At 36.2% G+C, this 144,179-nt stretch overlaps 1 protein-coding gene across 5 annotated transcripts; it reads left to right on the top strand.

The window, feature by feature from the left end:
• Nucleotides 1-51,020: 51,020 nt before the first annotated feature.
• Etv1 (ETS variant transcription factor 1) lies at nt 51,021-138,228 on the top strand. 5 transcript variants are annotated; one of them, XM_005003615.4, is made up of 13 exons: nt 51,021-51,149; nt 52,541-52,672; nt 53,492-53,579; nt 54,943-54,990; nt 64,325-64,378; nt 96,426-96,555; nt 99,447-99,635; nt 103,864-104,111; nt 121,161-121,229; nt 122,090-122,158; nt 124,882-125,051; nt 129,849-129,950; nt 135,097-138,228. In XM_005003615.4, the coding sequence occupies exons 2-13, from the start codon at nt 52,628-52,630 to the stop codon at nt 135,316-135,318; spliced, it is 1,434 nt and encodes a 477-aa protein (XP_005003672.1). In that variant the 5' UTR covers nt 51,021-51,149; nt 52,541-52,627; the 3' UTR covers nt 135,319-138,228. The 5 variants fall into 5 exon arrangements, with proteins under 5 accessions (XP_005003672.1, XP_005003671.1, XP_013007924.1 ...); XM_005003614.4 differs by lacking the exon at nt 51,021-51,149 and adding an exon at nt 51,760-52,120; XM_013152470.3 differs by lacking the exon at nt 51,021-51,149 and adding an exon at nt 52,290-52,414.
• Nucleotides 138,229-144,179: the final 5,951 nt, after the last annotated feature.

Raw genomic sequence — 144,179 nt, 5'->3', positions numbered from 1 at the left:
AGGGCCATGAACATTTTTAGTTTAACTTCTCACAAAATGCTCCTTTAAAAAGTCCCTATGGGGAAATTAAAGTTCGTGACAATGTCTATTTTAGTAAAGGGGCTGTGCTTAAAGAGAAATGGTATTTATTGAATCATAAATTTTTCAAGCAAGATTGGAAAGAACTTTTAAAATACCTCGTCATCACCCCTTATGCCTTTACCCTTAGCACACAGTTCACAAAAGCTAAATAAGGAAAAAAATTTAGAAGACCTTGGGTTACATTCGTGTACAAATCATAAGTGTTATGTAAATGATCAAGAAAAATCAAGTAAGTCTATGATATAAACTTAATGTATTTTAATACCCACTGATTTTTGGAATTGGGTTTTAATTCCTTGGTTTATTGATCCCCTTTGCTGCTGGTATTGGGCTTATTTTTGTTTGTCAACAGGTCTCGTTATCATCAAAAACTATCTGTTCACTTCTCAATGCTCTGTAAAGATTTTTAAAGCAACATTTGAAATTCAACATACTTTACTTCTATTTAAAATTTTAAAAGTTCAAAGAAGGCTGTAGATGGAGCTCACCTGACGTAAGCATGCACTGCATTGAATTCCCAGTAACACACACACACACACACACACACACACACACACACATAGACACTTGAAAAAAGAAAAGAATACTCCTGTAATCTCAAATTCCAGAAGTTTTGGAGCCTGAGACAGAAGAATTGCAAGTTCAAGTCTAGCCTGGACAAAATAGTGGTTTAGTAAGCACCTGCCTCAGAATGAAAAAGGGCTGGGTATGCAGTTCAGTGTGAGGGTCCTGGGTTCAGTCTCCAGGACTGCAACAAATTAAACTAAAAATTAAAACTTTCTATTTACTTTTTTTGTAGAAGTAGACAGAGGTGCCCTCAAAAATAGATTTTGATAGATAATCTGTAGTACCTGACATCGCATGTGGAATTTAAAGACTTCTTTCTTCGGATTTCTAAAAGGAAAACATTTTGATGGACTTGTCATTAAAAGTATTGCTAGAGAATTTTTTAATATAAATGTCCAACTAATACAGAAGTTAACATTAAATAGAGCAGGAAGTCTAGTGCTCCTCAGGGTGCCTCACTTGTGACTTGGAGGTAGAGAGAAGGTCATTCAAAGGCTGTTTTGTGGGAAACATCCATACTACAGAAATCATGTTCCAAAAAGCATATTGTTTTCTTCTATGGCATAGGATGGGGCTCAGGATTTCTTCCTCTAATTCATTGAAAGACAGTTACCTTTATGTTCAATTTATAATTTATAAATTTATAGCTATAAGTTTAAAAAATATTGACCTCATTGCAACATCAATTTCCTGATTTTTAGGAAATCTTTTTACTCTTAATTCTCATTTTTATTTCATCATTTAAATTTTAGAAGAGTATGGTAATTTTAATACAAAACTATCAAGTTATCAGAGATTTTTTTTTATCCCATTGACATTTTTGTTAACCTACTAAAGAATAAGTTATTTGGAAAAATGTTTTGAAATGCACAGATTCACATATACAGATTTATGTAAGAAACCAATTCTATTGAACTAGTTATTTAGATACTTCTTAAATTGCGTGACTCCTGGGCTGAGGATATAGCTCAAAGGCATAAGTGCCTGCCTGGCAAGCACAAACACAAGGCTCTGAGTTTGGTTCCTGGTAATATATATTACCAGGAATCAAACAACACATTAAATGGAAGAATCTAGCAATATGTAAAATAATCAATAAAGTGATCATAACATAAACAGTTAAGTTGTGACACTCCATGAACTGCAAGGTAATTTAAAACTACCTCTGATTTCAATTGGTGATGAAACTGTGAAGAGTAATTGTATTTTGCCTATGTTGATAACTGAAGAAAATACTACACGTACATTGTACACTAATGCAAATAAAAGTGTAAAATTTTTCTCATCCTAGTTCACAGACCCCTCGAAATTGATTTATGGACCTTGGGGCTGGTCAGCTTGATGTTATAAAACCCTGACATGGAATTTTACATTTTAAAAAATGTCTACCTTGTAACAGCTGCATTTTGAAATACAGCATCTTCTAATAAGTATTTTAGTTTCTTAGATTTGTCGTATAGTAGACACAGCTCTGATTCCTTTCTTTTCTTTCTTCTTAGGCTTTTAGTTAGTAATGTGTTTAACTCAAATGGAAAACTCTAAACAGTAGTTGGTTGGCCAGTTGGACAAAAAACAAACATGTCTGATTTTTAAAATTTACACAGCATGGTCAGGATACAGAGTTTGAGGGAACCGTAGCTTGGACTCATCACAGTTGTATAAGTTCTATGTAAAAGGTAAAAAGAAAAAACTATCTGGACTCCTCATTTTAGGAATTCTTGCAAGTTTTCTGGACTCCACACTCTCAAGGAGAATGGTGGATCCTCACCCATAAAGACAAATAAGATATTGTTCAAAGAAGAAATGATAAAGCCCTGTACTTCGTATATCTTGATAAGCTACTTTGAAGAAAATGCATAAGAAATCTGAGATACAAAGCATTTAGGTTATTTAGTTCTAAGTAACAATTATTATGTAGTTAAACCTCAATCTGATTTTCTAAAATTGGTTCAGGTACTTATATCCAGTTATATTATATAAAAGATATTTCTAAAATATTTCCTATGAGCATAAGTATTTTAGTCAAATTATGTACTTTTTCTTTCTGATAAGTGATTACTATCTGTTATGCATATGATATCACAATTCCAGCTTATAAAGTTAAAATGATTATCCAAAATCATTCCATAATAGATTGTAATCATACATAATATAAAAATTTAGATAAAAACAAGATAATAACATACTAAATTTGTAAAAAACAATTCAAGGGACAGACCCTCATCTACCATTGAATTGAGAAGGTTTCAAGCAGGACCTGTCCACAGACCCCTGCCACTAATAGAATAAAAATAAATATCAGCAAATAGTTTTGACATTGAAAACTGGGCAAAAGATGACCGATAATCCAAAACCAAATTGTGAAATGTGACTGTATTGAAAAGTGTGAAATAGTGACTTGGCCATTACTGTGACACTTACTAAGAGACTCTCCCTAATGTAGAAAGGAATAAGATAATGCCCCTTCTCTCAGAACGTATACTTTAACAGCAGAGCCAAATTAGACAGGGATTCGTGCTTTGATGAGCAACATAAGTGAAACAGGACAAGGGATAAAAAATAAAGTGTACAGTGAGTTTAGATCACACGGTCATTGTGGGCTCCTTGGCAGGAAATGTGCTTGAATGGAACCGTAGACAGATTGATGGCTAACGATGCAGCAGATTCAAGTCCTGACCTGAGAGTGTATCCACTGTGTCAGGAAGATCGAGACAATTTTTGCTTGAGCCAAATGAGAGAGCAGCTGATAGGAAATGAGACTGTGATGAGATGCTCATGCTGAAAACATTAGGTATCGGTAACTTTTGATCAGGAAGTTGATTCACTCTTTCTTTCATACATGTAAGTGTGCATGAATCACATTTTCTTCACTGTACTAAAATGTATGAGGTAATGAATTTTAAAAAGAAAAGATGTGTTTTGGCTCATGGTTTTAGAAGTTTCAGTCTGTGGTTGACCAGTCCCATAGCTTCTTGACCTGTGGTGAGGTAGCGCCTCATGGAGGAACTGTGTGGTGGCAGAAGTTTTGCAGAGTTTGGATCTGAATTCCCCCCAAATACCTGGTCACCAAGGAGTGGCTCTACTGGAAGGCTGCGGAACCCTTAGGCGCAGGAGCCTGGTAGGAGGTGACATTGAAGCTCTGGCTCCTTCCTTGTCCATTTTTGCTCTCACGGCCATGAGAATGGCTTCCTCTGCCACACCCAGCATCATGAAATTCTGCCTTCCCCCAGAAGCAAAGGAGCCAGTTGACCATGGATAGAAAGCTTATGAAACCATAGCCAAAATAAGCCTCTCCTCCTTTTAAGGTGATTTATCTCAAATATTTGTTATGGAGACGAAAATTCAATTAACATAAAAGCTGTTAGAATTAAGGGTAGAGTACTAAGGGGTTGAAATCTTAACACTCCCTTCAAAGGCACAGATCCACTGGTCAGGAGCCCTCTCACGGGGCTCCACCTGGTCACGGTTCTACCACCACCAGAGGTGCCACAAGCTGGGGAAACTAGCCTTTACCAAGTATTTAGGGGAATATTTATCCAAACCATATCATACGCAAGGCATCATATCAAATAAAACAAGACATGGTAACTTCTGACTACTTAGAAGAACATGTGCAGGTAAGCAGGGATAGTAAATTAACAAGACAATGCTATCTGTAAGACAATTATTTGATACAACAGAAATATACACCAGTTCCAAATAAGATCCATGTTTTAAGACGGTAAACATTAGACTTCAAAATACCTTCTATGAGGAAGGAAGAGACAGAATCCCACCCATAACGTAAGAACTTCGGAATGCAAGCATTCTTTTCCTTTTTGCTTCATGGAACTGTACGTTCAGTTTTTGAAAAACAAGCACAGACAAATGTGCAGGATTATTTCTCAAGTAATATCTCAGTTTCCAGGCTTATCCTTGCATCATCCAGTATATGCGTTAGGAGTATAATCTTAAAGAACCACTCCACATCCCTCTGCACAAATGGCCTGGAGAAAGGCTCAGACCAGCCTTGTCTAGAACCTGAGCAAATGATTGTGCTGTTGTAGCCATGGTGTCAAGACCTGCATAGTCATAAACCGAAATATCTTGCTCAGTGCAGTCAGTCTTTCATATACAAGATGGGAAAGTTATTGTGGCTATTTATATTAGTTGGCTAGGGCTGCCATAACCAAATGCCATAGGTAAGAAAATAGATTTTCTCACAATTTTTGAGCTTAGAAGTTCAAAATCAAGATGCTGGCAGCTTTGAGGTTTTCCAAGGCTTCTATCCTTGCCTTGTGGATGGTCTTCTTGCTGTGTCCTTACAGGGTGTTTCCTATTTATTTACACATCTATGATCTAATCTCCTCTTATTATACACATACCAGTCAGATCGGATTAGTGCTCCTCTGGCCACATTTTGCCCTGATTCAAAGTCCCTATCTTCAAATACATCCCCATGCTGAGGCACTGAGGATTAGTTTCAACATACAAATTTTACAGGAATTAGTTCAGCCCATAACAATAGATAAAGCTAAGAACCAACAAGTATTTGTCTGATAATCATCATCTGGCGTGTCCTGGGTGCTCTGTTAAACAGACTGTATAGTAGAACATTTATAAGAATCATGTAAGGTTAACATGTCAATGCCTGAGAGTTTACATTTGAAGTTGAAGCTTAGAAAAGCTAATATTTTGTCCAAGGTAATACAAAAATTGCTGAGTTTATCCGGTTTCAAATTGTGCATTTCAAATGACTACAAAGTAATTACAGATTGTGGGGAAGGATAAGACAGGGGTTAGTTTTTGGAGTTGGGAGTGATGTCAAAACAAAGAATCCATTTAAATCCCATAGTCTTTTGTATTACACACTTTGTGTGGCTTCAGAGACATGGTTAAGAGTTCCTAAGTGTCTCTAAACAGTTTTGGCTCAGAGGTACAAAATATTCATTTCAGTGGAAAAATTGATTAATTTTTTCTTAATAAAAGACATCAAAAATTCAAGCAACATATTTACTTGATGGAAAAAAATGATTTTAAATGAAACCTCATTTTAGCTTATACATTTTCACTTGGGAAGCTGCATGTATTAGCAAAATAATTTAGTTTTTGGTCGGAAAATTTGGAGACTGTTTCAGGTCCGTGGCATCTATAAAGTTATCTCCTACATCAAAAGTCAAAATTTCAAAATAATATTGTCTTGGTTACTTTTCTCTCATTGCTAGGACAAAACACCCAATACCCAAAATTAAGGGAGGAAAGATTTATTTAGCTCACTGTAGAGATTTCAGTCCATAATCAGCTGGCTCCAAGGCAGGGTGGCATGACACAGGGGCAACACTTCAAGGCAGCAGCCAAGCAAAAGGGTGAAAAACAAACCTCTTCTCCAGGCTAAAATTGTACACAGGCTACCCCAAAGGCCCTCCAGGGGTGAGTGTAGCACTCCCAAAATCTCCTTGCCCTCCTTTGCACAGAAGAGGATATTTACAGAGTAAGAACCCTGGCTCCCTGCTGAGTCTCTCAGTTAAAACTTCTAAACTGATCAAGTTGAAACAATGTATCAAACCTAACAAATATATTTCACTTGAATTATTTCTTTCTGTTATTTTTTTTTAATTTCCAAAGAACCACTGCTGTTTTACTTATTTATTTATTTTTTATTTTAAAGAGATTAAGACAAAAAAGGACATAACAAAGTGGATCAGATCAGAACAATGCAAGTAACACAGCATTTTACCAAAAGTTACTTTTAACTATCATCACAAATGTCACCTATTCATTCGTACAATACAATGATAAAAACACATTAATTACTACTTTTTGCGGCACTCCTATGCTAACCTTTTTGGGATCAGAGAAAAGTTTGTGGCTGGCTATAACATCAGGCTAATTCTTTATAGAAAATGAAGAGGGGAAGAGTATTACATTCACCTATTTGCTTGTTGATGATAGATGCTCCAGATCAATAACAAACCTCACATAGCGCAAGAATACTAAGCAATTTCATTTCATAATAGGTTGTGGAAAGTGACCACACTTTGCATTTCCTGACTTTGTGGTGGTTCGAGGCTTTCAGTGGCTCCATCAACATAAAGAAAATGAGAATCTAGTGATGTTCACTTTCACAGTGCTGCAAAAATGTGTGGAAAAACTAACAATCAGGAGGAAGCAGACAGATCTATAGGGCAGTTCAAGTTTCAGTCCAAACTCCGTCTCCACATATACTTGCACGTTATTTCTAAATGCTGTGCAGGCCAAACTATTAGCATTTGAAGTTTATTGGGTCTCTAAAATTAACAATGTTGCATTGGCTTTTGAATTCAGTTTGTTAAACTAATGTCACTGAAGAATATCGGTTAATTGACCATCATTTCGTACTATGGCATTAGCTTTATTTGAGAGAAAAATGAGAATTAAGAACTTTACTACAGTCTCAACTCAACCTTTTGCAATAATTAGATTGATATAATTAGAATAATTTTGATTTTTAAAATTTTATTATTAGTAGTACATGTTGGCAGTGTATAATGATCACATTCACTGTGTAATGTTGGTATGTGTATGTAAAATATCTTAATTCTTTTTATGTCTTCTTGCCCTCTCCTTTTTTTTTTGTCTTTTTTCGTTTTTGTTTGTTTGTTTGTTTGTTTGTTTATCGGTACCAGGGATCAAACTCAGGACTGCCTGCTTGCAAGGCAGGCGCTTATGCCGCTGAGCTAAATCCTTTCATTTCTTGGTTGTTTCCCATTTGGAAAAGATCCATTGCCCTATTTCCTAACATCATGTTTAATTACCAAATAATCTAAGATGCTCACTAAATCAAAGAGCTGCCAGAATGACATGAAGGAATATGTATTATTCAATCAGGATTTGATGTTAGAAATTTCACAAAATATCAGCAAAACAATAAGTTACATGATATCTACTATTAAGATAAGCATGTCTACATGTTAACATTTTTATGTCAGTATAACTAGTATGTTTTCAGTTTTCCTTATATAATGGCTAACATGGCAAATGAAATATTGGGATAAGCCTGGAATTATTGATATAGCAGAAAAAAATGAAATGCAAAGTTCACAAACATAATCATTTCAAGAAGACTTTACATGGTGACATTCAATAATCCTTAGGTCTGAGAGTTTGCTAAAGACTTCGCCTTCAAGGCACATTGAATGAAATAAAACTCTTCCAATAAAAAAGTCTTCCTATAATTCAAGGAGCTTTTAGCTCTAACTCCTGAGAAGGTCTCGAGACATTATAGTACTGATTTAAGAGCCACAGACTGGCACTGCAGCTAATGAGAAAAGCAAAAAAGATTTGTGTTATCAATGATTAAACTTGACTCAAGTAAAAACTTCAAGGCATACCTAAACCAAGGTAATTCATATTTCTTTTATTTTCTGGTGCTACATATTATTATAGTGATGCAAATAGTTACGTAAGTATGGTTCCCAGTAAACTTTAGAATCCAATGAAATTTAATATGGCCCCTGTTGAACTTTATATGTGACCTTTGATCTGCACAGAACATAAGCAATAAAAGACTATTTCAGTCTGCTTTAATTTTTCTTCATCATTCTACCTCAGAAGGTTTTAAAACATACTTAAATGCCTGATGTACAAAACCCTACATTATTTTGATTAATATGTTGGCAGCTTTACAAAATGTTTGTTTTTAATTACCAAAAGGAACAAATCCATATTAAAAATTAAATGGTTGCTTTAAAAAAAAACAAAACTCTGGCTGCTTGTTAAGCTAGTGTTAGCCATAAAAACATTTTTGGCTCCTCTACAACAAAAGAAGGATTTATCTAAACTACACTATTAAAAAATCCATTTAGGCTGTCAACAAGTATGTCAAGTATCAACACAATATGATTTAAAGATTGGAAGTCATAAGAAAGAAATATTCCTTGAGCTCTTCTAGAATCTGTATGGTTTCAAAGAATCAGAGAGAGTGACAGGCTGGCACCAGTGCAAGAGGAAGATGGGCAGTTGCCTGCGGTAGCAGAGCCGAGAGCTGATGGAGTCCTCCTGTGGGCGCTCTCTCCTGGCCTCGCCGGCAAAGGACCTCTGCTTTCCCAATTTTACTTCTGTGTGCACATTCCTGACCAATGTCCCTGCCAGTTCACCTTTGTAATTATAGTTTTACTGCTTCAAGAATATTTAGTTTTGTAGTTCTATTTCTTTTTTTCCCCAAGGCTCCTTTTTGTTCATCAAGTATGTAGGCATTGATCATTTACTATAATTTTTAAGGACAAAAAGTGACAGGAATATGGTTGACTGTCATTCTTGTGGAACTCATAATCAGGCAATTAGCTGGTAAAATCTTCAGAATTTTTTAAAATGGGGCCAACCCTTTACAGTGTTATGCGTTTCAATTTTTACTTTCATACATTCCTGTAAATACATTGTCTGCTCCGCACAGTCTCCCTGTTCATAGGTCAAAATTATTCATATCCACTCATGGATAAGCCAAGTAGTGTACCTTGACTGTCATAGTACTGTATATTCGCTGAATAAATAGCTATATAATAGCAGCATGAGTGAGTGCCCTTACAGGATGAATTCTTTGACGCCATAGTAAAATTTATGCTGCTTATTCCCTTTATTACTAGATTCCAATAGCTTTATAAGGAATCATGTTTCAATTCTGGCAACCTCAAAATCAGAGCCAACAAAAGCAAAAATACACAAATGAAACTATATAAAATTAAAAAGCAAAAGAAAATATTAACATATGGATTGGGAGAAATTTTGCAAACCGTAATATGATAAAATGCCAACAGCAAAACTATATAAATAATGCAAAAGCAAAATAAATAAATAACAGCCAAAGTAATTAAAAATGGGCAAAAGACCTGAATAAACATACATCAAAAGGAAACACAGAATGGACAATAGATATATGAAAATACTCAACATCAATAATTGTCAGAGCAATGAAAATTAAAACTATAATGAAATCTCAGCCTCACATGCTGCAATAGTTATTATTGAAAAGATGACAGATAACAAATATTGGTGAATATATGTAGAAAAAACTCTTGTACATTATTTCTGATGAAGAAAGGTGCAACTACTGTGGAAAGTAGTTGAGAATTTCCTCAAAAATCTAAAAGTAGTACTACCATAAAATCCAACGACCTCACTACTAGATAGATAGACAAAGATATCCAGAGGAAATGAAATCCATATTTTGAGACATCATATTCTAATTAATATTTGTGGGAGAATGTATATATTTGTGGGGACAGAGAGAGAGAGAGAGAGAGAGAGAGAGAGAGAGAATGAACAGGAGAGAAAAATCCGCAATACTATTGAGATCTTATATCTTCATTATAGAGGAACAGTAGCATAAACTGGATGCTGATTCTGAGTGTATACAGCTATCTTCAGACCACTGCTCTGACCTGTAAAGTTGCCACTGTAACTATGATTCTAAAACTCAACCATTCTACAAAGCTATGTCCTTCAGGTTGATAGAAAGTGTGGTAATTCCAGTGAATTCCACGAGCACCTGCTATCCCATTTCTTTGGCCAGGAAAAGTGTTTCGGCTATAAAAACTGGCAATGTCACAAATTAGACATGGCAGACCAGGTGAGCGGGAGAGCATTGTTTTGTCAGCACATGGCTGGACAGAGGACCAAGTTAGACTAACTAGATAAGAAAAATAACTAAATGAGATAGTAGCTGAGATGGAAGAATTGAAGCAGTCAGTACTTGAACATTGCACTTGTCAATACAGAAAACACAATAAAATATCTAGAGTATCTATGCAACAGAATTTAGCCAGTTCTTTTAGAGTCATTAGTAAAAAAGCAATGAACCACAAAAACAAGTAAAATTATCTGAACTTCATATGCAAAACATGTTATTGAGTGAAAGAAGAAAGATACTGGGGTCAGGTATGACACAATGCTAGAATGTATGTTGGTAGTGCAGAAGGCTCTGTGTTTAATCGCTAGCACACATATGTGCATATGTGCATAAACTCACACAGAACACAAAACGCAAACTGTAGATTCTATTTTATACTCCTTTAAAACAAATCTCATAGTAGTGGAACATGCCTGTAATCCAAACTTCTCTGGAGGTTAAGGCAGAGGGGTGGCCAGGGCAAGATCAGCCCAAGCAATTTAGTAGGCTCTGCCTCAGAATCAAATTTAAAACTCATCAGCAATCTAGCTCAGTGGTAGAGCACTTGTCAGCGTGACCAAAGCCCTGGGTTCAATCTTGATACATAAAAAAAAATCAAAAGTTAGCACTGAGTTGCTGGGAACATAGACCTATGTTATAACATCCTATCCAAAAGCAAGCGTGAGAAATGATTGCGTCTGTATGTAGGAACACACCAGGGCTGTGCTGGGACAACAGCATAAAGGGAGCCCTTGCATACAAAAAGCAAATGGGCGAAACAACAAGCAGGTAGAAAACACTTGCACCTGCTGATGAAATCCAGCTGTAAACATACTTTTAACCTCTGTCGTACTAGAATTTGGAAGACTGAGGCAGAACCTGCATCCCAGCATTTGGGATACTGAGGCAGGAAGACTGCCTCAAGATCATGGCAGATCTTGGCTACATCATGAGTTCAAAGTCAGCCTGAACCACATAGTGAGAACTTGTCTAAAAACAAAGCAAAACAACAAATACTAATCAATTACTAACCTTTACAAAATAATCAACTTAGTGCACATTTGGGAATCTGAGAATCGGGCGTTGTAAGTTTGAGTCCAGACTGAGAAACATAGTGACTTCAAGTGATTCTGTCTCAAAATTTTAAAAAGGGGCTGCAGATACAGCTCACTGTAGAGGCACTGAGTTCACCCTTCAATACTGAAAAGAAAAAGGAACAAAGGATAAGAACAATTAAATCACAAAATAAAAAATAACAGGTATCAAGTAGATAATATGGTCATTACTACTAAAAATTAAATAAAAATCAATTAACTACTTTTGTTCACCAGAGTTATGGAATTAAAAAATATTTGAACATGAATTTTAGGGAAAAGATAGCCTCAAAATTATTAATGAGAGTCTAAATTGATACAATTATTTTCAGCAGGTAAATTATTTTCCATTACTCAAGAATTCTATTTACAGATTTATACTGCTTAACAAGAAAAATATGCCAGGTATCAGGGTGCACATCTATAATTCCCGCTGTTTGGGAGGTGGAGGCAGGAAGACTACAAACTCAAGAACAGTCTGAGCAATTTAATGAGAACTTATCTCAAAAATTAGAAATAAAAGAAGTCTAGGATTGTAGATAAGGCAGTTACCGAGCATACACAAGGCTCAGGTCCAATCTCTAGTGTTAGAAAAAAGAATAATCTGTGTGTGTGTGTGTGTGTGTGTGTGTGTGTGTGTGTGTGTGTGTGTATTTTTCACTGCATTGTTTGCAATAGAGAAAAATAAAAGCATCCTATATGTCTATCAATAAATAATCAATAAACAGCAGGATATTCTGCAGCTATTAAAAATAAGGAGATAGAACCATTTCTATTGTCTGGAACAATGATCTAGATACAAAGTTACCAAAATCACAATACATGCCTTGATGCCAGTTCACAGGGAGAAGAAAAGAACAGGATGGTGGAGGTCGGCCTTAAGGAGTTAACAGTGTTTGTCTTTAAGGTTTGGGACTGGAAGAAGAGTATAGGGCGACCTCACTGTGGGTATGAATCACTGTTCACAAATAATGATACCTAAAAACATGAATGAACCGGAATAGCAAGTGACATCTCAAGGGAGAGTTGTTCTAACTAGTTCTGAGGAACATGCAAAAAGTATGTGAAGTAGGGATCACTGGAGTATTAGAAAAAATACACAAGTTAGATGCCTAAAAGATACACAAATTAGGAGTGGTTGAGAAGTGATCGTCTTACTTAAATTTCCATATTGCTTTCTGTCTTCTTACTATAAATAAAATGCTGGACACTGCCCCTTGGGGATTACGGCTAAATACCAAAGCTGGCTGCCTCCAGAAAAGAAATTCTTCCAAAAGAATCTTGCCATACCTGTTGTGATTTTGCAAAACCTCCCAAGGTGCAGGAAAAGAAACTACACAGCTATTTCCATCAAAAGATCACCATCATACAAAATCTAGAAGAATTTAGAAGGAAGAATGTGAATTTTTTAGATAGTCTAGTGTAGTGAACATGGAAAAAATATTAGTAATGGACATCTGAGAACAGCCATCTTTGTTAGGAGAAATTCCTCATAGAAATAGTTGACAAATTGTGCCAACCCAGGAATGTTCAGGTATAAAAAAAGGAAGCGAGCATGCATGTGCAATGTTGAATCATGTCTGAGCAAGGTCTAAGGAATGCCTGTGACCAGGACACCCACCTTCCCAGGTCCCAGCAGTTGGCTCCCCTTCAATTAACCTACCTCAATTAAACGATGCATCTGCATTCAAACCATACCAGCTTCTAAATTTCAGTGGGGAAGAAACCGCCATAGAAGTCTTATTTGCTCATAATGTCTCCTGCTAATAATAAATCTCTCTTTTACATGAACTTGATTCCTCATAGACTGCATGATTTTATTTGAAATGCTTTTTGTCATTAATCTTTTATTGACAATTTTGGTTTTATCTTTCTTGTGGCCTTCCCCTTATGCTACTTGTAATACAAAAGACTTATTCCTGTATCAATACAGAGAGATTCATTAAAATGGAGATATCTCTTCATCAAGAACCTTTACCATGACAGCCTGGACGCTGTCCTCAGCAGGAGCTAAATAGAGAAGGAGGAGACACCAGTGTCTCTAGGCAATTGTCTACCTTGCTTATTGGGACTAAAGTTCGTCCTTATCCTGCCACTAATGCACAGTCCGATTAGATAATGCAACACTCTCCTGGGTTGTTTAGTCATATTTCTCTCTGAAGAGCCTGAATATAAACTCAGTTAAAAATGCAGGAGGTTGGAAGGTAACCATAGATTTTTAAACCCACAGCTGTAGTAATTTATCCTCTCAGGAAAGATATACTACTTAGGATGCGATTACAAATGGAAAATGCTGCGGGAGGGGGCCATTTGGGCCCGAATAACTCTGAAACCAAGTAATAACTTCACAAATAGGAATTTCAGATGAAAAAGATTTATGTATTGGGGAGGAATAAGGCAAAATAGATACTCTGACTGCAGTGCAAAGTTTTACATGCGAAGATAAGCACGAGGTGACAGACTGTGTGACATCAGTTATTCTGGGTTTTCCCTTCCTCTGCGGCTCCTTCATTAGGCAGCGCTTCCTGACTTCCTTTCTCCCTGAAGTCTTAGAATCAGTCACGCTTCTCGCTCCTCTTTTCTTTTGTCATTCTCTCTCTTTATGAACTCACAACTGACCTGAGCCATTTATTCAGGCTATTATCAAACTTAGTATCTAACCTTAGCCACTGCCTTACACTTCTCACAGGCTGCAAAGATTCATAGAAAGCCAGCCTTGGAGGAGATACGGAAAATCATATATAGCCCAGTGTGTCCTATATGCAAATCTTCTCTGGCACATCCTAAAAACAAGCTATAGTACAATCTGTATCTGAAGTTTCCTGGTGCAGAGCATGTCACAGATAGATAGATGGATAGATAGTTTTTTTAGTTATTTTTGAGAGGTAACAAAAATTAGGAATCTGAAACACTCATCCATATAATAGAGCTTCCATATCTCTGCCACATTATATTACTTCAAATGTTCAAGAATAGCTACCATGGTTCCTTATTAGGCTAAGGCTAATTCTTTTGACCATCCTTAATGTGATAAGGCTCAGAGCAAACACAGTAAACTGCAGTTCAGTAGCCACAAATCCCTACATGCACAAGCCTTTGTAGTTCATCCCCAAAAGAGTGGGCTATAGGTGATGCTGGCACCACAACTTGGAATCCTGTGATCTGCTTTGACCAACAAAATGTAATACGATGCAGCAGAAGTCATGTGAAAATTCAAATGTTGATGCTTTTGTATTGTGAAGATTTTTTTTACTCTTTCGATTGCTTCCTTAGCCATGCAGAAGTTTCTTTAATTTGATATAAGCCCATGTTATGATTCTTGGTATTGTTTCTTGTGCAACTGGGGTTCTAATCAGAAAGTCTCTAACTATGTCTATACCTTCGAGAGTGTTACCTAGTGTCTCTTCCACCTAGTTTACTGTTCCTGCTTTGATATCTAGATCTTTGATCTCCAATATTTTGATTTTCTTCTAGTATAGGGTAAGAACTATGGTTCTATATTTACCCTTTTCCACAAGAATAGCCAGTTTTCCCAACACTATTGTTATAGAGACTATCTTTTCTCCAACCTAATCTTTTGGCTCCTCTATCAAAAAATAGTTGTCTGAAAGTGCCTGGTATTGTTTCTGTATCCTCCATTCTGTTCCACTGGTCTATTTCTGTGCAAGTGTCATGCTGATTTTTTTTGGTAGTTTTGTAACATAACTTGAAATGTCAGAGACTGGGGGACCAAGAAAGAGAAAAAAATGTACGCCCACATGTTAGGTATAATCTTTAAATTAATATTCTCACTATCATTTCCCTGCCTCATATCTTAACATCCTTGTGTTGCCTTTCAGTTCTGAGTCTCCCTGAAGATTGGCAGCGCAAAGTTTGCTGTGGTCCATTTCTCATCTCCATGCTCCCCATAGTGCTTTGCATTTAGTCTCTCCCACTCTTCTGAGTCACAGTCTCCTGCTCCCCAACCTCCAAACTGTCTTGAGAATTCTGGTCCATTGATCTCCCCTCCTCTTCTTTACCAGTTTGTGGGCTTACACCTTTCAAGTGTATCTTATTAACATTTTATTGAGATTCTCAAGAGACAAAGGTGAGACATGAGACAAAGAGTGTAAGCATCAGAGTACTGAACAGTTTTCAAACTGAAAAAGCTATAATGCACTATTTAAATACTATACATTATCTAATTCCTTAGTTTTCTCTCCTAAAAACATGGTGCCAATGATAACACTAAAGACAGTTTTAAAAAAAGAATTCCATCGAATATAAAGATAAGTTTTATTTTTAAAAAGGTATGCCAATTCAGGAGATCTGTAGACATCGCTTAGAACAACTGTAGCTCCAGACTTTGCTGGTGATTTTATTTTAGAACTGAAATATTCCTGAACTGAAAGATCACAGCATATCATCATTTTGGTCCCTTATCCTGCAGTCGCCACACTTCAGATCAAGGTCACAAAGCCCAGGGGCTGTCTACCAGCTCTTGTAAAGGAAGTTCTTTTGGAACAGATTTCCATTTGTCTTTTATCCACATTATCTCTATAGCTGTCTTTATGTGGCAAACACTAGGAGTGAAGCCCGAATTGAGTAGTTTAAAAAAAAAAAAATTGCCTCAAAGAAAAAGTGTGTTGACCCTTGCTTTAGATGATCAAACGTTACACATATAAGAGCTAGTGATGTTGTTAATAAACAAAGTGGAGAATCAGAGATACACTGCAGTGAATAAATACTTTTAACTTCCTGAATTAAGTAGAAAAAATTTTTTCCACGTTATATTGCCTGAAGTATAAAAAGTCAGAACAACACACAAAAACCCAACAGATTTGGGAATCCAGTTTAATGTTTTGCTCTGTAATTATGGTGGACACAGTATTGTATGAAGAACAAAGGACTCCGGAGTTTGAGTCCAACCTGTGCTAGCATCGCTCACCATGGCCTTGGACAAGTCACAGTTCCCCTAGGCTTAAGTGTCCTTGTTCGTAAAGTTGGAGATAAAAATTGTGCAGTCTTGTGTTGACTACAATTTAGAAGGTTACGAAAACCATGTAATTGACAGCTTTGTCCTTGTGCATGATGTTATTGGACAATTCTGCTGGTATCAATATTTAAAAGAAAAGCATCAAACACCAAACTGAGAAATATGGGAAGTATGGCTATATTATGATTCCTATACTTTATTTAAATGCTTTAGAAAAATCATTTATGCAATTCCATGCTCTAGTTTCCCTTTTTCTAAAACAGCAATAACAGTGTTTGTATCTTTAGTATATCAAGATATACTATTCTTTTAGTCAAAGCTATTTGGGAAGACTTGAAAGAAAAAAAAGGTACATAAATACTAAATTCTTGCTTTTAAATTAATTTTAGGTTATTATAATATTTCAAAAATACTTAACCTTGCCCTTTAGATTATTGTGTATAAGAATGCAAACTAAATGCTAAATTTTACATAGTCCTTACTCATGTGTGAAAAAATTAGATATTCTGCATCGTAGACAACTCTTCTGAAATAATGTCACCATGTAATATCACTGTTAGCTTTCCCAGCTGAGAAATGCTGTTTTCATGAATAGTGATAAGAAAGGAATTTGAATGGAATTTTACATTCTCATGCCTTGTTACATAAAATTGTCACCCAGGACTATAAATTTTATCCCTTTTATACCAAATATAAACTATCAATTTCAAATGTGTAGCATAGATTTAGATGCATTTTTTTTCTATTTAATTTTTAAATGTCAGGTAAACAATGTTAGGTAGAGAGCCCAGAATATGATTAGCTAATATTAGATATATTTAATCAAATTCATGATCCGTACCTATTAATATATAATATTAAAAACTTTGTATGCACTACATTGCAATGGAAATGTTTACCTTAGTAATCTAACTTCTAGTAACATTTTTTAGAGAGTAAGAATCTTTAAAGGTCTGAACCTTTTAATCATATGGTGAAATTACTTCTTTGTAAATATTCTTTCTTTGGATTTGTTATTTAAACTAGCAATTATTCAAAAATAGTGTCAATATATCAGTAGAAAACATGATTTCCTATTAAATGAGCTATAGAGGTTTTGTTGGAGGTAGTAAATTAATAAGAAATAAATACTTTATATAAAAGTAATAGTCAACTTTTAAAAAATATATATTTATCTATATATAATGTAGTGCTTTGAAAATACTAAAGCTTTTGTGGGAGATCTTTTGGTCAAAGCTTTTGTTTGCTGAGTTGAAATTGATTATTTAATATTTATGAAATATCTCTGAAGTTCCTGGAACTCACAAAGCCTGATCTTTGTCTGAAGGAGTGTGTGTTAACATAACCAAACTTTAAACAGTGACCAATGAAAGATTTAGTAAAACAAATTTTCACCAAACTTATTCTAAGAATATTTTTTTCTGACTTTGTTATTTGTCACTGTTTCAAATCAAACCAGATTATTTATATATATTATTGTCTTTTTTGTTTGATTTTGTTTGTTTGTTTGTTTGTTTGAGACAAGGGCTCACTATGCAGTTCATTCTGGTCTTGAACTCACTTCTTAGCTCAAGCTCATTTTGAACTTGCAATGATCTTCTTGCCTCAACTCCTAAATGCTGGAATTATAGGTGTGTGCCACTACATCCTATATATTGTTTCTTATGTCACAGTATAAAGTCAAATATCTGAGTGCATTTTAACCATATCCTAAAATACTAAATTTAGCACTTCATTTAATAATTCTTTTCTGGATGTCAGCAGTCTTCACTTGAAGTTCTTATAAACCTCAGTTTAGTTAACTTCTGTTGCTTTAAAAAAAGGTTTGTTTTCCTCTTTTTTTAAACTTTTGATGCATGTTTTCTGATTCTTATCTGAATTTGTGCTCTGGCATTTCATGTAGTATTTCTGCTCTGATCATTATGAGTTTGGCAGCTACCATGGTATTTTCACGATAACCAAAGAATAATTTACTAGCAGCTAATCTAATTGGAACCGGCAAAAAAGAATTCCATGTTCCACAAAACCAGGTCCTTATAACTCCTGTGATATTTGCAATCATAAATAACACAAATGTAGGGTAACACAATACATAATTCACTCTCAGCAATAAGACTGTAAACACACTATTGACTTCAAAAACAACAATGAACTCCTGTGAAATTCTTATGAGATCACCACTATCCTAGTTGGTGAGATAACTTCTCAGGGTTTGGATGCAAACTTTAAACATCCAACATTCCTTCACATGTCTAGCCCAAATGGCATTAAAGGATATGACTCACACACAGAATAACAATGAAGCCAGTGTAATTCCAGCAGAGTGATCAGCAGGGAAGTGGCTGAAGTCAGATATGTAATGGGAATGGTGCAGTTTTGGTGGTGGGCAGTTTTAGAGCTGGCTCCTAACGTATCCCACCTCCCAGTATTCACTCTGGCTTAACACTTGCCCTTTGACTGTGGAATGTCCATAGTGATTTGCTTCTAATAAACAGAAAGCAGAGAAAACATCACAGAATGTCACTTCCAAGATTAGGTTACAAATGAGCTCTTATGATTTTATTAAACTATCTTATATTTTATTCATTGTCTCTGATGAAAACTAGCTATCATGAGCTGACCTAAGGTGAGGTCCATGGCAAGAACTGAGGGAGGCCTCCTTCCAGTGATCAGCAAGCACCTGAAGCCTGTCCACAACCATGTGAGCAACACTGGAAGTGGACTGTCTACATCTAGATCCTTCACTTAAGATAGCAGCCCCAGATGTCACCTTGGGAGAGAGTTTGGACATAGGAACCACTAAAGGGCCCCAATATTTTTATCTCAGGGGAAAAAAATAATGTGTTACATAATTTTTTTATACTATGAAGTTTTCAGTAAGCTGTTATGCAACCATAGATGACTAATATGCCATTTAAGATCTTATAGGCACTATGATGATCTTTCTTTCATCTCTCTGGCTGAAGTGGAAAACCACTGGAAGGTTTTAGAAGAGGAAAGATGACTTACAAAACAAATATGCTTTCTGTTGTATCACTCATGAGTTTAGAAGGATAGACAGAAGTATCAAGATTTAAAAGGCCATTGCAAGTGGAGATGGCAAAGCCCTGATCTAGGATGGAGGAGAGAAAGTGATCGGAAGTCATGAGAATCTAACCCATCTGAAGAAAGAGCCAGAAGGATCTGCTAACAGAGCAAAGTACAGTGTAAGGGAAAAAGCAAAGGAGTCAAGAATGTCTCCAAAGTGTCTGACAAGGTGCATCTGCCCTCTGCAGAGGGGGACAAAGTCATGACAGAAGCTGGTTTGCCACCTAAGAGCTGAGTGTGTGGCTTCTACTATTTAACACATGTAGGTAACATTTAAGTGAAACTTTAAGTTAGCATTTGAAAGTATAGGCAAGAGTTGGGGGAGAGATAAAAATTGCAAATATGAGTTTAGGAATATTCAGAATATGGATGATATTTAAAGCTTGAATACAGATAAGACCATCAAGATTGAGATATCCAAAGAAATGCCATCAAGAATTAGATATCCAGCCAGGCATGGTGTCACATACCTGTAATCCCAGCACTTGAGAGGCTGAGACAAGAGGATCTCTATGAGTTCCAGGCCAGCCTGAACTGCATAGCAAAACTCTGATGTCAAGAAAAAAAAAAAAAATCAACAAAAGAAAAATTTTAAAGAAAAAGAAAAGAATTAGCTATCCAAAGAAAAAAGGAGATGATATATATTTCAAACTGAGAGTTATCCCCAAATTTAAAAAGTAGAGAGTTGAGAAGTATTCCCAAGTAGGAAGTTGAGAGGAGCAGATTAAAAAGAAGTAAAAAGATCAGGAAAGTATGTGTCCTGGAAATCGTAAGGGAAAAGGTACTCCAGGAAATTGTGCCAAATGCTATTAAAAGGCCACACACAATAAGGATTGAGGACGAGCCGTTAGTGTCACCATCATGAACATCTCTGGTGGCTTTGATGAGCGCGGTCTATTGGAGAGTTCGGTGGACTGAAGAAAGAATGAGCAGGCAGAAGAAATGTAAAGTAGGGACAAATATGTGATGAAGTCTCGCTGCAAAGAGGAGACAACAAGTGGTAGCTGAGCAAGGAGCGAGGTCGAGAAAGGCTTTTTTAAACTGGGAAAAATAACAGGAGGTTTGCGTGCTGATAATTTATTTAAGGAATATAAATAGTTGCCAGAAAGTGAAGCAAAAGTTGGAAGTAGGAAGTCATTTCATAGAAAAAGTCACTAATTTTAAGGAAGAAAGTAGTCTGTCATAATTATTTTTTTAAGCTAAGAGAATAGATTTTTAAAATTCTACCCTGAGTATAGAGTGGGAAAAAACACAAGCAGGAGTACAAATCTGATAAGCAATAAATCTCTTCCCTGCAAGCTCCCTCTTTCTTGCTCTTTAAATCTATTAGTAAAATCTTTTTGGTTATTTTATTATTGAGAAATGAAATGACACTTGATGATTCACAGCTGGTACGACCGACCTTATTTTCCATAATCTTTTCCACAAGGATGCAGCACCACGCAGCCTCTCTGTGGCAGGAGGGCTCTGGCATAAGAACCACTTCGCTAAGTAGTGGAAAGGTAAATATTCTCCACTCATAGTGTCCAGGAAATAATTTGGTAGGTTGGATATTGTGCCTACTATTTTGTCTTTTTAATAAGCATGTTAGGATTGTTCACGTTAGATAGTCCTGAGCACTGTGGACACTCTTGGCACTATTCATATAGGCCCTCAGAATTATGAGACGTGGGACAGAGTTTTTGGGCTCGGAGCTAGTGTGGGAGGTAACTTTAGTGAAACTGAAGAGGGCTCCTAGCTTCTCCCAAACACAGGAGGTGCAATTGGACTAAAATATGAGTGTATTTTATGTGCTAGTGAATTGTTTCTTTGATTTGTTCCATATTTTATGAGAATACAAAAAAGTAATCAGTTTAACCTTAACTAAAATGAAAGAATTATTTATAGCTTTTTATTTTGTAATTACACTTAAATAGTTGTACAATGTCTTTACCGATAAGAATAATAATTTATATTACAAATACATGTTTTAATAAGGAATCAAAGTTGTGTTAAACAACTGATACTCAAATATTCAAAATAACTGCTCCAGTTTGGGGACTATTATATCCCTTCCGTGCTTTTCATGTTACAGTCTACACATCTCAACAAATGGCTTAGCAGAGAACAAAGAGATGTAGAACAAAACACTCGTCTCTCAAAATTGACAAACCCTTGGGGTTTATGTATTTTCCAAGTAGCTTAATGTGTAGAATAGCAAAAATCTGCCTTTGAAGAAATAATGTAATAGTGACAAGTATTTGGCTATTAGGGTTATAATACTGAGAGAGGATAATGGACATAAAATAAATTTAAAATGCCAGAACATGAGGCAGAGTTAAAATTTGTGAGAAATACACACTTTCGTGTGAATTTACAACATTGCCAGGTGTGAAGGGGCAAAAACTCAAAGAATTTATTGAAATCCACTCGGAGGAAGAACTTCTGCTAGAGAAATAGTCTGTTAGATGCAATGATTGGCTTCAAAGACTATGATTTATGTAAACAGACAAATACACAACTGCCATTTAATTTGATAAGTGTTGTGATGAAGCCATACCTATGATTGTGTGGGACATTTTTAGGAAGGGACTACAGTTTATTCTAAAGTAACAGAAAACCTTCCTGGGGAAGGTGGTGCTTGGTTCTGCCTGAGACTAATTATTCAGAAAGAGAACAGAGTTTTCCGAGGACTTAGTGGGCACAGACACAGAGGTGAGTGTACACTGTGTGACATGAAAGCCCTCTAGGAAGCTGAAATTAAGAAATGAGGAAAGATGGAACCAGATCAGACAGGTCTTTCATGAAAGGCAAGTATAATTTATCTCAAAGTCTCCAAGAGTTCACTCAACTGGGGAACTTCCGGCCAGATTCAACTGTAACATCCTTGGTCTTAGTCTAAATGGCACAGGGTTTATGGATGAAATTTGAGCTAATTTTTTTTTAAAAATCAGGAAAGAAAATTATACAAAATCCAGTTGCATTCCTGAAGATGAGAAAACCGATGCACAGAGTACTCTGAATTGCACAAGAGTTTAAGAGGCTAAGTCAGAATTTCAATTAAAATATACTGGCTACAAAGTTCTTGCACAAGACCATCACCTCTGATCAGGAGCAGCACCGAAGCAGGATTTAGTCTGTCAGGTGTAGCTCAGTAGTAAGAGCCCATGCTCAGCACACACAAGATCCTGGGCTTAATCTCGGCATCACACACAAGAAAAACAAAAAAGAATGAAAAAAGTAGAAAGGAAAAAATGAAAGGGGGAGAGAAGGGAAGGAGAGAGAGGGAGAAGAGAGAAGAGAAGGGGGCGAGGAAGAGTAAAAGAGGGAGGAGAGGATCAAGACAGGACCATCTAGGTTTGGAGATGCACGGAACACAATCCCAGGGACTGCCTGTCAACAACAAGAGAAGTTAATCCCTGTGATAAGTGACAGAAAAAGTCCTGCCTGCCTTTTTGTTCTGTGTGTTATAACCAGATTAGAATTAGAAGAGGTAGTTAAAGATACTCTATTCTGAGGTTTTCAAAGTGGGTTAGAACATTGCCTTTGTTTGTCTTGTGCAGAGAGGTGCCTAATTCTCACAGCAAATAGATGTGATACGGTTAATGAAATCTCCAACCATCCTTCAGGCCAAATGACCCTACTTCTTCCATGATTCCCTGACATGCTGGTCTTTCATAACTCAGTAAATGAGCCCTGTACCAGTAACTTGAGAATTCGTTCCCACAAGATTGATGTGGGTGGCAAGTCTATCAGAGTGGCAATAAAATTTTGGCTTGCATGGGAAAATAATTTATTTTCTGAATTTTTCATCTGCTTCATTTTCTAAGATAGAGGAAATAATGAATATTTCTCATTCCCTTTAAAATTTAAAAAACAGACTGTATTTATATTTGAAAATAAAAAATTCATACAAGAAGAATTTTGTAAAAAAGAAAATTACAAGTATTCTGTCAAGCAAGATAACCAATATTAAAATTTCTATGTATTTCCTTCAAGTTATGTGTATTTATAAACATTTTAAAATTATATTTACATACGTAAGAAAATGTCGGTTCATTGAATAAGCAAGATCAATTGAAGAGTTTCAGGAATCATTCTAAAATGATTGCAGAATATTTCATTGCATGACTACACCATACTGATAAAATAAATCCTGGAGTGTCGCCCTTTAGTCAGCTCTAATCTTTATTTATTCAAAAATATACTAACTTCCTAAACATAAATGTTTTCACACTTGCCCTGTGCTTTTCGGAATGTGAGTTCTCACAAAGTGAAATTTCAGTTTTGCTGGAGTTGGGTCTAGACTGTTCCCCAAAGACCATGGTGCTTTTGGGAGCCGTGGGACCTTTAAGAGGTGGGTCTCTTTGTGAGGCCCTAGGTCACTGGGGCGTGCCCTTGAGGGGAAGTCAGGAAACCTGCCCTTCTTCCTTCTCCTCTGTTTGGCTTCCTGGCTGCCACAAAGTGAGAGGTTCCCCCCATTCCTCCCTGCCCTCATGATCTGCCCCAGTGCAGGGCCAAATCAACAGAGCCCATCAGTCCTTGGCTCAAAATTATGCAATTGCCAACGAATTCTTTTAAGTTGATTTATTTCAGGTATGATTTTGATATACATAGTGAAATATTTTGTTCAAAATTTTAACCATCTTATATTCACCATCATTATTTTTAGTATGTTCAAATCTAATAGAAAAAGTAGTATGAGACTAAGGTCTATTGGCCATATTTTCTAAATGTCTCATCAATTATCTCAATACCAAACATAATTATATCTCACAGTAATTAAAAACTACATCACTATATTCAGAGTTAATATACATCCTAGAGTACATTATATGTTGCTGTCTTTATCTTTTTTCTTTTTTCTTTTTTGAGAAGAGTCTCACTGCATAGTTTGGCAGGCCTCAAATTTTCAACAGTCCTACTACCTCAGCCCCCTGAGAGCTGGGGTTACAGCTATACATCACCATGTGAGCTGCTCTCTCATTCTAATTGTGTTTATTAAGCTTGGATCATACTACATTGCATTCATTAATTACAATATAACGTTATGACTTTAAAAATCTTCTTGGGGCTGGATAGATACATCTCAGGGTTACTGCACCTACCTGATGAGACTGGAGTCATAAGTTCAATTCCTGGTACAAAAAAAAAAAAAAAAAAAACAAGTTCATTTTGTTTTGTTTTGTTTTGCTTTGCTTTGCTTTTTTGGTCTTTTTGAGACAGGCTTTCACTGTGCAGTCCAGACTGGCCTTAAGCTCACTTTGTAACTCAGGCTGGTCTCAGAATCACAACGGTCCTCCTGCCTCATCCTCCCAAATGCTGAAATACTAGGATTAGAGGCTTGCACCATCATGCTGGACTAAAAATAAAAATCTCGAGACAAAATTTTGGAATGTTTTCTCATGTTCAGTTTTTTTAAAAAATTCAGTTTTGGAATTTTTATTAGGAATATGTAGAAAAGTTATGCTAAATTTGTAGATTCATGGGATCTTTTCAAAATTGAATATTTCTTGTGCTTTCGTTATACAGACTTACATAAAAAGCTAAGAATGTTCCACACTTTTTAATATAAAAATTACATTTTTAAAAGTTTACTCTGAATACTTTTGATGTTATAAGTAGGACCTTTTATATTGAAATTATTATTTATTATATATAAAATATAGATTCAAATGCACTTCTTTTTGCCTATTTTTTTAGATTTATACATTAGTTTCAATTGGTTTTAGTAGATTATTTTGTTGTTCAATAAATATCAAAGTTTAAATAAATAGCAATATTAACATTTTATTACTAGCCTTCTATTTCTAGAAAAAAAGGTATCAGGCTGTCTTCATGTTATCAGACAATGAAAATGTGCATGCTAAGCATGTAAATCAGAGAACATTTATGAGATGAGGTTAGAAAGATACCCAGTGTATTTTTATCAGGGCAAAACTCCAGCATCTGTGGTGAAATGTCTCCTTAAAAGAATTTAAAGAAATCGTATAACCCTTACACAGGATATATTTTTCACATACATATTCTTTATTATATATCAAGCTTTCTTGCTACCAGTAGACTTTGTATTTTTCTCTAATTCTTTCTAAATTACTCCTTGACGATGTAAGAAAATTCACAAAGTTGAGCATGGTGGTATATCCATGTAATTTCAGCACTCAGGAAACTGAGGCAGGAGGATCACAAGTTTGAGGCCAAACTGGACTACACAGAAAGACCTTGTCTCAAAAACAAAACAAAACACATAGCAAGCTGGATACAAATGGAATGGAAAGCAGAGAAAAGGGTACTCAGGTGACACCATGCATATAGTTTGCCTCAAAAAATAGTTCATTTTGAATACATTTTTTTATTGAATTTCACTTTTATTAATACATGTTTGCAGTACACAATGATTGCATTTGTGTCCACTATCATCGAAAATGTAGGTAAATGTGTTGCTCTTTAATCTAAAAAAGATATAGTAGTTTTGGCCAAGAGACTGTTGAAAAGAAAAAGAATAATCTGCCTTTAATATTTTACTGTGGGCCATTCTTTTAGACAATTAATGCTTAGGTTTCAAGATCATGCATTTATTTTGAGATGTCAATTTTAAGACAGGGAGAAAAAAAATGTTCAAAGCAATGATAATGTCCCACTTTAAAGTTCTTCTGTTTTTGCTTAAATGGTTATAATAACACATGCTGTAGAAATTTTCTATATTTATTTTGGAATTACTGCTATGTGCATATGTATTATTCTTGGTAGGGTGGGCATCTTCATATCTAGGGCAACCCACTATGATGACTGATTATGTTCCAGCTGGTCTTTCTCTACTTAGGAATGAAATTTTTTACTAGAGTAAATTTAATCAGGCAATCTTGTTAAATGTGGCACTGGTCCCAATCAGTTGAAACTTTTGAAAAGAGAAAGAACAAGACGAAAGACAAAAGTTAAGAGATTTTAATATCATGGATTTCTCCAGTGAGTGTTCTGAAGTTGAATAACCTTTGGTTCGTATCCTGATTGTATCCTTTACTAGCTCTATGATTTCAAAGTGCTGCTTAATCTCTCCAATTATGGTTTTCAGTCAGTTGGAAAATGATATTAATAGCCACATTTTAGGCTTACTATAAGGATGAGATGGGGTAAAGTATACATGCACTTAGCAACGAGTCAGGTAAATAGGAAGTTAACAATAAAGTTTCTTTTTATCATTACATTTATGTAACCCAATCAGTGTCAAAGAGGGACTTGCAGACCATCTGCTTCCTTTCAGTTAAGGTGCTTATTAAAATACAGCTTTCTGGGTCTCTTGTAACACCTACTGCTTTAAGTTTTCTAGAGTTGAGAAACATATATTTCTTAAGAAACCCAGGTGATTCACATGCGCAGTAAAATTTCAAAATTATTACCAAATACTTAAATCTCATTTTTAAAAATACTCCTTTCTTACAGTATGACAGTATTTTTTGTAAAGACATCATATTATTTTATCAATGTGCTACTTCCTTAGAGCTAAATGAATCATATTGTTGAGCTTTCTGTTTGAATCCCAATGCCCACCCCGCCTGAGCTCAGTCATTTGCAAAACTAGAGTTGATTTCTTCCTCCTCCTCCTGTTCCTCCCTCACCTCTTTCTCCTCCTCCTTTTCCTCTTCCTTCTCACGTCCCTTCTTTCCTTTCCCTCTGCTTCCCTTCCCTTCCTTCTCCTCCCCCACCCTTCTGTGGTACTAGGTCTTGCGTCCAGGGTCTTTGTCCTGAACTACATTCTCAGCCCTTTTAAAAAACATTTTGAGACAGAATCTCACTGAATCACTAGTCACACAGGCTGAACCTGAACTTTCCCTCCTCCAGCCTCTGCCTGGAAGAGGACTGGAATTATGTGTGCACCATTATACCCAGTTTTGGAGCCATCTGCTCTTCATGTCTTTATTTCCTACCCGCTACCAGGAAAATTCATTAGACACTCTCCCTTAGACTCCTTTTATTATTCTCTGTATTAAAAAGTCTAAGCTTCTCAACCTGCCTGTAGACCAAAGTCCTCGACACAGACGGTCCCTACCTCTCTTTTTGACCTTATCTCTATCTTGCTGCTTACAGATAATATGGCATGGAAATATGAAAACATATCATTTTAAATAACTTTTTGTTGCCTTTATTTCAGCAACTGGTCTTCAATTTCTTCCTCTCGACATCATGTCTACTAAGACCTAGCTCAAACATCATCTTCTCAAAAGTCTTTCCTAATTTCTGCAGCTAGGAGATTATGCTCTTAAAGCTCTGAGTTTGTAACTCTTATAATACCTAAATTTCCTTTTTGTATTACTGTACACCCGACTAGGTATTTAACTTCATACAGGCAAAGAACACTTTACCTCTTTATCTTATGATCCCTCACAGTGCTTGGCATAATTCTGGGCTCAAGATGGTTGTGCTAAAATAACCAGAGAGTGAATAATAATAGTAACATATAACTTACAATATTGGTTCTCTAGAGACACTCAACTTATAAAATACTTATCTTTTTGCTCTTTTAATTACTTTTGAAATGAAAAGTCATTCTTGGGTTAGTGATTGCATACACACTAAAAATTCTATAGTTCAAGTACAGGTGACCAATACATATATATGAAAATATGTTTAATATCTCTGGATAGTAAGAAAATACAAATTAAAACCATATTGAGATTCCATTTTGTATTTGACTGTCACTAAGAAACCAAATAATAACAAATGCTTTTAAGGCTGGGGCGGGGGGAGAAGAAACCTTCTAAGTTGTTGGCAGGAATGTAAACTAGTATAACTACCATGAAAATCAGGGTGGGCTTCCTTAAAATATTAGAAGTATAATGGTACCTTTTTGAAAGAGTCAGAGGCATCATATTTCAGTGATACATTCATACACATGTGTGTACAGCACAACTAATAGTAGGTTAATCTTTGAAAATGGTTTACATGACCATCGACACAGGCATAGGTAAAGAAAGTGTGGTATCTAGACAATGCAGCATTACTCTGCCATAAAGGATAAATTTGAGTGATTTGTAGGAAATGGACACACCATGAGACCATAATGTTAAGGAAATAAATCAGGCATATAAACTTAAATGTAACATGTTTTCTCTTCTAGGAGAAACCCAAAGTATAAAGTGCTTAAAGACCAAAATAAAAGGTAATAGGAAACAGAAAGATCTTTTTCAATGGCAATGGGACCAAAAAGTGGAGAGAAATGGGAGGAGAGGGGGAAGAGAAGAGGGAACAAAAACAATTAAGATGCTTTATGAACGTGTACCAATTCCCCAAGATCAATATAATCATTATCTGCTGGAAACATGTAATAATGCAAATTTAAAATTTTTTTTTACAGTGTCATCTACCAAGGCTTCAAGCATACAACATGACAACACATCACCCCCTGTCCTGGAAAGACCTGCAGCAGACAGTCCATGAGGCTGGCCGTTTAGTGAACAGCCAAAGTTTGGTTCTATCTCCTGAGGATCATTTTCCTCCATTGTTTGCTCTTCTAGCAGCTACGTATGTTTTCCTGTGGTTCAGGGGAAGGAGATGTGGGCTTACATACCTAATCCACCTTTGTTCAGACCCTTAAATTAGATGGATAAACCACTAGAAATTTTCCATTCTGTAGAAAGCAAAAATGCTGCATTTACTATTCTGCCAGGCCCTCATATTTTCATGCATCTACAAGAATAAGCTAAAGTAAACATTACCTCTCATTTTGTACATCCTCCATTATATGTAACCCAACTACAGCAACACTCTAACCCATGTACATCTGCTATAAATCAGGTTTGGAAGATAGGACTGTCAAAAGAACACTTCGCCTTACTGACTTTAACTTCTATTCCCTCAGATGGTAACCTTGTTAGAGAATTCAAACCTAACATTCCTATCTTCCTATCTGTATTTCAGTAGCTTGTGCTCCTCATTTTGAAGAAGCTGATTTGGGCCCTTGGCAATCTTGCAGAGTTCTGAACATGGGCGGATTATACTCAGATTCAGTTAACCCTTGATAGACTGGTGTCCCACAGGTTTACTTACGGGAAAAGGGCAAGATAGGCTTGAGATTTCCTTTCCAGGCTCTCCTGACAATACAATAACCTCACAAGCTTATATAATATTATATGGTCAGGTAGAGGCCTCAATTCTCCTATTCCTAGACTTTTTAATCAATGACAGAGCTGGACCCACACAGCACATTTTATGGAAGGTAGTCCTGTCTTTTCATGCAGGACAGCTGCAGACAGGGCATCTGCAGTTCGTTATTGGAGGAAGAGTCAAATACTCTTATAGAGCCATAGGTATATAAGAATAAACACATGTGTTTATGATCCTTACGTACTGTTGATAGGATAGATAGAGTAGCAACGAAGTATGTTCTCACACACTAATTGTTATCTAACCCATTGTATCATTCCTGAGTTTCTTTCTAAGGATTCCATGATAATAATCATGGGCAGGATGCCTGGAGTTTGGCTTCCACTCAATCTAATGGAGCCTTGGTATCACTCACCAACTGTCCTCTTGGTAGAAACCTTGATTAAAAGATTTAACAATCAAACCAAGAGGATGCTTGGGTTGATGATGGCAGGGATTACTTCCCTAGTTCTTTTGATAGCCAGTACAGCTATTGACTCCACAGCATTAGCACATTCAATACAAACTGTTCACTTTGTAGATAATCGGACAAGGACTGCGAAGGAGAGCTGGAAAATTCAGAGAGAGATTGATATAAAGTTTTAAACCCAAGTGAGCATTCTACAGACATCAGTCCTATGAATGGGAGATCAGATTAAAAGCTTACAGTTACAACAAGGCTTAAAGTGTCACTATAATATGACATGTTTTTGTATCACCCCATTGCCATATAACAAAAGCCTACTTCATAGGGAGATGATCAAAAAATGGATACAGATGCTCTTCAGAGACTAATGCTGCCCATGTCACAATGGACAGCTACCTTTGATACCCAAATTAAGGATTGGAATAAATTTGCTAATGCTATAGAACACCTGAATCCATTTGTATACCTCAAGGCTCAGTTTTGGTTTTATATTAAAATTGGTGTGCTCATTCTATTCTTTATAATTTTTTTCATTACAGCCTGTCAAAGAGGATTCACTACCTGAAGATGACTGGAAGCCATACAGCCATGACTAGCCCTGCTGGAGCTACAAAACAAGAAAGGAAAAGATGTGGGAGACAAGTCCACTGAATGCAAATCAATTGCTGCAACTTTGATTATATGGAGACTCATTTCCTTATACTGATACTGCAAAGAGCTGGTGGTGGGATTTCCTTCTCTCTTCAATTGGCTCTAAGCATTGCAAATAAGGCTGGCTGAGGTACTGATATGTAATCTTTAAAGCCATCAGACAGTCTCCTGTTTCATCCATAGTGCTCTCTGTAAAAGACATGAGCACCTCAGGATGTTAGAGTCATTAGCTCTAGGAATGTCAACTGAGTATGAGCCTCCAGGTAAAGAGGCTATCACTCCCCTGGGCACAAAAAATTTACATATCAGAAACCAAGCAACAGTCTCCTAAAACAATTCAGTTGCTACCTTAATTGAATTATGCACATTGATTCTTCTTATCTGTGCCTTTTGCAGAGTTGCTTTTCTCCCTACCTGGCCAGCCAGCTTAAGTTACTTATGTAATTCCTACCATCCCCTCTGTTACTCATCCCTAAGCCACCCCCTTGTTCACAAAATACTAAATTCTGGGAGAAGCCAAGGATCAGGGCCTTTGTCTGCATATCATCATGGGGATTGGATTTAGGACCCCTTGACTGCCCTTAACTTGGAATATGTCTCTGTGTCTTTACTCTAGCCGTGGGTTGCATTGGAAGTGGTAGATTGCAATTAACTTGCTGGGATTCCAGTAACGTCTCACTGGGATTGTAAATATAACTTTTTGGAATGTGAGGAAGACTAGAAAAAGGATTACAATATTTAGACGACTGTACACAATATTTGGGACTTCAATATGTCACCTCGGGGCTGGGGATTCAGCTCAGTGGCATAAGTGCCTGCCTTGCAAGTGTGCGGTCATGAGTTAGATCCCTGGTACCGATAAAAACAAAAAGACAAAAAAAAAAAAAAGTCACCTCACTCAGTACTACCAGTACAGTTGAGAACATACGAATCCCAAAGATCAGTCCAAATTAAACAGCTAAAAATGACCAGACATGTGTTCGATTCATTTTGTGTCTAAATGATTTATATTTTTATTTTACCATGAATTTTCTTAACTGTTATGGAAATTTGCAACAATGCTTCATAATCAATAATCACATAGTTTCAGGAGTATCCATCCTCATGGTTAGAGGACTCGATCAGCTAAAGTATGTGAGGTTCAGAATGCTTCTCTACAGATCAGCAGTTGAGTTAATGTTTTGTTCATGCTAGTTCCTTCTGGGAGCCAAATTAAAGAAGCGGCAACAACCTAAGACCCCAGGTTGTCTTCTTGATGTGTTGCTGGCACTGTGGTAAACTGCGTAAAAGCAGGGGGAAGATAGGAAGATGTGAGACCCACGATCCAATGACATGTATCTGCTCAGTTACTTTTTTATATGTAGGCACTTATATTTAATATCTAAAAATGCATATGTTTCAAAACAGTCAATTTCTAAAGATAACGAAGTGTTTTGTATTATAACAGGCACAATTTTAGGAGAATAAGAAAAGCTAAATATGTTCACATTTATGTTCTGCATATGAATTATGAAAATGGAAAAATACATATATTCAATATTCCATTCAAGATAAAGTTTATATGTCTGGTTACATTAACTACTTTTTTACAACAGTCTACAAAGGAAGATGGAAATGTATAGTGACTATTTGAATAAAAAGCGTTTATTACAGTACAAGACACATTACCATTAATCGCTCTCATTGTACTTCCTTTATTTTGAATACACTTATATCATTGTTCTTGCCACTTTCTAAAGCGAGTCCTCTTTCAAAAGTGTCTTCAGGAGGTGTAATTAAAAAATACAACCAAGGCTCCTGCCAAGAGCCATCCAATGGTTCCTCAACGCATTCCACTGGGCTCTGATCCATTTTTCTCCAAATCTGGCATTGTCTGATTTCCAGCTCTTTTCCAAAGTCAAAAATGACCAGGAAAGGGCAAGGTTTGGAATCAAGCCAGGACAGCGAGGCTGCCCCAGCGGCACAGGGAAAGGCACTCAGGAAGTAGCACTTGAACAACTGCTTCAGAAAATGGCAAAGACAACCGGTAAGTGTTGAAAACGGAGGGAATGTACTCTGGGGCAATTAATGGCAATGTGCCTTTCCCTGTAATACATGTAAACATTTACCACACTTTTCAGTCATGTCTCATAATGGTGTGAGAAATTATACTGTCATTCATGTGAGCCATTAAAGTATTAATGGACTTAGGATTTGTGTTTCCTGTTTGCACCAAACAGAAAAATGAAAGGTACAATGTTTAGTCTTCAATGATGAAATTTCAGACCCAGAAAATTGCTCAGACCTGAAGTTTTAAGTTACCTTAGTAGACTGTGATCTGTGTTACCAAAAATTACATGTTCAATAAACCCTTTCTTAAGTAAAACCACATAGAACATGTTTATATAAACACAGTGAGGAACTTCTCACACATTTAAGTTCACTTTCTATGTGAAAATGATGCCATTAAAATAGTCAACACTTAATGATTTTACCCAGGCACTGCCTCCTGGCATGACTGCTTATAATCTACGTAAAATTTTGTAAAAGACAATTTGCCGATCACATTATAAATCTGAATTCAGAAAGTTTGCTACTTTATCAAACTTAATAAAATCTATAAACAGCTAGTCATATTGTATTAATAATACTGGCATATTAAGATTGTTAAATTTCCAGCCTCTTTTACAAAACATGGACCAGTGTTTCAAAGTTTAAATGAATAAGAATTTAGAGTTCAGTTAACACTTATATTTCTTTGCCAGGCACGGGGGCGCACACCTGTAATCCCAGTATTCTAGAGACTGAAGCAAGAGGGTACCTGCGAGTTTAAGGCCAGTCTGGACTCCAAGTGAGTTCAATGCCAGCCTGAACTTCATAGTCTCAGAAAGACAAACCCTGTCCCAAAAAGACAAAAAAAAAAAAAAAAAAAAAAAGAAAGAAATTATATTTTTTCTTGGAAATTAATGTGCAGTAATAACTACTGCACAAGAATCATATCTAAGATTTTCAGGCTGGTAATTAAAGTTATATAATTAGAGAATATGTATTACTGTAGCAAAATTTAAAGATTAAATATGGAATTCTTACATCTGGCCTGGTGACTTGTGTCTATAATCTAGCACTTGGGAGACTGAGGCAGGTAGCAGACTGGCACGACTTTAAGGTCAGCCTGGGCTACAGAGTGTGTTCAAGGCCAGCCTAAGATAACTATATAGTGAGACCCTGTATCAAAAAAGAAAAGAATTATGGAAAAAATAACCACTAAATATATTCAGGTAACAAAGTATGCGATGGTAAGAAAGAGCTAGTCTTCTTCCCAGTCTGGATCTTAATTTTGTTACCTAGAAAATGAAAGGATATGTGCAGTGTCCCCCTTGAGTCCCCACTGATGTTCTGATGCTTGGATACTGTAGCAGTGGACACTTGTGTTGAACCCTTATGTTTTGATATGAATATCTACAAGAATCAAAATGCAAGTCTGGTGTATGTCAATAATCCCAGCTTCACAGAGGCTGTGGTAAGGGTATCCTTTTCATCTACGAGCTTCAAACAAGCCATGCAAGAAGCCCATATTAAAAACCAAACCAAAACAAAACTGGACTATATTCACAATGTATATGGAAGTATACTTGATACGTATGTTATTAACCGTGTTTGCTTTCACTGCTATGAAATGATCACACAAAATTAGAGTTATTTGTTGTTTTATCCCCATCTTCCCCATTCTTCCTCATTTTAAAAAGCAGCCTGAATTTGTGTTCCTTTTGCTAGCTGAAGAGGAGCTCCCTGCCCTACTTTTGTTTCCCAAAGCCTCAACATATTGACAAGTGATGCTGTAGGCTGAAGAGGGAAATGAGAAAGGTGTCTGGGAGGTGTCAAAGCCAGGAGAGAAAAGGCGACTTGACTAGGAAGCAGACAGAGGTCTCCGGAAGCTGTGCTAAGACATCCACACCCCTGTCCTTGCTGAGAAACCAGAGTATGGGAAAACTCACTCAGGGAGACTGAATACAGGGCACTTCTGAAGGCTAATTTTGAAAGACTTAAAAAAGACTTCTTTGGCCTACTGCTATCTACCTTCAAAAAGAGATAGACTTCTATATTAGGTGTTGCCATTGTGATTGTGCTTTATTGAGGTACTAAAGCTTTCCCAAAGTTTTCAGTTTTCTCGAGAAACTTCTGAGTTCTTGTGTGGCACTACATAAGTGGGCAGATGTTGCCAAAAGAAATGAGATTGGATCATTACCAGCCAAGCAAGATGAAGCTTTGAATCAGATTATTAGATATTATAAAGGCCAAAAATACTAAGTGATAAGTACATCCCTTGAAAATGTACTAGAAACATAATTCTGAATAATGAAATTAAAGTTATTGTCCTCTGATACATACAAGAAAAAACAAAGTTCAAAATATATACCATATCAACATATGTTCCAAAAGAATGAAAACAGTGTTGTATGTTGTTAGAGTGGATTCCACAGGTAATTACTCTGCACGTAAAAATCCTCTAGAATTTTCCAATGCCTAGAAAGATTTGAAGTTCAAAACTTATTTTTACAAAATCAAGAGATGAACCCTAAAACAAATCAAAACAAAAAGTAAAAAACATGTCTTCTGATTTTCTTTGTATGTCACTAAACCCTTGGGGGATTCACCCCGCTGGAAGCTCAGTTATCTTAAGCAGCAGCCCTGTGGCCTTGGGGTCCTTCATGGTGTGTGACAGGAAGAGAACCATACAGTGCTCCCCACGTCCCGGCTCTGGTCTCAATCTGACCCTGATTCAGAGGCCTTGGTTACATTTCTTGACTCCTCTGATTTTTCAGTGTTGTCAGCTGTAAATTTAAAGGATTGTAATGGGAGGCTCAAAAGGCTTCCACGGACTTACATTGTCTTTTATAGAATAAATATTTTATTTCCCTGGTTTAGATAAATACGTACAGATGCTCTCTTCACTATGACTTGTATAAAAGCAGAAGTGTCAAAGCAGTCACTGTAAGGACTCTTCCGTTAGCTTTCCAGAATTCCCTTTTATCATCCTTACACTCCTTCTGAGTTAATCAGGGAAGTAATACCCTATGTTAGTGTATAAAATGTGCGTCAGTGTTAAACAAAGAGGGCTGGGGGCATAGCCCAGCAGTGAGTACCTCAGGCAGACAACCTCAACTTGATCTCCAGTGCTACAAAAGTTAGTTAATTAATTTAAAAAAATTGAAAATTACTCACCTTTTATTTTCAAGATGCCTTCTGAATGGCTCGTTCCTTACAAACAACCAACCAACCAAACCACCACACGCAAATATTCTCTTGTATTAAAATTAAAATATGAAAAGTACAAAGGGTAAGATCTGAAAATATTTTAGACAACAGCAGAATGGTTAAAATAAGTGTCATCCTGTAGCCTTTATAGCGTATTAAAGTCACTAAAAACAAACAATGCTTGTTTCTCATTTATGATTTTTTAAATATCATTTAGAGGCATCACCAGCCATGAGTCAGGCGCTCAGCAAAAGCCCACAATATCAAAGTACTGATATTCTTTTGAATTTAAAGTTCATTCAGTAAATCTGTCTAATCACTGGAATATCATAATGCATACACGTATTTTTTCCCACTTTTGTCTTTATCAATAGAAATTATTTTCAATGCCCTAATGACATGGAGATACTTAACTGCTAACACTTGTATTTGTTTTCATGCTTTGAGACAGAAAACAGACCTGTGATGATTCCTATTGAAGTTTATAAAGCTGACACAGACATCATTGAGTTCCATGAAGCTGTAGTTTGGAACACAGAAAATTTTATGATATTTATCTTTCATTTGAAGAAATTCAGTGGATCAATTGTTTCAGTGTATGTTTCTGACTACACTTTGTGCTTACTGGAGGACAAGAATATTCAGCCAACAAAGGAAGCGTTTTTCTTTTCCTCACTCAAAAGAAACAATACTACAACCAACTAACACAAAATAGGTAGTGTTGGAGGGGGGGTGCAGCACGTCCAGGAAACTTTACATTTTTACCGAAAAATTTCTTAACCTGCAGAAAATAGACCAAGCAATGAAACCACAGGAAGACATTTTATGCATAGACAAATATGTCATGAATACATTTCCTTCACCCTTTCTTTATATTTAAAGACATATGTTTTATATGCTCAAACAGAAGTATCCTAAAGAAGCCATTTTTAAGCTCTTGCCTTAAAATTCTCAACTCTTTCCTTTAGAGACCCAGAAATTATGCCTTCTATTCAGTAGGGAAATAAATATTTTATAAAAATGTAGAAACCTCACTAATATTAATAGCTACTTTCTATTTCACCAAACAGAAAAATCCAAATTCTCCTTCTTGGGATTCTACCAGTAAATATATGCCATTTCTTTAGGTTAGAGACCTGTTGCATACAAGTCAGCCTCTGGAATGAGACAGCGAGGTGTCTCATTGTCAGGCAGGCATCTCAGCCTTCTCTAGCTTAGAGATATGAGCATAGATTGGAATGGGGAAGAGCCCCATGAGCCTGGAAGCTCCGCCCTTAGCCTCCAACACCGGGCGCTTTCCAGGGTCACGCGTCCTACTCGTGGAAGCGCAAAGGCAATGCTCATGTAGTACTTTTTTTTTTTTTTAAACAATTCTTTATTTAAAAAAAAAAAATAGGTCACACAAGGAATTCTGTGTGTGTGTTTGTTCCTTTAGATACCCCACTGGCTTAGTGGCAATTGCAAAAGAGGAAAATATGGAAGAGGCGCTCAGACCAGAGACCAGAGCACCCAGTGGAGAGCACAGGAGTGCAAGGTGGGGCGGAGCGCGGTTCCTGCCCTGGGGAGCACTAGGTGGGTAGCACTTGCTAAAAGTGAGCCACACCCAATGACCCTAAGGAGCACAGAATTCATTCCCTAGGTCACCCCTGCACTCCTCCCCTGTCCTGAGGGTGTCTAGTTTTGACAGAAGTTTTAGCCAGCTGGAGACCCGACTGGGGAGAAGGTGAGAGAGGGGAATTAGGTGCCGCACACCCGGATCTGGCCTGAGGCCGCCACTGTTCCGGGTGCAGGCAAAAGCAGCCTCTGCCCTGGCCCTCAGCGCAGCTCCCCACTGGCCCTGGGCCTTCCTGCCTCTGTGGGCCCAGCTCCTCTGGCCGCCAGCGCTGCTCCTGCTTGGCACACAAGCTTGTGCTGGGCTGTGGGTGGCAGCCTAACTTGCAAATATTTTGTTGTTGTTTTATGTAGCAGGACAGCCTGAGCCCTTCTCTGATGCGTTGGTCTCAGGTTCTGAAAATACGAAGGACTGATTTTCTGTCTCCCAGTGTTCTCAGTGAGAAGCACTTACGGCATTCTTTAGAATCAACAGTACACAGAGCAAATGTAATTGAAATGGTGTGTAACAATTCTTTCCCACACAGTCTTTGTTCTGCCTTCTTGTTCCTTTTTAAAATTTCGAAATGAAAAATTGATTATACTCATTGCACATTAATAAAGGATTCATGTTGATAGAAATCAGTGAGAAAATATGTACTTCTTTAATGATCTAAAGTTTCATTTATATTGTAAGACTGACCAGTTTTAAATTTCCTAGTTCCTTACATTCTTTGGATGGGGGGGGGGGGCAAGGAAAAAAAAAAACAGGAACGACTGCATCCGCCCCCCACATAAGGAAGAAGAACGTGGGGTCCATGAAAGTCCAAAAGGAGCATTCTGTGTTCTGCGGCCATGAGTCGCAGCCTCCCGTGAACAGCCAAAGGCCGCAGTCAGCCACTCCTAAGCGTCCTGTGAACGCCATTCCCTGTGTTGTTATCTCCCTGTGACCTCACATCCTTCCTCTTCCTGCGCAGTGGCTTTCAGTCTTCTCTTCCCAAACAAGATGAATTTAGACTCCTCCTTTCTTAGATACCCATTTCTGCTAAAGCCCACACTCAGAATCATGGGAGAAACTGTTTGAAGATGCAATGAAACATAACTGAGGTCAGTTTCATAAATTTTAAGGCTGAAAAATATTTTTGCTAGATCAAAATAATGAAGAAACTGTTTCTTTGTTTGCAGGAGTGAATAACATAAATCCAAAGACAGTCTGAAAACGGAAAGGTAATTTTGATGGTCCATCATCGGAATGATTAGGCCTCCTAATAATGTATATTAGACATTTTGTGTGGATATCCTTATATATTGCTGCACAAATAATACTACACTAGATTCCAGGATACTGTCCTGTATTATACAATATATAACGTATGGAAGTACCGTGGTACCTTTGTTTACAAACTTAATTCATTCTGCAATGCTGGGGAAGCTGGTCACAGTCACGTTCACCACCTGATAGAACAGTCTCGAACAGAAGGAAAATTTTGCTGTTTCTGTTTGGCACCAAACTGCCCGCAAACAGAAGGGTTCAAGAACTAAGGTATTAGTTACAGATATTTTTCCCATATTGAAAAAAATAACAGAGAATTTAAACAAAGCAATGGGGATTTGTGTTTGATTTGAGAATTGAAAATAGAATAGTAGCTTTGCAATTCTGTTTATAACCAATTGCCTAGACAAAAGTTTCACGTGTGTGAAGTCATTTGAAAAATATACTTACATTTATGTTACAAGGTTAGCAATTTTAAAGTACAGGACTTACTCTAAGTATATATACGCTCTTTGTACTTTAGTTTTTCATAAAGTATATTTTCTTCTAAAACAACTTGGTAGTCAGAGACAGAAAATCCTACTATACCACCTTTTTGTTGCTGTGGTTGACAATATTATATATTTGTCATGTGCATGATGTTTTGAACTACACTGCATAAGCATTCTGAAATGGCTAAATCAAGGCGATGAAGTAACTAACATACCATATGCATTATCTTAGCTACCATTAATCTAGTAAGAATGCTTAAAATGTACACTTATCATTTTGAAAATTGCATCAATCATCATAGTTGCTACATTACTTAATTATTCTGTTGTTGCCTGGTGAAATAAAATGTTAACTATCTCTTATTTATTATTTGTTTTATTTTATTATTATGTTAGTCACATATATGTTTTTATAGGTATTAAATTTTATCAATCCAAAATCTGAATGAATTGATGAGAACCATCAAATCTCTACAGAGGTCTCATAAAACAATTTCTCCATTTTCCTGAGGGGGTTCATCTGGGTTAGAAGTGCTTGAATCTGCCAGATTTTGGGCTCTGCAGAAGGAAAACAAAGAGAGGAGAAAAAAGTCAGAGAAAGATGAACTTCCAGATGGGCTTGAACTTTTCAGATAACACTGACTGATAATGATTTCTTATAGCCATTTTTTTTTTTTTTAAATCGGTACCAGGGAACCTAACTCATGACTGCACGCTTGCAAGGCAGGCACTTATGCCTCTGAGCTAAATCCCCAGCCCCAGTCTTTTTTTTTAGCAGAAGCATCTTTTATGTCTACATGGTGATACGGAATCAGGACAATTAGGCACTGTACTGCTACACTATCTCAACAGCATTTTCTTGTTCTAATAATGTAAATAAGTATTTCACAAGCTATAATCCATGGGGCACTAATCCTACTTGTTGCCTTGGCAGGAGAAAACTGTTAGGTGACCAGACACATTTGGAAAGTTTAGCATATTCAGTCTCTAACCACACCCCCACACCCCAATGCCAGCTCCCAGAGCCATTTCCCAAACAAACTACCCAAACCACCAAACCCTCACGCTGAGAGTTGAGTCCGGGGAATATTAGCATTTTAAAGGCTCTGATAAGTGCCTGGGGACTTCTTTGTCATATTTTTTTTGTTGTTGTTGTTCCATTCCCTTTGTTTTAAATCAGTGCTGTTCAACCCAGCATTTCTCAATCTTTCAAACTTTCCCTATCAACTCTTGGTCAGACTTTTCCAGATAACATCTGTTAGCAACCCAAGATAATAGCCTTCCTTTAAAGCCACCCCTTGAGAAACAAGTCTTTGCGCTTGCTGTGTAACTTGTTCAGACTACACACTGGGAAGAGTTTGAAGCAAGCCGTGAGCCATTGTCCACAGCTGGCCCCCCGGCTGGTTCCTCCTTTTGGGTGAATCCTTTCACTTTTGAGCATCTGTTTTCTCTCCAGTGAAATAGGATGCCAGCACTACCATGGAAGTGTTGTTTCAAAGAACTAGCAGAGACTGCATGTAGTCTAGGAGAAGTCTACTGTCCTACCTAACATAGGGTAGATTTCTGCTAACTATCTTTTCCTAGAACCTCTCCGGCAGCCTACATTTTACAAATGAACATTTCAAAGTTACGAAAAACTATCTTAATTCTAAAAAAAAAAAAAAAAAAAAACTTCTGCAACCTAAATTTTTCTAAATTCCTAGAAAATGATCTGCCATAATCATCTTGGGCTAGCGGCTACTTGCCGTTGCCATGACTGCTGAAAAATAATTTCACATGAGGCTAATTGCAAGGCAGATCAATTTTTAGAACAAATGTCCTTGAAAATGTCTCTTTAATTTTCATTTAATTTGAACAGATTCGTTTGCAGTTCTTATTCATGCAAAATTCACATTGACATCACTTAGTTCTAAACTAAATTAGGTAATGTATGTTATGAAAGCAGAATTACTGAACGGCTGCAGAATATTGTGCCTACAGGGCGGCTCTACTGTTGGGTTAGAAAAAAAGGGGGTAAGGCAGGGAGCAGTGCAGGAGACTTACCTAGTCTACCCTGAGCCTGAGCTCAATCTTCAACACAGCAAAGGCCATGGATAGATAGATTGACAGACAGACAGAGGCATAGATATACCCCTCAAAAAAACAAACTAGAAAAATGGAGAGGACTCAGTAGAAAATCATAACAATGATCCAAATTCCAAATGTAAGAGGTAAAACTTTGCAAATTGAAAGCAAAAATGAAGCAAAGTAGAATTCAATACCTTACCATAGACAGTCTGAAAGGGTTTATTGAAAAGAGCAATAGGTTCCATCTTACCCCGAACAATTGTTTTATGATGAAAATAAAACCCATTAATATGGTAGCAATTGAGATAGAAGTGTTAAAAAAAAGTGTCACAAAATTAAATTTTGAAGATTTTAATTTTTTTAATACTAAACATTGAGCCCAGGCCCTTCACACTGAACTACAGTCCCAAGCCTATTTAGATATTTATTTATTTTACCTTAAGATCAGGTCTTGATAACTCACTAAGCTGGCAAGGCGGCTGGGCTTGAACTTGCAATACTTCTGTCTTAGCTTCCCAAGTGTCTGGGCTTGCAGGTGTGCACCACCTTAGTAAGGGTTTGTGTTTTTATTAGTGACTTGTGAACTGAAGAACATCAATTTTGCAAAGCAGAAGGAAAATGAGGTAAAGTAGAGGGGTGAGTTTCACAAACAGGAAAAAAAGTGAAGGCCAAGGTAAAAGGAATAATCGATTTTCTTTGTAGGAATACAATAAATATCTTGTTGACTATTTTTTTTCCCCAAGTTCTTGAATTGTTAGATTTTATACCTAAACTGGTTGGGCTTGGTTTTGGCCCGATTATAGAGAAATCTCAGCAAAAGTGATTTCTTTTGGGACCTGTTGCCTTTTCTTCAATAGGGGAAATGTGAATGGGCTCACTGAAGACCCCACTGAGGATGTGTTTTGCAGTTTTATGCGTCTATTCTGATCTTGATTGGTGGGAGATGCTATATTATTGTGTGTTTGTAATATAACAGTGTTTCAATGATGATGAACACTGCACAGAGAATTTAAAATGAAGAAATAAGTTCAAACTTCAGCATTATAGATTTAGTTTAGTTTTAACTAAGCAAATCTTTTACCCTAAGATGTCAAATCCCTGGCTGATAGTGTATGTTTAAGTTCTGGATTTCCTAGACTTTTCCAGATCCAAAAATAGAGTGTTTATTAATTCTTTCAACAAATAGTCATTGAGTATCTACTACTATTTGGCAACCACTTTGTTAGGTAATAGAAATATAGTCATACGTAAGATAAAATCCCTGTGCTAAAATCTTAGTTCTAATAGAAAAGCAGGTTTGTGTAAATAAGGACAGCAAATAAATTTGCTTTATCTGCGATAGTTTAGACATTTTGAGAAGAAAAAAAAAAAAAAAAACATTTAATCAGTGTGCAAGATAGTCACCAGCGACTCCAGCCTTCTAGTTTTGGCCTTCTCTGACCATATGGGAAGGTTGATTTTTGTAATCAATACCATATAACAGAAGTCATGGCAGGTCACTTTGAAGATAAGATTTTAAAGATTGTGGCCTCTATCTTGAGTTTTTCTCTGGATTTACCCACACGGGAAGCCACATGATCAACAGCCTTATGGAGAAGCCACATGGCAACGTGCTGAGGGGTACGCCAACAGGCGCCCAGGAACTGAGACCTGCCAAGTCCACGTGAGCTTGGAAGCTGATTTCCCAGCCCCAGATGACTCAGCCCTTCTCAACAGCTTGACTCTTAACTCAAGAGAAACTCAGAGCCAAAACCTCCCAACTGAATTGCTCTAGGATTCTCAAGACACAGAACCTGTGAAATAATTAATGTGAATTGATTTAATCTGCCAAATTTGGGGGCCGTCTCTAACTCAGTGATAGAGAACTACCATAAGACTTTCAATGGAGGTAGTTTAAGAAATAATAATTCAGAGTGTTCCTGACCAATGGTCAGCTGTCTGAAGCAAGAATTGATGAGATTTTATTAAGTACAGCTCTACGTGTTGGAAAATAAGAGTAGTTGTGTCACTGATAGCCTAAATGAGTTACTGATCTCTCTTCCTTGTGCTAAGATTACAGGATCTGAATCCAAGCGCTTTTATACCCTATTACATCAGAAATGGATCCAATAACCAGAGCTATTTATAATAAATGTCACGGCCTTTCCCTCTATTTTAACTGATAACACTATTTTAAGAATTCAGAGTAGATCTGGTAGGAGTGGGTGTAACATGTGTGTACACACCAAAGAATGTCTTAACCTTTAAAGGCAAGGATGATTTTGAGGTCCCTTCCATATACTAGTCTGAAACATTGGGATTTTGCTTCCCCATTGCTCTTCTTACAATACTGCTCGGCTTTATTGACTCAAAAGATGTCAGAAACATCATGTGCAAATCACTTCTAAGAAAGGTAAGACTCTCATTCATAAATAACTTATCTCTTGATGAACCATGCTGTGTCCAAGTATGTTTGATAAACCCATGAGCAGTTATGTTTTTAACACAAATAAGTGAAAAGTAATATCAACTTATAGTCTACAAGTGAAATAAGAACAAAATCCTGAGTTTTATTTAGAGTGTGGCACAGAGATACAAAGATTTGTAGCTTTCTTTGATGTGCTCACATGAAATGCCTGTAGTCAAACGGCTATTTTTAAACTTGAGAAGAAACTCAGGACAAAAGGAACATTTTAAATATAAAAGGGAATTCAGGAAGATCACAAAGAAGTGAAATCACTATTACAAAGTTCAAAGACACATTGTTCTTCAAATACCAAGAAGCTGACTTAAATACCATTGGTGACCCTCATTCAGAGGAGACTTTCTAGGTTTTAAGGAAGTGATGGACACAAGGCCATTCTTCTGCCCCCTTTTAGAAACTGTTTGGTTTGGATCACTATTATATTCTACCTTCTTGAGACTAAGTCTCCTGTTGTGCCAGGCTTTTGAAATAAGTAAGGAGAGCTTAACTGCAAGATAATGGGGGTGCTGTCACAGGCACCAGGTCAGCTGACCACTGGAGACCAAAGAGGGGACTCTGGTGTCTTAGACCTCTGTCTCAGGAGCTGAGACACAGAAAGCTCTACTCAAGACCAGGAATTGGACCCTACCAGGAAATGGTTTTAAGTTGGGCCAAAGTCAGGCTGTCCACCATGTCAAGAACCCTCCGAGAAGCCACCCTTCTTGTCACAGGGAGAGTCCTCAATGGCACCAGCCTAGTGAGGGTTTCCCTAACAGGAGGTGTCTGCTGACAGCTGCTGGAGAAAACTTCTAAACGTGCAAGAATGAAAACTTTGAGAGTACCAAAGTAGCTGGGCACTTTAAATACATGTTATCTCATGTCTTCCTTTCGCCCATTTTAGAAAACAGGCTGTGTATCTACTGTACAGATGTGGAAATGGATACTTGGAGAGATGAAATAATTTGGAGCCAGATTCCAAATATAGGATAGTCTCACGCCAAATTTACTTGCAACTGCTTTTGTTATTGTTGTTGAAAATTAAGAGATTTACTTTGAAAGGTATTTCAAGAGCCAGTAGTAGAAACTCTTTGTTTTTAAACAGAGAGAAAGAGGTCACAGTCATTTAAGTAAACCCTGATTCTAAATTATAGACTTCAGATACTTTGCTGTTGGTCTCATAAATATCCTTAGAAATCAAAAGAATGTGTTTCTGTGCCAGAAGAGAAAAAGAAAGAAACCTGCATATTAGAGAATTATTTTTAGCTCAGTGCAGCTTTTCGTTTTCTTTTGGCAATTTTAAAAGCAAGCTAGTTTTTGCTTTTCCAGCTTTGTTGAGGCATGACTGGCAACTAAAAATGGTGTTTCTTTAAATCGTATAATGAGATAGTTTGATATGTATGTACATTGTTGTGAAATGATTATTACAACCAAAGTAATTATTATCACAATCACTGTACATAGTTACCTACTGTGTATGTTGTCAAAGTACTGCATGTTTACTACCAAAAAAGCACTTGAAGCCAGGCAAGGTGATAGATGCCTGTAATCCCAGAATTTAAGAGGCTGAGGCAGGAGTATCATTATGAGTTTGAGATCAGAATGGCTACATCCTTGAGCTGTGAGTTCAAGACCACCCTGAACTACATAATGAAACCCTGTCTCAAAACAAAACCAAAGCATATAAACAAAAAGCACATGAAATCTTTTATCAGAAATAAATATAAAATCATATAGTTATTCACACCAAAGCACTCTAGCCTTTCCAGTTGCCCAGTAATTTTTCTGTAGGTTTTTCTTTGGAGTAGCCATTGCCTACGTGTTGCTTGGGTAAATATTTGGAATTTGTTTATATTCCAGAGACAGACAGTTCAGAAGCATGTGATCCTATCATTAATCCATTTGTCTGAACTACCATAAACACCTTCAATGTGCCAGTGACTGAGAGCGTAAGATTGCAAAGAGTTTATTAAATAAAAACATAGCAATAAACCCACAGTATAAAGCTATGGAGAAATCCCAGTTGTGAGAACTGACAAGAAAGAGATATCCTGATGTTACTTTGGACTTCAGGAATGTTGAAAACAAATTGATTCCAACAGATACTTTGTGAAGCCAGCCCAATGTTTAGTGCCTATTGAAAATTCACTTCCCTCTTGCCTCCCTGCTTCCATGCTCTGCCCTTCCCTTCCCTCCGCCCCCCTTAACCCTTCTCCCACCTCTTCTCTCCTCCCCTCCCTTTCACTGGCTTCCTTCCTTCTTCTTCCCTCCCTTTCTCCCCTCCCTCCCTCTTTCTCATTCGTTTCTTTTTTTATGACACTGGAGATTGCATCCAGGGAACACTGAGCTATATGCCTACGCCAATTTAAAAACTTCTGACACAGTTTCTCAAAATTGTCCAGAATGGCATTGAATTTGGGATTCTCTTGCCTCAGATTTCAGAGTAGCTAAGATTACAACCATAAACCAACATGGCTGCAAAAGTTAACTTTATTGTTACTGCTTTAAATCACGCTAAGTCGAGCTGTAACTCAGGAAAACAAAATTCTATTTCTACAACTGACTTTGAAACCTTTTTTTTTTTTTTTTTTTTTTTTTGTCTTGTCATCAATTTATCTTTATCTGGGCAACCAGACGACTCTCTCAGGATCATTCTAAAAATAACTACAAGTGGAGGTTGGTGAAATGTGTTAACATTTTACTAACTGTTAATTTCTGGGTAGATGGTTACAGGATGAGTGAACTTTAATGTCTTCATTTTTCTTGTGTTTTGTTATTTAGTATTCTTCTGCAATAAGTAGGTCTCACATTAAAAGAATAAAAAAGAAAAATATTCCTTCAGTTAAAAAATAACATGAAGAAGGCAACTAGAAGTACAGAAGGTCTAAGAGAATATATGTACTGTAGACACACACACACACACACATATATATGTATATATATTTACCTTTTTGTATGTTACTATCCTCTCTTTTTTTTTTTTTTTTTTTGATAACAAGGATCAGACTCATGACTTTGTACTTGCCAGGCAGGTGCTTATGCCACAGAGCTAAAACCCTAGCATACTTTTTTCCTTCTTAACAACAGGTTATATGATATTGTATAGTCTTATTTCTTGAATTTTTTCAGTTAACATACTATTTTGAGTAGACACTGTGGATGGAATCATTACAGAGCTAATAGATCATGCAGAAGAGGAACAGGAACTGGGGAAGAGTATGGGTCATGGTGAACTGAGAGCTTGTACCCCTTTACAAAGAGCTCAGCCATACTGGCAGTCACCTCATGAGGATTTGTGCCCAAGATTATCATATTTTTAAATTTTCCCAGAGATTTTTAAAGTCTAGATTTTTATGTTCAATCTGAGTTTTAAATGTGGACAATGAGTTCTTCATGATTGTTGGTTATGTGGGTCAAACAAAATATAACTGCATTAGCTCACTTTGTTGGCCTCCTTTGGTTTCTTAGAGATATGCTAAGAGACATACTATACAAGATATGCAACAGAATTTCCACTTTAAGTGCTCCCTGTACCAAGAGAAAATCCATTAAATCAGGTATCACGGAGCTACCTAGCAGTCTGTGTTGCAGTAGGGAATTTTCATAGAATCTTAAGTTCAAGAACCAAGGAAGCACACTTTTTTTTTGGAGGGGGGGGTACCAGGGATCGAACTCATGACCACCTGCTTGCAAGGCAGGTGCTTATGCCACTGAGCTAAATCCCCAGCCCCAGAAGCACCCTTTTTAACAGTGTAGAATCATACATAAGCATAACAGTTCCTAATCATAACTGAATTCAAATTATCACAGTAGCATGCTTTGTTACACTGTTTGTTTACTGGCAGATGGAGTTCCTTCCAGATTTTTACCTTTATAAATATTTCAATATAAGCTACTGCTTTGGTGTTTTGGGGGTTCATTTTTCAAATCAGGATCATTTGGTCTAATTGGGGGGTGCAATAGATACTGCAGTTTTTAGGTTTATAGTAGATACTGAAATTTACTTTAAAAAGTTACAAAAGGTCACATTTCAGTCAACACTATGTGCAAGTACCCTTATCCCCAAGGTCTACATTTTTGGGCATTACAAGAGATTGAACTCCTGACTTCACACTTGCCAGACGGGTGCTTATGCCACTGAACTAAATCCCTGGCTTCATAAATCTGGATATTATATCTTTCTAAATTCACAAGTTTAATGCATTATTTTAAAAGTGTTTGATGTCTTAACTTCTAGTCTAATAAAGAAATTTTTATCACATGTTCTTAAATTGGTTTAGGTTTCCTCTACATGGGATGTGATAGGTTGGCATCAGTTGACAATGGCAGGGTTGAGATCAAGGGAGGGAGTGTCCTCTACAATATCTTTATTTGCACTCACATTCTTCCCAGGCTCTAATTCCTTCCCCAATCCTTGCTTTCTTTCCACAGAGAGCACACTACAGCTGTTAATTATCTTTCAGCATGATATTAGGACCCTGTTTTCCTTTGGAACAATAACAACAACAATAATAATAATTATTATTATTATTTGTCTTTTTTTGGTACCAGGGAGCGAACTCACGACTGCCTGCTTGCAAGGCAGGCGCTTATGCAGCTGAGCTAAATCCCCAGCCCCCAATAATAATTATTAATACAAGGGATCAAACCCAGAACTTGACACTGGTTGGGCAAGCAGCCTACCACTAAGCTACAGCATTAGTCCTTTATTGATTTATTTATTTTCTGACAAGGTCTCTCTATATTAACCAAACTGCTTTTAAATCTGCCATCCTCCTGCCTCAGCCTCCACAGTAATTGGTATTGCAGGTGGGCATCACCAAACCTGGCTGGAATTATTTTCATTTGTTTATTTCCTTTGCCAACTTTGCTATTTAATAATCTATTTTTTTCTCGTCTACTCGATGTAGTCCAGTGTGAACTAGGCCATCAACAATTTGCCTTAAATAGTATTGAAATAAAATCAATTATAAAAATTATTAGATTACTTAATCTGATTTTCAAAAATTTCATTTGATTCCAATCTTATTTAACCATTTGACAGAAGCAGCACCATTTTAAGTTTCTTCCCAAACTACTTTTAGAAATTCACTTTAACATGCATTTTGCAATTCCCTACTATAAGGGAAACCACTAATGAGTATTATTTTACTTTGTAAAATAACAGCAAAAGAACTATAAAGATATAAATAGTTTTATATGCACATTAAAAACTTTCCAAACCAAAATGTAGACTTTTACGGGGTGAGGTGGGGCCTCTGAAGAGTTCGATTTTTAAAACCCAAATGGGATTTCAAAATACAAATAAATAAATGTCAAAGCTTCTTGGCCCCTGCTTTGCCATTCTATGCCTGAAATTCTGCCAAAATGAAATTTTCCATTCAAGAAGGGATGGCATTTACTACGCAGATTTAAAAGATATCCCAGAGTAGTGGAAACTTGGTACAACTTCTGACATTGCTCTCTGGTGGACAGAACAGCGCCGCTGCCTACATTTCCCATCCCTGTAACATTTTCTGCCAAATAAATGCTCAGTCTCTCCAAGGTCTTCAGCTACTGTGTCTATTGACTTTTCCCAGTGCCCAGCACAGAAGATTAACAGCCGCCAGGCTAGAAGATAGTGTTTCACTGAGTAGCAAGGGACAGAAATGACAAGAGAGAAAATGTTTCACCGAGGGTCCGGGCAAAGAGCAGAGAAAGTGGGAAGACAAGAGCGGGTCAAGGGATCACTCGCAGGAGGTGCACATCTATTTCAGGCGTCTGTTTCAGGCGATTGGAGACAAAGCTGTAGTGGGAACGGCTGCTTAAGCACATGAGGACGTTGCTTGCAATGACTGAAGGTCAAACAGCTAACAGAAGAGTCTGGACAGAGAGCTCAAAAGGGAGACTGCGGAGCTGCTGCCTGGCTGGTGCCAGCGGGAGCCGAGCGTGGTGCCCGGGGAGCGAGGGGTGGGCTCTGGAAGAAGAACTCTCCACACAAGAGTCCTTTCTCCCAGACACGTTAGAAATGGACACTGTGGCGTAGACCAGATGCACAGATGACAGCTACAAAACGCTAAGCGAGAAAACGAATCTTTCTGCCATCCAACAGTTTGTATTTTTAAAACCACTGCCTGGGTGAAGCAGCAAGCAGAAGATCCTAAAACTTTCCTCCCCACGTTCAGTTCTCTTCCTTTTGCGTACCCCTTTTTTCCCCCTTAGGCTGTGCACCCTGAAATTATCTCTGACTCTTGATTTCGGGTTTATTATTTTTTTCTGGCATGGTATTGCTCCCAGACCCAAACAAAGCTCTTTTTTCTTGTGTAGTGTTTGTTTCACAGAAGGGACAAAGAAGAGGTAGCCAGGCATTAAAAAAAGTTCTGTGGTTTGGGGAACTTGGGCCTTTGTTGTGTCATTTCCCCTTGCCCCTCCACGCCCCCAAGCACGTGACCCAGAATGGCCGGAATTTTTGTGAATGGAGCCGAAAGGTGGTAGAGGGGGCGGGCGGGACTCCGCCCCCTTCCCCAAAGTGTCCAATCGTCTAGCCGAGCGCTGCGGGGTCAGCAATAAACAACAATGGTCAGGGAAATTACGGTTCCTCATTGGCTGCAGCAAGAACCTCGCGGGGGCCTAACCTGAAGCTCCGCCCCCTCCCGGTTGTCCTGGATACCCGTAGGGCTCAGGCCACTGAAAAAGTCTTTGGAAACTGTTGCTTGGATTACAGGGGCTATGTTACCCCAGCAGCGCGTAGTGGCGGCGCCGTTGGGGTTGTCCCTCTCTGGTCGCGCCTTTCTGAAGTACCGGAGAACCTCAGTATTCCAGCCGCAGGGTCCAGGCTACTCCTAGACCCCCTCCCAATTTGTCGGGGTTCAAGGCACTTCCCGCCCAAAATGCTGGCAAAGACGCTCGGGCTGAACTCCGATTTACTGTTGCAGGGAATGCTCGGGTACGCACTTGCTCTGCACTGTCCCTGCTAACTTCCTTAGTAATCGGTGCTGACTTTCTGTTTTTGACACAGGTCTTGCCCATCTTGCAGGGGTCTAGAGCGAGTCTGGGCGCTTACACTCCATTTTAATGCGTCTTCTTCAGGTTTCGCAGAGGGAAAGGAAACTTTGAGATAAACCCTGAGAAGGTCAACATCCATGCCAGACCAGCTGCAGGGAATGTTCTTTGGTCACTAGCCCTGCTGGCTATCAGGGTCACAAGTGAATTTCAACACGGCTGGGTCTCCGGCCCCTTCCCCGGGGCCTCCATTCCCTATGGGGCCGTGGCTTCTGAAGTGACGCCTCGGAGCTTCACGCCCCAAGCAGGGCGAGTGACTCGAGACGCGGCCCAGACCTGCCGACGTCCTGGTGGGAAGGTCCTTGTAACTCGAGCCGGGTCCCCGCTCGCTCCCAGCCCCGGGCCATGATTGTTTGCAAGCTCCGGAGGAAGTGAAAGCGTCAAGTACAGTAAGCGACACCCTCCGCCTCCGCGTGTACACAACAAAAGCCCTGGAAACCACTGCTGCCCGGGACGCCCGAGCCCCCGGCCCTGGGCTCGTCCTGTCCACCTCCACGGTGCACCGCGAGCGCCTTTCCTTCCTCGGTGCCCGCGTGGGGACCAGTCCGGTTTTTACACTTTCCCCAGTTCTCCCTCCCAACGCAACCACCCCTAATAAGCAATTCCTCTCGTGGCTCCTCTCGTGGCTTTCCCTTATGACCCCGTCCCATAAAAGGTGGTTGCTCATTTTAGGTGAAGATGGGTGCAGAATCCTGTCGACCAGTGATATTGGTGGTCAGTGTTGAGCAATTAGAGAACTTGGGCCGACAGCGGAGAGGAAAGGAGGCTGGGGAGCGCGGTGAGCTCCAGGTCCAGTCGCCTAGAGGGGTCGGCGGTTTGGAGGGCTGGGGGCTGGGGTGCGAGCTCGGGCGTTGTGGATTGCACTTGAATGCTGTATATATCTGAACCGCACAACAGTGCTCTAAGCAACTCAGCCTAATAGTGAACCAAACACACCCGAGAGGAGGACTGGCGACTCGAATCGAATGGTTTCAGTATCCCCAGGCGGGCGCCTTAACAGTAAGCAGCGAGTTTGAGAGGAAGTCGATTTCCTCTGTGGCTTTTGCCAGCTGCGGACCCCGCGCTAGCCCGGGCTGCGCTGGCTGGGTAAAGGGGTGCAGAGGACCCGCGGGAAGGGGCCGCGAGCCTCGTGATTGACAGCCCGAAATCTGATCTTGTGAAAGAGACGTGGAGCCAATAGGAGGCAGCGATCCATCAGTTTGGATTGGAGGCCCCTGGAGGAGAAGTAGAGGAAAAACCACCGAATTGAGCTCTGTCAGAGGCGCTTTCGGCTTCCAAGGGGAAGTGCTGGGCGATAATTAATGTTTTTATTAAATTTGGAGGGAATTTTTTGCAGCCGTTCGCCTAGCGTGGCCTTCAGGTGGGTCTTTCCAACAACTTTTTATGTCTCTCCAGATAATTGCATGGTTGTGGGTTGCAAAAACTATCCTTATGAAAGAGGTGTCTCCGTCTCTTTAGTCCCGTTAGGTGCAAAGCAAGTCTCGTTGATCGCCATTGCTAGTTTTGCACACGTTTGCGAATCAGAGCTGCCCGGGGTACACCAATGTGCAGGGAGACAGCGAGAGTGTAAATAAATACATTGCCTCGGGTTCGGATTTTTGCTCCTACCGAAAATATGTAAATTGTGAACTCTCTTGGCTCTCTCTGGATTCAGGTGAAGGAGGCGTTGTAGGGAGGGTTATTTTTGTGAATGGGACTGTCGGAGGGTAATTAGCTATGCAAATTCAAGAGCTTCATTCATGATTTTTTTAAAGCCTAAAGCCATCTTGTTCCCCTCTAGGTTGATAGAAGTCCAGATCCTGAGGAAATCTCCAGATAAATGCTCAAAATATAAAATACTGAGCTAATATTTGCGAAGAGCAGCAGAATGGATGGATTTTATGACCAGCAAGTGCCTTACATGGTCACCAATGTGAGTGATCAGTTCGAAAGTTGCTGTTTATAAACTTGACTCCGACGAGGGGTGGGGAGAGGGAGAGAAGGAGAAGGGAGGGGGCAGGGGGGTTGGGATTACAGATACTTTATCTGCTTTGTTGCCACTGTAGGGCGACTCTGCTTCTATAAACCCAATCTTCAAAATGAGTTTACCTTTCAGTGATTTGGATAAGGCACAGTTTTGCTTTTAAGATTTTTTTTTTTCTTTCTGATCAAAGTGTCCAAAATGAGTGGAAGAGGAGATGCAGGGCAGCAGCCGCTGCTGAACTCAAAGTTTGTGGCTGGGTTTGTCTGCCACATTGAAAAGAAAGAAGTTGAGACAAACGCAGACACTTTTTGTTTACATGGGGTGTTTTGATTTTTGCTATTTTTTCTCTCATTTTTCTCTCTCTCCTGTTTTCATTTCCCCACTGCTTTTGCCTTTATTTTTTGAGGGTGGCTTTCTGAGAGAGAACACAATTCATAGTAGTTTAGTTCTCATCCAGCTTAAAAACGACTTTAAGTGTTATAGCTTAAATGTTGTTTTGTTGCTGAAATACCATGAATGTATATGACTGATAAACAGGAGTGTTAGGATTGGCACAGGGAAGCAATTCTCCCTGCCTGCTGAAATCTCAGCCTAAGCTTTCACTGTCAAATAAAGACAGAAAATTAGTATTAGAATTCATCCTAGAAACTTTTATTTTTCTATCCAGAGACAATCCAGTAGCATTATGTTATGTATGCATGTGTACTTTTGTATGTGACATCTGAGCTTTACATTTTTAAAAAAGGATTTTTATCTTTCCCTTTGTAGACTCAGCGTGGGAGAAATTGTAACGAGAAACCAACAAATGTCAGGAAAAGAAAATTCATTAACAGAGATCTGGCTCATGATTCAGAAGGTGAGGTTTAATTTTGAGCTGAATCCCCCTTTTGACTTACATTCTCTACCTCACTAGAAAGGGAAGAATTCAGTCTTATCTAAAAAATAACAAACTTTGAAGAAACTGAATTTAACCAAGACTTTTACTTGGAGTAGTTTACATAATGTGACAGTTTGCACTGGAGAATATTTTCTGGTCCTGTCGCAAACTACTGAAAGGAGAAAATAAAAACACTGACCTTCTTTTAAACATCATTTTGTATTAATGCTTGCCCATATGGCATGTAACTAATCCCACACACCAAGATAACAATTTTAAAGTGTCCAACACAATAGGACACAGTGAGTAGCTATGTACACTACTTATATTTTTCTTTACACTGTATTATAAATTGATTGATACAAACTTGTTTTCTCATCATCTTTATACTAAAATCAAATACTATCATCAAAAGTTTCATGGGCAAGTTTGATGACCACATCGTGCTGTCAGAACATCTTGTTAATAGGCCTTAAAGTGTTCACTGAATCATACTTAAGGCCTAATTAATACTTATGATACTATTTGGGAAATTAGGCTGTAAAGTCTTTTTATGAACTGTTGATTGGAGGTCAATGTATTATACATTATTTCAGCCATAGGAGGGCATTCATAATAAATTGAAGATACTTTTAATTATCAAAGTTCAGTTCACAGTTTAAGTTAGATGTACTGAGTAATACTGAAACTTGCTTAAATCTCATACCTATCTGTCATCTCTCTCCGGTGTAACAATATACAGTTTTGTACCAGTTAATAAATCAGTACCAGGGGATTATCTGTCTTTGGCTTTTATAAATTTATCAACATACAAATTTTAATTTGTATTTAAAGTTATTCTTTTTGGTTTTGAGACATTAAACCGGAAAACAGTCCTTTGAGACTTAACCTCTTATATCATGTGTATAAGATTCAGGTGATGTCAATAAAATGCATTCCACTCTTTCCAAAATTTCCTCTACTATGTTTTAGCAAGAGTTGAGTAATTTAAGAAAGGCTGCTGTGAATAGACTATCTTCGGATCAGCATGTTTTGCAAATTCAGGATTGTATGGTTTCTTTATTTTTGTACCCTGAGTTTACTTATTAAGCTGTTTGTTAAAAAGGAGGAATAAAAAGACGATTGACTTTATTATTTGGCTAAGTGAAGAATTTCTTAGTGTTGCTTAACAGGCATCACAAGTAGGATTACGGTGATATTTGTTATGAATACTATTTTTTCTATCAACTGCTTTTCCCCAAATTAAATTCATATTTAATGCCAGTTTCGCAGCAAACATTTTCATTTAGTGAGGCCTAAGGATTTTCAAATTTTACTTTTATGTCTTTAAATTATTTTTCAGAACTCTTTCAAGATCTAAGTCAACTGCAGGAAACATGGCTTGCAGAAGGTGAGGCAAAAAAAAAATTGCTTAAAAGGGGGGAACAGCAACTCTAGAAGGGGAAAAAAAAGTCTTGAACTTGCTGTCTTAATGTTCAGCCCAATTAATTGAGCTCTAAAAGAGCCACCTCATGTGTCTTGCATACATTAGAGCCTCTGATGAGTTTGTCTTTGGGGACTCCGGGACTGCACTACCCCGTGTCATCACAAATTACCAGGAGAAATTGCTTCCAGCTCACAATCACATCTGCTTTTGGCAAGAACTAATGCACCAAGACTTCAAGTTCTAAGCCTCTGTTCAGATTTTAATTGCAATTGATCAGGTTTATATTATTGTACCTCGAGAGACCTCCTAGAGCCAGCACCCGGCTGGCTTGCTGTTTCCTTTAGAGCAGCGCATATCATTATTTGGTGTTCTGGTGGAGGACTTTTCTGATGGCAGAAATTAGTTTCTCTGGGTTCATCAGGACGGGATGCTTCAAGATTTAAGTGCAAGTGTCTTCTTTCCACCTTGCTCACAACACAGAACCTTAGGTGTGTATCCTATACTTAGGAAATCTATGGTTTTAAAATGAATCTTTGGGGGATATAAAGATGTTAAAAATGTTTTCTGTATTTTACTATGCATGGGGTGTTTGTTGAAACTGACCTTTGATGTTTTGTCACTTTTATTAAAGCTTATTTAATATAACAAGGAGGCATTTAAAAGCATTTTAGAATATTTTTGATAAAATTTCATATTGCAGCCTATTATATGTTCTATTGTGTGTAACTTTATTTATAGAAACAATGAGATAGTGCTTCAGTGAGGCTTTTTACATCTTCAGATATGTCTAATGTTGGGAGATTTTCTTTGACATCTATAATTTAAAGTTTTCCTCTCGGATTCGGCATACTAAATATGAAATATTAGTTTTATGAATTATTTTATAGGAAATGAAAGAGCAAATTATATTGAAGCACTGAGTATAATTCTGTTACTTGTGTGTTCACCTAGTGTGAGAAATCTGTTATTTTTGGAACAAATTTTTAAGGTGGCTGAAAGGAGAGAGAGGGTCTCTGAATGGAGCCCAAGCGTTGCTGTGGCTACTTTTAGGCAGACTGGTGTTTTATTGGGTGGTCTTGTATGCAATGGAGGAAGTTACTGTTAGCATATAAAATAAGTTTCTTTGTTTTGTTGGTATTCTCTTTCTCCAAAGAGCTTTTGCAATCTTTATGAATCTTTTAAGTTACATAGCTTTCCTGACAGTCCTTGGAAAGGGTGATTGTACTTGTATGTTAATGAAAGGTGAGTATTAGTGAAAGTTTTGATTATAATTAAAGGTCATTTTGCTTGTCTTTCTAAATGAAACTTATTGCAATAGAGTACTTATTTTTGTAACAGAAGTCATGCATTCAAACATGATTTTTTCATGAAAAAAAAAACTGCAGGAAGGTTCTTGTGTTAACTTTCGTCTATTAGTTTTGCTAAGTTGAAGGTTGTGAGACTATTACATTTATTAGAGAATTTATTTGGTTATCCAAAATAACTTAAATATCTATTTTGATTGTTGTAGAAGGTTTGTTGAGTCTTGATGTTTAAATGTAATTGATTCCAAATCAGGGCGCTTGCTGGCAGATTTTGAATGTGCATAGCAACTCTGTTCCTGGAATTTTAAAATGTGAATCTGTGACAGACTCCTACCATTCTATAATCATACATATATATTATGTATGTATATATATATATATGTATGTATATATGTATGTGTATATATGTATATATTTTACATTTGACTTGTTTTGTGAATAACTTGGAAAAGTGATTTGAATAATTTATCTGAGTTTATCTTTCAAACTCTGTGTGGAATCTCCTTACCTATGATTAGCAATATACCCATAAACCAAATTTGCAGTTTTAGCCTTATATAAAATCTGGAAAATGCCTGATGTATTTGGAGAAGCACAGACTTTTACTTAGGAAGGAATTAATAAGCTTAATTAAATTCAAGAATTAATCTTGAGTGTTTTATTAATACCCAGGTGTGCTACTATTTACAAACTATGGATAAGCTTACAGTTTAGAATAATTTAAGCATTTTCAAAATAGTTTACATTAGTTTACCCAGTCACAAGTAAGCAAAAGGTTGTTAATGTAATTTTAAAAAATTAGATAATGAGGAAAATCTCCCCCCCCCGTTAATAAAATCCACATTGATTTTTAGTCCTAGAAGTCAAATATATTATTTTACATTAATACTGTGGATAACTTATCCCATCTCAAGAACAATATTAGCTAGGAACAAATTCTGAGACTACTTTAGTTTTATTTGAAGTTACATTTGTCCACTTTTTTCCCTTCTGGTTATCCAATAATTAAAACATTGCTAAATTAGCAGACTATGAACCATTTACATATTTCTTTTTATAATGATCCACAGCAAAGACAGTGACCACGGAATTTTAAGACATCTTGACCCTTTTAAAAAAATCACTAGCAATTAAGCAAGTTTCTCCCATGAGTTAGAATCCCACTGGGAAGTTAAACAGATCTAAAAATCTTAATAGACATGAGAATCAAGCTAGTTACAATGTGTCATGTAACAGTTGTGTTAATAAAAATTATTCAAGCCCCTAAATATTTCTGAAGTGATATACATTAGAATATTTCAATTATTTTCTTGTGAAATTATTTATAAATTTGAACAAGTGCAATATATGAATGAATCAGGAGTAAATTACTATGGATTATCTAGTTTTTCTTAAGGTAAAGTTGGGATAGATAAAGACAGGACTATCTGAAAGGAGAGACAGAACAAGTATTTTCAATTCACTAAAATTCTTTTTGAAACTCACTTATACCTTCCAACACCTAAAAAGAAAACTTAAATCCATAGTGATCTAAAATATGTTTGTGACTTTAGTATTATTTTCAGAGTACAATCTAAAGATTTAACATAAACACTGCAAGTTAAAATAAACATTGCTTTCTGAAAAATATTTAAAAGCTAATATTTTCAATGATCTCAGTAGAAAAAATAGAATGTATGTATATTTTAAATTTTGGCATGGTTACTTCACATTGTAATTTTACTATTTACAATACTTTATTGATTGTCTTTTGAGCCAGATTGCTACTGACAGAAAGGCAATCGCAATTATTTGACTCCATAAGTAGTGAATTCAAGTGTCAATCCTACCAGCACCATGATAACTTCTTGACTTTAACCTGTCTTTCAATGCTTTAGTAACTGGTGCCCTAAAATATTATACTTAAAAATAGATCCTCTTATAGGAGGAGTACAGAATTTGAAGGATATAAAACATTGAGTTAAGAAGGGATTACATTCTAGTGAACTGGTTTATTACAGCTTACCAACACAATTTAAAGAGAAATAGTTAAGTTCACTATATAACTAATGCACATATATAGCTTCTTTTAACTGTTATTTTGTTGTAGGTCTAAATGTGTTGAGGTTCCCCTTCATCGATAACCTTAAGTAAAAACTCAACAGTAATTGGCTTTCATCAGGGTTTACATGTTTTTCAGCGGTGTAGTAGGTCAGGTTTCACATTTTCAGTCAAAGTTTTATCTCCAAGAACAACCTTTCTACACAGAAGTTTATAATTCTCTCACCCAGATAAAGTTGATTGCCTTTTGATTTTATGAAACCTTCCAATATTGGTCAAATTAACTCAAAACTAGAAATGTCACTACTTTTCCTCAATTCCACTTCAAAAACCAATGCTAAATTTACAATCAAAGTAATTTTAATGTCTCTCAAGTAAATGTACTGTCGTCACTAGCTATGTGTATCATGCACAACACACAGTGATCATAAGGCACTCATTTGATTATCCAAAAGTTCTAGTTTATTTTTTAAAAGGGATGTAACACTGGATATGTGCAAATGAATTTTTTTTTTGTTTGTATGACATAGTAAGGAAAAAAAGCATTAAATGCTACATTACTTCATGTAGTTTACACAAAAGGAGTCAAGAGTTAAACTGAAGTCCATACAATTTCTTAGAATTAAGAAATTCATGTATGTGTGCATAGGGAGGTTACCACCTTTTCCTTTTGTTAAATGAGGATAAACTACAAAATATGAAACAGTTCTTTTGGGTCTGATTTAAAGATAGCAGGTAGTGTAAATACATTGTACTTCTGAATACTCATTGGAAATATGTAAATGCTTTTTTCTTTTTAGTCCACTTATAAACTAGAGCGAAATGTAAAGCGTTGGACTTGGTGTAGCATAATGTAGTGTTTCTAGAGAGTCCTAGTAAATGTTAATGAAATATTGCTGAGCTTTTCTAGTACAGTTACAGGAAATGTTTACTGTCTTGCATTTCATAATACAACTTTATTTCCTTTGATTCATATGTATAATCCTGTAATTAAGGATAATAATAATATAGTCAGACATCTAATATTAGAGACAATATTTGGCTACAGACAATGGCTTGTTGGCCCCTATCTTCTTATTTCAAGTCAGTGCAGGTCAATTTATTTAGGAATTGATACTGTGTGAGATTCTAAAGAACTAAAATTTGTATTTCCTTCCTTTTAGAGCATTAGTATATCAAACCTTGAACGTGTTTCTGTCATGGGAAAATGGCCCTCATTTTTGCCCAAATAAGTTTGTTTGTCGCTCTGCAGTAATTAATCCTTTTACTCCCTTACATTTTAATCTTAAAACTGAACGTGATATAAAGCTAGGCTCAGTGGACTTGTGATTGTTTTGTTCCACAGCCTGAAGGTTCAGTTTTGGTGAAAAAGAGTAATCTTGTGCAAAGATTGCTTTCCATGTTGCTTTATTTTATTTAACATAAAATATAATTTCTTTAGATAAATTTGTTTCTAGTTCTTTTTTTCAAAGTAAAATGCTACAAATATCCGAAACAGTCTCTTAACTGATGCTAAAACTTTGAATAATAGGCAAGAAAAACAAGGAACTTTTTGATGATTTCCCTTTTCTTTCCTTCTTGCTGTCCTTTCTTAGTTATACACAATCAAGTTCCTGTAATAAGTGACCCTGTGCACCAAGTATGATGGGATAAATATGTTTACTTGTGCACACATATGTCTCATTTGTTTAACATATATGTCCTTAGATAACGTGTCACTTATTTAAATGTTTTCTAGTGGATCTGAGCTCTATTGGAGACAGAGCAATAAAACTGATGTGTTTATATTGCAAGTTCAAGTTTACTTGCTTGGCTCTCTGGAAGGGTGTGACATGAAAAGATTGCGGTTGGGCCACATGGCTCAGGCTGGACTGTGTTTTTGTGAATGGAGGCAGAACTCCAGCCCTGCCTGCTTGTCTTGAGGAATTGCTGAGGAGATCAGCTGTCTCATTCACCGGCAGAAAGAATGAGTCATACATCTTCCGCCTTGTTTGGCTCCAGGTCATTGTTACAGTGGATAGAACTGGTTTTAATTAAATATTAACCCTTTTTATACTTGACATTTGTCTTATTTGCACTTTTGCTGCTTTATTATGACTTTTAAAAGAACGCCCACCAAGTGTCTAGTTTGTAAGAGTCAGAGGAGCATTTACTTGCCTGCAGCTAACTTTGGAAAAAATTTAAATTCTCACCTTTCCATATAATGACTCTTACTTTATTTAAAAGTTAAAAATAGGCATAAAGGTGGATTGTATTTAAATTTTCCTATCCCCGAGGCAGTGTTCATTAAGAAAGGATATTAAAGTTAAAAATCAGAGTTGACGATTCTGTGACATTTAGGTCATGATTAATAGTTTTATGAATTTCTTTCCCATAATATGTACTGCTGTGTAGTAGAAAGAAAATTAAAGAAATATCTAAGGATAATTATCTAGGTAAAGCAAATAGCCAAGAGTGCAGATACTACCCTTTTAAAGCTGCGATCCTGGACTCGATGGCAACTTGTGTATTAATGTGCAATAAACCCAGCCTCCCTAGCTATTACCAATAAACTCTACATGCTTAATCTCCCTGAAAGCCTTTTATTGGCCTTTTGGTACATATTTTCTCCCCTTCCTCTGTTTTCCTCTTCCCTTCCTCTTTAATTACATAGTGTGCAGAAACATTTTCATTCCCTTAAGGCCATCATTTCAAGCATAGTTTATAACAGACAGTAGTGAAAAACAATTTTTTTTTTAAAAGCTCGGTCCGTATTGTTAATTTTCAGCTTTGGAGTTGGTATGGCTTGCAACACATTTTCAGGCAGCTGTAATTTGCTTCTTCACAGAATTCTTGTGAATTAAAGAAAAAAAAAAGAAGGAAATGTATGATCTGAGTGTGGCAATAGTTTGTCATATTTTCCTTGCCTGGATCCAACTTGTGTTTTTAGTTAACTGTTTTTCTTTTACTCCAACTTGAAATAAGAGGTATACTTAAGCCTTTGTCTATTTAAGCAGTGTGCTGCCTCATTTGGTCTATTCAGTTTTTTCAGATTAGCTTCTGTGAAAATGTGAGTCATGTTTTTTGTTAAAATTCTGTAATATGTTCAAGCATAAGTGTGAAGTACTTATTCAGTATGTTAAGGAGTTAGAACAGAAATAGCAATTCTTATTCCTTTTACAAATTGCCAGTATGCAGTTATTTTGTGAAGCGTAACTTCTAGAGTCTTCTGCTCCTTTGCTATTGACTTTTCTTTCTCACCCATATCCCAGCACACCGAAGTCACCCATCGGTGACTTGTGCATGGCTACTCTAGCAATGACACATATTGCAAAGTTGCAATTTTGTCTTACCATGCTAAGCAAGACAAATCTGGGCTTCAGGACATTCATATCAGCCTATTCAGTTACAAGTATATTTTTGTTGCTCATTCAGCTATTTTAAACTATTCCTGTAAGGGGATACTATATTTTTTATTAGATTCTTGTAAACGTTGGCTTTGTCAAAGCATAGTAATTGCTGTAGTTGATAAACTGCACCTCAGTAGTTACACTAAGTGTAGCTGTCATTTAGAGGAAATCCAAACATGTGGATATCATGGGGAAAGTCTTCTGGAATTGATTGCTTACTTATTCTTATTTATTAAGCATATAGGAAAACACTTGTACTTTTTCGGTGTGGAGACTTCTTTCAAAGTGTGCTTCTCTGCTAATTTATGAGGCTGAGAAAAATCAAGCTTACTGCAATGTTAAAAGCATATTGCTTAAGGGTAAGAGAATGCTAATGTACAAGTTTTAGCTTTTTTATTGGTCTCAGAATTCAATAGAAGTACAGATGCTAAACTGGATGTTGTAGTGATTAAATATACTTTTCTATTTGTGACTTGAAAGCAAAGATAAATGATAGATGATTGATAAAAATAATGTAAATATCTGAGTATCTGCCATCATGTTTAGATTATTTAATCCTTATCTAAAATACCCTGCAGTACTGCTGTTAAACTGATGAATAACGCAGTTTAGTGAGGTTTAACAACTGGTACAAAGCTAAGCAGAGCAAACCATAGACCTATGAGGTAAAGCTTTCCTGACTTTAAACATTCTTACACATAGTAACAAATTCTAGTGGAATAGGAAAAGAACAGTTCTTCCAGGTAAGATGTGTCAAATGGATTAATTATAACTTGAAAATGTTCTTTGTTTGTTTCATTTGGTGGAAGGGAAGGCATGTCCCTAATAAGGTTGGTGTTTGTAAGTAGCAGAGATAGTTGAGCATCACACTGTCTATTTTAATAATACAAGATATTGTCATATAGATATGTTCTTAAGACTGATATAAATTTTATTTAGCCAAGTACTCTGTTTTAAATAAATACTATTAAATAAACTGAGAACCAGAAACTTTTAAAGTACTAAGGATCGAAACCAAAGTTGCACACTGCGGTACATCTCCAGAACTTTTTATTTTCTATTTTGAGATGCAGTCTGGCTAAGTCACTAAGTTACCCAGGCTGAAGTTGAATTTGCATTTCTCCTGCCTCAGCCTCCCAGAGTGCTGGGATTATAGGTACGTGCTAATGTACCTGACTGTATTTCTTCTTTATATAAAATATTTGGATATTTTCATACATATATATATATATATATATATATATATATATATGCCATTTTCAGACAGAGTCACACTATGCAGTTCAAGCTGGTCTTGCACTCACTTTGTAATTCAAACTGTGTTGACCTTGCAACAATCCTCCTGCCTCAGCCTTTAGAGTGCTGGAATTACATGTGTAATTCCACACCCAGCTAAGTCTTTTTTATATGGATTGTTTCTTGGCCCCTCAATTACTAGCCTGAAAAATTTTCAATTGACTGATTATGTATTTCAATTATCATGCCTCATCCAGAATAAAATTGTTTAAAAATTAACTGGCATCTGATTTAATAAGACTTGATTGGGTAAAACTTTCAGTATTATATAATACTAGAAAAGTAATACTTGATAATCAGATTGTAGCTACCATTAATGAGGATGATACTTCATCATATTTGTACCACATTAATGTAACCTGACTTGCTTTATGTGATTTTTGTGTGTGAGAAGATGTATATTGGTATACATTTGTGACAATGTAGATTAGCTTCATGTCTAACTTGATTGTGTTTTAAACATTTTAGAAGTGAAAAAGTGGACTTGTGGTTTGATTGCTGCTGAATGCATTAAATCTTTGCTGTTCAGTATTTTTCCTTTGCTAAAAATAGGGAAGTCATTTGACATTAAAACTGATGAAATAGTCATGTTCTTTTTGTTAATGCTGAAGAGTTGCCAGGAAAATTTTTTTACATGAAAAGATGGCATCTGTTTTATTGTTTATTATTTTTATGAGTACAATCCTTTAAGTATATTATTTGGTTACAGATGTCCTCAAAATAATTGGCAATTCTTTCATTTTAAATGTTTGCAGCATACTTTGGTATGGTCAAGTTAGGGCACACATTTTCAATGATGGTAGTCTCATTTATTAGGGCCGGAAGAGACCAAAAAAGCAGTCATTTCTAAAAACACAGCGGCATGTGTGTGATACCTGCAGATCACTTCAAAGGCCCATGTGAGTATTTAGATGGGGGCTTAAGGACTGCCAGTGGGCAAATCAAAATCTCTCTTGCTCCTTGCAACATGAAACCCTGCAAGAAATAAAAATCTTGTAGTTTCTTTCTGTGTCTCTTATTTCCATCTGGCAAGTGAAATTCAGAGGGACTACATCCATGTATATCTTACGTATTTATATTTTCTAGTTGACATTAATATTCCCTCTCCCCCTCCCACACAGTACTGTTAATGCCATTTTTAAATAGGAGCTCATTGACACATAATCACAGGTGTGATCTTAGTTTAAAAAGACTTTGCTTGATAGATACGACTTGATGTTCCTTATGCATTGGCAGTTTCTCTTTTAATTTTTTTTTTTCCTCCCTCAGCTCAGGTACCTGACAATGATGAGCAGTTCGTACCAGATTATCAGGCTGAAAGTTGTAAGTATATTATAACTCATCTCTTTAATTTCCCTGTGTCTTGTTTCCTTCTTCATTTCTTTCTTTTTGGTTGGTCTCTATTCCTAGTGTGTGTTAGTGCCCTGTGCCGTGTCCTTTGAGCGTGCAGTACTGCAATGGTTTTATTTGTCAGTTTATGACATCACTAGAGTCCCTGTATAATCTAAGTAAGACTTCGAATAGCAGGCAAGGAAAACTGATTTATTTAAAAGACGGTTCTGTTTCCTGTATTTGGTGTACAGTCTCGGAGAGGAAATGGTGTGGTTCACAAATGTGCAAGTGTTTACTTCCATTTTGCCAATATGCTCACTAGGAAAAACCTGGGTGCTGACGGGAGATAGCAGAGTCAAACCCTCTGGGAGATAGTTAGTGTATAACTTGTAAAATAATCTGGACCAAATATTCAGTGGTTTGCTGTGCTGTTTTACAGTTATACAGTACTTGGATTTAATTTTGAGTCTGCAATTGTCTTCTTCTCAAGCGCAGTGACAAATGGATAGAGCCCTGGCTTCCTCTGTGTTTGTTTCCCTGATCCTCGCTCCAGGAACTTACTGTCAGAAAACACATGGCAGGTTATTTGCTGCTTACACGCCCTCCCTAAATTGTGCAGGGAGCCTTGTACCTGGACAATCATAGTTGCCTCCAGGTTTACTGCTGATTTTTATACTTTACCATTCTACTAGGGCAGCTGTTGACCTGAGAAGCAAATGGCAAAGAAAACGGTATACAGTGGTATCTTCTTATCCTCGGGGAATGCGTTCTAGAATGTTCTGCCCATGCCTAAAACTATGGATAGCACTAACCCTTTACTATGCATACTGTTTTTCCGTATACAAAAGTACCTCTGCTAAAGCTTAATTTTATAAAGTAGGTACAAATAAGAGACTAATAAAAATAGTAAGAAATATGACAGTGATAATGCCCTGTAATAAAAGTTATTTAAAAGTTACTGATTCCTTCTGGAATATCCTATTTAATTTTTTAAGACTGTGGTCAACAGCAGATAAGTTAAAAAAAAAAAATTGTAGCAAGGTAAAGTGCCTGTAAGTGGGGACCTTAGTAAATGTCATTTAGATTATGAAACTGCCCTAATGAATTTTTATTCTGTTGGTGTCATTTAAATCTCCAACTTGTTTCATTGTTTTGGAACCCTGATAGTATCAGGCAAGGGAATATTAAGATCCTGTGGCTTACCAAACCCATATTTTTGTACCTTAACAGCTCAAATTCCTACATCAAACAGCACATATTTGTTGGAAATTTTTTAACTTTTGTGTTTGGCATCTTAAATTTCCCTGGGATAGAAGGCTGTGGAAGACTTCTTGTAGATTTTTCACCCATGTCACACAGTTTAGTTCAGTTTTATTTAAAAGAAAAATGTAGTAAAATGCACATAAGATAAAATTGATCATTTTAACCATTTTGACGTCTGTAGTTCAGGAGCATTAAGTGCATTCTCTTGAGCTGTGATCACCACTATTCATTTCCAGAACTTTCCCATCGGACAGTAAGAAAACTGTGTGTGAAAACAATAATTTCCCTAGCCCATAGCTTTCCAGGCTGTCACCTCTTTTAACTGAGAAGAGAATTTCATGTTTTTAAAAATATATCTGAATGCCATTATTTGACATACATGTCCAAGACGTATTCAGCAATGATACAGACCTTAATGAGAGACCCTAAAAACACTCCCAGAAGGGCAGGGGCTAAGGACAACAGCTACTCAAAACCTCCCCTATTGATGGATCTACAGGCAGGGAATGGTTGTATTTCCAACATTTTCCTTCCCCTGTGGAACTTGAATTCTTTTTTTAAGTGGTAAATCTGTTATCTGAGTAAGAGAATTAATCTCATTGAGCCATTTTGTTTCTGAAGAAACTGGTAACAATTTCAACATGATATCTAATGTTGGGGTAAAACAAACTACCCACAGGTAGTTTTTGTTACTCTTTTTCTACTGATCTTTTTCCACCTTTTCTTATTTCTATTTTGTTCTGTTAAATTCCCTGCTCTTGTGTTTGGTGATGTGATCGTTTTCCCTTTCTCTTTTCCCTCCTGTGATGTCCCAGCTTCTTCCTCCACGTGTCAGCTTTCCTCCTCTGTGCATGTGCTCTTTCCCTGGGCTTCCGTCCCCAGTTTCTCTACTGTGTTACATGCTCCCTGCCCTTGCTGTGTTACAGAGCTTCATGTTAGTGCAAATGATGTATATCTGTGTCACCCCTTACAGTAGCCATTAGCTACATGGGTCATAAGTATATGAAATGGGGCTCATTAGAACCTAGAATTAATTGGTAATTTTAGCTAATTTTGCATAGTTTGCATTTAGACGCATGTGAGTATTGGGTACCATACTGGTCAGCATAGTTCTCTAGAGCAAGTTGGAGATACTCTTCTCTCCTACCTGGTCCTCCCTGAGTCCCTAATTACTGGATATCCTCTGTGATGCCCCAGATCTCTAAACATTCCCAAGCTTTCAGCTTTATGTTGACTTCACTTACACAGCAGCCCCGATTCAGTCTTTAATGTGATGCTCTACAGACAGTCCATGCTTAGCAAGTCTAATGCTGATATCATTTTATTCTGACCAACATTTCTCTTCTGGTTATGTTGATTCCAAGGTAAAAAATCTATGCTTTATCCTCAATCCCTCAGCTCTTTACCATAAGCATCCACTTGCTAATCAAGTTATTGATTCTGCCTTTTAAATATCTGAATTTCATGTCTTTACTCCACACTTAGTTCATTGGTTGAGTTCACACACACATTTTGCTTTGACTTCTGAACTTCTGAATCAACTTTTTGATTGGTTTTCTTGCCTTTTGTATTTTTCTCTTTCCAATCAACCCTTTGCAGAGGCATCTGTAGTTATCTGGACTCACTAATTTTCTCCTAAAATTTCCTTCAGGTTAAAGTCTTAATCTTTTAGTTGCACAGAAAATTGTTATATAAGCCATGCCTGGATCGTCTTATCAATTTCACTTGTCCTTCCTGATTCTTTGTACTTATTCTTTTGATTTTTCAGCTCTTCAAGACCACAGGGTTTTGTTTTGTTTTGTTTTGTTGTCTCATTTTAAGTTTTCCCTTTTGTCCTGCAAGGTTAGGATCTTGCTAGTTCTTATTCAGCTTTGACATCATCTTACTGGGGTTTTTCTTCACCTCTTCTCCCCACTGTTAGCCCTGCAGAGTGAGCTGAGCTCTACATTTCACCTGCTGTATTTATTATGTTTGAATATTCTAGATAGGTATGTGTCTTTGATAAGACTGTGAACTTCTTGAGAATCAGGAATGAATCAATCCTTATGTGTTGTAGAAAAACAACATATAAAATTGTCATCATAATCCCCATCAGCTTCTAAGTGCTTCAGTATTTTCAGAGTTTTCATTCTTCTCTTAAGGTAGAAATGTATGACCATCTTTGAATATTGTACACATAATGTCAATATGGTAAAACTTGCTGAAACAAAATTTAATCATTTTTAGACTGGTAACGTTTTATGGTTTTTGGATTGATGAATAAAGACACCTAAGCAATGGTAAAGACAAATCTAGAATAATCTAATAAAATAAAAGCGAGGTAGCCTTTACTCCAAGCTTTCATTGACATTAAGAACTTGTTTGGTGATGCTGACCAGTTAATTTTATTTTGTACTACAAATGGAGCAAAAGGGAAATTATTTGAAGAGAAGAACAGAGAAGGTGAAGGATTTGTGTGTGGAGAGATTTTGAGATATTGGAAGTGGGATGTTGAGTGGTCTCTGAAATGCATTTTACAAGTGTTTGATTGTTGTGTTTGAGGATGGTTAGTGGAGCAGAAAAGTCCTATCTCTACAAATAGAAAGAAACCATATCCCCATACTTTGTGGCCCATTTCTAAATTTATTAGGCTATTTTTTTTTGAAGTGAATAATCAGATTTGATGATACCTTCCTGGAATAAGACACTTCTGTTTTCACTTTAGTGCTTTGGAAAATGAATGTTAGCCAAATTAACAGTAAAATTTTGTATAGTACAGAATCACACTAAGAAAGTATGTTTGAGTGTAATATGTTTGGATATGTGTAGGAGAATAGAAAGAACATTTTAATGTGGAAATTGTGGAAAAAATATTAAACCATAACACTTGGAAACTTTCTAAAACTTCTTGAGCATCCCTTGTTTTTACTCATGTATTATTTCAATTAAAGGTCTGAGAGCCAATGATGTTGTACTATAGCTTGCTAACTTTTGAAGGATGCTAAACTTTGAAGTACGTTTAGATGCAAAAAACAAATAAAAATAAACAACTTCCTGCAAGTCCACGCCAGAGCACATTGACGGGGCATTGAATACATTGTTTTTATCATTTTTTTTTTACTTAGACACAGCTGGAACACATAGTACCATTTCAGAATATGCATTTGTCAGGAAAGAATAGAAGTATTCCTTAGGAGAGGGATTTCAGAGTATTTGAAACATAGCTGATCCTTATCTTTCAAAGGCAGTAACAAAGTTGTATATAAATGGAATTTTTAAAAAGAAAATGCATCTCTAAATGTATCATATTTTATATCATATAGTTTATATCATATCTCTAATAATTTAAAATTCATCCTTAGTTTGGTTCAATAAGATGTGTATTTTTTTATAACCAATTTGTATCCATTTGGATACATTCATTTATAGGGAGTCACATGATAGATTATTTTTTTACATTTACATTTTGCATTCTCCCAGAACTCTCTCAGGAGTATTGCCAGGGTTATGCAAAATTCCCAGCAGGATAGATCTATTCCTTTCTTGTGCACTCAAGAAAACACACTGGAATGCAGAGCATTTAGGATGATAGTATTAAGGAGATAATAAACTTTATTCTTAATACATTTATAAAAGTAAATATCTTCAAATTTCTGTACTTTATCTGATATTTGTAATGTGATACTAGTGAACCATCCAAAAATAATCAAGGCAAACGAGTATGTATGGATATAACGGTTTAAAGGCATTTATTACAGTGCATGATGACATGATCTTCAAATAAGTAAGTCATAGCTGCATTTGTTTTCTTAGGATAAGTGTTTTTGAAAGATTAGCACTTTGACTTCAGAAAGAATTGCTTTTATAATGAAATGCAGAAAAGTAGTATTTCAATAAATTACAGTCACAAACCTTCTCCGTCTCTCCACTCTTGGCCTTTTAGTACTAGAGAGCAGATTGGGCAAGCGCTCTGTCACTGAGCTACATCCTCAGTGCTTTTTAAGTCATATTTTGAGACAAGTTCTGTCTGGGTTGCATAGGTTAGCCTTGCACAAATGCATGATCCTCTTGTCTGATTGCCTAGTAGCTAGAATAAGAGATGTGTGTGTAATTATACCCAAGCTATCTCTTTCTCTCTCTGTCTCTGTCTCTGTCTGTCTCTGTCTCTGTCTCTCTCGGCCTCTCTATCTGTCTATCTGTCTCTGTCTCTGTCTCTGTCTCTCTCTCTGTCTCTCTCTTTCTGTCTCTCTCTCTGTCTGTCTCTCTGTCTCTCTCTCTCTCTCCCTCTCTCTCTCTCTCTCTCTGTCTCCCTCTCTTTGTCACCTTAGGCAAACTCAAACTATGCACTTCAAGGATAAATAGTCCTAGTCTTCCTCTCCTGAAACAGTAGCACACTGAGATGGGAGTAACAGCTAGCTCTTAAGAATGGGTTTCCTTTGTGTACGGTTGCTGTTGTTACTTTTTTCTTTCACAGTTTACATATTTTATTAAGACAGTCCACTCATAGAATAGGGAAAAAAGTGCAAAGAATTCTCTCCTGTTCTACCACTTCAAGCCTCATAGTCCTTACTAAAGTCGAACATTTCCTTTTTACCTTTCAGTTGTCACATGTTCTAAGTAACGTGCTGCTACTGTAACTTCTTGATTTATCAGTTTTGGATTTTCCCTGTTACCCCATTAAGCATTTTGGATAAGTTTTAATTATTCCACTGACAATAATTAGTTATATAATTTACACTGTGAATGAGTACGGATCGTGTGGGAAGCCTGCTCAGATACAGCATAAGTAATGTTCTGTCGTGTTACTGTTTCAGTAGACCCCGGAAACTTAAAACAGAAGTCTGCTCAAATGATAGTTTAAGCAGTTTCTTAGTTTTCGTCATCTTTGCTGGAGTTGTGTGTATTTTCCAATTCCAAATACTATTTTCAAATTATTTTATCTTATTTTTAGCTTTGAGAGTCATTGCTGATTGTAGCTCTCTGTCATAGTAGCAACGATGCTAATTTGGAGACATAAGTAGTGATTTGTGACTATACTCAGTGCTGATTACAGGGAACTGAGGATCTTTGCTCCACCCGCTTCCCTGTCTTTCCGGGAGGGGATTCTGTTGATTAAAGGATCATCCTATTTTGGTGCAAAGGGGCCCTGGGTCTGTCACCATTTAGGTCCAAGCAAAAATTTCAGTTTGGTGCTCCATCGTTTCGTAAGAAATGCGTTTTACAAGTCCTGATAGAGATACAGTGGCACATACGCTTCATCTTGTAAGACTTTCTTTTAGGTAACCTAAAAATCCATCTGATAGAAGAAACACATTTGTACACTCCAGGGATATCTTCGTTTACTTATCTATGAATTGAATAATAGGCAGCTAAAAATGTCTCTCAGGATCAGGCCACATTATAATTCAGTGAGTGCATGTTTGGGTTTAAAAGTGAACTTTAAACTGGGCATGGTGGCACACACCTGTAATTCCAGCATTTGGGAGCCTGAAGCCGGAGGATCACCAAGAGTTAGAGGCCAGCCTGGAGTACATACTGAGTTCTAGCCTAGACTACATGGTGAGACACTGTCTAAAAAAACACACATGCAAAAAAAAAAAAAAAAAGAAAGAAAGAAAAAAAAATTTTATGAAAAACCAAATTAATAACAGGTAAGTAGAAGTTACTGTAAGGGACTATACTATAAAGTACTAATTACATTAGTCTCAATTTTTAAAAAATATTCTCAAATAGATGCTTTAATATTTTTTTATTTTTTCATTTCATTTTCATTAAGGTAAATAGATCAGATTGAATACAAAGGGGAAAATCAAAAACCGTAAAATTAAAACCACTACAAAAATTAGTTTTGTTGTTCCACTATAGTTAAATTTGTGAGAGGTGATTATAAAATACGATGAATGTTTATATAAAAGACATATAGCAATAAATCCCCCTCAAAGTATCCACTTCCTTTCAAACACACGTGTCCCTTCACGCTTGCAGCAGCTCTGGGGTCCTCTTTCCTCAGTGTCCTTAGCTGCAGTCTCCTAACTACCGAATGTCTTGACCTGATTCAAAGCACGTATCTTTCACCAAGAGCCAGAAGTCTGGAGATGCCCAATCTGGTGATAAGGTGAATGAGCACACACCTTGACCCGCCCTTTCCATTGGATACTATGTAGCAACAGCATTCCCTGTATTTCTTATCCTGCCTCATAAAGACACTTGTGAAAAAGAACTTCCAGAACTGCTTTAGAAAGTGGCAAAAAAAAAAAAAAAGTAGAATAAATGTATTCAAAGTGAGGGAGAAGGATTTTGAGTGGATAAATGGCAATGTACATTTTTTTTAAACAAAAACAGTATTCACTGTATATTTTGATCATATCGCATACTTATCTCAATCTGACTCTGAATTTTTCTTTTTAATTTTACTTAACCTTTAATTTTGCCCTTAGTGTTAACAACGTATCCTAGAAACTGTCTTCTAAAACTTTCAGAAAGGCAGGATGTCAACAAATATTTTCCACTCAACCATGCCTATGATTAGTGACGAATTAAGAAAAGTAATCTGTGCTGCTTTTGGTTGAAATTCACTCAATATTAAATGAGTATATTTTTATGCAGTGACTAGGTTTACTAAGGATACAAGACATTTGCTGGGAAAATATAGGTAAGGGACAATGGTGGAAAATTATTTGGAGAAAAAAGTTTTTGTTTCAATACTTTTAATATATACATGCACGCTTATCTAGTATAATGTGTATAATTTGTTAGTATTTGAAAATAATTTCAAAGCAATCATTAATTAAACTTTTGGGTTATCATTTCACTGATTATGTAAATTTCATGCAATCAGATATGAAGAGGAATTAGTATGATTTATGTTGTAGCGGTATGCTTTGTATTTGTCCATGGGTCTTTATTATTAATGTGTTTCTGTAGTATTATTTTTTCATTTTTCCTTTATAACAATAAACAACTACATAAGATACACAATGCACATTTGTTTTTATCTGTTATTGAATTTTCTTGTAATGAGAATTTGTGCTGTGTCTCACTAAGTAAAAATGTTGATTTGATGTTGCTGTTTTTTAAAACTAATGAATTATACCCCAACAAAGATTAGACAAATTTCACAGTAGCTAAGGGAGATGAACACTCAACAACTCAATTATTGACAACATATTAGGAATGACTGGATAAAAAATATTGGTCTAATAAAAGTCTAATAAAGGTTTAAGGGAGATAGTTATGTGCAGTGTTTTTATTTGTTTTTGTGTGTATACTGGGTTTATATGGAAGCTTTTGAATATTATTTAAATCTATGGTTTGAAAAGAAATATTTTTATTATTTTTGTCTTATTATTATTATTATTATTATTGTTATTTTCTGTAGATGCAATGTTAATCTATTCAGAGATCTGTTCCATAGTTTCTCCCAGTTATTGGCTTTAATAATTCTACTAGGAGTGATTTTGACATCTTGTGGAAAAAATTTGAACAGTGTTGAAAAAGTTTGAATAGTTTCCCAAAATGTTTTCTCCATTTTGTGTACAGAGGAATTTTGTGTCCCTATTCATTTATTTATGTATTTGGTGCTGCAGATAGACTCAGAGCCTTGAACATGCTATAATTTTTAAAAATTATATTTATTTTCATAAACTAAACTCTGATACAAAAAAAGGGTGACCATCCAGGTCTGCAATCGTACCTCCTGGCCTATGCTAAACTTTCTACAGTGGGAGAATAAGCAGAAGATCTTATGACTTGTTAACAGTTATGAGCTATAGATTGTTGTTGAGGTGTGTGTGTGTGTGTGTGTGTGTGTGTGTGTGTGTGTGTCTGTGTAAGGGTGTGTGTGTCCTTTGGGATCTATCCCAGGCCCTTGTGCATGCTGGACAAGCAGTCTACCATTAAGTCTCACTCTCAGTCCTATGCACTGTGAGGCTAACTGTTACAATACACAGATTATTAGCATACTCATTGAGATCATATTTGTTCCTTCGTACTCAGATCTGATGTCATGCAAAAGCAAGGATTTCCACCTGCCAGTAAATGCTTTCTGTACATCCCACTTTACTCCTGTTTAGATCATTTTGGAGAGAATGGATCATTTCTTACTCATTTTTATCTGATTTACTTAAAGGTGTTCACTAAATATTGAGATGAATGAATAGCTTGTTGGACACTTAAAATTTTTTTTTAACATTCATGCACAGAAGAAGTGAGTTGCTTGAAATCTGATGCAAATATCTATTTTTAGTTTCCTGTGTTTTCCTTTTTCTTTGAGGGATAATGCTAAGCTGTTTTGCCCTTAGGTAATACTAGTGCTAAACTTCAGTTATTAGATTAGGGATATCTGATAAATACTTGATATCTTTATCTCAAAATACATTGCTCAGTAATCTCTATTTAGCACAAGTACTCTGAAATAACTTGGTATTGTTTTCATCTCATTTTTTATAGATAGAAATCCAGAGTATAAAACAATCAAATTAGTAAGACATGTGATAACAGATATCACACAGCCAGACCTGCAGCTCACAGTTGCTCAGCCTGTGAGATCTTCTTATAAACTTTCAAAACTTACAAACTTCCTCTTATAAACTTTCAAAACTGTCTCTACCCCGAAAAAACAAGAAGGAAAACAAAACCTACATAGTTGGAGCAGGGGGTGTGACTTGGTATTAGATGGTTCATGTGGTATATGTGAGGCCCTGAGGTCCATCCTCTTCTATCCTGAGCATAAAAATAAATAAATAAATAAATAAAAAGGAAGAAAGGATGATATGGAGGGTAGGGGTAAGGGAGGGACGATGACAGGGAGGGACAATTTACATGGATTGCAAAGAACAGCTCTTGATAGTACTGGAGAATTCTTCTCATCAAGGTAGCTTAGATTAAGAGAGAACAAGAGAGCCTTTTAAGGGGAATTTGACCTAAGAAAGAATTTCTCTGAATATATTTGGGCTAATAATTGTAGGAAATAAAACCGGAGGACTCGGTATTTGGGAACTCTTCCAATTGTGATCTGGGCTACAATTCTTGCATTTCTCTGCTTTGAAATTTTTCCCTTACAGTATTTATTCAAAATGTTAGAGAGGTTTATGATGACACTGTGTATTTGTATGTTGTTTATGCACCGATTTGGATGTCTGGAATGTTTCAGTACCAGCAGCAGGGTCGTGGGTGGGGGAGAAAAAAAGTAAAAGGAGGTATTTTTAAACTGCTGCCTCAGGAGCACTGAAACCTATTTGTTGACTGAAAGGATGAATCCAGCTCATCCTTTAATCTTTATGCTGGGTTTTGTTTATCTACATCAGTGTTAGTGCACCTGCGCATAATTCTTAGTTCATTGCTACATTGGGTTTTCTCATTAATTACAATCAAGAGCTATGAATCCATACAACATTGTGGACACATTTTACTTAGAAATATGCACCTCCTTGTCTCTCCTTTTTGCCCTGAACTTTTCAACACTGACATTTAGTCCCAGAGGAAAAGATGCTCTTCTTAGAAAATCTTGAGGCTGTAGAGGTGCCAACAAACGCTATCGAGGCCACAAGATTGGGTTCAAAATGACTCATTCCTAGCTAGATGTATGGATGGTATTGAAGTAAACCACTCCATAGCATTGGCTTCCCTTTGAAATGGTGGGCATGCTGTGAAGTGAACTTTTCCACTGTTTGAGGTTGTTTTTCTCTATCCTCATGGACACAACAGCCTTATTATGTTGATCTGATTCCGCTCTCCAGTCCTTGGCTCTGCAGCCTGCGAGTCAGGTGATGCACTTGTCTCACTCGTGGGTCTGCAGGGAAAGCCAAGCAAGTGGGTGTCACTGCTCTGCGTTCCTGGATGTTCCTGCCTACCTAAGTCTCATGTCGTTCTTATTTCTTCCAGAAGAATAAAACCCTATTTTCTTTCTGATAGCTCAACTTTCATTCACCGTTTTGTTGTAGATTAAAGGCTGGTACATTAGAAGGTCATCAGTTAATCGATAAACTTCAGTCATTGTATCTTGTGATAAAGCTATCCCATTGATTGAAATGGAGATTTAGGCGCTGGGCTTTTAAATGGCAGCTGCAGAAGGCTCAGATACCATGTGTGTAAGATATACAGACCTATCCTCTTGTGTGTATTTAGAGGTGAGCATATGAATTTATGTGTGTGTGTGTGATATATGTAAGCAGAACCATGAATAGTCCCATCTTGATGTTAAATAAAGTATGTGTTCTTAACTTCCTAAATTTTTTGTCAAATTTTATTCATCAGTAATACTCTCCCCAATATATATATATAATATATATAATATATATAATATTTTTAAAGTCCATTCTTAAAGCGCTTTCTAAAGTCCTGATGTAAAATTTCAAATAAATGTAAATATAATAAAATGGACATGCATTTTTTTCTTTATAAAATTTTTAAAGTAATTCATTTCATGTTACAATACAGTTAAGAGGATAAGAACTTTATTAAAATTGAACATCCTTATTTTGACAAAATGCAGCTTATAGTTTTAGTTATATTCCTACTGTGGTTTTTTGTTGTTGTTGTTATGGAAAATTAAGTTAAACTAATAAATATTCAGTGTCATTGTACTCGTGGCAGGGAGTAAAAGATGCACAATGCAGCAGGAACTTCTGTCTCTGCTTAGAACTCCTAGAATAGTTTTGTATCCCACAATTGACTTGTTCAAATAACCCAGGGAAGTACGCAGACTCGACCAGGCTCAGGCTTGTTTAATGTGGCTCCTGAGATCCCATTGGTAGTTTATGGCAGACTCAAAAGTCATCTGGTGACATTTCCTCTTGTGCTCTTTTACTAACTGGTCCTTCACTAAATTTTAGTGACTATACAAGTAATATATATATATTTCTACATTTACATATAAGTACATGACTTTATATGATTGAATAATGTGATAAAGGGAAACCGGAAAAAACTTATTATTATTATTTATGAGTCTTATAATTTATAACATAGTACACAAATAATACCTATGTAGAAAACACGAGTGGAATAGACAATATCCTAAGTTCCTTGTTACTCTATGAAAAATCTTTAATGTGCTTTGATTGTAGAAATGTGATTAAGCGCCTGTGTATATATAGGGCTCAGCTTCAGGAATCCTGAGTGTTTGTTTAACAAAACAATAATGCTCCCAAAAGTGAATTTAAAAATTTTGGTTTGGATACTGTTTATCTTTGGGCAATGTATAATTAGGCTGGAGACATTTGCTAATATTTGCTGAAATTAATTGAACATCACATTTGTCATCACATTTTGTCTACTTTTTCAAAATCTTTTTATGATATTTATGATTTTGATATTGACGACACAGAGGCAGTATAAGAAAAGCATGATGAGATTTTGCCAGCGCAATGGGTACAGGCAACATGCTGTATCAGAGGACAGTGACCATTTGAGTTCAAATCTTTGCTATTTACTAGTTCTGTGACCTTGTACAAATCACTAAAGATCATTGTGTCTCAGCTCCCTCCTGTAAAAAAAGGGCTGAATAATATTTCCCCTAGATGTCTGAGTACTAAATCAGTACATCTCTAATTTTTTTATAACATTGTGTGTATTTTTCTGAAATATATATTTGGCACATAGAAAGCACTAGGTAGCTTTTTGTAACTAGAGTATAGAAATATATAAAACATTTACTTATATCATAGCTTTCCTTTGGATACTATGTCTTTTTTAATGTCTTACTTTTGTTTGTTCAGGAATTATAAGTATGTACCCAAACCTACAGACTGTATCTGCACTAAGTATAAAATAGTTGCAAACACAATTTGGCTTTTTTTTTTTCCGAGCAGTTGTGTGCATATCTGTAGTGACACTGACAAGAAACTCTGAAGTGTTGTTTGCTCAAAGCTACTGATGCTTTGACCATAAAAATTCATAAACAGAAACTTTAGCAAGAAAAATTCTGGTACTTGCAATGCAGATCCACTTATTAGATCAGTTAGCCTCTTATATATAAGATTATGGGTTTATGAATTCTGGTTGATCAAGGACACATTAATTTGTGAGTCTGGCAGAATTGCTTATATCTTTAGTGTTTTTGTTGATTTTGAAGTTGATGTATTCATTGAAAGAGAAAAAAGTGTTGATTTTTCAATTAAGATGCAACCTTTACAATGCACAGCAATAATAATTATAGTGTTCACTCAGCCTGAAGGAAAAATTTCATGAGTTAAATAGCAATAATCAAGATGAGAACTGCATTAGAAGGGTGTTAATTTTATGATCATCTCTATTTAAATAATAAAAATGAATCCACGGGACCCTTGGTGTAACACTGTTTGCTGTGAAGTGGTGTTCGGTTTAGATGTGTCTCCTCTGAAGCCCACTGAAAAGTAATCTGTAGTTTATTGTGGATGACCAAGATCACCTTTGTAAAATAGCTACTCCTCTGATGAATCAATTATTAAGCAGTGGCTGGGCTTCTATAGGACCAATTTTGTTTGACCCACTGTATTTCTCAAGTATTGTGTAGTAGTGTATTTATTTTTTAAAGATTTGTTTTGTAGTACTAGGGATTGAACTCAGACCTTTCACACTGATCTACATCCCCAGCCTTTAGATAGATACATAGATAGATAGATAGATTGATAGATAGATAGATAGATAGATAGATGATAGATAGATGATAATCATTTCCTCTCTCCTTTCTCATTCTGAGACAGGGCCTTACTAAGTTGCCTAGGCTGTATGGAAGCTTTTGAACTCCTGCTTCAGTGTCCTGCAGTGCTGGAATGAGAGTTGTGTGTTACCATACCGAGTTCAACAGACTCTTATGTTGTCAACTTTGAAGGAAAATTAGCAGCTGCAAGAAAATAATGTAGAATTGAAGTTCTGACAATTGGATTCCATATGCTAAAAACTAAATTCCTTTTCTTCCCCAAGTCTGGCATTACTACCATTAGAAAACTATTTAGCTTGGAAGTGAGATGTCTTAAAAGTATCTGTACATTTAGAAAGCATTCGGTAAAGTTAGAGCCCAGCGTGGCTAACTTCAACTCATGGTCCTACAACTTACCATTTTTATGATTTAGAATAGTAGTAGTGTTGAGGATTCAAAATGGTAATGCCAGTGGTACAGCTGGAAGGAACTAAGATGAGTGTATTTGATGCAGTGATTAAAGAGTTTGTGAGGTTCTTGTTCCTACAACATGCTGAGAGCATGTCTCCCTGGATACATGTGTCATTCAGTTCAGATCAGTCTTTTTCTCCTGCCCCAGGACTCACTCAAAAGGAAGTAGCACTACAGACACAGCAGCACATACTTACAAACTTGTGGAAGACACTGCTCTTTCTCTAGCTTACGTGGTAGGTCATCCGAGCACAGTGCTCCAGATATTTCCTTCAAATATTTTATTCATGGCTCTCCATTGAATACAAAATGGTTTTAAAGAACACGTGAAGCCTTAGTTTTAAGATGTATTCCAGTTTGGAAATTATAGAGATTACTTGCATAGTTGTGATGTCAGGATAAGATGAATAAATATTAAACATGGGATTTATTTAAAAATATGTAAAGAAATGTGGTTCCTGCTTTTAGAAAGCATGCTGGTAAGTTGGTAAGAAGAGGAGAGATACACTCTGGGACTTGTTAAGACATGGTAGCACCGGGAGTTAATAGAACAGTGTAGTGTAAACTCTGCATGTTAGGCTTCATGCCCCGGCCACTACAGCTTAACTAGTGACCACAGCAAATCGCTTAATCTCCTGTTACTTTCATTTCCCCCTCTTCTGATGGGACTTTGAATGGTAAGGATGGAATATATGCATAATAAGAGTAAAGTAAGTCAAAGCAGTAACAATTGCTACTATTATACTAACAATAAAGAGTACTACCTGACTACAGGTTCATGTTACAAACACTAAATTCTGTCTATTTTATTTTATTTTTAAAGAGATCAACGCAAGTTGAAATAGTTGAAAAACCCTCATAAAGTAAATGAAGCATGTCCTGGAACTAGAAGCTCAAATTCATAAAATCTTAGAAGTTATATAAATGTGAGATTATTCATCCTATTTCTCTGTATTTGATGGCTAATAAAAGTTAATTCTTAACATAGTGTTGGCTTTCCATCAGGTCCTCTTCTAAGCACTTTCCATATGCCTGCAGAGATCCAGTTTCCACAAAAACTGGGTTAGCTGGCATTCTTATTATTGCTTCTTTTTCTGGTGACAAAATTGAAGGACATTAGATAAATCCAGGACCCATATAAACCTGGCTGGAGATCACTCTTAACTAATGTGCTACACTGTCTTTCTACTAAAGTTGCATGCCAAGGTTGTTAGCAGCAAAACAATTTGTCCACATAGCAACAGAAGTGGGAACTGTTCCTCTTTTGGACCTCATTTTCAACATATTTATGCTTAACTCACTTTTCAAGATTTGTGTGACTTATTCAATGACAAAGGGAGTGCTTAATAGGTTGGATGGTATTAATTTCATTGCAGTCGGAATCAGAATTTCCTGTCTTTCAGAGAGTGGGAGCAGTGTTTCAATATAGAGCTGTGCAGTAGGTAGTGGTAGGAATAAAGTTTCACAGGTCGAAATAAGTCAAGATCTCTGGATTAGCAAAAGTCAATCAGATCTATATCTGCAACAATATCTGTATCAACTCTATCACCTCTATATATCTATGTATCTATATCTTTGGGTCATTCTGAACATTTCTCAGGATGAAGGTAGATGTTATAGTACTCAAAAGATAAAGTAGGGAAAAATCCAGCAACCTAATGTACTTTATGTGAATGTAACTTTAGCATATAACATACTTCTCCTTAACTGTATTTCAAATAAATATAAAACAATGAATGCATATTGTAAATTTTATAATTATGTCAGTAGAATCTAATGTAATCATTCAAAAATTTATTTGCTGCTGAAGAATTTATGATGCCTTGTAGTAGAAGAGGAGAATCAGGCTTTATTTGACTTAACTTTCATCCCGATGCACACCCTCAATTTACAAAGCTTCAAAGGGATGAGGGGAGAATGCAAACCAGGCCTATTATGCTGTGATCCAGCAATTGTTTTGCAGGTGGTATCCATGTGTTTTTCCAAAACTCATCTTTTTTATTTGCACATTTGGAAGGAGAGTGGAATGCTCTTTCATCTTTGTATTTTTTTTAGTTTCTTGGAACTATCAATCACAAAGAGGATCGTATAAATCTTCTTAGTGTGTTTAAGTGCTAATATAAGCTACTGACTCTATCAGCTGACTATAGTATTTGATGTACGTAATAGCCACCTTAAACCCAGAGCTATGAAAAATATGTTGGCAAAGCTCTGTTCTAAATAATTCGATTACAATTCAGGAAAGAAAATAAAAGAGAAATATAAAAAGAAATCAGTTCAACATACAGGTCTCCTACCTTGTGTTGTGTTGGTAAACAAAATGACACTGTCATTCTACCATTCTGTTGGAGCATTAAGTAATAGAAAAATGATTATCTTGTAGTTAATTTGTGATCCGTTATAGGCATCATAATACCTTTTCAATCAAATGGGCTAATGTGTAAGAGTCTGGGCAGGTTAAATTTAAATAGGTACCTCAGGTTGACATAGAAATAAATATAACTTGACACTTTAAAAGAAAGCAGTTAAACATGAAAGCACATTTGTGTTTGGATTTACCAGCTCATTTAACAAGATAAATCCATTTATACAGTCCTAATAATCGCATATTAAAACCTAAAGTCTCACAGATGTGTCATTAAGATTTGAATCAAATTTATATGAAAACAAATTAAATGCAGAAGTTGTTTTTCAGTTAGTTCCTCTGTATATTATGAATAACATAAAACTTGCATTGTTCAAGAGTTACTATGATGTGAAGTGTATGTTGATGTTTCCATAAAGTACTCTGCCCAGGATAGAAGTACAAAGATTTGTAACATTCAAATATTATTGCCTTTGTGATGCAATTTTCCATTTCTGATAACACCTGTACTCCACTGCTATCTAGTCACGCTCTTCATTTTATGTTCATTGTAGTAATCTTATTTCTTATTTGCAGTTAGAGACTCAAAGTAGAAAATATATGTTGGAATGTTGCCATAACACTCCTGCTTTGGAACCAGATTTAGTGGCAGGAGCAATGTCTTGGTTCCCATTAGGTAGGGTTTTGTTCCGGAATGATCAGAATGATTTTATTACGTGACTCATTCTGAAATGCATCCTCAGGGGAAGGCTTGCAGGTACTGTAACAGGGAAGCTCTAGAACAGATTTTTTTAAAAGGAAAGGGAGCAGAGGTAGTGATGTGTACCTGTAATCCCAGCACTCAGGAGGCTGAGGCATCAGGATACTCGGAGTATGAGGTCAGCCTGGGCTACATAGTGAGTTGGAGGCCAGCCTGAACTATACAGTGAGACTGTCTCTTCAAAAAAAATTCTGAAAGATTTAAGGTCCTCATATTACAGTGATACAATTCAAATAGTGGGATTTTAGAAGTGGCTTATATGTCTATCAACGGATGAATGGATAAAAAAATATTTATACATAACTTAGTACTATTCTGCCAAAAAGAAGGATAAACTTGAGTCATTTATGGGAAAATGGATGCTTCATGAGACCATAATGTTAAGTGAAATAAATCAGGCACAGCAGTTTAACTGTCTTGTGATTTCTTTATATGAGAAAACCAAAATATAAATACAGAACAAAATAAAACATAATAGGAAATATTGGGATAGATCTTTTTCAAAAGAGAAGGGGATCAGGAGATAGAGGAAGTAAAGAGGGAAAAGAGGGAATGAGGAAGAAAGCAGAATAAATATGTGTTATATACATGTACCAAATTCACATGAGGAATGAAATCAATGTGCTGCAAGCATGTGCTAAGAAAAAACAAAAACTGGAAAAAAAAAAGGGAAAGGGATCCTTTGAGCTAGCAGCTGGGAAATTATTTGAAGAAATCTCTCAAGTATAATAAAAATTTAAGGGTGGTTTCCTACACATTTAAGAAGCTTTTAAAATAACTATAAATGGGTTAAAATTAAGGACATTTCTTAGATTATGAGTATATGTAATTAATGAATAGTTGCATAATACCTGATTATGTATTTTCATCTATTCTCACAATTGTATTTCACTTGATCCAGCCAACTAAGTCAAATAGAAATGTAACTGTGCATAAATATGACTCATTATAACTTCCCTGCATGATACTGAGGTAAGATTTAGCAAGTTATTTATCTATGATTTGAGTACTCATTTCTCAGTACCTGCTCATCCTAAAGAATGTGACAAGAGTAGCATCTTCACGTCACTGTGAGTGTGTAATATGTGTGTGAATGTGTGATATGACCCGGTTCATGTGGCATTTGTGCCTCCCAAGTGGATTCCAATGGAAAGTTACAGGTGTGTTCTTGTAGAAAAAAGAAATTAATGCATCAAAGAAATCATGACAATTACTTACAAAATGTAAATGTAATTTAAAAATTCTTTATTCCAATATTAGCTTTTTGGGGAGGCTATATCCTTTAATCATGGCAATGTGACCTGTATATTCACTGATTATTTACACTTTGATTCCTACAACAGTTGTAAAGCAAAACTGGTTTCTCATATGTGCAACTTATATTCTGTGTCTGTCTCTCTGTCTCTGTCCTCTGTCCTCTGTGTCTCTCTCTCTGCACATATGCGCATGCATGCACACACACACACAGGACCTCACTATGTAGTTCAGGTGGAATTTGATCTCACGGTGATCCTCCTGCCTCACACTCCTGAGTGCTAGGTATGTGTCACTTACCTGGTTTGTATGGTGTTTGTGGGTCATCGATTTCATGATCATGTCTAAGTTTATCCAGGTGTTTCTTGTTTGGCTTTTTATTTATCAGCATTTGGCTTGTTTTTGGTGAAGGCTTGTCAGTAAAGACTTGTGGTTTATTTTTATGATGTGATTCTTCTGCCATAGTTATTAATAGTTATTGTTCAGAAATAAAAAAGAATATGAGGTTTAGCATTTGATCCTCAATATTGGGGAGAAAAAAAGAAAACCAGGCTTGACTGACTAAAAACTGTGGCCAGTCTTCTGTGTCTCATGTATCTCCATTTAGCAAAGCTGTCCAGGGTAGCTGGGTAGCTGTGGTCATCATGCCTGAGCCTCCCAAAGGCTAGAATCACACATCCAGACTGATTGGGCAATTCTTAATCTAAAGTTAATGAGAAATTTTCCAACATGGGTAATATACTTCGGATAAAAGTTATTCTTTAAGAGTGGTGATTTCTCATGGAAACTGCAATGATACACATCAAATTACAAGTCATTTTTCAAGGACATCCCTCAAATTTATTTGGGGATATACATCATAAAAATCTTGCTCCAGAACAGTAGTAGATTTCAATAAAGTGCCTTCTTAGGATTCACTCCAGCTAGTATTAATAGCCATAACAACCGAGGCCAGGTGACAGATTATTTCTTAAGAAGGTGTTTATTGTCAGGAACACTGAAAAGCTTCCTTTGTAATTACTCTATCTCTGTTATATTGACAGCCCATAAAGTTTTATTGCATTAAGGAAAGGTGCTGTTTTTTGGCGCTAGCCAGCTGGCTTTCTTTTTCCTTTGTTTTTTTGAGTGGGCAAGCTTTTCCGGCTCTCGTATTCAGAAGATATTTTTATCTTTGATCCTCTACTGGTGGGGTCTTTTTGAGCAAAGAGTCAAGTGACTAATAAGATCTGACTTTATCTAAACCATGTCTTCTCTCAGTAGAGTGACATCAGAACACTGAAGGTAGTTTCCATCCATCTCAATGTTGCTTCATCGTTATACAGCATGTCATTTTGGTGCTAAAACAGCCAATTTAAGGCTTTACAAATTATAGGCTCTTTTCACATACAGACTGAAAAAAATAAGAAATTAGGAACCAAGAGTGAGGGTTCAATAACCCAAAAGAAATTAGAATTTTTAAACTAGTGAAGAGTCATCAAATTGAAATTTGAAGACCATTTGAGAAGGTGAATATTTAAATAGATAATGCACAAATGATTGAAGACATTCAATAATAATAGAATTTTGCTAGACTTGTGAGAGTGGTGTGTAGATTTGGAACTTCAGTTATTCTAGTAGTGGTCCTCTCCTTCTGAGTACAATACACCATGTCTCTTAGCTCTGGGATAACGGGGAGATTTGGCCAGATCATGCTAGGGCATGTCAGATGAATTCTAAAATTAGAGCTGTACTGCATTACACAGTAATGAACTCTCTTAAGCAATCATTTGCATCACTGATTATTTATTTTATTGTTTTTAAAAGTGCTGAAATGGTTGTGTTTTTTTTCACACAAAAACATTTATTTGGCTACTCTTTCTTAATGAGAAAAATTTACAAACCTTAGAAACTACTTTTTGGCACTTATTTTTGCAAAGTGATAACAGGCATTTTAGTATTTGGCAATACAATATTATCTTTATTTTGTTTTGTATATTAGTAAGGTCCAGTCCATAAAGACATTAGTGCAAAGCATTAGATTGATGCCTGTTTGTGATTTTAATTAAAAGGAGAAATAGAAATCACGTTTATGGTATATTGCTTTTACTCAAGATATCTTTAGCTACGTACTCTACTGCCTTCATCTAGTACAGTCTATCTTTAGACTTTTTTTTTTTTTAAATTGGTACCGGGGATCTAACTCACGACCACATGCTTGCAAGGAAGACGCTTATGCCACTGAGCTAAATCCTCAGCCCGGTACAGTCTATCTTTATGTCCTGCTTTCTTGGTTGTAGTACTGAATTTCAAAGGATATGTTTACCACTTTTTCTGAACTATCAATGATCTACCCAGGTAGAGCCCTGGAATGTTGGGGGGGGGTGTGATGGTAAAGGGGAGCCTATCTCACATGTTCCTCCTGTCGGGGTACAGGTCTTCATGGTCGGTCAGTAGCGAGGCCAGAGCACCCTTGATATCTGGATATTCTGCAGTCCAGTCTGTCACAACATTCTTTGGAACTTCTTCATGCTGGCCTGAGAACACCAGGAAGGGTGGGCTCCTCCAACTTGTCCTCATCTAGGAATAATAAAAACATTGCTCATTCCTTCCCAGATATCTGTTATCTATTATTCAAAATACATTCTGAAATTACTAGGCAGAGAACTATTTCTCATTTTTGGAACTTTTGCAGGGTTTAAGGAGTAACCATAGTAAAGTGAAGAGAGACAATTTCAGTAGAGGAGGTGTTTTCTGTATCCACAAGGTCATAATTAGGGAATTTATTGAACAGAGCAGTTTTTGAGAGATGCAAATATGGATGGATAATTTGATTCAGGAGCTTCATTTCAATTTATTAGATCTGCTTCTCAAATAGCTGCAGCTTGTTCAATTTTGTTCCTGCCAGTTGGATATGAAGTACTGTATGTTTGGGCTCACTGTGCAGAATTTGTTTCCAAAAAAATTGTGTCGTGCTGCTTTCCATCTACTGGACCAGTAGGGGTAGGAAGATCTGATTTGAAGCCAATGCAGAAAGCAAATCCGATCAGATTTGGATTGTTCATACATTAGGCTTTCCTTTCCCTGTTCTTACCCTTTTCCAGATGGAGATCCAGTCTTCTCCAGTGCAATTAGACTGAAAAAGTGAGGATCAATTTAGTACCAGTACTGCTGAAATGCCATTATATTAAGTTTGGGCTTTAAAATTTAGTAGGATGAATCAAGACGTTGGGTATTTGGTCTCTGTATTTTCCAATTAATGATGCTTTTAAAATTAGAAATATAACTTTCTGACTTGGAATTTTGCTTCTTGTTTTATTAATACAACTTACTTTCCCACATGAAGTGGAAAGTAGGTAGTCCACTAATCGAGCTTAGAGGAGATTTGGAACACCTTTTAAAGCATCAAGTGGTTTTAAATGTCAACCGTATTGCTGCATGTCTTTCTAATGTGCATTAGACACCCTCCCTTCTTAAATATAGTATTTATACTTGATTTTATTTTTTCATGCTGAGTAAGAGTCATCCTTTGGCATGGCAGCTACTCTCTTCTCCTAAGGTACAATGCTGCCTTTCCTCCGTTATACTGGGGCACATGGAGCTTTGTGTTCCTGTCACTAAATGTCCTCAGAATTTTAGAACCTCAGAATTCTCTGCCATTGTTCTCTTTTGTGGTCATCAATAAGCAGGCGTTTATACTCAGCACCACATTTTAGCGCTATAAGGAAAGTTAGTCTTCATGTTGAAGAAGAGCCTGGAGAGGCTGCAGAGTCTGCCCATGTTCACACAGCTGGGTGAATTAGGGGTGGGAACCTGGGCAGAGGTTATGGGACTCCTAATTGGAAATTTGTTCTTTCCTATCAGGCCACACTGCTTTGCTCTGATCAGGACATTCTTCTCCAACATTTTGTTCTTTATCGTCTAAAAGTTTCTGTTAATATGCAGTTGACAAACATGAAGAGAAATTGGAAACAAGATGAAATAGAAAAAACAGTGAAGTAACACGGTCCTGCTTCTACCATAAATCACTTTTCTTCTTTGAGCCTTAGTTTAGTTTCTGTGCAAGGAATTGTTTGGACTAAGAATAGTTGTAGCAAACATTTTCTGAGTGCTTAGCAGAAGGCCAGTTACCATTCTGAGTCCTCATGTGTGTCACCTCACTCAGCTTCCCACAGACCTGAAGAAGAAGGCCCTTACATTACAGGAGAAACTGAGTAACAAAGAGGCCTTTTAGCTGGGAAGTGCAAATCTAAGATTCAGTCTTCGTGGTCTTAACCACTCTTATTTCTGGGGAGTCTATAGGTTCTAGCTGTAACACCTAATAGCTATGTTGAAAAGTAACAAGCCTAACATCTAGTATCATAAAAGACTCACTCTATACTCTACGCATAGTGTTCCCTTAATACTCTTGCTTACCCACGTCATCCCATCTGGCAGATAAGCAGTGAAACTCAGAAAGGTCTGGTGGATTATCTCATCCTGTAGTTACTAGGAGGCCGTGGCAAGATTTGAAGTCAGATTAGTTAAGTAGCTGCTGGCTTTACCACTGTTTGCTATGGGCTGAGAAGGAGTATTTGAGTATCTAAGGCATGAGTGTCAGTGATTTTAATATTATTAATTTATGATTGGGGATGTTACGTGTGTGAGAAAGGAGGAGAGACACCATGGGTGCATGGGTGTACATATCTTTATGTGGACACACACACGCTAGTGACTTTTTAGTTATGTGTTAGGGAAATTAGGGTAAGATGCACATATGCCAATCAGATAAGTGAGCAGGGTAAGTTCAGTGCAGATGATTCTAGAGTGGTGCAGAGTTGGCAGTGTGGCATATAGGAAAGCGCAGGTCCTGGCCAAAGAGGAAACTGATAACAGGCTCAGTCAATGGCTGGCCCATTTTTCAAACTGCAAAGTGGACCAGTATTATTGGGTAATGTGCTTTATTTATTCCTGGAGAAGCCATAAATCTGAATGTTTTTATTCTGGAATGATATTTTGAAGTTGAATTTTAAATCATTATCACTAATTGAATTTGTTTGAAACCACTCCAAACCAAAGAGAATTGTTGGCAACCTCTGATTCAGCATTGGGGTTGGTAGAACAGTGACTTTTAGATGATGGGAAGTTGGACACATCTTGGTATTCTCAAAATCGTTTTTGAAGAGATGAAAGTGGACCCAAACGCAGAAGAGTTATCCATTTTATTTTGTTAATTAAGATGTTATCCTGGTACTTGGCAATGTGGAGAAAGTTGGATTATGGAGTCCACTTTTGATGAATAGCTGTCTCGGAGTCGTGCATAGCATCACCAGGAGGCTCCATTGTGCAGCCGGTGAGGGATCCTGGCTTCTGACTGCAGCTATGAGTTCTGTTTCCAAGTCTGCAGACACATCCTGCTGGGGGGGGGGGGTGGGGCGCGTTCCAGGGCCGCTTCCGGGACTTCGTTCTTTGTTCATATTTGTCCCTAGCATGATCTTTCAGGAACTCTTGAAATATAGAGTCATTTTTTGTATTTACAAGGAAGGTAAAGAAAAGAAGAGAAGGAGAAGAAGAGAGGAAGAAGCTAGGCACTCGCTTTTGAGAAATATGTGACCATACAAACTCATACTAGTTTGCAAAGTGATCAGGAAGTTCCTTTGCAGGCACTAAAGATTTGCTTTAGGGACCAGGGCCAGGGTCTTTTGATAATGATGTACCTTCCCCAGGCAAGAATAGCCCTTTTATCTGTTTTATACTTTTGGCCTCTTCCTAAGATTTGGGGCGGGGGCGAGTTTTCTCAGGCTTAACAAACACAGGCTGAGTTCCCTAGACTTGAACATACTTAATGTCTGCTTCAATTTAAAAATTCTGAGATTTCTAAAAAAAGGGAGAGAAACTGCTTTCCTTTGCCCTTTTCTTTACTGGTAAATAACCTCTTTTATACTGTCACAATTGTATGTAGGGGCAAACGAGGTAAAGGTTCTCTGTGGACTGATGATATTTCTTTGAAAAATTTGTCACCATTCTTACAGCTGTTCTACTTAAAGAATCTTATTTAAGAAAAAAAATAAATATCAGCTTGCAGGGCTGTGTCTATATTCCTGTCTCAGAAATATTATAGGTGAATATATTTCCAGATGCTGCATATAATGGAAAATCGTGAAAACTCGAATCAGGGTCCCTGCCCTTAAATGTGTTTCAGTTTGCATTTTGATAGCAGTTTAGAAATGTTATCGCTTGTTTTGTCACAGACATAATTCACATCTTTCTTCAGGCACTGTAAACAAGAGAAATGGCTTAATGGCCCCATAAAGGCACTCTGCTGATAGCTGAGATTAGGCTCTTTAGTAATGGATGTCGGTGTGTGTATGTGTGAGTGGAATGTGCCCGTAGTGGGGGTGGAGAGGGCTTGGAAGAGGTAAACGCACTGGGAAAGAATCTTTGAGAGGCTCGCCGGCAGCTCAAGTGCCCTCTGCTTTTCTCTGTCTTAGAAGATGGATTTATATAGCATGTGACACTGTTGTCTCTATCTGTATACAAGTCTTCCCTTTGCTTCTTGAGTGTAACTCAGCATTAATTGAGGTCACTGCCATTCATTTATCACCTGAAATTGAAGTGATACTAACTTAAAGTGAGTGCTTTTCATCTCCTGATCATATTCATATATATATATATATATATATATATATATATATATATATATAGCTGCATGCATTTTTTATGCCATGTTTGTATTTGGTCTTAAATAATCTAATTTATGTGCAACATTTACTTTTTCCCCTTTTATAGAGTTTTTTTAAATCTCTGCTTCAGCCAAATGAATTTTTTAATAAGCACTTTCATGTCCACAACATGATTTGTTTTGACTTTTTTCAATTATATTTTTTAAAAGGTGTGAAAAATTCTCCAGGTTATACATCACCCTGGCCTAAGTAAATGCTTTGAAATTCTTCAAGGCTCATAAATTTGTAATGTTTTAGTCTCCATTTCATGTCATTTTTCATTAGCTAATCTGTGCAATCCCTGTAAATTGACTACACCAATTGCACACCTTGTGTTTTCAGAGGTAAACAAAGTGATAAGAGGTTAAAATTAAGTCTCCTTTATAGACGAAGATAGTGGTATCCTGCCTCTGTTCCTCTTGGCCTCTTGGTTTTCTTTCCCTTTTTTCATGACAGAACATATTCAGAAACAAAGATTAGCTGACTTTTCTCTCCAAAGGGCCCGACTGTAAATATTTTGGGCTTTGCAGGTCTTATTCAGCCACTGTAGCTCAAAGTAGCTCCCGGTTGTCACCTAATGAATGGGTTGAGAGTGTGTTCTATCAAAACTCTGCTGACCGAAAGCAGGTGGGGAGCTGCAGGTGCCCCATGGGCTGTAATTTGCCAAGTCTTGTTCCAGAACATCAGAAAGCAGAATATTCTAGAACACTGTTACAGACCAGAAATTTCAATCTCAGGATAAGGAGACCATCATCAGGACTCTGTATTCCCAGCTAAGTTTCCTTGATAAACTATAGATTTGCTTCAAAGGCATAGTTCTATTTAGAGAAGAGTTAAAAACGTGATGAACCTTTTCTCAGGGTAATTGCTCTGCATTTGCGGAAATTTAACTGTTTCTCTCTTAAGATGTGAGTTAAGAGGAAAGCAAACGAAAGGTCACAGACAAGACTACTTTCACTGTTTACGTTCACTGTCCATATACAGAAAGGGACCTTTCCATCACTTGTGACATTTCAGTTAACATGGTGTAGGAGAAGTTGTAGATGTTGAATAGCAACATTTTTCCTTCGGTAAAAGATGAATAGTGTGAATTTTTAAATGCCTTTGGTCACAGTAATAAATTAAAAAAAGGCAAAATGCTGAAAATCGAGCACAGGTGCTCTGAGAAGTGTTTTCTTTAGAAACAAATGCCAACGAGAATCTATTAGTAAGGTCATGTACACAAATGCAAGTATCATGTACACATGAATTACTCAAAGAATGTAGTTGACTGGCTGATGTCTTGATTAGCAAAAGTATTTTCAAAGGCTTAAATTAAGCTCTAATTGATGCCTCTGAGCTCTTGGTGGTAAAGACCATGTCTTATCTTCATCTTCATTCCACAGTTCCACATGTCCTTTCCCCTCTCTGCATCTGCTGTAGTATCTAGGACACAGTAAATGAGTTAATTAATGAAGGAATAAATTAATAAAAAATGCCCTGTGTAGTGTTAAGCAATACTCAGGCCTGAAGGAAATTGTGTGTATAAATAAGTTTGAGCTGTATGCTTAATGATTCCAGATTTATAGCCAAAGCCTGGGGCTCTAATTCTTAACCTGTGGTAATTTAGTCTGAGGTCTTTAGTTAGACATGATGCTTTGCTTTTTTATGCCTGTCTTAGTCAGCTTTCTGTAACTGTGACAAATGGCTAAGAAAGTTAACTTAAAAGAGAGAAAGATTTCAGTCCAGAGTCACTTGGCCCCGTTGCATGGTATACTGTGATCTGTGATGGGAACTCGTGGTGGATGGGGCTGCTTACCTTTTGGGCACAAGGAAATGAATGAGAAAGGGGGGCAGCGGGGGCCCCGTTCCTTTGCATGTACATGCTATGCTTCCTGTGACCTAAATCCAGAACTTCTACTAGGCTCTGTGCCTGAGTGTTCAACCATCTTCCAAGAGTGTCACACGCTTAGGACCAAATCTCCACCATAGTAACTGGGAGGCATGTGAGTGCTTTTTATAAAATATCCAAAAATTGGCAGTAATAATAAGTCTTTGATTTAAATGTTAAAAAATCAACTCTAGTACATGATAAGTTTTTGAAAACTGTAAAATATTATGTGAATTTGATTTTTTTTTTAATGTGAGAAATAGGGTTTCCTATTAGGATTTCAAACTGAATCAGTTTGTTAAGTTGGCCCCTAAGGTCACTTTTCTTAAATTTATAAGAAATCATCATCTTTACTGTATACATAACTAGAACTTGATTTGTATATTTCACTACTCGTTCTCTGGACTAGAATTTATTGAGCATTTATAATAAATATAGTGTTTTTGATTTAAGGATATAAGTAATACTCTATCACATGGTGGTTTAGGAAATTATCCTCCTGTAAGTGAAATTTGTATTTTAAATGTTCCAGCATGTCTTGGTTACTTTTCTCGCATTGCTGGGACAAAATATTCCACCCAAAATTAAGGAAGCAAAAGTTAATTTAACTCATAGTTTGTGCAGTTTTCAGTTCATAATCAGCTGGCTCCAAAGCACAGGGCAACACTTCAAGGTGGCCTAAGATAGCAAAATCAGAAAGATCAAAAAGGCGTGGCTGGTGGATAGGGTAACAAGCCTTTTCTCCTACCTTATATTATAAGCAGGCTATTACCCCCACCAGGGTAGGTGTAGCTCTACACTACCCCTGTGTCCTCCTCTTGTACAGGCTGAGGATGTTTACAAATAGAGGACTTTGGCTCCCTGCTGAGTCTCTTAAACTTTTAAACTTCTTGAGTTGAGGCAATGTATCAAACATAACACAGTGTGATTTTATACCTATACCTTAACATATTACACTATCTTTATTGCTTATGCAAAGCTAAGGATATTTCTTTGCTCCAGCAGAAATATGAACAAATTGTGCCCTAAATATAGGTGGAAAAATAATTGGAAACAAAATGTCTCCTAGTTCATAGTTCCAACATGAAAACAATTACTAATTTATCTTAGCAATGAATACCATAACCCCAAGTAAACTTTTAAATTAAGAAGTGGTTAAGTTTATTTTGGAAATGCATATTTTTAAGTCCTGGTATCTCGGAACTCTTAAATTTAACCATTAGAAGAACTCAGTCATCATTAGTTAGACTTAAGATGTGGTTTTAAAGGTCAAGCTTCCATCAAAGAAAAAATGCAGGACACATTTCCAGAGTGTTCTTTCTGCCTCTCCTCCCAAAGATCTAATTGTGTGGAGGAGTTTCAGATCATAAAAGTTTGCATGGAAAATGTGTTTGAGGAATGCCTGAGAAAGACTGGAGATTTCATAGATAAATTATCTGAATTGGCTGAAGTCAGGGGTAAAGACATAATAGCATTTTGAATACTGATTTCTTGGTAAATGAAATGAAGGAGTTAACTCACTTGATTTGATACAGGAAGAAGGAAAGGTTCACTCTAATTAAAACTACAAACAATGCAGATGCCTGTAGCTCTGAGCTGCAGACACGGTAAGGACGACACTGTAAGTGAAATGAAATGTACCTAGCAGCCCCAGCAGCAGGCTGGAGCCGTGTTCAGCAAAAGTAATTTAATTAGTGTTGATCATGACTCCAGATGATGGTGATTTGATAAGGAATAATTTAGTACTTAACAGCCTTTTACATGCACCAACTCCATGTGGGAAGGTAAAGCAAATTGCACAAAATGAATGCGCTGCTCTCGCTTGCGCCTGTGCCAATGAGCTGGAAAACCGCCGCTTAGCAGACGCTCAGACTCACAGCCCTGTGATGAAATACCCAGCACGCTTTCAGCTCAGCCCTCCCTGGTGGGAGTCTCCAAACTACCCTGACTTAGGAACAAATAAGAGAAGCCATTTCTGTGACATGGGATCTCCAAGAAACAGGAAATAAAGTGCCCTGGGGTTCTTGTTCAGAAGATCTTCAGACAGGCTTTCTCTTTTATTTCTCACATGCAGCAATTAAAAATCATATCCTTGCCAACTCAGATTCATTGGATTACTTATTTGGCTTGTGATTAGGAAAGGCGCAATCAGGTTTGGGGGCCCACACACATCAAATGTGTGAAGAGTATAGAAGCCTGCAACTGCTGGTATTGGAGAACCTCTAGAGGTCCTTGAGTGTTGACATTAAAGAGAAGGCATTGCTAAATATATTTTTAAGAAGTCCTTTCAAGTGTTGGACCAACTTGAATGCAGTGCACACTAGACCTAGGTATTGCAAAGCATCACAGTGGTTTCAAAATTTGCCCAGTTGTGAGAAGTACCTAGACATTTCTCCTTTCCTTTTTATCAGTACTGGGGATCGAACTCACGACTGCCTGCTTTCAAGGCAGGCGCTTATGCTGCTGAGCTAAACCCCCAGCCCCGTACCTAGACATTTTTATAGCATACAAAATCTCAATACATCTACCTAGTTGATCAAAATTTCCTGGAGTGGTATGTTTTTTGTTGTTGTTTTGGTTGCCATTAAGTAGGTTACTTAGCAAGTAAAAATGGATTAATTAAGGGCCAGGAATATAGCTCAGCTGCACAAGTGCCTACCTGGCCAACGCAAGGTCCTGAGTTTGATTCCTGGTACCAAAATCAACCAAAAGAAACAAAATGGGGCTAAAATGTCTCCAGATTCTGGAGGCCAGAAACTCAAAATGGATATATGAGGAGTTCTGAGAGAAGTGAGGGAGAACTTAGTTCCTGCCTTTCCCCTCGCTTCTGGTGGTGGGCTGACTGTGTCTGGCTGACTTCAGCTCTCCTTGGCTTCTAGAAGTGCCATCTTCACAAGGTGTTTTCTGTGTTCATGTCTCTGTATCTAAATTTCCTCCTTTTTAGGACACCAGTCATACTGGATTAGGGCTGTCTTAGTAATGTCATCTTAATTTAATTAATTCCAAGTAAGGTCACGTATTTATCAACCAAAGGCAATTCTTTCTCTTTTGATTAGTTTTGCCTATTTTAAAATTTCTATTTATGTACTCTTTTGTGCTTCACTTCTTCTTCTTTTCTTTTTTTAACTTTGTGCTTATGAGACCATCTATATTTTCAGATGCATTGGTAGGGACTTTGTCCCAAAATATTGATTCCACCGTATGAATATAGAATGATTTATCCACCCTTTTACCAATGAATATTTGAGTTTTTTGATTCTTGCTATCACAAATAAAGCTTCTATGAACATTCTTATGTATGTCTCTTAGTGAACATATGTATTCCCTTCTCTTGCATATAAACCTTTTATTGCAATTATTGGATTATAAGGCACCTGCAAAGATTAAACATTTTACAAATAGAAGTTTGCTGGTGTGGTTGTATGTGACTGTAACCCTAGTACACAGGATGCTGAAAGGCAGGAGGACTGTGAGTTTGAGCTACATAGTGAATCTGAAGCCAATCTGGATTGAACTGCTATAAAAGAAAAAACAAAACAAAACCTAAATTCATTCTTGTGTCTATATCCTCTGATTTTTTTTGAAAGTGAAATTGCCATTTACATTGAAATTTTGATTAGTTTGATAGAATCTCTAATAGTTTCATTCAGTTTCATACTGAAGAATAAAAATCATATAGGGAGTTAGGTGTTTCGTTTTGAGGAAAATACCAGGGCTGGCGTTCTGAGCAGGTACCTTACCACTTCCCTACATCATCAGCTTTTTCACAAAGTTTTTACTGTATTTTGAGACAGAGCTTTGGTAAGTTGCTCAGCCAGGCCTTGAATTTGCAATTTTTCTATCTTATCCTGTTGAGTATTATCCTGTTGAGTTGGAATTACAGGTGCAAACTACCATGCTTGGCTATCCCTTGATTTTTAAAGTGATTTATTCTAGTCTTCATATTTTATGACATAACTTCTATATTACAATAAGCCCAAGTGAACACATATTAACCATAACCATACACTGTCATATGAAAAATGAAAAATATCGCTTGTTATAGAATAATTATTTCATAGTAGATGACACATGGCAAATAAATTTCATATATCTTTCATATTTCATTTTTCACAATTCTAGTAGGCAGGTATTTTAAATTTTTTTGGTCTTTTTCATTTTTATCAGTACCAGGGATCGAACTCACGACTGCCTGCTTACAAGGCAGGCACTTATGCCGCTGAACTAAATCCCCAGCCCCTTAAATTTTATTTTATAAATAACCACCAGCCTTAAATGTATTGAATTTTTGACCAAAATTTTGACTTTCTTCTGGATCTATAGCTGGGTTTTCTTTGTCATAGTCTGGGTTTCTTTCCATTAAACCATTACAATTGATGTATTTGAGATGCTTATCTTTCAAAAATGCTTAAAGTTATATTCTACTTGAGTCATGGCCAATCGTACAACTTTTTTTTCCCCTGTGGTAGCTGTTGGGAATCTTTCTGAAATGTCTTCAAAATTTCCTTTTAGAAAACTGAGCTTCTAACATGGTTCGTATTAGCTAAACAAATAAGTGATTTGATTTACTTTATGAGGAAAGACTATGTATTTTATTTATGCAATAAAAGAAAGTAGTATACAGTATGTTACGGTTATCTCTTTTTTTTGCCACTGAAATTAATCAGATATGCTTTGTGTTACATATGTAAGTTAATATGAAATGCTAGTGGTATTTTAAACAAGGCAAAAGTAACCATATTTAATTCCCGTGGATATTTTTGTTTTGTTTGTGTTTTAGTGGCTTTTCATGGCCTGCCATTGAAAATCAAGAAAGAACCTCACAGTCCTTGCTCAGAACTCGGCTCTGCCTGCAGTCAAGAGCAGCCCTTTAAGTTCAGCTATGGAGAAAAGTGCCTGTACAATGTCAGGTAAGCAACCATGTCTATGCATATTAAGTTGTGGTTCTTACTAAAACAAAAAGTCCAAAAGACCTAAAATCTCCAGTCAATACTGATGAATTACCTCTTCAGTATGTAGCAAGCTAATTAGATGATGTATTTAGCACAGCTCAAAAGAATCATTTACTATACAATTATACACTTTTTAGCATCATTTTAAAGCAATAATTTTCACTCACATCATTTGTTGCTTTTCTTCTGTACTGATGCATCTTGGGCCTGGGTCATATTTGGCACAAGCATCATTTGAAAGTTCCCATTAGAATGAATGCGTTATGCACTTTAGATAGAGAGTTGGTAGGAAAAAAATGAAACATTTGGCAAGTCTGAGCAGTACATTAGTTATCTGACAGGCTTTGCGAATGATCTATAAGATGCATTCATAGACAATTGCAATAAAACCAGAGTTTTATAAGGCCTAGCAGAGGCTATTATCTATGAAAAAGCCAGTCATTCTGTGATAATAAAGGGTGGTGCAGTAAAAGTACATTGTTCATTTGTTAGAAAACTTGATAACATATATGTTCATTAAAAACCCTTCACAGTGAATTGCACGCTTTTACTTTTCATATGGACCTCTAATTGCATAAAGAAAAAGTTGGCTTTGACTATTGAATGTTACTCTCAATTACGGGAGAAACCTGGTTCTTAAAAGGATTTGGTTCGGACACTTATAAAATTGATTCAAAATATTTTCCCTGTTTTATAAGTTATATCAATTAGGCTCATAATGCATTATGATCTAGAGGCATTTTTTGTTTTTTGTACATTTACTGCGTTCATTCTTTGTATCCAAGAAGGTTCTTGAAATTCAGATTTTTACCATCACAGGGCAGCTGACCAGTGCTCAGGTATTTCATTGCGATTTGTTCTTGCAATTTGTCTTTTATATTTGCTTTTCTAAGAGATTCACCAGACCTGGGAAGTTGTGAGCCGTCTCAGTTGAAATATCTAAGCTTTTATAAAAAAAAGATCTCATATCTATGAAAGTATAATGAATTCAGATAAAATAATATTGATCAATCTGAGTTTTATCGTTTACTAGGATATTTTTGGTATTGTCTTCATAAAGTTCTGTACATCCACAGTATAGGTATTTAACATACAGAAGAATTTCCAATCAATGAACCAGTTAGAGATAGAATTGTTTTTGCATTTCAAGACTGATGAGAACTGTCTGTGAAATCCCTGTTGTTTTAGATGATGTATCTGATGTCCCAAAATGAACTATAGAGCAGTTGCCTGAATATTTTGATGCTTTTGGGGATCAATAAGTCTCACAATGATGTGTAGCATATGCAATAAATTCTGGTACTTCTATCTCTATGCAAACAATGTGATTTAATACAAGGTTATGTGACAGAAAAAGCAGTATCTTAGGATTGAAAATGTGTCCTCTAGTTATTATAGAAGTAAGTCAGGTGAGCCATTTTCGAAAAATGATTTTCATTCTGAAATAATAGTAAAGGACACAGATGCAGCAAACACAAGGGTAAGTGTATTTGGCTTTGTTTAAAGTTATGTAGCTGTGTGTAGCATATACTCTTTCATTTTAATGTGGTATTTTTGCATTTGGATGTATTTTTTGCATTGATGGACTAAGTTATTATACATGGCCAGCCAAAAAAGAGTATTTCTTTTTAAGAAACAGTAGGTATCAGTTACTTTTTTTCCTCTCTGCAGTACTGAAGACTGAACCTTGGGCCTTGTATATACTAGACAAAGATTCTACTGCTCAGCTACATTCTCAACCCTTATTTATTTTGAGATAGGATTTTGCTAAGCTGCCCAGAATGATTGTGATTCTCCTACGTCAGCTTCCCAAGTAGCTGGGATTTTATGCTTGTGACACCACTCAAACCTTGATTAAAATTTTTTGAAGGAAGTATAGTGATTTAACCTGAAAATTCCATTTTTATTCAGACATTTAAGTAAAATTTGTTTTTAGTAAAACATAGATTATAAAAATTTAATCATATTCCTAAAAACCATGCATAGGAAAGCATTAAATTCATAATAGAAAAATCAAACTTACTTATCCCATTTTTTGTAAGTTTAAGCAGAAGCTAGACTATGATAATATAATTTCATTCTTAATAGCATTATTTTGTACTCATATTCTGAGAAACTTTAAGTATATCAGAGACATTTTTAATTTACCTCATGAATCTTTATTAGCCAATCTGGGGAAGTTGATGTCAAGTATCATCTATTTAAGCTAAAAAAAAATTTCAAAAAGCAAAACACCACTGCCTTTAAATTCCACCACAAATAAAAGCTAAACCAAATAAAATCTGCATCTTACTGAACTGATGTAGTTCTTTTAAATGTAATATAAATAATTATAATATCAAAACTATGTGCTCACCTCATCAGCACATAGACTAAAATAATATCAGTACTATTTAATGATTTAGAAACCATTTATCCATGTTACTCCCAGATTTACCAAAACTAGGTACGAGGGGACAGATATGATGAAAATATATTATACTTATTGAAACTCAATGGTTTATCGAATTAGTGAGTGCTAAAAGTATACTTTTAAAAAGAGAAAAAAATATACCATTGTTTTTATTGGTAGTGACTTTCCTAGTACTTAATTACTGTTTATGTATTAAAGTACATATTTTATACACATGCATGCTATTACAGGGTTTTGTACTAATTATTCTACTTTCTGTTTAACAGTGTAGTGAATTTGAGGTCTACATTTTCTGGGACTAAAAAAATTTAAAAAAAACACAAAATTATAATTTCCTTAGGTCCTAAATTAAAATAATTTTCCCTTGGAATGGAAATACGTTTTTTAAAATATGCTATAAAAAAACAAGGTTCTCTTCTCCTTGTTTCTTGGGTAGTGCCTATGATCAGAAGCCACAAGTGGGAATGAGGCCCTCCAACCCTCCCACGCCATCCAGCACTCCGGTGTCTCCACTGCACCATGCATCTCCAAACTCAACTCACACTCCGAAACCTGATCGCGTCTTCCCTGCTCACCTCCCTCCATCGCAGTCCATACCAGATAACAGCTACCCCATGGACCACAGGTAAACTGCAGATCCTATGCTTTCAAAATCTATTTTGCATTGCGGGAAATTCCTTTCAGTGTTTCTGAAAGTCTCTGGTAGTTTTAAAGTGAGCTTACTAATTTTGCACGCCTGTGTAAAATAGTTTTAGAAAGAGCTTGGTCTATCTATACTTATAAATAATTTGTAGAGAAAGCCATTTTGAAACATTTTCCTTATAAACATTTAAATTGGTTGCTAAAATGGAAAATTAATCTATAGACTGACATTTGAGCATTTCCCTTTCACTTTGCTTGAATTAAATTGCTTCACTTAAACTTTACATCAGATCATCCCATGTCTGTGAGCATATGTGTGTACTTGTTCTATAAAGTTATGAGACTAATTTTAGTAGGTGGTTTATGGAATTAGGTTCTTTACCTTAGATTGAATGGTTTAGCTATATATAGTTTTTCAGAATATAACTTAGTTTATTGAAACTATTTACTGGCCTTTCCAAATGATGAATATGTAACATCAGTAAACTCTTGAGCCTGAACACTGACACTACACAGCTGAAGAGATAAAGACTGAGTTAATATTCTGACAAAAGAGCAAGCTAAGCGCCAGAGCACAGAACTAGAGACAATGCTGTAGTGTGAAGTTGTTGACTCTTGGGAATGAAGAAAGAAAATATTGGAAGACGTATAGAGGCCCTAAGACATTGCTTCAAGATATGACTTAAACTACGGGTTGATTACAGCCAGCAAAACCCCTTATCCCTTTTACTTTATATTTGCATTGGACCACTGATGTTCTGGTACATGTTCAACAGTGGACTCAGTGGGAGAAAACCCTAAAGGTCTTATCTGTAGCATTTTCTGGGCTGAAGATGTGAAGCTGGTCCATGGGTGACCATGAGCTATTACTATGACAGCTCTGAATACCATGTTGGAAAGAGACGTGCAGTAGCAAGCCATCATTCATTACTGGATCTTATGGATACAGAAATCATACCCCAAGAGCATAATTAATAGTGAAGTGTAGTAGAATACAGAGGAAAGTGGTGAGTTTTGAGTTTCTAGTCCCTTTAATATATTTCTTTTAATTGTCGAGTTATGTAACTCAGTGTTTAAAGATAGTGCTTAACACTTGTCTCAAAGAATCTCTGCACATTTAACCATAAGTCAGGACCATAGCTGTCTCTGATACTCAATTGTACAATAACTGGGCCCAAGGAATCCTCGAGATCAGTCTAGGAAACAGGTGTGTCACAGGTAACTTTCTAAACATAAGGCAGGACTCTTTTCTGGATTATTTAATGGACTCAGCTCAAATTCAGGAGCTCTTGCAGAGTGTGATGGTGCATGCCTGAGATCCCAGCACTGGAGAGGCTGGAGCAGGAGGATCACAATGGATTACATTGTGAGACTGTGTCTCAAAAAAAAAAAAAAAAAATAAATAAATAAAAAAATAAATCAAGAACTCTTTTTGGTATAAAGGATCAAGATGAAAGCGTTATTTCCAAAATGAGCCTAAACCTTGTCTTTTCTAACCTTGTTTGCATTCTAAGTCCTCTGGTGTTTTAGTTATTAGATGTTTCCTATTTTCTTTCCCTTCTCACCCCCATAGACTTGAGTCTTTGTCGGAGCGAAGCGGTATGTGCATCTGTATAAACAGTCTTGTAAACACAGATGAAAGCATGCTTATTGCAGGGTGGGCCATTAAACAGACACACATTGTGCAGAGAGAGAAGGGAAAAAAAGAATATGAACAAAAAGAGCAAGTTTTATTTTGTCCTCTTTCAGTAGCTTCCCAGAGTTCTCCATGACGGAGGCTTTCACATTTTGTAACAGGGCAGGGATTTCAGGGATATTGCTTGTCTTTCGGGCTGGTTATTTCTTGGAGATGGTGACTGCTGAGTAAGCAATGTGCCTGTTTTCAGGTGACCTAACTTGACGTGCTTTAGCCAAATCCATTTTAGCTTCTCAACTTGAAGTCAGTTGCTTGAGACTGAGAACAGCCGGCCCGGAATGACAAGAGCAAGCTCAGGGTCTTTTCCCAGTGCCCCCTGCTGCGATCTGAGGACAGTACCAGCTGGCCAGTCCCAGGAAAATCTCTGAAGCCGTATGTTTCTGAGGAGGGTTTCTTAGAGGGTTCTGGCCAACAAGTGACAGTGGGTTGGTTATAAATGGCAAATTTGCTCTGGGAACAGATCCTCCCCTGATAGCCTCCTCCAGCCCCAGCACCCCGCCTCACTCTGGGAACGCTCTTGGCCAACTGGCCTGTGGTCTGTTTCCTTTCCTCACCCTCGCTCCACTCCTTGGGCCAGCCTTTGGCACTTTTTCCTGAACCCACTGTGCAAGAGCCCTGTCTCTTTTTTCCCCCCATGTCACCAACTTGCTCCCCTTAGCCATTAACTTTCATCTAGATTTTCTTTTTCTTTTTTCTTTTTGGTGTAGTGGATTGAACCCAGGACCCTTAGCCCCTTTTATTTTCTATCTTGAGATAGCATCTTGCTAAATTGCTAGATTGCCCCGGGGTGGGCTTAAACTTGAAATCTTCCTGCCTCAGCCTCCCAGAGTGTTAGGATTATAGGAATGTGCCACCACGCCCAGCTCAGAAGCTCTTTTAATTACTTTCTCCTAACTGTTGGTCACTGACTTACAAGAATAGCATCAAAATGTACAACTTATCATGAAACATGTGTGTTTCAGATGTACACCAGCCCCCGGCAAGCAGCAGCTGGAATCAGATCAACTCATATAAACAAATGGCTTGATTCTTTACAAAGCTTCCCCTACAAGCATTGTTAACTTCCTTTTAAGGCTTCACAAGTGAGCTAGTTTCTTATTTTATCTTCAGGTTACAATTTTCTGATTCACTCCTTGACAGTTCTTAATGATAATTTCTGTTGCTTTTTTTGGCTAATGAAATAAGCAAGAGAAGAGAAATGAATGCAGTGCCAGTCAGCCTGTTTTGCAATATCTGAATTTCTAAGTTTATTTTCTGCAGGTGTAGGTGGAATTTCATTGCTTTCTGTGGCAACTGGCAAACCAAGAGTTAAAGCAAAGGATGGTGTGTTCTTAGAAATGCTATCGCAAGTGTTTTGGCGTTCTTTTACCTTAGTTTCTTCTAACATTACAAAATTAAATGCTAACTTTCCAAATTAAAGTCTCAGGAATGCTTTTAGATGGGGGAGGAGTTTGATAGGCTTATATTTGCTTACAGATATGCCTTCTGGATTATTTTTAAGGACTCCCGGGGCATTTTTAGAGTACTTTTAAATCTTTAATTAATCCACAACTTGTGGTGGGTCAATGATATTGTGGATGAGAAGCACAGAACAGAATGATTGTGTGATTAGCAAATCATTACAAAGAATTACCTAGACAGAAGTATTGGACTCACTTTCAGCATTGTATCAAAACCTCAGAACTTCCTGAGGACCCACAGATGTCCCAAATCTGTGCAATACACATTATCTGTCCCTTTGGTGGTCACTCTATATTGATGCTTATTTGTATCAATTTAACAGTTTGTTTGAATATACTAGAAGCCAGGATCTCTGTGGCTGTTTAATAGGAAAGAAGTGAGCTCTGAAATAACATCTTGGGTTTAAGTCCATATAGTATCAAGTTTTATTTCTCACTAGAACAATGTTAATTAGGACATCATTAAAGAATTAGAAGTCCGACCAGTTTGCAAAGAGAATCATCACAAAATCATAGTTTCCTTTATAACCAGCAGTCTTGGAAGAAACCACAATACATAGGTTTTTGGTTATTTGTTTGCTGATTAGTTTGATAACAGAATTAGAGGATAAAGGGTACAGTTTGAGAACAGACTCTTATTTCTCCTGCTGTTTTGTTTTGTTTTGTTTTGTTTTGTATATTTTATGATTGGAGAATCTCTTGTGAAAAGTATGTATCAGATTGACCTAAAATTGAGCATTTGGGCTGTTAGGGTTTCTGTTAATTTATATAGTTTGTTGTTCTTATATCATTACTTAGAGTACGCCTTTACAACCGTGTAACGTGCTGAAATAGAGCTATAAGCAAGTGGTTAGAAAGGGAACTCAAGCCACCCTGTGATTAAGAAGCATCATGCGACGACGCTGACCCAGGACAGAGGAATCTGGTGCTCATTAAATATTTACACTTTGGCTCCGTTGGTATTATGTTCATTGACTAAGCAGTAAAAATTGTAGCAGCTTTTTAAAGAATATCCTGTTACTGTTTCATCTGAAACACATTCTCTCATTCCCCAGATTTCGTCGCCAGCTCTCTGAACCCTGTAATTCCTTTCCTCCTTTGCCGACAATGCCACGGGAAGGACGTCCTATGTACCAACGCCAGATGTCTGAGCCAAACATCCCCTTCCCGCCACAAGGCTTTAAGCAGGAGTACCACGACCCAGTATATGACCACAACACCATGGTTGGCAGCGCGGCCAGCCAAAGCTTCCCCCCACCTCTGATGATAAAACAGGAGCCCAGAGATTTTGCATATGATTCAGGTAGGCCCATGTTCTGATTTAATTACACCATATATTCTTTCCCCTCTCGTCAGTTTATTGTCTGGCTGCGTGGCTAGAGAAATTTGAAATTTTCTCTGTATGTAAAAGGTTGGAGCATCAAACCATTTTGCCATGAGCCAATGTCTGGAAATGAAGCCAGTTGAGTGGAAAGTGCAATTTATAAAATTCTACATGTATATGTAAATTTATAATCCAAGAGGGCTAAGAGTACATTAGGAAATACTTCAGAAGTGGTTGTTAGGTTTTTCTGGATTCTGTGATTTTTTTTTTCTATTTTTGCTACATTGGGGCTATTTAAAAACTATGTTTATGCAAAGTAACATTCCTCTGTATTGCTTAAAATAAATTATTAGTGTCAAAGATTCCAAGGGTCCATAAGTAAGAATTCTTACATATTAGCGCAGAAATAGCAAAATACAGACACATGGCTCCTTCATGGGGCTCAGCTTTGCCTCGCTGTGCTAGACGGCACTGCAAAGTGTGGTCTGTCAAGCAGAGACAGGGGCTTCCCGAAGGAAGAAGGGCTTAAAATTGATTCCAAATGTTATCACCAGTTTGCCAACATTTAATTTTAAGATTTTAGAAAAATTACTAAATTCCTCTCCATGGAGTTTTGCATGCTATAATTTGGGAATGAGGACATCTGCTTTCTGGCCCTCTCAGGTATTGTTTTTAAGTGTATGAAATGAAAGCTAATGTTATGAGAAGGGTGCCCGGTGTGTGTAATCATAGCATTACTGTAACCATGGACCTCAGATGGCTGTGGATGTGGGAGTATCTGAGAGCAGTGCTATCCTCTCTTGTCTGAATGCAAAGGTATGGGCATTGTTCATGAAGGAACTATTATGTCTGTAGTAATGCAAGGTGAACCCTATGATACAGAAGACTCCTACCATCCTTCGTACCCTTCCTCAGTGGGCAAGAAGGACTCAGGGAACTGATTGCTTCCCAGACCCTCACTCCAGCTGGTCCTGGTGCACTCCAACAGGTCACCCCAGCCTCGTTATCTCTGAGTGTGGAGCACTTTGCTCCTGTTTGTCCAATAGGTGTAAAGGCATGGTCAAGAGTCAGCCGTGCATGAGCGGATGAGGGTGAGCCTGGGTGTGTCCGTTAGGCTAGCTGTAAGGGCTCTTTGCATGGTGCAATGCTGGGTTGAGAAACAGGGAAAATCTGAATGAAGCCTGGACCTCAGCTCTCTCCATATGATTCTACTCCAAGGTTAATCTTGAGAGATTTCTTTAAACACTAAATTTAATCTGACTTTCTGAGTTGTGCCATCTTGGTATATTTTCAGAGATGGAGAGAAGAGAATACATTTACCTGTTTAGCTGTTTTGTAATGAAAATATTTTAAACATATAGCTTGAGGGCCTTTACTGCAACTCATTTCCACAGTCTGTAATTTGGTGACTATCTAGAATTGTCTTGTAGACTTTCATTTCACAACTTTTTTCTATCTGCCCATTAATTTCCATGTTAACATCTTGCAAGCCAATTGGTCTCTGTTATATATAAGATACACTTGTGTCTATAAATTTCATATTCTGTGGCTTGACTTATCCATATTTTATAAATTATATTTTAATTTGTTGCAGTTTTTAAAAATTCATTCATCAGTGTTTTGAGAAACACAATACATGGAAATGGTATGAAGTAGCCTAGATAATCATTCAGAAGGAGTTTTATAGCATGGCATTTAAAAAGTTTCTTTGTTCTAAAATTTTTTATATGGATAATATAAGATATAATGTTGAAAGGCATTCTCTATTTTTTGTGATTTGCTCTATGTAGATCTACAGTTATATTACACACTGAATTATATGTAGCATGGTAGTGAGGCTTTACAACTTTTCTTGAGGAGCTGTGACCAAACAGGTGATGTGAGGATTCTAATTAGATCAGAACGTAGGAATGTGGCACTGTAAGAGTTAACTGCATTATTTGCAGGCCATCTATACTGTGGTCTTCAGAACTGGCCACTGTATGATCCTTCAAAGCACAGATTCTATCACACAAAAGCTACAAAAGCATAGTCTCACATCCCATTCTACGGCTTATAAAACATTTGCTTAATATTTGAGGAGCTACTAAGTTGTGTTATTTTCTGCATGCTAATTATATTTTAAGTTGCCAGTGCTGTACAACACTTTTGAATTAAAATTTCAAAATTACTAATAGGGTTCATTTTTGTTATATGAATTGGTAATGATGAAGCTTTTGGGCTTGATTTAAAAGAAATGCAGTAACCATTAACCTAAGCCCATGAAAAATTAATGTGTTTTCAAAGTTTATTTTACAGGTCACCAAACCACTGTTCTGAAATTGACATCTCTAAATGTCCTATATGGTAATCAACTTTTATGATCCCTAGATATTTTGTTTTGTTTTCATTAGCTCTTTATCCTTGGTGAGAGCACAGCAAATAACCTTTTAAGGGATCAAATATATTTATAAATGAAGCCTTGATTTATTTTTTTGCATATTGGTGTTTAACAAACAACATATAAGGAAATATTTTGCATGTGGTTTGAAAAGCATTACAGAAAACACTTTGTAAGTCACTTCACTCAGCATCTATGATCCAAATGTTATCCTTTCAGAAGGCCTGCAGGACTCTGTTGCTTAATTCAATATACCATAAATGTTGTGACAATAAAAGATGGCTTAAAAGGGAAAAGCCAGCATGATTGTGCTCTAATAAAGCCTGACATTAATTATGACATGGGAAATGGAGGGTCTATTAGTTATAATTATAATTACAGGAATGCAATTTTAACTGCCGAATATTTAATATAAAAAATTCAAAATATTATGTTAGTAGAGTAGATAATTTTTTTTTAGCAGAGACAAGGAAAAATTTGCTTCCGAAGACCGAGAGGACATAAGAAATAGTTCTTTTTTGTTTGATTATTTTTGTTCGTTTGAGACAGTATCTCACTACCTAGATCAAATTCACTATGTAGCCCAGGCTGGCTTCTAACTCAAAATCATCTACCTGTCTCCCCCTTCCAAATCTGGGATTATAAATGTACACCACCATATCTAGCAAGAAAGAAACATTTGGCATCCAGTTTGGTGAGCTGAAGAACCAATGTCAGTGAGCTAGTACAACCCAGTCATGTTGTGTTGTTGTATCATGTTGTAAATTCCAGCATAACTATCTACTTTGTTACATTCCCTCTCTTTCAGCCTGCTCCAGGAAGCAATATATACATTTTGTATTTGTTGGTTGGTTTTCCCAAACCCAACATTATTTTTTTTTTCTTTTCTTTCTTTTTCCCCCTCTAGAAAGAAGTAACCACATAGAAAGAATGAAATTTGTATTGAGTGATTTATTTGGAGTACTTTATGCAAAACCCCTCAAGCACTGTCATTTTCATAGATCAGTAACTATTTGCCGATTTTCATGCTAATGTATATGATTTTAAGGGTTTAAAAAGCCCAACAAAGCAGATATCTTAGTGTTTAGAGCAATATTTTATTGGAGTTGTATGTGTTAATTGGTTGGTACTGTTTTATTCTGTTTCATTTTATTTTTTGATAACATGGAGAATTTGGGGAGGTTACAGGCATATAAAACTAAAAATTTGACTTCAAAATATCAACACAAAATGTTCCCATACTGTGATTAGATAATTTACTCTCAGGACTTCATGCTGTGAATAGTGACAGATACCCAGTGAATGAAAGAATCAGGATGAAACATGAGAATGCATCGAATGGTAAAAGTAAGTTATGGCTACCAGCAAAAGAAATATCCTTTAACCTTTAGAAGTCAGTTTTTTAAATATTTGATGAACTAAGACCACTGAATTAAAAATAAAACTTACGGAAGATATGTCTAGAACGTAAGACTCATCACAGTCAGGACAGATGAATGGTGTCCTAGGTGAATTGTGTTTTCTCTATGAAGTGCTTTCTGTTTTCCTAATCAGACAATAAGGTTTTGTTTTTAAATCTTTCCCATTGGACTTGAAGAATAGAGGTGCCTCAATCAATCACATCATTCCTATAAAAGAAAAGAACACTAAGCACACGATGACATTGTAGCCTCATGTGTTACAAATCTAAATGACTTTCAGTTATTCTGTGGCCTGGACTGCTGGAGAGAAGCTAGGGACAGTGATCATCTGTCCACAGTGTCTGGGATTCCACCATTGGCACTAGGCTTCTTTACATGTTGAGAGGCACTAAAAATCTTAACCTACTTCAGATTCTCTCCCCATGCCTAACTTTTACAGAAGCAATGGCAGAGGTTTATCTAACTTAACTTACGATCTAGCTTTACAGATTTTTTTAAACATTACTAAGATTTTCTAATTCTTAAGTTAGCACATAGTAAGGTCTGACAACTTCTGTGATTTTTCTGCTATTTTTTTTTCCTGCTAGTAGAGATTGAACCGAAAACCTTGCACACTTGCTAAGCAAACTCTCTGCCACTGTGAAACAGTGCCAGTCCTAAATGTTACTGGCCAGAGCAAAGAGAAATAATTTATAGTTTGTTGCACATATTATTGACAATTTATTCTAATCTGGACAGTTTTTTCTTTGTTTTTAGTATGTTTAAGACTCTTTCTATGATTCAAAGTAAAGTTTTTTAAAATGTGTGGGTAGGGCCAGGGGTTTAGCTCAGCGGCATAAGCACCTGCCTCGTAAGTGTGAGGTTGTGAGTTCGATCCCTGGTTTCAATAAATAAATAGATAAGTAAAATGTGTGTGTAGGGCAAGATACTGGGAATTGAGCTCAGGGCCTTTGCACTGAGCTATGTGCCCAGTCCTTTTTTCTATTTTTCATTTTGAAACAGGATCTCATTAGGTCTCTGAGTTGTCCCAGTCAGGCTCAAACCCGATACTTGTGGCTCAATCTCCCAGGGTGCTGGAATTAATAAGTGGGCATCACCACACCTGGCCAGGGACTAAAACTTTAAAGCGTGTGATTTTCTTAATTTGTGGACACGAGTATTTCACATTTCAAATGTTTCTGCCATCACTGCTGTGAGGAAGGAAACTATAAAGATTCAAATGATATAAAAGGTGAAGATGCATTCTACTTTCTTTTTAAAAATGCACTGCAAACACTATGACTAGCTGAGATCATCAAGGGGGGGGATTTTACAGTAATTTTTCTAGAAAAAGCTGAATACTAATCGGAAGACAAAGTGATAAGTGAAATACCCATCTAGCCACAGATGTTTTTTCTATGAGTTTCAAGTTTGACTGAGCCTTCTTGCTGGACTTCACTTTTTGTAACACTCTTAATAACTCAGTGGGTTACAATTTTACTACAAATATGAGTTTCAAATTCTTGTCTTCTGAATCTACTTTGCACAAGTCAGCTTTTGAGGTTACTGCAATATGGAAAAGGCAGGAAAGCGATTTTGGAAGAGTAATGAGAAAATTCTCCACCATTCATTTTAAAGCCTCAACACCCACCCCAGCAATCCCTTCCCACGTTCCCTAGATACTTCCTTGTCATTTTAGGGCTTTGACAAAAGCCAGTAGAAGAATTTTTAAGTTTAAAGAATTTGTATCTGTCCTTGGCGTGTAGAAAAATTATGTGTAGGCAGAGAAATGATGAAATAAATACTTAAAAATATTTTTGCTCATGGAAGTATGTTGAGCTGGAATAGTTTGACTTTCATCTGTCAGAGGTGACAGATGTTTCTGGTATTTACCTCGGCCCCCGCTAGCTCTTCAATGAAGAGATTTAAGCAGGCTTGGATCTCCAAAGTGGCAAGAGAGGCTGTGTTTTATGTTGTAAACATTATTCTTTGTTTTCTTGTGTTGCTGGATACTCACCCTAATCCAATAGCAGGGAAATGGTGAGGTAATACCTACTGATGCCTCTCGAGAATTCTGCTGAAACTTCGCCTTGCAGAGTTGATGATACGGTTTTAAAGTGACAGTCCTTGGATGAGAGCAGGAACGACGTGATCATTTTCTGCATTCATATAAAAATATAAATAGAGAGTGCTTTAATGGTTTGAAAATGGTTTGTCAGAATCAATCCACTGTCCAAACTTGCAACAGATGGAAGAAAAAAGTCATAAAGTACAGGAGGCTAAAATGATCTGGCAATTTATTTCTGAATTATGATTCTTGCACTTGTTACCTTTAGTAGTACAGTCATAGCTCAGAATTTCTGCCATCAGCATCTATTACTTGGAGAAAATAATTTCTTAGTCTTTACTTATGGGAGGTAGTAAATATCCTATGGAAAATTGACCTCATATATACTTGTGATAAATTTCATTTCATCGTTTTTGATCAGTTGGGATTCACACGAAGAACCAAAAATATTGTCCAACAGACATAAGGAAACCGGTGATTGTGATGGTGAGCTGTTAGAAAACGCTAGGCAGGTCAGGCAGAACACAAGGAGTAGAAAGGGAAGATAAAGGGCATTGACTCTGAACGGCCTCGGTCACTCTAAAACCGCCAAGCAAGAAGAAAGTTGGGTGACGTTTCTCTAATCATATTCCCTAAGAAGAACAGGAGGGTTCCCAGCTTCTGTCACATCCAAGCCTTCTTTTCTGAGTGGCTGCGATCTATTCCAAGATCTGGCTACCTGTCATAGGAAAAAGGGAAGGCCCATATTCTAAAACCATGCATCTAGAGCTTGTAACACAGAAAAAATTTGTCAGTGCTCCTTGATTCATGATGGGTTTGCATCCTGAAAAGCCCATTCTAGGTTGTAGATATTGTAAGTCTAAAATGCACTCAATATACTTAGTTTACTGAATATCTTAGCTTAGCGGTAGTGTATCGTATAGGTTGTTTCACCCGTGATCCTGTGACTGACTGCCAGTGCTATGAGAGAATATCACACTATGCACCCTTATCCCAGGGAAGGATCAAAATTCAAAATTTAAAGTTCAGTTTCTAATGAATACATATTCCTTTCATGGCATCAAAAGGTTGAACCATTGCAAATCAGAGACCACTGAAGTGTTGTTATGGCACCAACATCCCAGTTTATTATAGGCACCTTATTCAGCCCTTAAAAAATTGTAAGATCATACTAGTTTTGATGGCACATGCCTGTAAACCCAGCACTCGAGAGGCTGAGGCAGAAGGATCATTGCAAGTTCAAGACCAGCGTGGGCTACAAAATGAGCTCAAGGTCAGTCTGAACTGCATAGCAAGATCCTGTCTCAAAAAGATTAAAAAAATAAATAAAATGTAAGATCATATTCCATATATTATGGTAATCAGATTTTATACATAATTGATAATGAAACATATGCAGCATATTAACATTTTTAAACTGTGAAGAAATACATTTGAAAACAATCAGGTTCATTTTATCATTTTGACTCATGTTTCTTTGAACCATCTTAAAAAGTAATTCCTAAGAGAGTATAGAATGCTTCTTAAAGCTTTGAAGAAAGGGTGTTAATTAATTGGGAATAATCCAGTGTTTTATCCTATTTTATGTTTGCCTGCTTGTATCAAGTCCTTCAAATTTTGAGACTCAAGATAAGGTTATAATTTTACTTTCTACCATTGTGTTCACCAGATATTAGGAATCAGAGATTAAAAATTAAATTGTCATAATGTCATAGTAGATAATCCTTTACAGGTCTGAAACCAAGCCCTGGGCTGCCTTGGTGCCTGCTCTTCCCTCTCCAGACATGGTCATGCTCCTTTGATCAGTGTGTAAGGGTAACAGAGCCACGGTGGACTACGATTTTTTTCCACGTGACCTCAGGTCAATGGAAGACAGAAATGTTTTCTTTCTGAGAGAGCTAACATCCAAGTTACAGATGGCTGGTAAAACACATGATTAGTTAACGTTGTAAGGTTTAGGACTGCCTTTTTGCAAACCATTCTCAAAATTGCTCATTCTGTAGCCTTTTCTCCCTAAAAACTTAGATATTTTTAAGCATTACCATCTTTAGTAATTTCCGGTACAGTTATAATTTTGATTCCATGAACTTTGGCTTTTTGTACCTGGTATGTAACACTCCCAAAGGCTGTGTCTTGGCCCTATTCCATTACCAAACATCATTTGCTTAAAGCAACATTTTCCTCTATTCATGTCAGCTCTTTATTTTTTTTTTCTCCTAAGTCTAAAACTATTCCTTAAAGAAATCAAGTGGAAATTCACTTGGGAATTTCAAAGAATGAGCTAGTATTGATCCTTCAGAAAATGTTAACATTCTATCTGTTTTGCTAACACTCAAGTATATTTTTCTTTACTCAGCTATGATTTGTGGGAAAGTACATCACTTAATCTCTGGTTTTCCTTTTTTAGGTGTTTCAAATGTGAAATGTGACGATCATGTCTTCCTAATTGATTTTGTTACTATAATAGAGATCAGATTGGCCTCACGATTTGACTTAGCATTTTATTGCTTAGCCTGTCTTATATGGGTTTTCCTCATTCATTTCTGAGTGAAAACAGCAAATCTCCCAAACCGCTACTCTGGTGTACTATATCAGTTTTTCTAAGAAATACTTCAATATCCTCTAAATCTACAGTTACAGTAAGTGGCATTGGCTAGTGATTTGATTTGAGAATTGAGACTACAGTCTGGATTTACTCTTTATGCATTAACACAGGTCAAATGGACAGGGACTGCATTTTAAGTCAGTAATGGAAGGCTGAAGACTGTCTTAAACCAATCATATCAGTTTTACCCATGACTGATTGGTCCCTAGGGGTAGAGCCCTGTAAGCATTTCTCTTATATGAATGGACGCTATAGAGCCTGGTGTTTCATTCATAAAATGGAGACTGAAAGGAAACACACACACACACACACACACACACACACACACACACACACACGCAGTCTGGCTCTCTGGAATGTCCATTTATACAGAGCTGAAGGGCGTAGTGTTCCATCAGCTGCTGCTTTTGCCAGTTGACTGAAAGTAATGATTAATGCTCATTGGTCCTGCTCTCATGTAACCCGACACTATTATGGCTTTGCAGCGTTCCTAATGTATAGTGAATGAGAAGACAACATTCTCAAATCAGAAACATAAACAGGAACTGGTGGGTCTGAATTCCATTCAAATATGTCATTTCAGCCGCACTGTTTGTCTAAGTTGGATTTTACAGGCAGGATAGGGGGAAGGGAAGGATAATCTGCTTGTTAGTTGCACTAGCTTGGAAAAAGGGAATTTGAAGGGGGTGGAGTACCCTTTTATAGAGCGTAATTTATAGTTTCTTTTTAAGCACAACCAGGACACTTACGTCTTAGAATTGCTCATTGCCAGTGGGTGAAACGAGCAACAACTCTTTATAAGTAAAACTGAGATTTTAAATGAAGTGAGACATTTTATAGATGAATGTTAGGTTATCTGTGTGCGTTTGTGTGTATTTTATGGAAGTGAACAAAACAGAAGAAGAAAGTATAGCTATTTTAAAAATTGTGTGCAGATATATTTGAGTATATATTTTTAGAATATTGCTCTAACATTTTATACTTTAACTTTTTTCCATACTTAAGTAAGTTGACTAGCAGGTAAGAGGCCAAAAGAGATATTTTATAAAGTGTTTTCATGTAGGATATGAACCACTTGGAATAATTTTCAGGGAATTTATGCCAGGTTAAAATACAGGTATATGGTTTTCATTGTGTGTGCATAGTTTCTATGTAATTTATTCTAAAACAGTCTGGAAAATTTTTACCAGAATAGGTAATTCAACAATAAATAAAAAAGAATCAAAATGCAAAACAAAACTGAAAAAAAATTGCAAGCATTTGTCATTGTGATTTAACTGTTGTCTTTAACTAAGAAAACTGTTTTCCAGCTCTCCCTTGTGCAAACTCTTCTTTTTAGTGGGTGTGTTCCTACAGCTTCTGGCTTCATCTATATGATTATTAAAAATCTATTTCTAACATTAAATTTAGAGCCATCGTGTTATAACGCATTGGAAATCATATACTAAATTCTGGACCTTTCATCTGTTAATATTTGTGTCTTGTAAAGCATGCTTTGTAATCTATTTTGCCTTTGGTTTCTTTAATCATAAAAACAGACTTAGAGGTGGGCCTAATGGTACACATCTCTAATCTCAGCATTCTGGGAGGCTGAGGCAGGAGCATTACAAGTTTCAACCCAGTTTAACCAAATTGAAACCAACCAAGTTGGGCAACTTAATGATATTGTGAGACCTTGCCTCAAAATACAAATGAAACAGGAGAAGGGATATCTCTCACTTTGAAGGTCCTGAGTTTAATCACTAGTTCATCAAAAAATGGTGAAAAGTGGGTTATAATTACTGTTTCTTAGTGGTTTTGTAAGGATTGAATATGCTTATGCTTGTAAAATTCCTAATATAATATGTGGCACTTATTAAATGTACAATGATAAAGGATTTTTATTGGCATGGATTTTTAGAAACTTCTGCAAATTTCTTCAAAGACTACTAGTCATTTAAATAAGATGCCATTATTATTTCTAATAATTAAAAATGGACTGTTTATAGATACAAAATATGATGAATTAATAGAAATACTCTTATCCCAAAGCAACTATATTATACAATTAAAGCAAAAAAACAAACAAAAATTCCTACTGTTCTGCTGCTTCAGACATAAAGTAGCATGTTGTTTTGTTTTGGCATTGTTCTCTCACTGACGTATATCCTTAACTCCCACACTAAACTTCTTGCTGTATTATTCATGCTGAAATCAAATATGACAATTTTTCTAAATATTGTAATGATCCAAGGCAAGATGAAACCAAGAGGACAAAGCTGTCATGATGCATTTGTTTCAAATTATGTAGATTCCAGCAGGAGACCATTCAGAATTGAAGCTGAGTATTAAATCCTCCACCACTCCAAAATTCGTGTGTGTGTCCATTGTGGCAGCTGGTGATCTTTTTTCTCATGTTTACTTTTAAACCTCTGCTAGTTGTCAGAGTCCTGTAACATCTAATAAGCTCTTGAAGTCAAAATTAAACTTGTACTTCCTATTGGTACAATTTTATTTTTAACTCCTGCTTAATAAAACCATCATAGGCTTGTAAAATCTGTAAAATTTTGGGGCTGTAGATCATGTGAACTAATCTTGTTTGGATCGACTCACTATTTATGTGGCATACTATCCAGAAACCCCAAAATACTTAGAACTGAAATTTGTGATATTGTAGGTAAAATTCAATAGTATTATTTGACACTATGCAGCCTTTATATCTCAAAAATATTTGAATTTGTTTAGCTGCATAATTTCTTCCCTTCTCTCCCTCTCTACCTTCTTCTTCCCTCTCTTTCTTCTTTCCTTTTTTCCTTCCTTTGACTTTGAAAACATTATGGGAGGCATGTGAGACATAACATAATTGTTTCCCTGTCTACAAATTCTACCCACAGTAAATCTAGTGTATCTGTACTGTGGTGGAAGAAATATCCCTGCAGACTTACCATTATTTGATTCACAGTTTACTGAAAACCATAAGGAGAAAAATCTCATCAAAGTGTACATGAGGTAATACTAAAGTCATCCCTTCCTTCTTAAAATTTAAGTCAACTCCAACTTTCCTGCTTTCTTCGCCTGAAAGTTCTCTAGTAAAAATGCTGTATTCCTAAGGATTTTGTGATGGACAACAAATAGGTCTCATAAAACATGACTTGTTTTGCATTTATGCTTGTTTCCTTTCTCATGTGGATTTAGAACTACTAATATTGTGACTTACTTTGGAGTTAGTTACTTTTTGATTTTTTTCTATGATAGCATGGTAGTGTGAGTGTAAAAAATTCCTTCCCATTAGCATCCAATTTAGGGATGCTGCCCTTAGTTTTTTGGAAAAGATAGCATTTCTTTAACTCGTAGGTACCTTTTCAAAAAACATGACACACTAAAACTCCTAGGTGTGCATTGAAATGTGCGCGCACACACACACACACACACATGCACACACATCCCTAAATTCATACCTGTTTTCTATCAGTTGCATGACAATTTCAAATGTGCTTCATATAACCTATTTTGGCTTTACATGTTTAATTTATTAAGTTTTCTTCCATCATCAGCACACTGTAACTTTATGTATCCTATCGTTTCCATGAGGAAGTAGTAAAGTTTGTAGTCAATCCGTTTTTACCTCGTACATTTACGTGAGAGCAGAATCACATTAAAACAAAACTTCAAACTTGTATGGTACTGGGTTTTCTCATGTACTCTAAGACATTTGAAAGCTTAATTAAATTATACACTGATTGTTTAGCCAAAAGGATCCAATGAGAAAGGATGATTTTTCCCTTGTTTAAAATTTATAATGAGAAACAATTCTAGTTCTGCACACTATTTGATAACAAAACAGTTTCAACAGGGCTGGTAGAAATGTCTCAGACAGTTGTGCCCAATAATTTTTCTGAGCTCTGGCCTGATGTAGCTTTTAAAAGCTTTAGGCAAATGATGCCCTAAAGGGGAATTTTCATTCTGTACAACCGGGCAGCAAATATGCAAATCAGAGGAGAGATTGGCAGAATTACATGTGCACATTCAAAACTGCACTTTGTGGTTTAGACCCTTCCCAAATCAGTGTTATGTTTCTCTGCACAGCTTTAAAATCCAAGACACAAAAATGCAACTTTTGAAAAAAAAAAACAAAAACAAACAAACAAAAAAAGGTTTTTTGCCTGCATGAAGTCTTTAATAACATTACCAAAAGGTGAAGATTAACTAAATTGTGTAGTCTGGAATGCTGATTTTGATTATTCCTAACTTCACCTACACTGATCACTGCATTAAAACGACAACAATGCTTTGCTGCTTTGAATTTTTGCAATGTCTTAGATCAGCTTTCAGCACCACGAACTCATCTGTAACAAATTATAGGGAGTTTAATTTCTGCAAGCTGATTTGGCCATTAATAATATCATGTTATGGGGTTCTTTGAGTCACAAGCTTCTAAATAAATAAAAGTTCTTTGTTCTAATTTTGTTTTACACAATTCAATTTATAAACTGATTTAAAGTGTTTTAAGGCAATGTTATTTAGGAACAAACATCAATGAATACTAATATAAAAAGAAATTTTAAAAGCTATATCCCCTCAAATTTAAAAAAAATATAAGGGAGATTTTAGCTTAAACCTTGTAAATCATGTATTTGTAAATTGAATTTGTGTTTTAAATATCATAAATTTTATAGATTTGTGAAGAATATTTCAGAATAAGCATACTAATAAAATCTCAGACATTTCATGGTTTAAGAATAGCAAGTTAAGATCCAAAAGTAATTTAGATATATAAATATTTCTAGTTTTAAATACTGTGATCTACTCTGCTTAAATGTGTAGGAGGGTCACTTTAATAGATTCTGTTATTCATAATTATTAATAATATTAAAGTTTTACTATGTGCGAATACTCTGGGATATATTACGCAAGACCTCATATGGTTTTAACAGCCCTCTTATAGACATAAATGTTATTACTCCCATTTTACAGTTGCAAGTTAACATGATAAGTTATTAACAAAATATCATACTACTTTGAAACATCAGACTGAGATTCAAAATCTGCTTAAATTGAATGAAAACATGCTTGTTTGTAGTCATTGTGCTACACTAGTGATCCTAAAATTATAATCCCAGGATGCAGAGTAGAGCAGTATAAATATGCCTCCACCCTACCAATTTTGCGTGTCTTAAGGGTCAGCTTATTGGTGTTGAATTTTGTAAGTTTTATTCCATGCACCATCAGAAATGGATGCATACACAACACTTCCGTTCCCTGCCTCAAAACATTTGTCTTTGAAGTGGCCGCTTAGCTAGTTCGGATCTTAGTTAAGCATTTAGCAGAAGTTAAATGTATTGCCAAACTTCATCAGTTGGATCTTTTTATCAGATAAGGTAGAAACGAAAGGAGCAGGCAATTTAATTAGCAGTAATTTTTCTGAGCAAGTCATTACTTTGATGAACTTCAGAGCAATGTTTATGGCCCCTAATTAACCATGTTAGTCATTTGATTGAATAATCACTTTGGAAATGCTTCTACAATTTGATTAGACTCTGACCCACTCTGATAGTCATAAATTAACTGGTATCACTCTAGGATAACATGATTTTAGTTACTTTATGGGAACAAGCCTCATAGCCATTTTTTTTCAGACTTCTCTGGACCAGATAAAGAATACCAATTTTAAGGAGAGACAGGATTTAAGCAATGCTAGCCAAGTGTCTCAATTTAAAGAGCTGGATATTAATTTTGTTTACTCTAAGGTATAGTAAAAAACACAATTATATTCTTGTCATCCCTTTAAAATTTCATTCATTGCTTTTCTTTTAAAAGGTTAGATACCATGTTAGGGCTTTGAAAATGTAATGAAAACTTTGGCATTAACCTTATCATATGTCATTAATTTATGATGAATGTTGTCAGCATAAATATTATAGATAAATAGCTAAAAGTTTATGAGAATGCTACTAAGTACAGCCATAAACAACAAATCAGCTATTTTAATAACTCTCATCTAAATTTGTGAAAGTATGTATCAGATCTTAGCTTTGATTCAAAAGTGTTTGATTCGATTTTCCAGGATTGTGCTGATTTTATATTGTACTAAAAAAAAAAAAACTTTTTATAAGGCATTCCTTGAGCTCTGGCTGGTAGAGTTTTCAGGAATGTTTGTATTTTCACTTTTTCTTTATTTTTTTCTTTTTCTTTTTCTGCACCTCTGGGAAGGAGAGACAACATTTGGTCACACATTTATGTAATAGAGTTTAGCCTGTGTGTTTTCCTCTCACTGCCTCCAGAGCCAGCCAGCTGTCTTTACAGCCATATTCCAGGTGTTCAGCAGTCAGCAAAAGTATTTTGTGGCTGGGTGTCAACATTGGTACAACAAAATGCTTGCCTCTGAGCAGCTGCTGAGTTGATGGCTGTTATTAAAATTGTCCCTTCCAAACTCAGCTGCTTTGGGCAACCTTAGACCTGGTAATAAATCAGAATAACATTAAAAATTAATTCAAAGTGTCATTGGCTAAAAAGTTGGGATAACATGGATTGCTAACTATTGGCAACCCCAAAGATCAACTGTGCTTCAACTCTTTTATACTGATAGATATGAGGAAACAGGGTTAACTTATCCTTTTTGGAATCAGAATTCCATAGTACATAATATTTTCTATGAAGAAAGTGTAACATAATACAATGTTTGATAATCAGTTTTATAGCATCTTATAGGTTATTAATTCCTTCATATCTTTAAATATTATTTAGTACTACAGATTTCCATTATTTTTGACTCAGATGACATTAAATAAATTTTCCAGGATGAAAAATCCCTCATTTTTTAAATCAATATTCATCATTAGACCAAAGTAGATGTACCATCCATTACCAGGCAAAATTAAAAACAATTACATGTGCTAAAATTAATGTAACATATCAGACCAAGGAAGAATTACCTCTAGACCAAATAAATAGAGCTAACAATCTGTTATAACAACAGCGTATGTAGATAGATAGCTATGAAGAGATAAGAGGCTTTAGATTTCAACTTGTTTAAATTTTTAAAAATTATCTGTCTAGTAGTCATATGTTCACTACAAGTGACAGGAAACAACCAATGCTTTTTGTATTAAATAGACATATTTGTCATATGTGTTTTAAGAGTTTAGTTTTTGTACATAGTGTTATGAAAACGTAAGTTATCTATACATATGGATGATATAATTAGCTTGCTTCTTATATATTTATACATTCCTATATAATTTATGCTTGTTGAATGTGAAGTTTGGCCCAGATTTGTCGGACCTAAAACATAACATCTGGAGAACTCTCTTTAAAAAAAATTAATAAATAAATAAAGCTGCCAATAGGAAGTTAGGTACAGAGCCTTAGAAGAAACTTACAAAAGCAGATGATCATGGAAGTCAAGTTTCACTGACTTCACCATGAATTTACCTGTGGTTAGGTAAGAAAACCTCCACATGCAGAATTAAGGAACTTGGGGCACAAATCTTTATTTTATAGAAATGTAGTTACAAAATGATTGGCCATAAGTTATGTATCTTAACTAGCATTAAATGAAGAACTCGAATTTTAATCTTTTGCTTGCTGTTGCATACTTATTTTCTTTTTCCCATATTTAAGCTATAAACACACTCATTACATGTAAGGTGTAAATATAGACAAAGTTTATTTTGTCAGTATGAGATACCTCGTTCATGATGGCAAGGCTTCACTGTTGGAGTGTATTAGGTTTCCACTGCTTGGTAAAATACCTGGTGCCCCTGCTGAAAAGCAAGAGAGGTTTATTTTTGAGTCACATTGAGGGTTCAATTCATAGTTATCCGCATCTATTATCTTTAGTTCTATGGCAGGGCAGAACCATCATGGCGGAAGAGCCTCAAAGAAGAAAACTGGTCACTTTGGGGTAGGCAGGAAGATAGGAGAAGACACTGATACAGTCTTTAAGGTCATAGCCCATGATCTGTTCTGTTCACCTCCTCAGTTACCATCCCTTCCCAGTGATGTCAGTGAATTAACCCACTGATGTACTTAGAGACCTCGTGATCCAATCACACTCCAAGAGTTCATTAACTTAGCAACCAGCATCTAGTATGTGGCCTTTGGGGAACATTTTAGATCCAACCTCAAACATAGGCTAATAAATCTTTGCTCCGAATTGTTATACTTGTGTTAGATTCGCCATTGGTTTTGAATATGACTTCTCTTCCTAAAAATGAAAGGTCACCCGTGCCTCTTTCTGGCGATAATATAACAACTACATTAAAAGGATTTAGCTGTTTGAATTCTTTCATAATACTTTGTCAGGTGTTCATGAAATAAACTAAGAATGAGACTTTGATGACTTTTTTATGTACATAGTATGCCATGGGATGTGTACACTGCATGATGTTTATCTCCTATGGTTCTCCTAACAGCCTTTTAAGAGATAGCAGTCATATTCCCATTGTGTGAGCTTTGCCGGAAATATTAACCACATTGACTGATTTTCCTCTTGGGGACTTATGCCAGTGCTGGAACTTTTCTAGCTATCTGTCCATTGAAAACAACACCCTTTCAGTTCCTGACCAGCTGTAACTAATCTTGTTTCCCCCTTCAGAAGTGCCTAGCTGCCACTCCATTTACATGAGGCAAGAAGGCTTCCTGACTCATCCTGGCAGAACAGAAGTTAAGTATTCTAGTTTTAAAGTTCTTTGTAAATAGTCAACCATTCCAAATAGGTGGCCACTTAGTGAATCAGACTAGACTTTGAGAACATTCATTTATATTTCCATAACCATTCTTTTAAAACTTTTAAATTTTTAAGTAAAAGGAAGGCTTTATTTCTGGTGCTGATAGCTCATATTAACATGAGTCCTGAACATAGAAATAGCTTTAAAGTGGGTCTCTGTGTTTTTTTTTCTTTTCCTTAACAACCACATTCTTTTAAGGAAGAACATGTGGTTTATAGATTAGTCCTCTTTCCTGCACTCTACTGAAATGTAGAAACTTCGACAATATTCAGTTTTGCTTTTACAGATGTAAGTCATAGTTGTCAACATTTACCTAGATATTTTTACAAGAATATAAAAAGGAACCTGCTTCAGAGCATCGGAGTAATAATGGGAGATAAACACCACTAAATCACTGATTTTTCTCTCTTCCCATTGAATAATAAAGCTAAGAAGGAACTGGACAGGGAGATGAAAAATTATAAATCTTACGTTTGCCAATATTTATGTGAGATCTGTTCTTGGTTTACTAATATAAGTAACTAATATTTACATACCACTGTGTGCTAGGAATCACGCTCGATTTTCATACATTAAATCATGTAATCGCAGAACCCTGTGAGATGGTAGATGGTGGTCATTCACATTGTGTAGATGAGGAAACTGAAACAAAGAGGGTAAATGGCGTGTCTGGGGGCCAAAAGACCAAAAAACGGCAGAATCATTTTTGAAACAATTTTTGCATTAATGGGTATATTTTAAATTGCTCATGAGCTCTGTTTGTGTCATTAATAAATGTATGCCATTCTCCCCACAGGCTGTATGTTTGAAAAGGGCCCCCGGCAGTTTTATGATGACACCTGTGTTGTTCCAGAGAAATTTGACGGTAAATGGGTTCCCTGTTTGCAGTTTTGATTTCTGTAAGAGAGAATTCTCACTTTTCCCAGTTTCAAAAATGGTCACACACCACTTAAAGATTTCTATGCACATCATTTGTCAGGTACTCCATTTGAGCTAAACATGATTTATGATAAATTCTCTCTTTTAAGAACCCTTTTTCCTCTTTGCTGTGAAAGAGTCCTTTTTTGGAGCCATAGCCAGAGAGTGTCATTCTTGCTGGGCTTTGTGCAGAGTAAGAGGGGTCTTTCCATTGCCCTGCTGAGCACATGCAGCTTGTTATTCGAGCTTTATTGAAAGCTGATCCTGTAATTAACAAAGCAGAGCAGAAAGCATGCTACTATGGATGCACTGATGACTAATGCAGCCTCCTTTCTTTTATTGTTCATGAAAAGATGCATTATGGAACACAGGAACCACATAACTGCCCATTTGGTTAGTGATTGTTAGTTCCTCTTTTTTTTTTTTTCCAAGTAAGATGTACATTACTAATGTATCATTACTTTGTAATTGCTTAAAAGGGAGTTAGGAAAGCATTGCCTTTTTTAATATCACTCACTGTTTCAAAGAAAAGGTCTCAGATCTTTAGAAAAAAAAATGAGCATCAAGTTAGATACAATCTTCTTTTCTTGACAAGGGTGGAAAAAGTCATCATCTACAAGGAAGCCTGGGTAAAAAGTGAACAGCTAATTCATTTAGTGGTTCTTCAGAGTGGTCTTCGTATTTCCTGCCTTGATTGTTAAACAGGAAGCGAGCAGGGGCCCTCTGATTAGCTGATTGCACAAACTTTGGGGATCAGGCTATAATGACTTGGGAACTCAGAGATTTTAATTGTCATTATTTAAACAGCGAAGTACACACTCAGATTGCTTTTCAGTCTCTAATTAGTTACTGAAGACTGTGTTCCCCTGCTTCTCAGTACTCTTACACTCTTGTGTTTGCAGAAAGGGTAGTGAGTCTTTAAAATTGCTAAATTTGTTCGAGGTCACAGCGTTGGAACCCCAGAGTGGATCACTTTTTTGGGCTTTCTTCTACAATTCATGTTGGTTTCTAAGGTGTGAGCTCTGCTGTTTAGCACAATTAGGATAACATTACAATTCTCAGTACAACTTTTTCTTTGGCGACAAAGCTTTCAAGCATCTACTTGTTGGAGTGACCTTCATCACTTCCTGTCATTTATGCTGTGCTGCACATTTCAAGGAATGTCATCATTAGTAGAGGCATGTAAGAGGGAGAATGTCTTAAAACTATGGGCAAGATTATATTACAGCCGGTAGGCCAAAGTCACACTGTTTAGGGAACAAGCTGTCTTGATTTTTCCTTCTCAGTCTTCCATTTTATGTTAAAAATACCTTTTTTGAGAGTGTTTTTCTTGCATTTTATAAATAAAGGAGGAAAAAGGAAAGTAAAGGGAAATTTGTTGTTGTTGTGCATGGCCCATACGATCAGTCGTATTCATAGGCAGAAACACTATAGCAACTATAAAATTTCAGGTTGTTTTACTCTATCTGTGTATTTGCTGTTACCCAATAAAAAATGTAAGTCTCCAAAAGAAAACCAAGATAAATAAAAATGGCATTGAAATCAATGTAAAGATGTTTTAAGTATTGTTTGTTCTGTAGTTACTTTAATAGATATATTTCTAACTGTTGACCAAACGAAAATTTTAGAAAGCATATTAATATGGTAAATTTTATAATTCATACTTAGTATGAATAGATTCTGTGGAATATATTCTCACTGAATTGCTTATTTAGTAGAGAAAAAAACCGTTATACATTAACAATGATGTACTGTACTTATATGAACCTAGATATCCAATCCCCAATGTGGCTAAATCCACATTTCTTTAGATGTTTGGTCATGACAAGAGTATTATTTTGTGTTTTGTTTTGCAAAGGATAGAAAACTAACCAGATTTATATGAGAAATGTAATCCTAACACTTTCATTGCTTCTTAACACATTTTTATACTATATATGTGTCAAATAAATATAACGTAAGGAAATCATTCCTGCTTGAGAACACAGATTTACTAAAAGCTGTGGTGTATTTTTAAATTGGATTCTTAGAAAAAGATTAGCAAGCTTAATTCAATTGAGTGAAATACATACAAAATATAAAGAAAAAACAAGTGAAAATTCTTGTTTGTTGCCAGGTGAAAAAGTAATATCTGTTAGGGAAAGTCTAAAAAGATATGGAAGGAAGACCTGAGGTCAGAAATCCAGTATAACCTGAATTACCCAAGAGACTTTCAAAATTATTATAAAGTATGGGTTATTTAACTCAGAGTTTATGATACTATTAAATTTGCTTTGAAATATGTGCAACAAAATTTCAATAGTTGTTCATGTGCACATCAATAAAGTATTTGCAAATTATAGTTTGCAGAATTTAATTTGTATAAATAAAATGCCCAGAGCTTAAAATTGATTTCCTCCTATTCACTGTTGCTTAAGGAGTGAGTAATGACATTAACAATAAACAAAGACATATGATTAGACAGCATGTTTTTAAGTACATGATGAGAAAAGAGTTACTGTAGATAAAAAATGTTATAAGTCAATGACATTTATGGATTTATTCTACACAAGCGTGCAGAGGTAGACTTGTCTTTAACCATTTCAATGACTAAGTTAATGAGAAGTTTTATGTAAATGACTTGATATCACTGCTAATAGATACTTTCACATTTTTTTTTTTTTAATTTAGGGGACATTAAACAAGAGCCAGGAATGTACCGGGAAGGACCCACGTACCAGAGGCGAGGATCTCTTCAGCTTTGGCAGTTTTTGGTAGCTCTTCTGGACGATCCGTCAAATTCTCATTTTATCGCCTGGACTGGTCGAGGCATGGAATTTAAACTGATTGAACCTGAAGAGGTTGGTTCAGTAGATTTTAGTTAGGAAAATTAAATATACTAGAATGTAATCAAACTGGTATGGTTGATTCATATGCCAAAAGGTAACTTTAAAAAATTTAAAAACCTTGCAGAAACTTTCTGACAATGGGCTGCAAAAAAATCTCTAAAATTATTAATTTATCACATGGTGTTTCCCATTGAATATCATCTTATAAAATTGATGTTGAAGACGATCAGTCATAAGCCTAGAAGTGCATATTCAGAAAAATCTCTTAAGGAGCATCTAACTTGGAGGAGGCAGGAGTTTTATGGTTCTTAAGGGGGAGGGCAGAGGTCTGCCCAAGTCCAATTAGTTTAGAGGCGGAGGAATTTTTCTTTTGAATTAGCAGTCATTATTTGGATAACCTGGATTTTATCAAACGGATAGGAGAGAAACATTTGAAGACCAAAATTATGTGCAAGAGGGGTGAAGTAAAGAACAGCTGTTAGGAGGATGAAGATATGTAAGGGCCACAGTGGAAAATTTGCAGACCTTGTGTCTTAACAAGACACAGGCCTGATAGAGACACTCTTCTGAGTGTTAGCGACATCTGTTTCAAGTCAGCCAGACTGCAAACACTCCACTGGAAGACAGCACTGTAGTTTAAAATGTTGCCATTGTTCAGAAGAAATTACCAAAATGAAAGAATCTGCATAGAGATAACGTGTATATGTGGAACACACTTTCCGCTAACCCCTCAAATGTCCCCTCATCTCACCCTGCAGTGCACACAAATGGAGTATTTCCATAGGAGATTTCTCAGTTAAATATTTATTGTCCACAGAATGAAATTGTTTAAGGCTGCTTCTGTTATTGGAGCATAACCTATCAATAGCGTTTTGAACCTCTATGTAAAAGTGACTGTTACATGAAATTTTTGTGGCATTTTAAAGATCCTTTCTCTGCTTAAAATTGACTAACATGCTTAGGACTGACTATACTGCAGGCTATTGAACCTGACCATCTCATCGATGTTAAAAAAAATTCAATAAGGCTGAAGTATTTCTGAACTCAAAGCGATTATTTTCATATTTACTGGAGATCTAGAGCCTAGGCTACTGGGTCTTTACATCTGATTTTTTTCTTTTATTAAAGTATTCAGCATAATCAGGTAATAAGCTCTAATTTGATGTTCACAAGACAAAGCCACATAAATTAGTGAATTCTTTCTGTTTCAAAAAGATATTAGAAGAAGCATGAAATAAGCAGTGTAGTTAGAGCAATTAAGCTTCCTCCATTTTATCAATACTCTGATTGCACTAAACGGTTGGCTTTACAGTATCTCTCTTGCCTCACGTCAAACACACAAACACACACAGACATACCTCCCAGAGCTTTGTATCAGAAACTGGAAATGCCTCTTGGTTAGTATGAGGTAAATATTTAGGTGTTTAATTGTGTATAGTGTGTATAAAAAAGAATTTGGTTAACGAAGAACATTGGTTTTCTTGTTCTTTAATAAACGTGCTTAAATGATGGTGAAAGAATCACAAACACATGAAACATTAACAAATTAAAACTAGAAATACTTAACAGCAACTTGAAATCCCTGTACCATCATGGGAATGTCTGCTTTCCCCTTCGATGTTAATAATCCTGCACGACTTGATTCATGCTGGAACTGACCATATTCAACAGGGATTTGTATCAGTTAAACAGTTATTTCCCTCCACCTGTGATTAAAATAAACAAAGCAGAAATGTAATGTTTTATTCCTGACATGTATTTGTTAAGATAAGAGACATTACTGAATTATGTCAGTGCTTCTTGATCCACTAGGAAGAATAAAATTTCTGCAAGTGATTAAGTTCTTATATACAGTAACTATAGACTTTTTGGATGATCAAGTTTAAATAAGTAGATTTAACCAGATGACCATCAAGATTCATCAGATTCTAAGTTTCTGTCACTTTTCAATGCAGGGAAGAAATACAGTTACATCTGTTCCCCACAACAAACTGACATTTTGACAGCTAGTGTGCAGCAGACTCATGAAATAAAAAGAGAGAGGATAATTTAGAGCCGGTAGACCATTTCCACATGGTAACTAAGTCAGTGGGAATGGTGCAATAAGCACCAAATGTCTCTGAAGGCTTTTGTTCGAAATGAAACATCCCATATTTTATTGCTGCATCACTCACTGTTGCAATTGCTTTCATCAGGCAATGATTGTGATGTCTTATTAAAACTTCTTATTTGGAAAAGGTTTGTGCAATTTCTTTCACCTGTGTGGCCCAAGCTCCCTCTATATATCAGCTCTTTCAGTAGATAGCACAACCCGTGAAGGATGTCCCCGAAGCCTGAGGAGTTCCATTTCTTCCAAGTTCATCTTGAGGTTTAAAATTGTGTTTTCAGCTATGGGCAGATTCTCGGCTGCTTGTGTGTGAATAATGATGGCAAATACATAATCTTTAACATCTCTCTTTTGGAGATCTCTGAGATAAGGGCATAATTATTTTTGAGTTAAGAACATTAAGAATTTCTTTCAGGGACAACTGTTAATATAGTTGGGCATCTATACAACGTGGTGTCAAAGTCTTCTGATGATATTCAGGTTTGTTGAGCACCGGAAAGGTTTTGTATTTTTCGGGTTCACTGTTAATTAAAGCAAGTATACTGTTTAAAAATAAGAAACATGAAACTTCAGCTATCACAATGTCCTATTTAATTCTGCAGACAGTGAGGCCAAATGCCATTGTGTTAGCGTCTTTTTGACTTTGCTTGCTAAAGCCAAAGTTTTCATTTGAAGGACTGTTATAAGGATCTCATGTACTTCATGTTAAAAATATGCCTTTTCGGGGCATGCAGCCATGTCACTGATTGTACCTTCTTAGCTGATGGGTGGGTGGTCTACCAGACCCGAGAATTATTCCTCTTCCCTGTCAACTGTAAAGTTCTTTTCTGTCTGTATCTCCTAATCCTGTTGCTTTCTCATTTCTTTCAACTTTGTAAGGAAGCATGTGCAAGAACTCATTTTTTATAATATAGACTACTAACCCCAGTGCTGAGAATTAACTGGCATCATAACAATCAAACTCTATAAACCGACCACTTTTTTCATAGCATTTAAAAAATCATACTTCTCTCCTTAGAGACATCCGCAGTGTTATCTTAACTTTATTTTCTAGGTGAATCCTGCTGAGTTTCTAGAAAAGAATCATTTATAGATGAAAAAGTATTCAGGTGATTGTTTAATCTGAAGTGACATTAATAATTTATAGTCACATCCCCTCAAGGTCTACATGCTGTTCAGCTGCATGTCTATTAAACATTACTTGAATGCCCATTGTTAAGTTTTTGAACAATATTTTATTTAGAAAATACTTTAATTCCTTACTGCCGTCTTTCCCCTGTCTCATTTCCCAATTGCTTAGGATATTTATCTTAAACTCAAGTTTATTTTGGGGAAATTAATGTGTATACACCACTATGATTGTTGGTTTGGATGTAGTCTTGTCCCTGTTACATCATGTCTCTCTAGCTCTTAAAAGAAACTTTAATGACTGATGCATGCGGCTAAAGCAAGTTGTATTTCACTTAGAGATTGCAAATTACAAAGAAAATAGCAAGGACACACATTTTAAAAAATAATGCAAAATAAAACAAATCCTGAAGTCAGGTTATTGCTAATAAAATAAGAGCCAGAATGTTCTCTTTGAAGAGCTATTTTAGTATATGTGACAAAAACGTATACCAAATTATAACTTAGTATATAGTTAGAACTATACTTAAATTCTAAGCAAAAACTTAGAATTTCAAGGAAATGAAAGAACACACAAACCCTATTAGGTAATGCTTTCCTAGGGTTACCTAGTTTTGCGTGACAATTGCATTTGGTTTTTTTTGCTCAGAATAATGAAAGTGGAAGTTAATGGGAACATGGCTTTAGCTGGGGGAGCAGAAGCCACCTGCACTATCTTTGACAATTCCTCAAGTAGTCCTACCAGGCGGTGAGGGAGAGGGAGGTGTGTTTTTAAATCTCTATTGATGAGCTCTGCTTTTGTCTGAAATGTTGCTCCACCAAAGCCACATAGTCAAAACCTCTGAGTTTTTACTAAACAACAAAGTGGACATTCTGCTTTAGAGATTTTTGTTTGTCGACTCATATACATGCTGACCTTTTCTACTTCCTTCTTATTTTTAGCATCCAATTACTGTTCTCCAAATAAATGCTTAATTCTCCAGTTTGATATTGGCTACAATTTTATTCTGACACCGCTCCGGGCAATACAAATTATTTGCAGCTCAGTTTATTAATTTGTATACTGTGTTCTCTGCTACTCCCACTCCAATGCCACTTGTTTATTCTTTGTCATAGTAACTGAAGGGTCTCTTCTTTGGTTTATCAAAATAAACCACCTTTATAAAGCATATTAAGCTTCTTTCAATCTACAGTTTTGCCCAAAACACTGAGAAGGAAAAAAAAAAAAAAACAGGTAATGTATCCCCAGTTGGAAAACTTGCCTCATTTTGGTGAACTGAAGTCTTTTTATTCTTGCTGTAAACACATTCCCTTATTTCCATTTAATTTTATACCCCAAACAATAGTGACAAAGAATTCTATTGTGATGTTTCAGAATGATCACTGCACGCCTGGTTTAAAAAGCAAACCAGGACACAGGAAATGCAGATCACGATAGCTTTTGTAAGTTTGCTTATGTCTTTGATTTGGACATGTTTTTATGGGCTGTGAAGTAATTATTCAATTAACCATTTTCTTCTGAAATATGCTAAGTTAATACTTAACCCTATAATGTAATTCTCTTTTGGTGGCAGGTGGCTCGGCGTTGGGGCATTCAGAAAAACAGGCCAGCGATGAACTATGATAAACTTAGCCGTTCACTCCGCTACTACTATGAGAAAGGAATCATGCAAAAGGTGAGCAACTAATACAGCATTAAAATTCATTGAAATGTTGCACATTAATCTGCACGTCATACTTTAAAAGCCACATATTATTGCATTGCTGAAGCAAGGTTTTCCTTCATTTTAACAAATGCTTAGCTCTTGATTTTTGTATTGCAAACCTTTCTATTTACCAATTCATGAACACTGTAGACAAATTTGTAATAATATTATATGCAAAGTAGTAGGCTTCCTGGAAGTTTCTACTTTGGTGTACATGTTTTTTAAATAAGGATTGCTTCAGTATTGATATTGCCTGTATATATCTCCAGAAGCTGTTATTCTGTGCATTCTTTCCAAATATATATATATATATATATATATATATATATATATACTTTTGTATATCTATTTCAGTAAAAATAAAGAACGTTAGACTAATTTAATTCTTTTATTTCTCATGTTCTGATTCTATAAAGATGAGGATATTTTTTTTTCCTCATTAGGAAAAACACATATTCTTTGCCGAATACCTTTGACTGATTTCATTCTCTGACAGTTTAATATTGCAAGACATTTATTTAAAATAAGCATTTTATCTTATTGGGTTGGTAGAACAAAGGTCAATATATTTTATTTCAAATCAGTTCCTTTAATATTTGGAAGTAGATTTTTTTTAAAAAAAGATTCAAGATAAAATAAATAAGTTATAATAAAATACAACATTTTGAAGTAACTAATGAGCAAATAAAGATGGAATATTTAGATGTCTGTTATGTTCTTCAGCTTGCATGTGTTTCCATTTTAATTACCTTGACTTTTATGATTTATCTGTTGTGGACATTATAGTTATTATGTATCCTTTGTATGTTTTTGGGGTGCAAATCTAATTACATATCATAGATCCTAGTTTATTTTTATGTCATCATTGTGGTGCCAAGAAAAAAAATGAATCCATTTGCTACATGAAACTTAACAGGAAGAATTAGCATACATTTCTAGATCACATGGAATCAGTGCTGAAATCTTCTGGTTTAGAATTTAGCGCTTTTGAAGTCCTCAAAAGCAAGGCTGAACTAGGTTTTTCTCCCCCACTCCTGGACCTCACCTTCAACACACGTGGCTCTGAGCCATCCGCTCCCTCTGTCTTCTCCATCTCAGCCCTGGAATCGTTTTTCTCTGCTCCCTTCTTTTCCCACCACACTATTTATAGCTGAATCCTTTCAAATACTTGCTGTTCTTTTCTTTCTCTTATCTTCCTTCTGTGCAGGGCTCCTCCCCAGACCTTCCCTGTAGCTGTTCAGTGCTTTCCCTGGGCCACATTGCGTGGCAGTGGCAGTGTTGTCTTGAGTTTGGTTTCATTGCTGGCTTCTCACCACATCTGGCCTCTCACCAGAGTCCCTTCTTACTAAATGGTGATCCATTTACCTTATTGAAGATGCTGTGACAGACAATCAAGTGAAATCATGTATCTGAGATGTTTTGTACGTTAGGGGCCTGATGAAAGTCTCAAATAAATGGTGGCTCTCAGTGCAGCTCACATGCTGAAGTCAGTGTCAGCTGTGGTATATGCGACTTGTGTGTCTTGAGCATTAGGCTCCTTACTAAAAGGACCATTTGCAGAGATTTAAAATTATTACAATATCCTCAGTTACACATTAGCTTTCAGGAAATACTTGTACTTATCAGCCTTGCATTACTATAACAAATACCTGGGATTAACCAATTTATATAAAGAAAAGGTTTACTTTAGGTCACAGTTTTGCAGGATCAGTTGCTCTGCTATTTTGGTTTTTTAGTCAGGCAACAACAGCAGACTCTTCTCAGGGACAAGGAGTGATAGAAAAATTGGAGAGGTTGGCTCCGCTCTCTCCTTTGAGGGCATGCACTCAGAAATGGAAGGACATTTTCTAGATTCCACCTCTTAAAATTACCACCCCATCCCAATTCTACCATGCTGGGACCAAGATTTTACCACATGGCTCTTTTGGGGACGCCCAAACTAGCATAGTTGAAAAGGCTGTCCAGGATAGCTGGTGTTAAATTTTCTGAAATGTTCTCAGACTTACCACACACATCTCCAGTGTTACTTTTCCTTTTATTTACTGTCTCATCCCTTACCTCATTTATACATTCTCTTATTTTAATAAATTTATAAGGCAGAAGCCTGTCAAATGGTGACATAGATCTTGGAAAACAGTTAAAAATGTTGTCCCTCCTCATATTCGTCCCTATTAGACTGTAGCTGCCAAAGAAAACTATTTATGATTTATTTGTCAGTTAATGCAGGGAAGTAAAATGCTGTATATAACAGACCCAAAGGATGTCACTGTGTGATGTAGCAAAGGACACACTATTTAACGGCAGTCTGCCTTCAGCTAGTACACAGCCAGGCCCCTGATGATGCTAATGGCCATCTTTAGCCTCCTTCACACACAGAGCTCGCCTTGCTGCCTCTGGACATATCCATGACTCCCCCAGGGCATCTTCTGCATTCTTTCTAGAATGTTCTGTACTTTTCATCCTAACTTCTAACATCTGCATCCTTCTCCTGATTAAGTAAATTGTAAGATAGTAATTCAGAGAAATACTGCCATCCTTCTTATTTAAAAAATTATGTGTGGGATTACACATTTCAATGTGTAGGGGAAATATTGATGTGGCCACTTTTATTCACTGACTGAAACATAGACTTATGTGACATTCGTAAAAAGCAGTGAAAAGACTAGCAAATAAAAGGAACTACTTTTAAGTATGCAAAAAATTAAGATAATTAATTTCAGTGATTATGAAAGAAATAAATAGTGGAGCAATATTTATTGTACCTTATAAGAAACAGATGTGTATTTCTATCTTGAAAAAAAATGCCCCCAAAATACATACTATATTTTGACAGTAGTTGTTTTCTGGGTGACTTAATTATACAGCATTATTTCTTTTTGCTTAATCTGTCATTTCTAATTCGGTAACCAATATCCTGAATTACTTTTGAAATTTATAAATTAAAGCATAATGGAAACATCTATCTTTGATAATATATTTTATGAGGTATCTCATTGCTTACTTCTGATTCCTATTTTTTCTATCTCTGTGTGGCAATTTGGGCATTCTTAATGTAAAACAGTGTACTAATTACATTATTAATAATGAAAGACATCATTTTCATTTTTGGATGCCAGCTCTTATTCTAAGCTCAGTTACATTTAACACAATCCAATAGATGTAGTGGTAACCCTTAAAAGTTAACTTAAAAAATTAAAAAACCAACCAAAATGTTAATTCAGAAAGAAACTAGGAAGAACCAATGAGTATGGGCGAGTCCTTAAGATATTTTATAATTTTGAGAGTAAGGTATATATTTAAATCCCCCATGGTTAAAAGTCTTCAGTTACCACATCACTTCTAATTATAGCCAGTATCAACATGTCAGACAAAAAATGTTCCAGTAACTACAACAAATATCTCTTTCTCTATGGTTCCAAAATAAAACAGGTTATAGATCTCTCAGAGGAAGGTAGGCCATTTATTTTATTGTGATTCTGAAAAATACTTTGAATGACAAAAAAATATAAAGGGCACTAAGATTTATTATTTCAGCTTGTTTCTGATTTTGCCTATTTTTATTTTTGAGGTCATTTTACCAGTTCAACTTAAGAAATTAATTTCCATTTTCTGAGCCACAAAGTAAATGAATTATGCCAAGCTCCTCTCTGCTTTTCCTGAAGCATTTTTTCAGTGTCACCACTAGCTTCCCACAGAGCCATTTACAAGACCAGGAGCCAAGCAGCAACTTAGGAGATATATCTAAAATCATAAACACTACTGAGAGCGCATTCATGTTTAGGAGCATTCCGATTATTTGGATTTGCTGTGGTCCTCTTATTTAAATCAGAGCCAAAAATGTCATAAATGTGTATCCAGCAGAACAAGGTTCCTTGGCATTTGTTTGTTTTCCCCTAAACATAAAATGTGACTTTTCAACCACCGTCACAGGAACTGTTCCCCACATCACAAAGCAGTCTTGCCTTTGACACACAGGAACATGCAAACGCTGAGTAATATTCAGCTATCTGAAATTATAAAGTACACATGCTTGTGCACACACACACACACACAAACACACACAGACACACACACACACACACACACACAGTCACTGCCTAAGTTAGTACAAAGAGCTGTGTTTGCTCACCATCCTCTTGGGTTTTGAGCACTCCAGTGTTTTCTGTTAATGGGAAGTGTATTAACATATTTGTCTCATTCTGTTGTTTATAATTTTCTACAAAAGCATCTTTCTTGAGACTTTAAGTTTAGGTTATGCCATTCCTTATAGATTATACTGTGTCAACTTTATGTTAGACCGAGTTGACATATTTCTTTTTCTCATTTCCTGTCCATGCATTGCATTTTTTTTAAATTCTTTTCACCTTTTTTACACCTCAGTTTGACACTTTGTACACGTCCTTAAGTTCTGTTTAATGTATCTTGCCTTCAGTTTTAAAAGTGATGTGCCCGGGATAATGCCATCTTCTTGGTCCATCTTTCATTTAAATAAGGCCATCTATCTTTGGCTTTTTAGATGAGACTACATAGTGCTAAAGAAATAAATAAATAGGAAGAAGAATGTGCACCTTGAGCATCAGTGAATCACTAGTCTAGTCTTATTAAGAATAAAGCATACTTTTCCTGAAAGTTGAGGTTTTATACCCAGTCAGAAATACAGTATCAAGAGGCAGACACTAATCCTTAGAGGTGCAGGTTTTTATAGGAATAACAATTACCCTAAAAAGATAAATTTCAATATGAAATGTCTACATTAAATATTTTACTTTTTTTTAAAAAAAACTACAGTGCAAAGTTTATTTTTATGTTAAAATAAATAAACTGCTGAGTTTCCAGCTGTATCCGGAATGAAATACCTATTACCTTTATGGAAGGTCGATATTTTTTATTTGCCTTGCTGGGACCCTCATTTATTTTCCCCAAGGCTACTTACTGTGTTTGTATCTATTGCTAACTGGTTGATTTCTTATTTTGTCATACATCCTTTCTGGCATACTAAGTCATGCTCTTTTCTTTCTTTCTTTTTTTTTTTTTTTTTTTTTTCTTTTTCCCCCTTTTAATCCCTTCCCACCTGGGGGTGGTGAGGATGTGTTTTTCTCTTTCATGTTGTCTTCAGGTGGCTGGAGAGAGATACGTCTACAAATTTGTGTGTGACCCGGAAGCACTGTTCTCCATGGCCTTTCCGGATAATCAGCGCCCGCTGCTGAAGACAGACATGGAACGTCACATCAACGAGGAGGACACGGTGCCTCTGTCTCACTTTGATGAGAGCATGGCCTATATGCCGGAAGGGGGCTGCTGCAACCCTCACCCCTACAACGAAGGCTATGTGTACTGACACGAGTGACTGTCACGAAGGGCGTCCTTGCGCTTTTCTTTCTGCAAGATGCGGAGAACCGCTGAGTTCTCTTCAATCTTTTTTTATTTTTGTTGTTTGTATTTTATTTTTAAATAATAATACAAAAAGGGGCTTTTCCTGTTGCATTATTCTATGGTCTGCCATGGATTGCGCACTTTATTTGAGGGTGGGTGGGAGTAATCTAAACATTTATTCTATGTAACAGGAAGACAATGGGTGAATGGGCAGAGGGATCTGGGGATTACTTTTTACTTAGGCTTGGGATAGGGTCCTACAGGTTTTAGGTATGATGAAGTTATATCATGTCTGTTTGATTTCATAATAACAAGATAATCTTCATTTTTCTCTGGGTAACTAGGGTACAGTTGATTTCACATTGTGTAAATATCCATTTGGAGACTGTTTGCCTAGGGCATTTCCCCCCATCACTTCTGAGTCTCTGCAGGCATACAAAAAAAAAAAATCTACTGTAAATGGCAGTTTAATTTTTAGAAAGGACTGTTTTTGCACCTCTTGTAAAAAGGTATTTAGCAATTGATTACGTTTGCCATTGTTTTGTTTTGCTTTACACATGACTCACAGAGGATGAGCGTAAAACTGGGCGACTCTCTCTGAAGCTGAGTAATTATCTTGACTGTAAATGAGGGGCACAATTTTGGACTCTGGCTCGGAACTGAGTCACAGGCCAGTAGCGATACAAGTATCTGGTGCCACCTTGCTGTTTAGATAAAAATCATACTGTCTTTTAAATATTTTGAAACCCATTTTAGTTAAATAATGATGTTATGGTTCTTTGGAATCTTCGTTTAAGTGTTAAATTTGGGATCACAATGAAGCAAAAAATATCTGTCTTTCACTTCCTTCAGTACATAAACACATTATTTAATCAATAAGAATTAACTGTACTAAATCACATATTATGCTGTTCTAGTTACAGCAAGCACTCTTTAAGAGAAATATCCACTACATTAAATAGGTACTATAGTAATTTTTAGACATGGTACCCGTTGATATGCATTTAAACGTTTTACTGCTGTGTTATGTTGATAACATATATAAATATTAGATAATGCTAATGCTTCTGCTGCTGTCTTTTCTGTAATATTCTCTTTCATGCTGAATTTACTATGACCATTTATAAGCAATGCAGTTAACTACAGATAGCATTTCAGGACAAAATAGATGACTCAAACCATTTATTGCTTAAAAAATAGCTTACGCCATGCTATGCTATAAGCAGCTTTTATGCACATTGACAAATGAAGAGTAAGCTTCAGCTTGCTAAGGGAAACTGTGGAAACTTTTGCAACTTTTGGTGAAATGGAAAATGACTTACAAACTGTCAAAGAATATGAAGAAGTTGCTGTATGACATAGTGCTGGCACTGATATTATCCATCATCTCGTTTGGACACTCCTGTAAATGTGACCAGATTCTTTGAGAGAAGACTTAAAAATTTCAAGTTTCAAAGATATTTTGTTTTGTTTTGTTTTGTTTTACATTTGGAGGAAGTATAGAAAGCAGTATATATTCCATCCACTCTGAAAAAATAACCTAAATAGAGTTACAGTATCACTGAATGGCTTGTGAAAAGATTCAAGAAAGTAATGCGAATTTTTTCAACCCATTAATATACTAGAGGAATGAAAGTCTTTAACTAAACGTTAAAAATTTATACACAAAGCCAAAACAAACCTATGAAAGCATTTTATGATGATCACAGAAAGGACTCTTTAAAAACTATCCCCAGCTACCCATTTTGCAACACAGCAATTTCTCTAATTTGAACAGTTATTGAGCAAACCGTATACTAAAATCAATGTTATTCACATTAACTCCTTCAATAGCTTTCTAATTTCAACATGTGTATGTAACCTGTGATTTCAATGATTATTCGATGTTCACGTCATATATTATTTGGCCCTTTATGGACCAATAAATTATGCCTTAAAAATCAGACCCCCCCAATATGCTCATGTGGCCATTTCCAGCACTTAGAATAAAAACAGATTTTAAAGTATTCAGTGAAATTTTATTGCAAAGTGAACTGAGATGTACGATTGAGATATTTGGTGAAATTGAAGGAGAACTTTTAAGTGGGTTTTTAAAATATGTTCTAAATAAAAATCATTAAGGATTCTTTATTTTTTCTTTTATTTCATTTTAGTACTCTAGTTCTAGTCAGTGAGGAAGAATTGGGTCATGAGTTAGATTAAAGTATCAAAGAAATTAATGGTATTAATTATATGATATTTAAGGACAAACTATGTAGACTGCTGTTTAAGGTAGTGACTCACTGAGCTAAATGAAGGAATTGACCAAGTTTAAATATATTTCCAATTATATATTGAAGGGTTCAAAATACTGCATTATAAACTCTTTTGGGAAATGTACCTAATTTTTTTTTTAAGTTCTATTTTATTCTACTTTTGTTTGGTTGTGTTTTTATGTTTTTTATTTCCAGGTAGATTAATAAATCTGGCAGCTGATTTCTGCAAGATTTCGTGTTTTGAATTTCTGATTGAATTTGCTATTTAAACATTGAAATTAATTCGTGAAACTTGTCTTTTTTTAATAGGTAAAAAAAAACTGATAGAAACATCTCCATTAGTGTATGCTTGTCTCTTGTTGATGACATATTAACATCAAATAGATTAATTACAGCAAAGAATGTGATTTCCAAATAACTAATGAAAGGTCACTTTTTCTGAGTTATGTCTATTAAAAACACTTCAAAATAAAAATCCACAAAACTGACAGTGCAGAGCATTTTTCTTGGATCATGGAGGATCCTAGAGATCTAATTTCCTCTAGATAGTGAAACAGATTACCACTCTAGTAAGGACACACACAGATCCTCTTATTGCTCTGAAGATCAGAAGTCCAAAATGAACCTTAAGGGTTCAAACTAAGATGCCCATGGCACTGGTTCCCATTGGAGGATCCGAGGGGTTCCGTGCTATTTCTACACCCCACAACTCCTCACTCTTCCCAGTCAGACCCCTTCTCAGTGGTAGTTAAAGCTCCTTCTGCCATTTCATAATAATATTTGTGAGTATATTTATGTTTTACCCAGATAACCCAGAATAATCTCCACATCTCAAGAGTCTTTCAATCCCACATGACACGTTACTCGGTTAGACAAACTGTTCACAGATTCCTGGGATTGGAACTGGAATAAAGCTTGTGGACTGGGAGAAGGAACTGTTTTAGCCCTCCACACACTCCAAGATGCCATGTAACGAAAGTGCTAATCAGTTTACTCACTGACCAAAGTTGTGTTCAGGAACTAAAATCAGAATTTACTAAGGAACGTTTTTATTTACCATTGAGATAATCTCTCTTTATTCTATATCAATACTTCTGCAAGCTTGGTACATTCCTGTTCATCTACTTCATTAAATCATTTTGTTATCACACTATGTTTTGCAATATTTAAGTCCTCTTTGCCCCAAAGTAAGTACTGTGTAATTAGAGGAAAAAACAAGGTGTGATAAGAATAGTAACACCACAATCAAATGTGTTATTCAATCCAGATTATATTTTAAAAATATTTTTGGTGTTAATATGATTTATTACTCTATGATCTTGACATGTGTGATTATTTATCGGATAAAAACAATATGTAGAGTATTTCTTTTGTTAATTAAAGGAACAATTCAAAAAGGGAGCTGACATTGTTGCATGACCAGAAAAGCAGTTTACTGCCTGATATTACAGCATTTGGACAGATGATAGAAAATACTAAAATGAACCTCTTCATTATTGCACAAACTTGTTCAGAATTTATAATGCCAAAACCTTAGAGGAAAAGAAGGTGATTTGAATGGCTATTACTTGAAGCTTAAAGGAAAAACATTTAAAATAAACACTGAGAAACTATTTTCCAGTTGCAGTTTGATATAAATGGGGAAAAGAGTCCTTAAAAACAAATTGGATAAAAAATTACAAAAATATTGAAGAATGCAAAAATATGTATTGGGCAGTTGTGATATGACAGCAGAAAGGCCAAGAATCAAAAAGACATTCGTGCTGGAAAAGACACTAAAAGTTGAACCATTGAGGCTATGGAAATATAGGACCATTGAGGACTTACTCCAAGAGAACTCAACTGGGCCTTTAATTGATTTTTCTTTTTTATTAATGAGAATTAGAAAGACATCTTAAAAACAATCTATAAAGAAGTATAGTTTAAAAGAATTTGATGAGACTAGTGGATGCCTTTATAGAAATACTGAGGATTTTAGAATGTTCAATTAAAAATGTACATAAGATAATTATGGTTTATGAATTCATATGGAAGGAAGATTTCTTTTCTGCATATACACTCCAATATTCTTATTTGGTTTCTTTCTAAAATTATATTTTTGTTTTTATAGGGAAGAAATTTTTAATTCACTTGATTGTATTTAAACTATACTTATGGTTTGAGAAACATGCAATGAAATTCATGTGATTATAGCACATTAAATATGCTCAAACTTTAAACCTAAAATAAAATCCCAGAAATTGAAAAATTTGGACTGTCGTGATCACTGAATGATGATGACACATTTAAGACTGATAAATATCATTTAAATTTTTGACTGCTTTCTGAATCATTCTTATAATTTCTGACCAAAACACTTCAGTAAGTTCTTTGTAATCCTTCTATTATTTCTTGTCTCATTCACTTTCCAAATAATTTAAGTACCAGACAGTTTGTTTCATTTGTTTTGTTTTGTTTCCAGTATCTTATGCCACTTAATTGCTTCAATAAATGCATAAATAAGAAATTTGGGGAAGAGAAAAGAACTATTTAAATTATTTTGGTGGCTTCAGTATGCCAAACAGCATGGATGCGAGGACATGTTTTTCCTCCAACATTTCCTGGCTTTTGTCTAACAGCTAAGACTAGTGACAAAACCAAAAAAAAAAAAAAAAAAAAAAAAAAAGGCTTGTGTCAGGATGCCACGTGATCACAGGCAGATTCATAACTTGCACCTCACTATTATCCTGATTTAGCTTACAATGACAGAGATGTCTACTACAATGACTCAAATTTTGGTGTAATACATTGTTGTTTTTTTATTACTATTTTTGAACATTCCCTATGGAAAAATCTCTAAAGGAAACCTAGCACTATTTAAAAAACAGCAAAAACAAATCATAAATTTAAAAAAAAACTTAAGCATTTATAAATGATTGAAGTACTTTGCTTTTAACCAGTGGAGAGGGATGCAGCATAATGATCCCAAAAGAAAAAAATGCACTCATCTTAGTCTTCAGAAAACTGTCCACATCGTTTCCTATGATTTACATACTAAGGCTTCTTAGTAAGAGTTCTTTGAAGAATTAGGTTTGCATATGATTCAAAGTCACATGACTCAGAAGAAACCAAATGTGGCTTTTAATGTAGAAAATAGAACTGAAATCATAGGGACTTATAAAGATATCTGTTTTATGTCATATTTCTGCAAAGGTGATTATGACATTCTCATGTGCATTTTAATGTTCCAAATACCTAGTAAAAGTATTTGTTCTGCAGAAAGTTTAAAATGTGACCTTAAGTGGCAGACTTGGTGGAAAGAAAATATGATGCATATGACATTACTTTTTTAAAGTGCAAAATGCTATGCCATTTTAAATGAACCATAGAAATTTATTTTATTATTAAAGATAGTTTTAACTTCTTTAAAAATTCATTCTTTAAAAAATGTAGTAAAATTTTAGAATTTATTTGTAAAGCCTCTCATCTTAACATTTTAAGCATACAACTGAGTGCCATTCATTATTCTCAGTGTTCTGCAACCGATATCACATATTATCAAAGCACATTTTTTATTCTTAATCAAAATATTATTTAAAATAATCTAGAAGTTGCTTAGTTTGTATATTAGAGTCAGAAATGTAAAGAAAGCAATTTTTGTTTTTGATCATTTAATTGTAGATCATTTATATATATTGGCTTTGATTTTGTACTATAGTTTGAAAAAAGAACTTTAAAACATTTTCCATATAACTCAAAAATTTTGGCAGGGACAAAAATACATTTAAATAATGAGTTAATTGAATGTATTGAGGTAACACATCTTAAATACATATTTACAAGTACAGATAGCCTTTTTTAAAAAAGCCACATCAACAAATAAAATGATCTTTTGCACTCCTATTTCTTTAGTTTGAGTTGATGGAGTAAATTAACATATCAAATAGACACAAGCATATTGAAGCTATAGATTATGATTAAATTCTGTAAGAGTGATAATTTCGTATGACATTTTTAAAGAAAAACCCTAAAATGAAACATATGCTATATTTACACTAGTATTTAATTAATGTGAAATTAAACTAACAAGAAAATTGAAATTCTCCATTACCAATTATATATATGTATGCTAAGTTAAAACAGAAATTGAATAATTTTTTTAAAATGTCATAACAGTTGCTTTCAAATCTGTTCCTCATAATATGGTACTTATCACATATATTAAAGTACCTTGTTTAGAATAATTTGCTACAGTTTAAACTTTCAGTTTATTATCGAAGGGACAGGATCTGAAGAGTTAAGATTTTCGTATGCTTGAATTTACGTTAAGTATACAACAATCAGGCAAAATGAGATATATTCCAAATTTGTTGTTTTGGTTTGTTTTATTAAAAGCTTGTGCAAGTATATTTAGTAAATATTACAGGTAACCTAAAGATTGCCATTCCAATGATTTGCATGCGTACTTTAAAACTATCAAGCATCAAGAAAATTATGAAATAGAATCAAAAGAAAACATACTTTCCAGAATTTGTTTACTTATTTTCACAAGAATTTGTGATTATGTGGAAATCCTGAGGCAATAGTTCTACAACCAAAACAGAGAAATATGAAAATATTTAGATAATTTAGTTCTTAAAGAAGAAAGTGCTGTGTACTGATTTGTTCACTGAGTATATGTTAATGTATCCATAGTACCATAGCTTCATTCACGGAAATTTGTTCTATTCTAGGAAATCCATTTCTCTAATCCCCCTAAATCCTAAAAGGTGAACCTTACAAAAATTGGTACTGAACACCTCTGTAAAACCTGTTAATTCTATATTTACTGTGTTCAAGTTAAGTCCCCGCGCACATTATGTAGACTCTATGACCATACAATAGGTTTATAAAAAGTAATCCCTATTTCAAACTACATCAGGCTATTGCACACAGATCTGACCATATTCAGATGACTATATCACATGGTATATCATTAAATGTGAATGATTTGATTAGACCCTATGCAAAAGAAGTACAATAAAGAATAGTTTTAAGATTACTAGCAACAGTGGGAAGCCAGAATACTTTTATCCAGCTGTGCATATGTTCAGTCATGGATGTTGCTATGAATAAAAGGATTTAACTGGTTTCTAGGTATATATGTATATGGCACATAATGTAGCAACATGAGAAAATTTAACCAAGAATCAAGGCAGGGCAGACATCTGACTCATTTACTTTTGGGGCTGCCTCCATCCTGAGCATCTTGATTAAAAGCATTTATTAATAAATTGAAAACATAGCCACAAAAAAGCATTTATTAAATGACCACGTGTCATATACATGTACCTTCTGGGATTCATCACTGTGTTGTGAGAGGATCACTGGGTTAATTAGTGTTTGCTGGTTCCAAGCAACAGTAACCAACAGTTTATGAGATTTGCAAAGCCAAAAGCCCCATTTTGTAGACGGCCCGTCCCCTAACAACTGGCCTCCTGCCTTGACCCTATACTGACATGAGCAAAGGGCAATAAAGATGAATCACAAGATCTTCCTTATACTGAATGATTCTATTACTTAATCTACTTGTCCACTGCAGTGACTATATTATGGCAGGGCACTCATAAGCAATATGTTGCCACATAGCCCAGTGTCCTGAAGATAGTTTCTGTTTGCTTGGGATGGTTACAATTTACAGGAGCTACCCAAGTACCAAGAAGTACCCATTTTCAATCTTAAATTTTGGAAAATAAGTTTGTTCTACCAGTATTAGAAAGTTGGGTAAAAATGCTTTTCTTGAGTTGCCAGTCAGCTTTTTGTTACTGTGGCCAATCATTTGGAAAAATAAATAAATAAAAGGGGAAAGATTTCTTTTGGGTCATGTTTTCAAAGGGTTCAGTCCATGGTGAGCTGGCTCCATTGCCTGTAGGCCTGAGGCAGAGCAGAAACATCACATTTTGAGGACAGTTTCTCACCTCACCTCATGGCAATAAAAGTCAGAGAAAAAGGGCCCAGAGGCAATGTATCACCCCAAAGTCAGGCTTCCACCACCCACTCATTATCTTCAATTAGGCCTACCTTCAGCGGTCTCTAAATATCTCTAAATGATGACATCAAATATTGTTTCATCAATGGATGAAGTTAAAGCACTTGACTGAACTTCCAAATTTCCAACTAGGAATGGCCGAGGGCTTTGGAGGTTGTTATAGAACTAAACTATTGCACCAAAGAACTTTTACCATTGCGTTATCATCCCTGTCCTCTAAGAGAGTATCAATGACAAGGAAACTTTTCTGGGTCTCATAAAATTAACCTTCACTCACTTCATATATTTATCATAAATTTTGATTTTTATACTTCTACATCTTACTTGCTATCAGTTAAGAAATGAGAAGAATTATAGACACGTCTGCCTGGATTTCTGTGAGGCTAGACAGGAAAAAATTATATTATTTTGAATTTTAGGTATGTCTTCATGCAATTAAATGCAGTATTACTCTGTCTTAAGTAGAAAAGGAATTTAATAAAATTACAGTGAGTAGATACTGCAATTGCTGGGAATGATAAGAATTTATCTTGAAAAAATTCTGTAATAGCAAATAGTGGCCTA

Source organism: Cavia porcellus, unplaced genomic scaffold, assembly GCF_034190915.1.
Source record: "Cavia porcellus strain 051 isolate PalLab524CR breed Dunkin Hartley unplaced genomic scaffold, mCavPor4.1 scaffold_2, whole genome shotgun sequence".
NCBI classification, from domain to species: Eukaryota; Metazoa; Chordata; class Mammalia; order Rodentia; family Caviidae; genus Cavia; species Cavia porcellus.
The sequence above is the reverse complement of the archived record's forward strand: the minus strand, read 5'-3'. Positions and strand labels throughout refer to the sequence as shown.

Bases quoted from the DNA above. Each gene is read 5' to 3' on its own strand.
- Etv1 (XM_005003615.4), top strand. From the start codon at position 52,628: ATGGATGGATTTTATGACCAGCAAGTGCCTTACATGGTCACCAAT. The intron at 53,580-54,942 runs GTGAGGTTTAAT...ATTATTTTTCAG, and splicing joins TCTGGCTCATGATTCAGAAG to AACTCTTTCAAGATCTAAGT. The intron at 104,112-121,160 runs GTAGGCCCATGT...TTCCCCCTTCAG, and splicing joins AGATTTTGCATATGATTCAG to AAGTGCCTAGCTGCCACTCC.